Consider the following 144,179-nt stretch of genomic DNA (forward strand, 5'->3'; position numbering starts at 1 on the left):
ATCTATGAGGTACCTCAAACTCTTATGGTCCATGTAGATAGTACAACGAAGCCCATAGAGGTAATGACGCCAAATCTTGAGGGCAAAAACAACAACCCCCAACTCCAAATCATGCGTTGGGTAGTTCGCCTCATGAGGCTTCAGCTGCCTCGACACGTAGGCAATGACATGACCTCTATGGATCAGAACTGCGCCCAAACCTGAGATGGACGCATCGTAATATACAACAAAACCCTCCACGCCCTCTGGCAGGGCTAATATTGGTGCCTCACACAATCTCTGTCTCAGAGTCTCGAATGCGGCCTGCTGCTCAGGCCCCCAACGAAAGACCACAACTTTCCTTGTTAGCCTAGTCAGGGGTACGGCTATCTTGGAGAAATCTTGGATGAATCTCCGATAGTAGCTGACTAATCCTAGGAAACTCCGAATCTCGGATGGAGACTTCGGAACCTCCCATCTCATCATGACCTCCACTTTGGCTGAGTCCACTAAGATCCCGTTCTGGCCGACGAGATACCCAAGGAACTGCACCTCGCGCAACCAGAACTCACACTTGGAGAACTTAGCATACAAGTTCTCCTTTCTCAAAGTCTCCAGAACCTCTCGCAGATGCTCCTCGTGCTCCTCCTACATCTTCGAGTAAACCAAGATATCATCAATAAACACTATCAGAGACCAGTCTAACATGGGTCTACACACGCGGTTCATGAGGTCCATGAACACGGCAGGAGCATTGGAGTGCCCGAAGGGCATCACCATAAACTCGTAGTAGCCATAGTGCGTCCGAAACGCAGTCTTCTGCACATCCTCCTCTCTGACCCTCATCTTATAGTATCCTGAACACAGATCAATCTTGGAGAACCAAGATGCTTCCTGTAGTTGGTCAAAGAGGTCTTCAATCCTCGGGAGTGGGTAACGGTTCTTCACCGTTACCTTGTTCAGCTCCCGATAATCTATTTACATCCGACGCGACCCATCCTTCTTCTTCACAAATAGAATCGGGGCTCCCCAGGGAGAACTACTCGGTCTAATGAATCCCTAGTCTAGTAGCTCCTACAGCTGTCTAGACAACTCCTGCATCTCCGGAAGAGCCAACCGATACGGTGCCTTGGCTATCAGAGCCATGCCAGGGACTAGTTCGATCCTGAATTCCACCTGCCTCTCTGAAGGTATCCCATGCAACTCCTCAGGGAATACGTCCGTAAACTCACGCACCACGGGCACATCGCCCACCGTCTCCTTACCCGTCTCCCGGGTGTCCATAACATAGGCGACATATCTTGTGCAACTTGCTGAAGGTAACGCCTAGGTCTCGCCGCTGAACATACCGCTGGTCCTCGCTGCGGCCTCTCGCCCTGAACTGCCAACTCTCCCCCACTTGGGGTTCTGATCTGAACCAGCTGATGCGCGAAATCTATCACTTCCCCATTAGGGCTCAACCAATCCATGCCTATAATCACATTGTTCCCTCTCAACGGAATAGGAACCAGGTCTACCAGGTAACGCTCCTCGAATAGCCTCAAAACACAGTCCTGATAGACCTCTGATGCTCGTACCGATCGATCGTCCGCAATCTCGACCTCTAGAGGGCAATCCAACATACCCGAAGACTTCGGAAACTTCTTGCTAAGCGCAAGAGAGACAAATGATCGGGTGGCACCCGAATCAAACAACACCTGAACTAGGATTTCGTTCACATGGAACGATCCTAACCAAGGAACATGATATATCAAAATCACAACAATATACTATAAAATCATAATGATAAGAAATCATACCCGTCACCACATCGGGTGCAGCGTGTGCCTCCTCGACTGTCAGCTGAAATGCTCGGCTCCGAACCACTGGAGCCTCCATCTTGACCTTCCGGCCATCCACAACCCGACCCGTCGCTGGAGTTGGCGCCACTTCCGGCGCCGCTGCTGCTGATAATCTTGGTCAATTATCCTTTTTATGGCCCTTCTGATTGCAATGAAAGCAAATCAGGTCTTTCATCTGTATCGTCGGAGTAGGGGCAGTACAATCCCTACCAAAGTGCCTAACCTTGCCACACTTATAGTAGCCTAAACCCGGCCCAGTGCGACAAGCTCCCTCGTGTGACTGACCACATTTTCACAGCGGTCCCACCCTGACTGGCCTTTCGGCCTGCCATCGGATCCTTTGGGTTTCTTCCCCGAAGTCTCCGCCGTCTTCCCCTCCTCTGCCTTAATCTTCCGGATGTGCTCCAGATCAATCTCCCTCTGCCTAGCCCTATCAATCATGGAATCCAGATTAGGGCAAGCTGAAAAACTGACATGCTCCCGGATGTCAACTCGTAGCATGTCATGGTAGCGGGTCCTCTTCATGTCCTCATCACCCGCATACTAGGGCACCAACAAAGCCCTCTCTCAGAACTTGGTGGTGATCTCCACCACAGTCTCCGTAGTCTGTCTCATATCCAAGAACTCCCTGGACAGCTGCTGAAGCTCTACAGCTGGCGCAAACTCTACTCTGAACCGGGTCACAAAATCCGACCATGTCATAGCCTCAACAGACGAGGCTCCCAGAGATTCGCCAACTGACTCCCACCAATCCCTAGCCTGGTCCCTTAAACACCCTGCTGCAAATCGTACCTTCGACCCCTCGTTGTAGAAGCTGGTCAACTGTGCAGACTCAATATCCTCAATCCATCGTCTGGCATAAATGGGGTCCTTTGCCCCGTGGAAATTTGGCACACCAATCCATCTGAAGTCCTTAAAGGATAGTGTGCGTGGTCCTGACAGGCTGGTTGCCATGTCACTCCGGAACGCCCTGAAGCGATCCTCCATCAGCTCAATGATCCCCTCCTTGATTGACCCGAAGATAACCGACATCGCATCAAGGATACCCCTCGTGATCTCGGATGCAATGAACTCGCGTAACCCATCATCCACATGCTCGGATCCTGCCCCCGAGCCCGATCCTGACCCGGATCCTGAACCTGTTGCTCCATGTCGCATGACCACCATTCTCAAACAATAACATACGGAAGTCAGGGTCACATATACTTTCTGGAGGTCTCACACACTTTCCAAGTTTCCTGGTTCCATCTAGGCCCTCCTTGATTCGAGTACGGATCCCCTGCTTTCAGTAGTACGGGCCCATACTACCTTCCACATCTATCCGTACATTCCTCAAAATTGCTTCGACTTCACCAAGTCCCTTTTTACCGATACCCTTTCCACTGACCTCATCGTAGGCTTCCGTAAGGCACTCTCCGACCTACTCTCAGCCATTAGGTTGACTAGGAGTCCCCACCACCTCCCCCTAACTAGCTTGTAGATACTGTTACATATCCGCTCCTTAGTTATTTGAAGCTGGTTAGAACCCCCATAGCACAAAGCAAGCAGCATTTATGCTTTGAGTAATCAAACCAGGCATAACCTACACAGGCCATCCTACTGCTAACTAAACAGTCCTAGCATACAAATCATACAACAGGCACATAAAGCATCCTTCCTAGATCCTTAGCCCTAACTAGCATGCAATTCTCAGATTCATATATCAGCTACACAAGGCATCCTCCTAGATCCTTAGTCCTATTCTAGCATGCAGTTCTTTGAATCAAATCGATATAACATAACATGACAAGTATGGGTATCTTGGGGAAAACTTACTTGAGCCCGGCCGGCCGCACGCATCACACACTTTGTCTTTCTAAAAAAATTTTCAGTTTACACTTTAGAAAACCATTTTCTTTGATAGATCTTTTAGTCCCTCGGTTTGAGTCAAGACACCCCCGAGGGTGTGTCCGAATCCCTCAAACCAGGGCTCTGATACCAACTTTTAACGACCCAATTTTCAAGGCCAAAATTTTCATTTTTGAATTAACGCATTTAGCAAACATTTTACCAAAACATTGTCAATAAAACATTCATTACAAAATCATAATGTTGTGATTCAAACCATAACATCATAAGAATTGAAAATCAGAGTACAGTCCCAAAAACTTCTAGCGGAAACATGTGTGTGTGTGATGTGCTGCTACACCATTGGCTCTTTCCCCTTCGACGAAGAGGTACCTAAAACCAAAACGAAAACTGTAAGCACAAAGCTTAGTGAGTTCCACCATCATACCACATACCATACAATATCGTCGGTATCTTTCAACTGGCAACCAACCTCGGTATTATTCAACCGGTAACCTTCATGGGTATCTTTCAACCGGTAACCATCATCGGTATCTTTCAACTGGTAATCAACATCGGTATCTTTCAACCGGTAATCAACATCGGTATCTTTCAACCGGTAAGTGGGGACTATTTCACCCCCTACTACTAGCATACAATCAACAGGTATAAGCATACAATTAGGCATATCCGAGTACTGACCTACCCTTGGGTCCTAAGGACCACTGTTAGGGAAACTAATCCCTACCATACACATAACATACTATCCAGATAAACCTCATAACCAACACGTAACCAGACCAAGATAATTACCATAAAGACCATTATCTTTTTAGTACCCCTTTTTGGTGGGCCGACATTATGGCCTTTTACCCACCCCTACTAGAAGGTAACTCACCTCAATATCGTGCAGTGTCTGAACTATCCTCGGCGCACAAGTCGACTCCCGACGATTCCTTGATCCCTACACAACAACCTTCAAATCAACACATATCACATACAACCCTAAATATGGTTAGCCCAAGTTCAGTCAAACTCAGCATTGGTCAAAGTCAACATTCAGTTGACCCGACTTGCCGAGTTGGCCTACCAACTCGTCGAGTCCATGCTTCTCTAATCTCACAGAAAACCCCGGCTCCGCTCGCCGAGTCTAGAAAAAACTCAACGGGTTCTCCTTCAATCGTAACATCGGGACCCTCTTCATCCAACTCGCCGAGTTCCTTCTTGAACTCGTCGAGTTCATCTCCAACTTAAGAACTTGTCCAGTCTATGGCTCGCCGAGTTGTATGAACAACTCGTTGAGTCCATGTTCAAAGATTGGGAGATTGCTATGGACTTACCGAGTCTGCTCATACCACTCGCCGAGTCCCATGAATTCCAGGTCCCTTTTCGCGTCTAAACCCATAAGGGACTTCATTCCTAACACTTACCCATTCACCGAATAATTTGGGTGCATAATGGTCACCGACTCGTCAAGTGCCAATAGCAACTCACCGAGTCTAACCTTGACCAATTCCATACAGTCGATTTACATGACGTCTAACACACCAAAACCATAGATTTGGCCTCCTAATGTCCATTTTATACGTAAAGTTCCAAACTTAATGCACATGCATGGGGTTTTTAGCTAAAAAATCCATATAAAGTGTCTTACAATGTGCATGGGGGTCTCATGGCCCTAAAGTTGGCACCATTATGCTGTGAGACCCCTCTTAAGGCCCAGATCTTAAGGCTAGAGTCCACATAACACCCTTTAACTCCGAAAATGGATTGAAAGCCCTAAATGCACCCAAGATCTACTATCTAAAGATGAACAACCAAATGAAAGACCAAAGCAGGAGCATTTTACCTTGATTAAGCTGAAGATGGAATGAGATCTCTAGATCCACAAGCCCCAAATGGAATACTCAAGCTCATCTTCTTCCTTCCAAGCTTCACAAGTCAACAAAAAGCACCAAAATGGCCTTAACACACACACACAATCAACTAGGGTTTCGATATGCAGCTCTATGAGAGTGTTAGGGACAAGGGAGACTGAGTTAAGGTGTTTATATAGGGTGCAAACCCTCATATTAGGGTTTTTGTCCAGACAGCACAGACTCGTCGAGTCTGGTCTCTGACTCGCCGAGTCAGCCACTTAACTCTCGTGTTCAAACCGCTTCTACTTAACGAGTTGGGCCACCAACTCGCCGAGTCCTTGGCTAAAATGCAACATACTTAATTTAAAAATACGTACCAGGAACCAGGTGTTACACAGAGTGAGACATAGATGCAGACATGATAGTGGGATTATAAGCCAAATACTGTCTGAAGCTCTCAAACACCTTGGGATCCAATGCAGATGGTGGCATGTTTCCAAGAGAATCTGTATCAAGTGGTGGGATAGTCACAACAAAAAACTGTGGAGGACGAGGGGTCCATGGAGGAGTACCAGATGAACGTGGCTGAAACTTCTATTGATCAAACTTATTTTGTTGTCCCGAATGAGGTTGACTAGATTTACCCTTAGTGACTAACAATGGACACTGAGCTTTCCAATGATTCTTATGTTTGCAAGATGCACACTCATCATAAGCAACCCTTGAAGCTTGTCGAGACTGATTTGAGGAGACAGCAAGCACAACGGGAGCGGGAGTAGGAATATAGGTTGCTTTAAACCCTTTATTTATATGAGACTTGATACGAGTCTTTTCTGCAATTAACTCATGGACAACGGAATCAATTGAGGGAAGAGGAGAGCGATAAAGAATTGTTCCACGTAGACCTTCAAAATCAGAACGCCAGGCCATCAAGAATTGGACGGAGCATTGTTCTTCCCTCCTAACAATGTAAGGCTCAAAACCTTTTAACTCTTTAGATTCAGTAAGAGCCAACTAATCCCACAGATCAGACATAACAACATAGAAATCTTGAATACTCTGGTCATTCTGTTGAAGGGCACGAATATCATATTCTAATTGGTATTGTTTAGCAAAATTGGACTGAGTATACAGTTTCTCCAAGTGATTCCAAACTTCCTTTACTGTGTCATACTTAGCCAACTGCATACCAATGGACTGAGTAACATTTTTATTAATCCAAGTGATAACCTTGGAGTTATCAGTCTCCCAAGCATCAAACAATAAATCAAAATTGTCAGTTTAAGGCATTGAGGGTTTGGCTTTAGTCCCAGTGACATAGCCCCACATATTCTTCCCACAAAGGAAGTTCTTCATCATGTAACTCCAATACGTATAATTCTTTCCATCTAGACGAGTACTGATTGATTGAAGGGAATCATTATTTCCAGTCATGTTGGCAGTGAATAAATAAACACAATAACAATGTAACAATCTGAGAATGAAAGGAGTAACAAAGCAGCGGAAGCAATCAATCAGACAACGAATCAACGTAACAACGAATACTGACAACAACAAACGAATTAACAACATTGAATTAACACATCAAACTGCTACAAACAAATCTGCTACAATAACCCTATAAAGGCTTCTAACAACGTATCAAATCTCCGCTCTGATACCATGATAAAGTTGTCACATAATTATAATAAAGAGAAAATACAAGGGTTCTCAATAAAAAAGCATGAAGACTACAAAGAAGAAAACGGATATAAATACTCGCTAGACAAAACTTTAATAGGCTAAAGACTAAATGCCCATAAACAACTGAGCTAATAATATATAAGCTAACAATCGTATGAGTACACTACTTGAGGTAATGAATGAATAAAACATCAAGCTAACTTGATAGTAGTGTATATGTCCATAATTTCCAACAGATTTACAATGGATTGTGGATCTTTAACAATAAAACATTTTTGTCAAGTTAGCAGTGTATATGTCCATAATTTCCAACAGATTTACGATGGATTGTAGATCTTTAACAAGAAAACATTTTTGTTTTATTTCATCTGCAATTTTCAATAGATTACATACATATTTTTCTGTAGTTATTTTGGATGTCACTAAATTTTGACTTTTTTAATTTGTTGTTAAATATGTCGCTAACTTAACGCAATTAACGTGTCTAGCTTGGTATTGCCGTTATTCCCATATACTTTTTTTGGGGGACAAGTGTTATTATTGAAGATTATTTGTTAAGATCTTGTGGTACAAGGAGCCAATAATGAAGATTTTCAAGATTTTGTGGTAGCTAGATCTTTGATTAAGAGTCCATTATGAGTACAAGGAGCCATTAGTAAGAAAAAAAATTATTATGAATCAGATATCTTTAAAAATGTATATTCTTATATACTCATTTATAAATAAAATACGTTTTTAAGTCCGTTGCATTACGTGGTAGTTATTTGGATCCAAAAATTGAGTAAACTACAATTAATGAGAGGTTACAGCCTATAGGTTTTCACATTTGAAATATAGCATCTTGTGCAATAGAGATGTTCTTTTATTATACTCTTGACCTTTCTGTCACCTTGTATACGTATTGTCTCTTTACCTGAAATTTCCCCATGCAAAGAGTAAAAGCGTAAAGGTCGAATTACAAAAGGGAAGACGCACATGGAGTCATGGAGGCCGCATATACAGCTGGATTTTCCGTGTGAATTCAACAGAAAAGATGTAAACAAGCAGGACTTACACGTATGTATGGCCTCTTGAACATGAAAGTCAAAATAAAACTAAACCCCAAGATATTCGAAGTCTTACATGAATTTTTTTAATAAATCTAACTTGGTCAACGCGCTCATACGTGCGAGAGAAGGCATAGTCAAAATAACGAATGGGACCCTTCATCAAACCCTAGACTTTCTGTCTCTTGCCTTCCTTTCGATTTTACGTATATGTATACTTGAAGCTGCCATCTTTCTCTTCATCAAAATTTCCTCCACAATCAACTCCACAAATATTCAATTCACCTTCTTCTTATTCACACCGAAAGTCTGAAACAACCCACAAAATGGCATTGCGAAATACTAATTCCTCCAACATCTCTTTGAATAGTTTATGTTTTGTGATTGGGATTATCATCTTTTCAATGACAACACAACTCACTGGGGTTGACTGCAGAGCTTTAAGCTCGACACAACTCATCACTGCAGCTCGAATTGAACGAGTTGATGAAGCTGAGGGCACTACGACTGAATCCAGGTTCTCTTCTTTCAGCATAACGCGTGGCATAAGATTCAGATCGAGGATGAGTAACTTGGGATATAAGCTGGCTTCCGGACCTAGCAAAAGAGGACCAGGCCATTAATATATAAAGAATCAAAGCATTTTTAATCTCCTCGTTTTTATTTTTCTTTTGATTTTATAGATTGTTTAGATCTATTGTTGTGGATATATAACGATTCATATATAGTCATATTCAAATCATAAGGAAACTGCTGCGGCATCACAGAGGAAGTTATATGTACAGTTAACAGTTTATGTTATTCAAATAACTTAACTTCAACAATCTATATATCAGTTTGAAATTAGTCTTTTGGAATGTGATTTTACATGCACATCTCAAACTATTCAAAAGGTTTAATTAATTATGGTAATCTGATGAATATTTAGTATTCAAGAGTATCAATAGAAATGACGAGAATAAGCAAGATTTTTGGAATATGGAATTCGATTTACTGATGATACACTATCGTCCAATCTTAGAGAAAGTGAAAAGTGTTAGTATTGCCTTCTCGTCTGTCAAAGAAAAGCTTTCATGTCAGGAGGAGAAGAAACAAACTCATTTCTTGTATATAGAGAATGCAAAAAGTGTCACGATTATGTTGGTTAGATTGCAACATTCTTGATTTAAGTGGGGAAGACTTTTATAGGTGTGTCGTGTTAATCTTTAGTCCTTACATTTGTTTGATCTTTTTGCGGTCACCGTCCATTTTTCTGTGGAAAAGGCAACGGAAATTAGATAAAAGGTGCCACAAAGAGTGGTCATGGTAAAAAAAAAACTTGCTCAAAAAAGAGTTACAAAACTTCCCTCTACTAACAGCCCATTCTGAAATAATGGCCATCTTTTATAGCTTTTGACGAGTTAGTAGAGTTTGATCTTCTTTAGACCATATTATCGCCAATGATACACATAGTCGCTGCTAATGACACTACAATAAATAAAGGCAATGGGGGCCACAATTGTTACCGCTAAAGCCATCAAAAATGCCGTTATTGCACGGTCGTTATTGCTCAAAAATCGTCATCATTGGTGTCGCCCCTATTTTTTCTAGGGTTGGGTAAAAAGACATCCTATTTTACCGTTTAGACAACCCTAATTAATGTTTGAAATATTTTTATTGGTTGAAATTGCATTATTTTCTGAAAAAGATGATTACAAGAAGTTGATTATAGGTTGACTTTTTATAAAAATAATTATAGGGTGTCTAAAAGGTGTCTTATTAGCAGCACTCTTTTTCTAGTTTCGTCCTTATTTATCGCCCTTATTTCTAATTAATTTTTTTTCAAAAAATAAAAATTTGACTGCAAAAATATACTATGATCATCTTGTTTCTTAAAATCGTAAAACAAGGAGCAAATAAAAATATAGCTCACCAAAATTAGAGGTAAAATATTATTCACATGAGGATCTAATTCCAAAGTATGCATTTTTTTATATTTATCCAACTCTATTTTTCTCTTTCTCTTTCACTCTCTATCACTCTCACCCTTGGTCTAAACTAGTGAATGTGACCGTGCCTAAAGGTGGCCGGTTGCAAAGATTGATTTTGTAGAGCAGATGTTAGAAGATGATTGATGAGAAAGAACTGTTGAAGATGGTGTCGTTGTTGGTTTTCTACCAGCGACTGATGCGGTTGGTGTAAGAATAAGGTGGTTTATATATGAAGAGAACACACGGATCGTGAGCATTATAGGTGACAGTATTAGTGATGACATATTATAGCATTAGCGGCGATATGAAAAAAAATTAGGGGAGGGGGGGGGGGGAGGAGGAATATTGTGAGTTTTTATCATCTACAATAACGGCGATACAGACAACTAGCAATGACACTGCTGGATGTCGCCTCTAACGGTGTCGTCCCCGTTGTCTCTTGTAGTGTGATACTATCAGTGCTAATATATTACGTATACATCTCTGGTCTCTAATACTCTTGTAACTATTACTAATATTTTAAGGGTTTAAGGGTTTTTTTTTCTTTGTGAAAAACCATACCTTCCAAATGCTAAAAAAAACTATCACAAAATATAAAAAATTGCTACCAAAGATTAATTGCATAAAACGGATCCAAACATTAAAAATTTAATAATACGACATCGATCCCAAATTTACTATAAACGTTAAGTACAAAATTTGTTATATCTCCTATAATAAATGAAGATTTTTTTACCACATGTCTTCTTCTCATTCATTTGAACACATGACATTTCCTAAAATTTTTAAAATTTTTATTTTCCAGTTGTCATTTTATTGTATTTTTATTTTATTAAATTAAAATTTCACATTTAATGTGTAAGGTAATATATATGTAAAATATTTATTAGAAAAAGTTTATATATGTAATGTATTCAATACATTAAAGTCTCATTAATTTTAATAATTTAATTTTTTTTTATTTTTCTTATAAATTCAAAAATTTTAAATTATTAAAATTTTATATATGTTTTTTTTAATTAAACTCATGTAATACATGAGTCTCACACCTAGTTTCTAATAAAACATTATATAAACCCGAAAAACCGTTATCATCACTCTCACGTTTCCTTCGACATCATTTTGTGGCGGCAATGATCGTATTCATGTTTCATGTACCGCAGTACAACATAGGTTGGAAATAATTTTTTGAAAATTATCCAACTACAAAGATAAATAATAACACAAACTTATAAATTAAACCAAAAAATTACCTAAACATAAGTGAACGTTAAGAATTACTAAACTACAAATTACCAACATATCAAACAATAACCAAAGTAACAATTACAAAAATATTACCAAACTAACACTTAATATCAAACTACAAACTACCAAGATATCAAATTATAACCAAACTAACAATTACCAAACAACAAATTACATACATATCTAACTATAACAAAAGTAACGTCGTCGTCATTGGTATTCATGGCAATTTTTTCCTAGCATTAGAGGCGACATTGTCAAGGCTATTACGTTGCCACTATTGGTATTGTATAACATGCGTCTGTGGCCAGTGGATCTATCCTACATATCAACGATTAAATCCAAAAGTTGAGAGTTCACACATATCACTTATGTAGGCAATAATGACAACAATCCTTGTTAGCCGTGATACTAATAGTGGCCATCTCCAGTAATAGGGTCACTACTATTATCAACATCTGTTGTCGTGATATCCATACATCTCAATGTCGTAACCTTACTAAAAAATTATTAGAAAATATCGCTACTTTGATTGTGGATGTTGTAAAGGTACACTAATCATTTGAGACACGTATGTAAAAATTTGGGTTCATTGCCTAAGAGTTGGTACGCCATAATTAATACTATTAGTAGTTCATCCAGGACTATAAATTGGACATTCAAAGTAACTTTCGATTTTCTCTTAAATGAGGATATTCACAGGAAGAACGTCGGTATGTGTTCTAATTTATCCTTAAGTGTAGGCATCATGCAAAGAAAATATAAAATATGTAGGGGGTAATGGTAACGCAAGATCAAGATCAAAAAAGATATGCCCGTCTATGAACAAAAATACGTCATCTATTGGAATTACAAAGAAAAATGTCATTTCAAAAATAATTTCCCTAAATCGTAGTAGATAAAGACAAGAAAGCGGTAAACTCGATAGCCAATTATGAAAAAAGTTCTGATCTATTATATAGAATGTCAAGTTGAATCTTAGATAATGTATTGTGCTGCATCATACCAAATGATGTTAGCCCGTGCAAAGAAACGATACACAATTTCAAGCATTACAATGGAAAAGTGTGACTAGGTGTAACACCCATAAAATTCGAATCAATTTAAAACTTTTTAAAACATTTAATACCAACAGTTATTACAAATTTGTTTTCAAAATAGTCTATATCAGAGTTCTCCCAGAAACATAAACAAAACATGAGGAGCTGTACGATCACGCCTTCACCTTGCCGCAATCCTCTGATGTACCTAAAACAATAAACTGAAACTGTAAGCCCGAGGCTTAGTGAGTTCCCACAAAATACTGATACCCTGCACATAACATATATACAAATTAGCATATATTGGGTCCACAACTTTACAGACTGGATTATCCCTGGGCCCACAGTGTGAGTCTAGATTACCTTATGGGCCCTCAGCTCACATCTGGATTACCACCGAGCCCACAGTACGAGTCACCCTCAGCTCCTGTCTGGAATGCTCCGGGGTTTGTTGGTTACTGTACAGAGTAACATCCTCCACTCATCCCACATAATATGTCGACATATAACACAACAAATACACATATAGATGATCACACATACAATACTACAGGTAGTCCTACAGATCTACCGTACTGGCATAGCAATTAATATGCAACACTGACTCATAGTCAACATACTAACAATTGCTAGGATATCACATCCAATGGGCCGACCTTGGTGCCTTAGACCCCTTAGTATAATGAGGATAACTCACCTCACAACTATCGACTCGAAAGATAAGCTCAAACTCTCTGATCACCGCCACAAACTCCACCACCTATATTCGCCACACAATCATGTTTATAAATTCCAAATTCCCAAAATGCCCTAGAAGTCAAATAGTCAACCCTTGGTCAATACCAAAGTCAACTGTCAAGGTCAACAGTCTGTGTTGACCTCAACTCATTGAGTACAACCAGCCACTCGCCGAGTTCCTTGCATAACTCGTCAACTTGCCGAGTCGCTTGAGTGACTCGTCGAGTTCCTAATGTTTGTGGCCGTAAACTCCTTGGCTAACTCGTCGAGTTTCCCTTGCAACTCACCAAGTTCATTCATGTCCAAAGGTTGGGAAAACCCTAGTTGACTCGCCGAGTCACTCTACTGATTCGCCGAGCCCACGACAATCTTGATCGGACTCGCCGAGTTAACCATGCAACTCGCCGAGTCCTTTTAGTCCTTCATCCAAACAGATGCTTTTTAAGCCATGATAAGGTTCCATATTGCAGATCCAACTTCCCAAGGCATGTTTATCACGTAAAGTTGCAAACTTTACATGCATGTAAGGCTCTAAAGTCTTAAAATGACAAAACCAAACTTGAAATGGAGTTTTTCACTTGAGGAGAGGTTCATACTTGCCAAAGCTAAAAACTTTATCTACTTAGAGACCCAAGAGAGCTCAGATCTGAAGTTGCAACTTTATGTCTTTGCTCATACACAAGAAAAGCCTTAAAATTCACCTTAAAGAGATCTAGAATGAAATGAGGTCAAGATAACGACTTGATATCTTCCAAAGGATGCCAACTGGGGTAGATTTCAGATCCTACACGTTCCTTGCTTCTAGGCACTTGCTCTCCAAGCTCTTTTCACCAAGAATCCTCTTCTAAATCTTAAAACACACAAATGGAGCACACTTACACGAATTAGGCTTTGTTGATTTCTCAAGGGACTGTAAGGAGGCCAAAAGGAGGCTAATGATCCCTTAAATAGGGTGCAAAACCCTGAAAATTAGGGTTTCATCCTCCAGGTCAAACTCGTCGAGTCCCTTCGTGGACTGGACGAGTAGGTCACTTAAACAGGTGGACCAACCTGCTGCTACTCGAAGAGTCAGGGCAACCAACTCGCCGAGTAGACCTTGAAATCATGAAAAAAAATTATAACCATAGATGAATACCTGAGAATCGGGGCATTACAATTCTCCCCCACTTGAACTAGACTTCGTCCTCGAAGTTTGTCGTGGTGAACAAGTCTGGATAGTGCTCCCGCATCTATGCCTCCAGCTCCCACGTCTACTCGGACCCTTTTCAGTGCTCCTACTGAACCTTTACCAAAGGTATCTATTTGTTCTTCAGAACCTTCACCATCCTTTCCAAAATGGCCACGGGCCTCTCTACATAATTCATACGCTCATCAACTTGAATTTCATCCTATGATACTATCTCCTCATCATCCAGAATACACTTCCGCAACTGCGGAACGTGAAAGGTGTTATGGATCCGACTGAGCTTATCCGGTAGCTCTATCTTGTATGCCACCTTGCCAACCCTGGCAACGATCCTGAATGGCCCAATGAATCGGGGACCCAATTTCCCCTTCTTCCTAAAGTAGATCACACCTTTCCAGGGTGAGACCTTCAGAAGTACCATGTCACCGAACTAGAACTCTAACTCAGATTGGCGTCTATCGGCGTAACTCTTCTGCTAAATTTGAGCGGTCTACAATCGCTGCTTAATATGTTGGATCTCCTCAGTGGTCTGCAAGACTACCTCTGTCCACTCCATCACCCTGTGTCCAACCTCACCCCAACAGACCGGGGTGCGATATCTTCGCCCATACAACAGCTCGAAAGGAGGGGCACCAATGCTAGAATGATAGTTGTTGTTGTAAGAGAACTCTACAAGGGGCAGATGGGAATCCCAACTCCCACCGAAGTCAATAACACACACCCTCAACATATCCTCGAGGGTCTGAATGGTCCGCTCGCTCTGACCAACAGTCTGCGGATAAAAAGTTGTATTAAAATCCAACCGTATGTCCAGTTCCTCGTAGAAATTTTGCAAGAAACATGAGGTAAATCTAACATCTCGGTCGGAAACAATGGAGACTCGAACCCCATAGCGGGCGAAGATCTCGCGAACATACATGTCAGCCAACTTCTTGGCCGATAAACTCTCTCGTATAGCCAAGAAATGGGCACTCTTGGTTAATCGATCCATGATAACCCATATAGCATCACATCCCTTCGCCGTCCTCGACATTTTGGTAATGAAATCCATCGTGATTTATTCCTATTTCCACATGGGAATCTCTAGGGGATGCAGCATACCATGCAACCTCTAATTATTGGCCTTGACCATCCTACAGGTCAAGCACCTCTTGAGATACCAAGCGATTTCTCACTTCATACATGGACACCAGTAACTCAAACTCAGGTCTCGGTACATATTGGTGGCCCCCGGGTGAACAGATAAGTGAGACTTATGAGCTTCCTCTATGACTGTCTGTTTGACCCCACCAGACATTGGAACTCGTACTCAACCGCATCGGGTCAATAATCCCCAGATATCTTGTACAAACCGGGTGTTCTCGCCATTGATCCTCTCCAACTTCCAGTTCTCCGGTTGCATGCCCTCAACCTGAGCATCCCTGATCAACCTTACAAATGGAGAATCCGCCGCTATCCTCTTACATATTGATGGGGTGGAAGACCCGACTGACTTGTAGCTCAAAGCGTCCGCCACCACATTTGCTTTATCGGGGTGGTAAATGATCTCGCAATCGTAGTCCTTGACTACATCCAACCACCCGCACTACCTCATGTTCAGGTTTCACTGATCCATGATGTGTCTCAAACTCTTGTGATCCGTTTATATGGTACAACGAACCCCATACACGTAATATCTCCATATCATGAGAGCGAACACCACCGCTCCCAGCTCCAACTCATGTGTAGGGTATCTTGTCTCATGCGGCTTTAGCTGCCGTGATGCATAGGCTATCACTCCTCCTCTCTGCATGAGGACCGCCCAAGACCTGTGATGGATGCAACACAGAACACCAAAAATCCTCAACTCCCTCCGGGAGAGTCAAAACTAGAGCCTCGCACAAACATTGATGAAGGGTCTCAAATGCACTCTGCTGTTCAGGGCTACACTACTGTTCAGGATTTCTCCAAGATTGCAGTACCCCTCATTCAGGATTCCTCGTCAGGCGAGTGAGGGGTACTGCAATCTTGGAGAAATCCTGAATAAATCTCTGGTAGTACCATGATTATCCCAGAAAACTCCTGATATCTGAGGGAGACCTCGGCATCTCCTACTGAATGACTGCCTCGATTTTGGCAGGGTCGACCAAAATCCCCTCCTGGTTAATGAGATGTCTGAGAAAATAGACCTCACGCAACCAAAACTCACACTTCAAGAACTTGGCATACATCCGTTCTCGTCTTAGAACTCCCAATAACTCCCTAAGGTGCTCCTCGTTCTGCTCTCAAGTCTTGGAATACACCAAGATATCATCAATAAACACTACGACTGAGCGATCAAGCATCAGTCTGTAGACCCGATTCATCAATTCCATGAATACTGCTGGCACGTTGGTGAGTCCAAACGACATCACCACAAACTCGTAATGTCCATAACGAGTCCGAAACACGGTGTTCTCCATGGCTTCCTCTCTGACCCGGACCTAATGATATCCCGACCTCAAATCAATCTTGGAGAACCAAGATGCACCCTGTAACTGATCAAAGAGATCATCTATCCTCGGGAGTAGATAACGGTTCTTCACCGTCAACTTGTTCAAATCCCTATAGTTAATGCACATTCGTTGCGAACCGTCCATCTTCCTAACAAAGAGGATCGGTGCTCCCCATGGAGAACTACTAGGTTAAATGAACTACTTGCCCAACAGTTCCTGCAGCTGTGATGACAGCTCCTGCGTCTCGAGTGGTGCTAACCGGTACAACGCCTTGGCGATAGGAGCCGCACCTGACACCAAGTCGATCTGGAACTCGACCTGCCTCTCCGGAGGTACTCCTGGTAACTCCTCCGAGAACACATCATCAAACTCCCTAACCACTGGAACCTCTAAAAATGAAGTCTGATCTCCAACCAGCGTATCCACCACATACGCTAGATAACACGCGCATCTGTGCTGAATATACTGTCAAGCCCTGGAATTTGAACAAAACCCTGATCCAATTATGGTTCCCTTGCCATATGTAATCAATTCTCCCCCACTTGGGGTTCGAACTATCACCTGCTGGCCCTCACAATCTATCATGGCACCAAATCGACTAAGCCAATCCATCCCACAATCACGTACACCTCCCCTATGGGAATCAATATCATATCCATCGGAATAGACTATCCTCCCATCATAAATCCCCAATGTAGCCAGTGTGAGCTCCTATGTTGGCTTAGCGGCAAGCAACAGGTAGTTGGCCTTCTAGTGGCCAACCTGATCACAGTGATAACATAACCTCATACTCGGAACCGGGGCGGCCTGGCGACAATCCTTCGCATAATGCCTCTCCTTGCCGCACCTATGGCACCCACTACCAGCTCGACAAACCCTAGAATGACCCTTGCCACAATTTCCACAAGTGCGGCTCCGCTGACCCCCAGTCCTAGAATCAGCGGTCTTAGACCGCTTAGGCGCCAGCTACTCCCTCAACTGCAACTCAATCTCTAACTCATGCTGCCTAGCATCCTCCTGCAACTCCAGAAGAGTATCACATCGTTGGGTAGACACAAACTGATGGATGTCAGTCTTAAGCATGCGCAAACAACAAGTCATCTGAGCCTACTCGGAAGCAAACTCATGGCAGAACATCGCCCTCTCTGTGAACATGCGGGTGATCTTCGTCACCGAATCCCCGTCTTGTCTCAAACTCAAAAATTCATGAGCCAAACGTTCCCGCTCAACCCGTGGGATGTAACAAGTGTGGAACATATCCCCGAACTGCTCCCAAGTAGTAGCAGCTCTCTGATCATTAGTGTACGACCCAATCGTCAATTTCCACCGGTCCTTGGCCCTGGACCTTAGCAGGTTCAGAGCACACCTAACCTTATGTTCAGTAGGACATGAGCAAGTAAAGAAACACCCCTTTACATCGGAAACCCATCCCATAGCCTTGATGGGGTCCTAAGTCCCATCAAAATTAAGGGGCTTTGTGTTATCGAAATCCATGTACTGGAAACCCCGAGTGGCTACTACTCCTCCCCCTGCAGCTGTTATAGCCAATGTAGCTGCAGCGTCAGCCATCTCTGCAAGGGTGCGTATCGCTCATAAAAGTACTCGATCATGGTGGTCTTAATAGACCCAAACATCTCCGGTAGTTGTGCCCGGAACAAAGTGGTAAACTCATCATACAGGATCTCTCGAATCCTGGCGTCTAACTCATCTATCCCCATCTGCACCACAGGCTCAGGTGCTGCTGGCCCCTCCTAGCCTCCGTCTCCGTCTCTTAATCCTGAACCGGATCCGGTCATAAAGCGTCTCGTCATCATCATTCTGAAAACATACCAAAAGATATCAGATAATCCACATAATAACAGGGGACTAACTTCCAACTAAACCCTAGTGGTTGTGACTTCCTTGATACGTGTATACGTCCCATGCTTTCAGTAGTACGGGACCATACTACCTTCCACACCTACCCATATTTGTCTCAAGTATCACTTCGAAACCCTAACAATATACATAAACATAGCGAGCGCTCAATCCTCACTCCTAGGGTAATGTTAAATATTTCATAACTGACCTATCGGTCCCATGCAACCCACCCATTCATGAAACTTCCACTAACCCTTTAGCCCTAGTGTATGCTAGCGATGCATAACGTTGGACCCTATAGTCTTTAGAATATCCAATCCTACCCTAATCCACCAATCAGATAAGAACATAACATAAGGCCAAATCAAACATTCTCAGGCTATAAGATCTTAATTATGTATAACCGTGATGCATACACTAAACAACTACAGTAATGATGTCAATCTCATATAAAAGAAACCATAGGCTAGCAGATATTATGTAATCAGGCAATTTATAATACAATTCCTGAAGATCCCTAGCCTAGTACTAGCATGTTGTTCTAACATATCGCAATATCAAATAAGCGTATGGCATTTTGGGGTCTACTTACGAGCTCCGGCTGGTCGTACACCCTCCATCCTCCTTTTTCTCATTTTGAAAACCATTTTTAAAATTTATTTTGAAAACCCTTCCTTGGTTTGAGACTGGATTCCCATGAATGTTCCTCTAATTCACTCAAACCAATGCTCTGATACCAACTTGTAACACCTATAAAATTCGAGCGAATTTAAAACTTTTCAAAACATTTAACACCAACAGTTATTACAAATTTGTTTTCAAAATAGTATATATTAGAGTTCTCCTAGAAACATAAACAAAACATGAGGAGTTGTACGATGATGCCTTCACCTTGACACGATCCCCTGATGTTCCTGAAACAATAAAATGAAACTGTAAGCCCGAGGCTTAGTGAGTTCCCCCAAAATACTAATACCCTGCACATAACACATATACAAATAACAGCATATACTAGGTCCACAGATTTACAGACTGAATTACCCCTAGGCTGACAGTGTCAGTCTGGATTACCTTCTGAGCCCATAGCCTCTGGATTGCCACCGAGACTGCAGTACGAGTCTCCCTTAGCTCCTATCTGGAATGCTATTGGGTCTGTTGGTTACCACATAGAGCAGTATCCTCAACCCATCCCACATAATATATCAACATATAACACAAAAAATGTACATATAGACGATCACACAAACAATACTCCACGTAGTCCTACAAATCTACCCTACTGGCATAGCAACTAATAGGCAAAACTGACTCATACTAAACATATTAACAATTGCTAGGATATCACATCCAATAGGTCGGCCTTGGTGCCTTAAACCCCTTAGTATAGTAAGGATAACTCACCTCTCAACTGTCGACTCGAAAGATAAGCTCAAAATCTTGGATCACCACCACAAACTCCACCACCTATATTCGCCACACAACCATGTTTATAAATTCTAATTTCCCAAAATGCCCTAGAAGTCAAATAGTCAACCCTTGGTCAGAGTCATAGTCAACGGTCAAGGTCAACATGCCATTTTGACCTTAACTCGTCGAGTACAACCAGCCACTCGCCGAGTTACTTGCATAACTCGTCAATTCGCTGAGTCGCTTGAGTGATTCGTCGAGTGAGAAAATATGTAGATTCTGGTCATAAAATAAATAATTCTAAATCTTGAAAATTTGACAATGGATTTATATGATTCATGTTTAATTTGCAAATCAAACAATGTTACCTTTTCAAAGATGAGAATGTTATCCAACATTAAGACACTAGAGCTGGTTCAAACTGATGTTTTGACCCTACATCAGTTTCCATAATAATATGAACATTCTACCATGTTACTTTTATTGAATATTCCATAAGAAACATATAATTTTACTCTTCTAAAAAATAAAAACGACATTTTATTACCTTTAAGAAGTGGAAAGATGCAACAAACCCTAAGAAAAAAACAACATATAAAGGATAAAATTGTTTTTGAAGGTGTCATAGAATATATCATTAAATGTCCTAACATTACTTCAGAGATAAGAGAGAGCTCAAGAGACGGTAAATGATTAGGTGAGCAAGGATATTTCAAAGCAAATGAACTCATAAAGGACCGTGTAAGTTTAGATAATGCTGACATATATAAAGTAGGTTTAGAAACTCCAAATATAAAAGGATCCACAAAAAGAATATACATCCATGTAGATACTCACCATTAGAAAACTAATTGTTATTGATCAAGAATGGTATTATAGAGCCTTAAATAGAGATTTTTAGGTAGAAATATTCCATATAAAAGAAGGAAGATATGGAGGATGAGAGTAGTAAACTTGCTAAGAACTAGACATAGTCGTTAGTCAAGTTACCAATATATACAAAAGAACTAAAAAATGAGTAAACATGATAAAGAATGCAACATGGATGTTGGTGGCAATTGATGTAAGGGTAGTTAATTATAATTAAGTATTATCCTAGGTTATAAAAATGTTTTCAATCGCATTAGTCTAGGGTATTTTAGTTATAAAATAATTACATTTAAAGTAGTTGGATTTTATAACATCAATCTGACATGGATATGTTGAAGAAGACTGTAACATCTGGATTCGTATGTATTATTCTTTGAAGTTCTCTTGGGTTAGAGCTTGGATTTTTTTGGAGGTTTGTCCCCCGCGGTATGTGCTTTGTTTTCCATGGCGTGGGTGGCATCGTTATGCGTATAAAACTCTAAGTTTTGTGGTTAGTGCCATATATAAAGGATATGAGGGCATTCGACCATCCTCAACCCGCATCACTTCAAAAGCCTATCATCCAAACCCTAACTCATTTCCTCTCCATTTTGAACTTCATTTGGTGGTTTTTGATCTTTGAAGGAAGAATGGAGGATTTATGGAGCAAGAGAACAGCAAGCAAGCATCACCTCAACCTCTTGTGCACGCATTAGATTTCTATAAGTCTTTTAAATTCGATCATTGTGGTTATCTGTCGGTAAATATAGGTTTTGGGAGCTAGTTCTTCATATTGGAAACATTTGAGTGTTATATCTTGATAAAGTTTTCACCTTTATTGATGATTGAGGTCTCAAGTGTAATATATGGTTAAGATATAGACTTATATGTTGATTAACTTCCATGCTTGGGATTTTGACCCCATTTTTCAAAGTTTGAGATAATTTGGTGTATGACATGCGATGGACATGCATGTCCACAAATTTAGGATTTTTATAGACCATTAGGTTGCCATGAAGCCTTTTTGAAAATTTGAGCAAATGGCTTAATAGGTTAAGGACTTCACATGATTTTGGAATTGTCCATGTCTCTACGGCCTGGCCAAGATTTGACCACGATGTGGTGGCATACCTATCGAATTTTTTGGTTTAATCAAGACCACAACATGGCAAAGTGTTTGCTATAATGTGATGATGTCAGAGTTGATTTTAACCATTGACTAGGTTGACTTTTAGTCAAATGAATAGTTTTAATTTGTAGACTAAGTTTTGACATGTTGTCGATGTCTAGGTGGTGTATAGGACCAAATTTTTCATCTTGGGAGTTGTGGTGTTAGTAACCCTGATTGTGAGGTGACTTTTCTTACTTTACCCTGTAGAATGCTAGTGTAGCGTCCCAAAAATGCTAAATAAAAATTCAAATTTTCAAACAACCAAAACCATTCATTCATTAGTCCAAAAGATAATCAGAGTATAAAGTAATCTCAAACATTAGGATAAAATCATAAGATGGATAATGCAGAATAAAACACCAGGGGATGCAATGCATTAAAGTCGAACCCTTCTCGTTGGAACTAGAAGTACTTGAAAACACATAAACGTGAATTCGTAAGCATAAAACATAGTGCGTTCCCAAAATACCATATACTATACATAACATAACGGGTCTATTTCAATTCCAAGTAGATTCTATGGGCCAAATCATAGTCTTACTTCGTGACATTGGCCAAATCATGGTCTTTACGTGTACAAGTGTCAAGAGCCAGATCTTGGTCTTTTATATACTTACCAGGGGTCAAATCCTAGTATTTCAAACAAGTGATATGGCTAGACCCTGGTCTTTCATATAACTGTCTGCGGCCAAATCTTGGTCTTTAATGCAAGAGCCACAAAGACAACTAGCATCCTACATAGTATAGTAAGAAGAATCAACTCGAATTCGCATTTGATAACTAATAAAATCATATAGATGGAAAGTGGGTGCTACACATATCCTTATGAATCATACAAGTTAAACCCTTAGCCTACCTTCTAAAACTAACAATTTGATAAAAAGTCAAACATGTCAAAAGTCAACGGTCAACGATCTCCACGTCGTGACCAACTAAAGACCACACTATAACTATCAAAGTTAGTCGCGATCAAAACTAGTTACCACATTGTGGCATACATACCACCACATTGTGGCAGGGTCTAAACAAAGTAATCGCGATATCTTTCTGGTAATTTAGCACATTGTGGGAACACTCTTGACACATCGTGGTTACAGCTCTTGGATAGTTAAATGAATTGAGTTCCACCTCATACTTTCCAGTAAACTTCTTGGGACCCTAGTGGTCCCTAAAAATCCAAAACTATGACATCCCCAAATTTTACAGCTAATTTTAAAACTTTTTTATGCTTATTTTAAATCAGAGTGATCTTTATGAATGCAAAATTTGTGTATCATAAAAAGTAATTTCTGAAGAGAACTGTTTTCATTGATAATAAAAAATTTGGGATATCATAATTGATACAAAATATAAGCATAAATGGGACTTACATCAATATTCTTGCAGCCTATGGACTTCTTAAATCTCTTAGCAAATAATTACATTATCCATCAGTACCTTTGTATTGCTACTTGTGATACAAAGAAACAGAGTGGGCCAATTTGGGAAACCTAGTGAGCACATAGGGTTTCCAACCTACAATATTATAATTTTAATTATAAAATCTTCAACATTTAAATAACCCAGTTATCCCTATTCCCGTTATTCTCGCTTCCGAATCCTAGAATAAGGATGAAAGTGGGTCCAAAGTCGGACTGGATGGACCCATGACCGGAAAACACGGAACCGGTTAACGAGATTTTGTAGAACCGGAAACCGGACCAGTATATAAGAACTAGTTCTGGTTCGGATCCGGGTACGGTACCGGGTAAAGTGGGTCTAGAACCGAAAAACCCACAAACATCAAAGTGGGTAGGTTGGAACCGGATAAAGTTGGTTTAGAACCGGAAAAACCAGAATATTTTGGTAATTATTTACTACTTAGTGGGTTGAATTTTGAAAATTTTCATACTGATATCCCGATTTTAGGGGACTGTAAATCATTGAATATGAAACCAAAATTGACAAAATTATAGTCTAAAATCATGTACAAGTTCTAAAATACACTCTAGAAAAAACCGCATGTCAATCCAACTTTAAACGAACGAGATATGCATGTGTTAGCATTTTTACAGAATACAAAGTACAAAAACAAATAGCTGAAGAGTTGAAAATTTTCATTTTTGATATCCCAACTTCGAGGAATGTAAATCATTGAATATTAATCCAAAAATGAAAAAATATAGTCTAAAATCATGTGGAAACTCTAAACTACAAGTTGGAAAAAACCACATGTCAATCTGACTTCAGATGAATTAGATATGTATGTTTTAAAACTTTCACAGAATATAAAAAAACTGAAAAACTAAAAACTTTCAGCTTTGATATCTCGACTTTGGGGGACTATAAGTCAATGAATATGAAACTAAAAATGGAAAATTTATAGTCTAAAATCATGAACAAACTCTAAACTACACGTTAGAAAAAACTGCATGTTAATCAGAGTTTAAATGAATGAGATATGCATCTTTTAAACATTTCATAAAAACTGGTTCCGGTTCCTAACACTGGTTCCGGTTTTAAAACCGGTTTAACTGGACCCTATTGACCCAAATCCGGATTACCCGAAACCCAAATAAAACCAGTTTTTAAACCCGAAACCGGAATCTGTTCTATATATTCCGGCTCTAACAGTTTCGGTTCTGGTCCGATTCCGATTACGGTCCGGTTTTCCAGTTCTAAATCTCATCCCTATCGTAGAATGATGATCTTGTGAGATATTTTCTGAGGGATCTTTGACATAAGTCATCTATATTTCCCTAAATAATTAGGCACAACAGTATGCTCAAACTTTGGACACAATACGATAGTGCAACAGTACTTTGGGCAAGCACGACCATATAATAGTACTTTGGATAGGCACGGTAGTACAATAGTATTTTGGGTACACACGGCAGTATAATAGTACTTTAGATAGGAACAACAGTACAATAGTACTTTGGATATGCATGAAAAGTCACAACTTATTATTTCATACAACTCTCAATTAACCTATCACAACCACTATCTTACACATCCCTATCACAACCTCTCATCTATTATTTTGCACAACCCTTTACTACCCAATCATATTATTAAGTATAATATAGGATTCGATCAAGTAACAATCATATCATATTGTACAAATATACTAAACACAGAAAAAACAATGCACATAGCATTTAAGCTTTTGTAATACTTGTATCTATGTGTAAGTTGGAAGTAACTATGCACTCACATGATAAAAGTGGATGCCTCGAAATTTGGGCAGAACCTTGCCTTAGCAATTTAATTTTTCCTTTGATGTGACCTAGTATAATGATTAATCAGTATTATTATAATACTCCTGGTGACTAATGATAGTCTATATTACTCACTAATCCCAATTTCTACATCAAGATCTATCAAGTAATGAATAATTAGATAGGATAATATAAGAGGTAGGGCCTGTTTGGTATACGTAGTATACTGTATGGAAATCCGACTTTAAACACTTTATTAAATCCAGCCTATACATCACTCCCGTAAGTAGATCAACCAGTATAATCGCTTGGAAACACTGTTAAATCTTAATTATAGGTTCATAACAACGACTATGACTATAATTATAAGTTACACTTTAAGTAGAGTAAGTGTAGCTCAACTTGCAGAGTATTCTGATGAAAAATCAGTAATTATGTTGCAAAACTCTAACCCAAGAGCTTATAATCGTCGGCTATCTGAAACCACAAGTGCTCGCTAAAGTAACCGGGAATTAGCGAGTAAAGATAGTAAATGCTAGAAAAAGCTCCAGAGAGAATCAGAGGAAAGGTTTGAAGATTGTGCCTGAATTTCAAACTATATATAGAGCTGGAAAGCAGTACGCATCGCACACGCAGAATGCGCACGCCACACTCAATGACAGAAGAGGTGATGCGTCATCTTCTGATAGGTGACACTTGTTGAAATCTTGTGGTATGTCAGAGGCGCGTCGAACACCTTGTCGACACGCTCCTGTAGACGTATTTTTTTTAATAAATCTTTAAAAATCTGTATCTTCTTCACATGAGGTTTGTTTTCTATGTTCTCTATATACATGTGTAGCTATCAATGAGATCTACAACGTTTTTTTAGACTCCTTTGGAAAATTCTAAATTTATTTTTAAAGCTATATTTTTAACAGGCTTAGACTATTAAAATTTGTATAAAAATCATAACTTTCTCATACGATATTCATTCTCGACCGTCATTATATCGACAGATACGTATTGAAGAGATCTTCAATTCTCATTTAGATTGTTTTTCCTAACAATTAACCAATTTTAATTTTGGTTCTGAGGCGTATACTGCTACACTGAAACTTCGAAAAATCATAATTTCCTCTCATGAACTTAGATTTCGAATTCTTTATATGCACGCTCTCGATTTTACAACTACTACGACTTTCGTTTGGATCACTTAGGATAAAAAGAAATCTATCAAAAATTTCACTTTTTACGATATATAAAGCCGTGTTGGTTTAATCGCGGAGCTTCAAAGAAACATAATCTCTTCATACGACGTCATATTTTAGAGTTCTTTAAATGTACAGATTCCTTATGACATATATTATAAATTTAGTTAAGACTATTTTCCTAATTAATCGTCTATCAAAAACTCATTTTTATACCTTATTATATTTTAATTGTCTGGCCCGAATGTGTGGGTGTTACACAAACTTTATGGACATGCGTGTCCTACACTCCACTAGGTCAAAAAGGGCATAAATAGGGTAAAAATTCCATGCATGGACTCAAAGTTGCAGAACTCATCAAATTAGGAGCATCAAACTACCTTGGCATACCAAAGATCAATAAAGTTGCAAACTTTATTGAATCCATCTACTCAAAACACCAAGGACATGAAAGGTAAGCCATTATACCTAGATCTAAAATAAGCTAAGTAATAAGATATGAAAAACAGAAGTTACAAAGGTCCAAAAGGTGATCCCAAAGGTAAGGAGGAGTTTCTTGCTTGATCCTTGCACTAAGAACTTCTTCCTCCTCCTTCAATGAACACCAACATCACCAAAATGAGCTCAAACTTGCAAATTGGAGGCTAGGGTCGAACAAGGGTCCCTTAGAAGTGATGCAGGTTGAGGATAGGGGAAACCCTAGCCATCACTCCATTTAAATAGGACTTTACACCCAAAAATTTAGGGTTTTTCTTCTTACACCCTCCACGTCGCGGTCAATACATGACCATGTAATGGTCAATAAATGAGTTGTGCATTTCCTGAAGATGTGCCACGTCGTGGTAACCCTTATAACCACATCGCGGCCATCCCAAAATTCACAAACTTCAGTTATAATAACTAGAGTTGAATATGGGTGTTACAACTCCCCCCCACTGGAATCAGTTTTTTTTCTTCGAAATCCGCTACTACAAAAAACTCAGAGTAATGCACCCTCATCTCCTCCTCCAGTTCCCAAATCCTTTCGGAACCTTTCCGGCGCTGACAACAAATAATCCTAGAACTTGAAACCACCCATCTGAAACAACCATATCTCTTCCCAACTATAAGACCTAACTCTAAGTGAAAACCACATAAACCGGGAAACTCTCATAATTGCAACTGCAAACCAACTCAATCAATGTACTTCAGAAGGACAAAAACCCATTATTCTGAACTTCATAATCCACAACTAAGACTAGAGTATACCTATTCATTATATTTACCCTAGTCACTGACTAGGAACACAGCCAATCGTACGTGATAAAAACTTAGCACATCCTGATCGTGAATTTCAAACAATCCCAAATACATAATTTATGCCCAAAAGACCTCAACTACACCCTTTACTTTCTGAATAGCTCCCACGAGTATAATAATGGTCAGTCCATTATAAAATTTTGCATGAAATTTAACTCCCACACCGTTACATGTATTCAATAATCTAACAAATCGACCAAGAGGCCTGCTATGAACTCCATCACAAGTAACTTTAACTCACACGAACCATTCTCAGAAAACGAGAAAGGATCCACTAAGAAGAAATTGAACACGGAACTGTCGATTAACTATTATGAATTTTTCCAACAAGTCACCCCCTACAATGCTCGCCCCAAACTTGCTAACTGTTGTGTCATATATAACAATACTATAATGCTAAATCACCAAACTATTCCAAATGAATAACAAATCAACATACATCTCTACTATATAATGGTCGAGTCCAACTCATTGAAATCAAATCCATGATGGTTCACGATATGTTATGGCACCATTCAACCATCATAAAGTGAAACCCATGGTTCTACACCGCCCTAGACATCAATCCACCACGACATAAAGACCCACAACTCATACCTTAGTGGGCCTACATGCACACGACTATCATCCCCCCAACATATAGGAACCCATACAACATTCCATTTGGCACTTGCCAAACACAACATAATCCATTCAACTCAATAATATATCCCACCACCATCAAAATTGCTATGTACATGACATCAGATGAGACATGATTGCACGAGACCAAAAAGCAGTAGAGCACCCGGTCCTTACCAAAAGCAATAAATCAGATGAGAACTATGCCCAAGAGCCAGACATAATTGGTTAAACTATCAAGATTTCACATTTTCCATGTGAACACACAATGCTCCTCAAGTCGACTGTGTTCATTTTTCATGATGCCTTACCCAAAGGGTGAAATACAATCAGATCCAACTAATTAATGCATTTAAACTATTAATAGAATCATTCTTCTGACAACAAAAACAAGATCCCAACCTTAAATAAAACTGAACAGATCCCGACAATACACAACTACCCTAACTCGGTGTAAGATTCCAAAATCTACCAAAGTGCTATTGATCGGATCGTACTAGATGCCAACCCTGAAGACGTGACATCTCAAACTGAATGTTGTTTAGACTCGAGGTTACACCAGGAAAATTAAGCTATGACAATCCGGCATCCAAACTTCTAATATCTAATGACAACTGTTAAAAATGTGCCTAGCAGAAGTGAAATTCCACAACTGATCAACCAAAAGTGGACTTACTCAGGAACTTAGGTATATATATGACATAACTTGACGAACGGTCAACACACCAACTGCATTATGAACTTAACATGACTTGAAACCTTCAAACAACCTTTAATATTGATAATAAATGAAATAACCAACGACCGAAAATGGATTGACAACTAATGCAATAAAATCTGATGTTTATTGACATGTTAACAACCGTTAATCATGTACTACAAATATAAGTGGATACACTAATCTAATCAGTCCCTTAATAACTGATACTCAACCTGAGCTACCCAAGCGCCTCATAAACCTATATTTGGTGTTCCTAAAAAAGGACTATTGGACACAACCAAATTTTAGCCCAACAGCTTTCGATGTGAGGACAATATGCATGTTCTTGAAGACATGAACCTGACAAAAATCTATACTGCACTTGCGATCTAACTTGGCAATAAAAATTTCATGACCATGAATGATTCTGACATATCCTTGGGAATTTGAAGAGAAAACTTCCTAACCTTGAGCACTTCAATGGTAGCCTACCTTCCCTTTCTAATGCAGCAATAATCCTAAACCAAAAGTATCGCACACCAGAATCATAGCTTCCTCAGGCCCAAAGCACGACAATCATAAAATCGAAAAATTCATTGATTCTTTGGTCAAACTACCCGTCTTCTCCCCTAGTTATGGATTAATTTGGTTGAACCAGCTACTTGCCAATCTGAGTGCTCAGAATACATAATACTACATAAGATGAATCTTTATTTAATACCTCACTCAGTCTTTAGGAGACTTTGATCCTTAGATGGAGACCCTTGAATCTCCCTTGATGAAACCTAAGAGGACTCAAACCGAAATATATTCCAAACCCATAATCAACTTATACCATAAGAGTTCATTAGAAAGCATAAGAGTACTCATACAGAGAAGAATAAAATGAGAGGATGTAGTAAATAAGTTCAACATAAAACATACCATCATTCCAAAACGAGAACTGCTCCTGGATCTTTCGGTGTTAGAGTATCCACATCTAGAGGTAATAGTGAGCTTACTGCTCGAAAAGGACAATCAAGCACCTTAATTCTGAGTACGGACATGCTCTCAAACTTGCTTCATTATCTCTTTCTTGGTCTTCGTTCCACCTTCACTAGCCATACTCTCGACCTCTAAAGAATACATATGTTCTTCCTTGAAGCGGGTCATGAAATCATCCAATGACATGGTGTGACGTCCCCATTTTCACGGCCAGAAAAGACCGATTTTGTTTATGCTTTATAAAAATCAGAGTACCTCTTTTAATAAAAATGTTGCAGAATATGTTCCCAGTAAAGCATGATAAATACGTTATCAAAGCATTTCCGAAAAAAAGTATTTATATTCATTTTAATAAATTTGGGATGTCATCGTCAATACAGAAACATAGGCATAAACAGAACTTACATTTAGTATCACTAGTGATTTATATCTTCTTAATCTCTCAGTGTAATGTTACTTCGTATCAACACATGTGATATAAATAAAATGAGTGGGTCAGGTTAGGAAACCTGGTGAGTACATAGGGTTTTCAACCCACAATAATAAAATGATTATGTTTAAACAATCAAACAATCAACCCAATTACCCATCCCCATTATCTTTTTTACTCTTAAGGATCTATCCTGCATTCATTTATTCCGAAGTCCCTTGCTTCCAGGTTTATAGGAGTAGCACTAAATCCATAGCTGCTAATGCTCGTTCGTAAAGCACTAATTCCATAGCTGCTATAGTTTATTCATCGGGTACTAAATCCATAGCTACCAGTGTTTATCTAATAGGTACTAAGTCCATAGCTACCAATTCCTAACAGATACTAAGTCCATAGCTACCAGTGTTTATCTAGTAGATACTAAGTCCATAGCTACCAATTCCTAATAGGTACCAAGTCCATAGCTACTAATGTTATTTATTAGGCAATAAGTCTATATCTGCCTATGTTTACTCACATTATCTTTTATCTCTCATCATTCATCTACCCATGTCATACCCAGTATATTTTTATATATAAAATATATAAACAATTTAAATCATTTAAAACATGTATAAAAACATTCATCTAGCATAGACAACAATTATTCAGATAATATGCACACATAGCACATAGTTTATATAAAATACTTCATATCTATGTGTAAGATGAAAGTAACTATGCACTCACCTGAGAAGGTGGCGACTCAAGACTCGGACAACACTTCGTTACTCTTAACACAATTTTCCTCGGACAAAACCTAGTATCATTACCACTAGAGTTTAGTCTAATATTCACCGAGACTAACTAATAGTCTAGTTATTATTACTATTATATAAGCGTTAAACGATACTTATATAACCCATAATAATAGCCCAAGTACTTATTATAAGGTCCTAATAGCATTACTATATTGAAACATAAGCTATACTAAAGATAGGGTAGGCGTATCTCACTTACAACAGGTTTTCTCGAAAATCGGGCTTCGTTGGAGCAGCGTTCCTAAGCCGAAAGGCTCTTTTCTCGGGACTCTGGGAGCCTTGGGGCTTCCTTCGGGTGCTAGGGAGGTTTCCTAGGCTTTTGGGGGGAGGGGGAGGTTTGGGGGGGTTAGAGAGAGAGAGAGTTTAGAGAGAGAAAGTGAAGTTGGGAAGGTGTGAAGAATGAGGGAGCCCAACACCACTATTTATAGGCTGGAAAACATCCCGAGCTTTTGTAATGTAATGAAAATACATTTCTTTAAGAAATGTTTTGATAAATTTTTATCATATTTTGTTTTGGGAACAAATTTCGCAACCGATTTCTTAAGAAGTTACTCTGATTTTTATTAAAAAGCATAAACGAAATCAGTCTTTTCTAGCCGTAAAAATGGGGATGTCACATAGATAACACTCATGGTAAGTATAGTGAGAAGACTCACCTCGTAAGTAAGCAAAGAAAACTAGATACCCATCGAACCGTCTAATCTCCTCCTACACGTTAATAAGCATCTCTAATTAACTCATAAAGATCACAACGTTATATAACTCACGCTAAACTCTTTCTAACTCTTGAGATGAGTAAAAGACAATTTTACCCCTCCATGGCCCCCATAAACACTGTCTTGACCAAACCCTAAAGTCAACAGAAGTCAACACTCGAGTCAATTGTCCATGTTGACCCGACTCGCCGAGTGCACCTATGTGACTTGTTGAGTCCCCGTTGTTCCTTAGAATGTCGCAAAAACCCAACTTAACTCCACGAGTTGTCTCATCAACTCACCGAGTCACCCTTGTCCAGACTCATCGGGGGAAAACCCTAGCTAACTCGTGGAGTCAGCTCATTGAATCGGCGATTCCCTTCAGTCTGAATTCTCATTCAGACGTTTTAACATAGATCTATTACTCGACACTCTTGATATAGGCTCCCAAGGCTCGAATGTCATGTAAAGTTTCGATCCTTACGTTCATGCATCACATATTTTGCTCCAAAACGCCAATACAACTCTAACGAGGGTGTTTAAGCACAATATCTCTAATATGGGTGAATAAAGCTTGGACCTTTGGACTCTATGGACCTTACAAGGTGCAGATCTGAAGTCTAGACCTCCTAATAGATACAATGCACTCAATGTCCCAATAAAAGGTGGCTAAAAGTCCTAACTTCCATAATCATGAGATCTAACTAATAAGATGAGAAAGGTGTAAGCTGTTTAACTTCCACAAAAGCTCTGGTCGATATATCACTAGATCCAACAGTTTCTTCTCGTTCCTTGTTGGATAATCTCCTCATCTCCTCAAAAGATGCACTAGAATACTCAAATATTAGCTCTATAACTCTCTTACATCACTACAAACGTTTAGGGTTTCACACAAGGGAGTTGGGCAGCTGGTGAGGCAAAAATGAGGACATAAGTTCTCCTAAATAGGCCCCAAACCTAAAAAGAAGACAAGAAAACTCAAGTGAGAAGTTTAGAAGTCATGCGGTTTCAGCTACTACAGTCGCTAACCATATCTTTGGTTTCAACAATAGACCGAGACACGACATGTTGATGCTTGGAGGACCAAGAAATGAGATTGTCACCAAGGTAGATATACAGCCGAAAAGTGTATTAATGAGTTTAAGGACAACCAACCCTATCAATATCGGAGTAGGAAACCAAATGATCAACAGACGACAAATAAATATGAAAGTTTTGCGATAAAGTGCCTTGAAGGTACTGAAGAACACATCTTAAGAATAGGAAATAGGGTTCATGCATACCATGTATGTACAGACAGATATGTTGAACCGTAAGTGAGATATATGGATGAGTGGAAGTCTAATATCACAACCCCTACGAGTGTAACATTGTAAATTTTCAAACAAAATTTTCATGTAAAAATCACATTAATCTCATTAACATAAATCACAAAATCTCTAAAATCTCAATTTATCAAAACACATGTCTATAATAACAAAATCTAGGATCCACAATATATAACTCAGTCTTGTGTGTACAATCAAGTCGGTGCCTTCCCGTTATCCTAAGAAGTACCTGAAACACATAACACATACACAATATGCACGAAGCATAGTGAGTTCCCGAAAACACCACACATATCTCATTAGCTTCTCATGGCTATGCTTAAGTAAGACCCTCCGGTCAATATATCTCAGTAGGACCCTTTGATCCTAACTCAGTAAACTCAACATAATGCACAACATATATCACAAAGACATAATGCATGATATCACAATACTCAATATAAAAACACAAGACCCTCTAGCCACACATAGATTACCACTCAAGGTAAGTATAGTGAGAAGACTCACCTTAGATGGTGAACAACTCCTATAGATGTTGTTGCTGCACCCCGACCTCTAACACTAAACCAAAACCCACAATTACACAATTAAGATTTACGACCAAACCTCACTCATTAGGTCTAAAGATAGCTCACTACCCGGCCCACAATTTACTCAAGCTCATTGGGCCCACCTAGGCCCAATACTAAATGGGATCTCCCAAGGCCCAATTCCTAAACTTTGGTCCTAGTGGTAAGACTAACACAAGTCCTAAAACATACACAATACTTCTCAGATCAAAATCTCTAGTACAACAAGCCCAAAATCCAAGCCCAACACTCAAGGGCCAATATGAGATTTATCCCAAAAAGCCCACAACTAGATTACACGGGGCATACCTCCCTTGGTACGCTCAGCGTACCCAAGCGTCCACATAAATCCTGTTCGGGGACATTGTACGTGGGGCGTACTAGGATTACGCGAGGCGTACGTCCCAAACTTGCTCTTGCCACTCCCTTGGTCTTAATCCATTAAGCCCATAACTCTACTCTCAAATCTGGACCTCCTAAAGGCTCATACTCTATAAAGTTCGTGACTTTAACCCTTTGCATGGCTAAAGAAGTACCAAACACAAAAACTCACTCTTTACTCCCAAAAAATGCTCACATCTCATGCATGGGGTGTTTTTAACAACCACGACCTCATTTTTATGAATCCACTCCATAAATAACACTTAATGGGACATATATTAAGCTATGGAGTTCAAAAACTCATAAAGCATCAAGCTTTAGGACCAGAACCCTAAAATGGACCACAAAATGCTCAAATAAGAAAGGATGAGAAAGCTTCGGGCTTTATACCTTCAAATGATGCTCTAACCACAGAAAAGCTCAGATCTAAGGCTTGGACTCCAACTCCATCCTCCTCAAAGCTCCTTCTTTAGTTCAAGGATACCACAATAACACTTAGAAGCTCACAAATGGACACTCAAGCTAGAGAAACGGATATTAGGGTTTTGAGAGGGTTGAAGGCTGGAAATGGTGGCTAGAAATTAGGCCATCATGTTTTTTAAATAGGGTCACACCCCACATTTTGGGTTTTCTCTATGAGCCTAGTACGCCCAGTGTACCCACTGGTATGCCCAACGTACTAGGTGGCCCCACATCCAAATTAAGCACATGAGTACGCTCAACGTACACACATGTACACCCCACGTAGTTAGCTGCCACCTTTTCTCGATTAAGGGACCAAACCTGGTAACGCTTCGAACTATCATAACTTCCTCACTATAAGCCCGTTTCCAACAATCCCTACATCAACGGAAACATGGTGAGAAGCCCAACGCTTCTAGTAACTCGCCGCACTCTCAAGGCTTTCTCATGCCTAGGTTGCAGCCCACGAACCCTAAATCACTGACGATCTGATACAGGATGTTACAACGAGACTCTTATATAAGGTAGGGTCTATACATACTTCCTTTCAGAGGAAAGTTTGGGCTTCTTCTTCGTATATTGTTTGAAAATTATTTTGCTTTTACTCTGATGTTGATTAGATTGGTTGTCCCCAGACATGTTGGTGCACCTCTAGAGTTTATGGGAATACCCCCTTAGAGTTTATGTTGAATTGCTTCACAATATATAATAAACGAATTTATCCTATAGTATACAAGTATAATAAATAAACTACAATGTGCAGTACTTTAACATGTAATAGTTTGGCTTAATAACATTTTATGTCCATGGCTATACGTATAATGGGATGTTTTTTTATTAACAATTTACAATATAAATGCTTAAACTTAATTCTTCGGTAACAAATAATCTATAACAAAGCATGAAATAATTGTAGTAACTAAGTCATATATAAGGCCTTTTTATAATCTTTAATGATTCACCTAAATATCCTAAAATCAAATGGCCAATGAAACATGTTAACATAATCTATCTTTATGATATTTTGTGGATAACACATAACCTATAACAAAAATAAATAAAGAACGGTTACATTTTAGTGTACTCGATTATTATGTTTTTTGTTTTTCTAATTTATAAAACATACTGACTTTTAGATTAACTCTCCACTGTTTAAAACCAAAACATGTAATATTGTATTTATGATTTGCTTATTATTTAGGGATAATGACATATAAATGTAATATATTTTTCAATTTATATACATTTGGTCACTGAGTTTTTTTCGTCAATATTTTCCTATTCAATTTGTTTAACTGAACACATTCAGTCATTATGACCGACTATTCTAGGTAAACAGGAAAAAAAAAAACCTTAATAAGGTAATATATTTATCACTTTATAGACATTTAGTCCTTAATATATTTTTTTTGGCAGAATAACTCATTGTTGTTTTTCTATACATTCAATATTTATGACCGATTTCTTTATATTTTTTCTCACGACATCATATATGGGACAATCATTAAAAATGTGTTTAAGGATGTTGATGTTTATGGTCATCACGTAGTGACGAACATAGACTGTTTTAGTAGGAATATCCCACGTACTTCAAGCCGGTGCATCCAATAGAAAAAAAAAATTACACTACGTGCCGGAAATTGAGCAGTAGCGGGGGACCCCATTGATTCACTAAGGTCTGCCACGGTCATCACAACCTTGATTACTTGGTACTTAGGTCTTGTGTTCTTAACGTTGTGACTTCTTCATACGATCTCAAATTTTAATGATATTTATATTCACGTGTTCTTAATTAAGTCTACTATAATTTTCGTTTGCATTACTCCCATTAAAAAACTAATATATTTTTACTTACGATTTTATAAAGAAAAATGTTCATACATACATTCATAAAGAACACATGTATAGAAAAACCATAAGTAAAAATATATTACTTTTTAAGGGGAGTAATCTAAACGAAAATTATAGTAGACTTAAATATGAACGTGAGGATATAAATATCATTAAATATGAAATCATATGAAGAAGTTATGGCATTCAGAACACAAGACAAAGTAAAACACAAGACCTAAGCAATCAAGCAGCTGATGTTGTAGTGACCATAAGCATAAACAACCACAAACATATTAATGATTGTCTCTGTAACGTCCCGATTCCAGGTATGAATTTAATTAAAGAATAATTGGTCTTATGTCCTACTCAGTGAATTGATTGCCCTACTCGTCGAGTAGCAGTGGAAATGTAACGCGTGTTTAGTGACCTACTCGGCGAGTCCACCAAGGGACTCGGCGAGTAGGAGCTGGCAGATGAAACCCTAAATTTTGGGGGTTTTACACCCTATTTAAAGGATCATTGGCCACCACCAGCCTCCCCTTTATGCTTCTTGTCCCTTTCAAAGCCTAAAACGTGTGTGTGTATGTGTGTGTGTTCTTTGGTGTGTCCAAGCTTGAAGGAGTAACTTTGGAAGGAAGCACTTGAATAAGCAAGGAAAAGCAAGGCCAGGAACTCGTGGGAAGCTAAGGGATTGCATCAAACATCACTCACTAGAAGGTATTAGGCTGTTCCTTAAGCTCTTTTCACTTTGAACCTCCCTTGGATGGGTGTTATGAAGGGCTCTCCATGTTTAAGCTAAGATCTGAAGTTGTAACATCAGATCTGGACTTCCCTTGACCTCTAGATCCATAAAGTTCCCAGATTGTACAAGGATGAAACTCTCCCAAGGTGTAAAACTCCATTAAAGAGCTTAGATTGATCATTTCGGGCCTTTAGAGCTTTGCATGTACGTAGAGATTGCAACTTTACGTGATAAACATGCCTTAGTAGCTTGGATCTGTAATCTGGGGCCTTGCCATGGCTTAAAAAGCATCTGCATGGATTAAAATCTGCATGGACTCGACGAGTCGAATGAGGGACTCGGCGAGTCCGTTGAAGATGGCTACGAACTCGACGAGTTGGATAAACAACTCGGCGAGTTCGTTGAAGATTGCCTTGAACTCGACGAGTTGTTAGAAAACTCAGCGAGTGGGCTAGGGCTTCTTCCAAATCTTTGCCGCATATGAACTCGACGAGTTAAAAGGGGGCCTCGACAAGCAAATCAAGGATTTCACGACTTCTCAAATTCAGGAAGAACTCGGCGAGTCAGTGACCTGCACTCGGCGAGTCGAGTCAACATAGATTGTTGACTCTGATTGTTGACTTTAACTTGGACCAAGGGTTGACCAATTGAATTCTATGGGTTTCTAGGATTGGGAAATTTATGAAAAAGGTTGTGTGGTACTTTTAGGTGGTGGAGTTCGTGTTAGACCCAGGAGTTGAGCTTTCTTATTTCCGACGACAATTGCGAGGTGAATTATCCTCACTATACTAAGGGGTCTAAGGCACCAAGGCCGGTCCATTGGGTATGATATCCTAGTAGTTGTATTATGTTGAGTGGGAGTTAGTTATGCATGCTAGTTTGATACGCTTGAGGGTAGGACTGTAGGACTACCTGTGATAGTGATTGATTTCCTGTATGTGCATTATCTGTTACATGTGATATGTTATGTGGGATGGGTTGAGGTTGTACTGCTCTGTGCGGTAGCCAACAAACCCTAGAGTATTCCAGATATGAGTTGAGGGCCCGGTAGGCATTCCAGACTCATACTGAGGACTTGGGGGCAATCTAGATACGAGATGAGGGCCCGGTAGGCATTCCAGACTCGTACTGAGGGCTCGGTGGCAATCTAGATGTGAGCTGAGGGCCCGGTAGGCATTCCAGACTCACACTATGGGCCCAGGTGTATTCCAGTCTGTAAAGTTGTGGACCCGTTATGTGTTGTTCTGCTCAGTTTGTTATGATATGTGAAGGTGTGACAAGGCTATGTGGACTATATATGTATAGGTATTTTGGGGTAACTCACTAAGCTCTCGGGCTTACAGTTTCAGTTTATTGTTTCAGGTACCTTAGGGGATTGCAGCAAAGCGAAGGCGTGATCGTACAGCTCCTCCTATTGTGTTATGTTTCTGGGAAAACTCTGATATAAATGTATTTGAAAACAAAGTTGTAATGTTTTGATGAATTCGATGTGTTTTTGAAAGCTTAAATTTGACTTAAATTTTTTAGTGTTACAAGTTGGTATCAGAGCCTCGGTTTCAGTGAACTGGAGGAACATTCGTGTGAATCTAGTCTTAAATTGAGGAAAGATTTTCAAAATGGTTTTAAATGGTTTTCAAAATAAGTAAAGGAGGATGCAGGGTGTACGATCATCCGAAGCCAGTAAGTAGACCCAAAAATACCATACAGTTATTTGATATCGTGAGATATTAGAACAACATGCTAGTACCAGGCTAGGGATCTTCAGGAATTGCATGATAGAATTGCCTGATTATATGATGCCTGATAGCCTAGGGATTCCTTATTTGAGATTGACATCATTACTGTAGTTGTCTAACGTATGCATCACAGTTGTATCTAATTAAGATCTTATAGCCTGAGAATGTTTGATTTGGCCTTATGTTCTGTTCTTGTTTGATTGGGAGCTTGGGGTAGGATTGGATATTCGAAAGTTTATAGGGTCCAACGTTATGTATGGCTAGTATACATTAGTGTTGCAGGGTTGGTGGAAGTTTCATGGATAGGAGGGATTGAGTGAGACTGGGAGGTTAGTTATGAGATATTTAGCATTCCTCTAGGAGTGAGGGATGAGCGCTCGCCTTGTTGTGCATATTGTTAGGGTGTTGTGGGGATACTTGGGATGAATATGGGTAGGTGTGGAAGGTAGTAGGGGCGCATGCTACTAAAAACACAAAACCTATACGCGTGCCAAGTAAGTCGCCAACCCTAGGGTTAATAAGTAGTTGGCTCCCAAAGATTTATATGAATTATCTAATATCTTGTGATATGTTTCAGAATGGTGATGACGAGACGCTTCGTGGTTGGATCCGGTTAGGGATCAGGATCAGGGGATGGAGGTCAGGAGGGGCCGACAGCACCTGAGCTAGTGGTGCAGATGGGTACAGAGGAGTTGGATGCTAGGATTCGAGAAATCCTGCATGATGAGGTCGTTGCTGCATTCCGGGCTCAGTTACCAGAGACGTTCGGATCGATCAAGACCGCTATGGTGGAGTATTTTGATGAGTGTTATGCAGCCCTTGCAGAGACAGCCGCCGCAGCAGCTGCATCAGCTGTATCTGCGACGGGGGGAGGAGTTGGTAGAGGTTTTCAGTACAGGGACTTCGATAACACGAAGCCCCCCTACATTTGATGGGATGTAGGATCCCATCAAGGCTATGAGGTGGATTTCAGATGTGGAGGGGTGTTTCTTCACCTGCTCGTGTCCTGCTGACCAAAAGGTCACGTGTGCTCTGAACCTGCTTAGGTCGGGGGCCAAGGATTGGTGGAGCGTTGCGACTGGGTCATACTCTGATGATTAGAGAGCTGCTGTTACCTAGGAGCAGTTCAGGGATATGTTCCGTGACCGTTACATTCCACGGGTTGAACGGTAGCAATTGTCACAGGAGTTTTTGAGTTTGAGACAGGATGGGGAGTCGGTGACGGAGATCACCCGGATATTCACTAAGTGAGCGATGTTTTTCCCGGAGTTTGCTTCAGAGCAGGCTTAGATGACCCGTTATCTGAGCATGCTCAAGACGGATATCCGTCAGTTTGTGTCTACCCAACGATGTGATACTCTTCTAGAGTTACAGGAGGCTGCCAGACGGTGTGAGTTGGAGATTGAGCAATAGTTGAGAGAACAGCGGCAGACCCCAGCACATTCTCAACCGGCGCCGAAGCGGTCTAAGACCGCTGATACTAGGACTGGGGGTTAGCAGAGCCGCACATGTGGGAAGTGTGGCAAAGGTCATTCTGGTGTGTGTCGAGCTGGTAGTGGATTCCACAAGGGTGGCAAGGAGGGGCATTACACGAGGGACTGTTGCTAGGCCGCTCCAGTTCAATGTCTGAGGTTATGTTACCATTGTGATTAGGTTGGCCATTTGAAGGCCAACTGCCCGTTACTCGCCGCCAAGCCGGCGCAGGCTCCAGCACCGGCTACTTTGAGGATCACGGATGGGAGACCAGTCAGGACAGAGCCTCCAAAGGCTCAGGGTCGTGCCTTCCAGCATACAGCGGGGGAGGCCAGAGCAGCACCGGATATGGTTGTTGGTATGTTTCTATCCTTATCTCGTTTTTTCTATATCTGTTGCATTCTTATCTGTTGCACCTATGGTTAGGTACGTTTTTAGTGAACTCCTTACTGCTTTGGTCTTATTCGACACGGGGGCGAGTCGGTCTTTCGTATCTTAGATATTTAGTAGGGGGTTCAGTGCACTAGTGGGCGAGTTAGAGTGTCCGTTGCGAGTGTCTATCGCCAATGAAAACGGGGTTTCTGCTTCTTCAGTTTACCGAGGGTGTGACTTAAAGATTTTCGGGGTGTCATTTCCGATAGATTTGATGCCGATTCCCATGGGGGAGGTATGCGTGATTGTAGGCATGGATTGGCTCAGTCGATTCGGTGCCATGATTGACTGTGAGGGGCAGCGTGTAGTAGTTCGAACCCCAAGTGGGGGAGAACTGATTGTTTATGGTGAGGGCACTAGAGTGGGATCAGGGTTTTGTTCAGCTGCCAGGGCACGACAGTACCTTCAGCATGGGTGTACAGGTTATCTAACGTATGTGATAGATATGCGAGCCAGGGACCAGATTTCGGTTTCCGATATACCGGTGGTTAGGGAATTCGTAGATATATTCCCGGAGGAATTACCAGGGATACCTCTGGAAAGGTAGGTCGAGTTCAGGATCGACCTGGTGCCAGGTGCAGCCCCTATTGCTAAGGCGCCGTACCGATTGGCACCGCCAGAGATGCAGGAGTTGTCATCGCAGCTGCAGGAACTGTTGGGCAAACAGTTCGTTCGACCTAGCAGTTCTCCATGGGGAGCACCGATACTTTTCGTCAGGAAAAAGGATGGTTTGCACTGGATGTGTATCGACTACTGGCAGTTGGATAAGTTGACGGTGAAGAACCGTTACCCACTCCCGAGGATAGACGATCTCTTCGACCAGTTACAGGGTGCATCTTGTTTTTCTAAGATAGACTTGAGGTCTGGGTATCATCAGGTCAGGGTCAGAGAGGAGGACGTGGAGAAGACCACGTTCCGAACTCGTTATGGACATTACGAGTTCGTGGTGATGCCGTTCGGGCTCACCAACGCGCCAGCGGTGTTCATGGACCTGATGGATTGGGTCTGTAGACCGATGCTTGATCGCTCAGTCATAGTATTTATAGATGATATCTTGGTGTATTCCAAGACCCGAGAGCAGCATGAGGAACATATGCGGGAGCTGTTTGGAGTTTTGAGACGGGAATGGCTGTACACCAAGTTCTCGAAGTGTGAGTTTTGGCTACGGGAGGTCCAATTCCTCAAACATCTCGTTAACCAGGAGGGGATTTTGGTCTATCAAACCAAAATCAAGGTGGTTATGCAGTGGGAGGTTCCGAAATCTCCCTCGGATATTAGGAGCTTTCTGGGATTGGCAGGGTACTATCGGAGGTTTATACGGGACTTCTCCAAGTTCGCAGTGCCACTCACTCGTCTGACTAGGAAGGGAGTGGATTTCCGATGGGGTCCCGAGCATCAGAGGGTGTTTGAGACCCTCTGTCAGAAATTGTGCCAGGCTCCAGTATTGACACTCCCGGAGGGAGTCGAGGATTTTGTGGTGTTCTGTGATGCATCCATCACAGGTTTAGGGGTGGTCCTCATGCAAAGAGGACGAGTGATAGCCTACGCATCGCGGCAGCTAAAGCCACATGAGACGAGCTACCCTACGCATGACTTGGAATTAGGGGCGGTGGTGTTTTCCCTCAAGATATGGAGACACTATCTATACGGGGTCCGATGTATCATTTACACGGATCACAAGAGCTTGAGACATATCATGGATCAGCCAAACCTGAACATGAGGCAGCATAGGTGGCTGGATGTAGTCAAGGACTACGATTGCGATATCCTTTACCATCCCGGTAAAGAAAATGTAGTGGCGGACGCTTTGAGCCGCAAGTCAGTAGGGTCTTCCACCCTAGTGATATGTATGAGGATAACAGTGGATTCTCCACTGGTGGGTTTGATCAGAGATGCCCAAGTTGAGGGCATCCGCCCGGAAAATTGGAAGCTGGAAAGGATCAAAGGCGAGGACACCCAGTTTATGAAGGATAGTCGGGGACTATTAACCCGATGTGGTCGGGTTTGGGTCCCGATGACGGGTGGGGTTAGGCAGACGGCTATGGAGGAGGCCCATAAGTCTCATTTCTCTATTCACTCGGGGGCCACCAAGATGTATCTAGATTTGAGGTTGAGTTATTGGTGGTCGTGCATGAAGCGGGAAATAGCTTGGTACATTGAGAGGTGCTTAACCTATAGGATGGTCAAGGCCGAGCATCAGAGGCCGCATAGGAAGTTGCAGCCCCTAGAGATTCACATGTGGAAATGGGAACAGATCACGATGGACTTTATTACCAAATTCTCGAAGACGGCAAGGGGGTTTGATGCTATATGGGTCATCATGGATCGATTAACCCAGAGCGCCCATTTCTTGGCTATATGAGAGGGCTCATCGGCCGAGAAATTGGCCGAATTGTACGTTCGGGAGATCGTGTCTCGCCATGGGGTTCCTGTCTCCATTGTCTCTGATCGGGATGTCAGGTTTAACTCTCGCTTCTGGCAAAAGTTTCACGAGAAGTTGGGCATGCGGTTGCACTTCAGCACAACATTCTGTTGGGTTTTGAGCATTCTAACACTCCTAAGTGTACATGCAACCCTAAATACATTGGATCTATGTTTTCTCTATTGTACATGCAAATAAGAATATCCAAGGTATTATCCTAATCTAGCATACAAAACAATGAGTGTAACAAGATAGAATACATACCTCTTTGATGTAGAAAGTCTTCATGAAGCTTGAGTGCCTAGCCCCAATAGTGTGGAAGCCTCAAATGGAATCACAGTTATCAAAACACTTAGAATAACTTGAGAGAGTTCTACACTTCATGAAATCGGCTAGCCCTTTTCTTCACTTTCTAGTGTGATTCTAGTGGCTGATTTATGTCAAGAATAAGATCTTTATATAGTGTTACAATTAGGGTAAATCCTTAATTGTCATGGCTTTCCATTTCCTTGGATCCATGGGTTCAAATACACCATGGAGCATCCATGGACCATCCTATGGGTTTTAGCCCAACTTGATTATCCATGGAGCATTAGCCCACTATATAAGTATGGATGATTTACACAATCAACCCATATATTTAATTAGTCTTCTTTTGATCACTTAATTAATCCTAGATTAATTCTTGATCAATACTAATTAAATAATCTTATTATTCTTATTATTAATATACTAGAACTTATAATATATTAATAACCATAAGTGTCTTATTTCTCTCATTATAGTCTATCCAAGTGCATGAAGGTTTGCAACCCAAATGGACCATGTCGGGTCGGGTCAAGTCTTACCAATTATAGTTATGGACTTAGACATTAATCCAACAGTCTCCCACTTGGATAAGTCTAAAACTATTATTGCGTATGACTTCAAGAACCAACTGGCAATCGTAGCTCTCAAAAGCTTCTGTCGAACTCTGACCTTGTAGAGGAACTCTGACCTTGTCAATGACTTGTCCATTAGATAACGGATCATATAATCCTCTGTTCTCATGATATCAGCCGGACAAATACATGGAACAACGTCGTACTTATTGTCCAGCAGTTTGTTTCCTGATTTTCGATTTGTTTGACAAAGAACTTAATCGAACACATCAATTCAGTTCTGACCGGCCGGTACATATGTCACAACAAAAGCATCGAGGGGCCCAGATATCGCTTCTATTTCTAGAAGGAACAGATAAACTTCGACTCATATGCTTGTTCTACTACTTGTTGAATTGTACACAAAGGCACGTTTTATAACATCAAGTTACTGATGCATTCACGTGCAATCAATGCACAACCAACTCATAGGTAACAACTCATATCTCTAGGTTTGAAGATTTATATGATATTACCGTCTCACGATCACTCGAGATAAATTCCATGAAGTGATACAAGTGAGCGTGGGTTTATTCCAATACTCATAACTTATGAGCACTCATGAATGTTGTAGCAACCATTGCCATGACTAAACCCATTTAGCCATCTACAAACCCGATTCATGACAATCTTGATTCATACCTACATCCAACATATGAACGACTGTGGAGTGTTTAAATAACTTAGTCATTCGAAAAGAATAACCTAGCTATTTTGGAAGTCAAAACATGCAAAGTGAAACACAATAATAATCGAATACAATATGGTCTCAGAACCCTTTTGAATATAAATAGAACCACCTTTTATTTATCACCATATTGATTACACATTATTCGTTGTATAATGTTTCAAACAATCAACTTAAGACTTGAATAAAAACAACAGTCGTCCCATGCTCCTAGCATGTACACTTTGTTTTTCTAAACAATAGTTATGACATACTCCAAGTATGCACACTATGTTTGTCTATGATCTTTACTTTGTGAAATAGATCAATTGAACATGATTCCAATGATACTCATTTCATAATCCAAATCCTTATTGTAATGTGAGAATCCCCGATTCCTATCATTTACCAAAAAACTGTTTAGATTTTAAACTTTTATGCAATGTTCCTCTTGTAATGATTATTCACAAAGTCACCAAAACCTTGTCACCAGTCATTACAGAGTATTCCAAAGAAGGTCAACTTCTATGGAACGGAAGTCTCATATTCAAAGTACATTGCTTTGAACATCCTTCTTGCATTAAGGTTTTCTAATCTTACATAGATTGAATAACTTCCACCTATGGAGACATTTCCATAGTCCCATTTTGAATATCACTTCTGTGTAAGAGTTACCTCTTTTCAGAACATGTCAATACGGTCCTTTCCGACAACTTACGTTATACTTCCAACTTTCCCTGAGCAACCAATCTTTGGCGAACCTCATATTGTCCTCGACAATTGCTTAATCACTTTTAGTCATATCCAGTTCTAGACGTTTCCCTTCTCAATGCCTTAAGCATTTGGAAAATTTAGAAAAGATGAATATTATAGCACATGTAATCGATCCTATATTCGAAGCATATGGGACACGATTCATGATGTTTGACATAAAGACATGATACTAGACCAGTCTTTTGCTACAATATTTTTATTTTCCATGTTCTCAAAATTTAACTATGAAGAGGGATGCCGTAGTCATAATTGAATTTTGAGAACGCAATATATATAGAATTTCCACAAGTTTGAACCATTCCAACATGAAATTCATATATATTATTAACTAAAAATGCTTAAAATCTCAATCTAAGCTTTAGAATTGAAATGAAGTATAATTTCCTCTTCCTTAATTATAGCAAAACAACTTTTCAACCCCTGCAACTTCACGAATTGAAGCTTTGTTTTCTATAATTAACATTGCTAGCTTGCAATACTAATCATAATAATAATCATGCTCCCACTAACATGATGATTATCAGCATAACACTTATGCTCCCACTAGCTCTGACATATTTTCAGAAATCTGTTGGACTTCTGAAATTTAGATTCATACATCCTTTCTTAGATAGCTCACATGTGTGTCTAAACAATTTTCAGAACTATGAAAAGGGATGTCGTAATCATAGTCTCAATTGCTTAGGCATTTGCCATTTCTCACAAGTCCATGTTAGCGTGCCGGTTAACCACACGCGCTCCACTAACGACTTTTGAAAATGCAAATAACATAATTGCTATCTATGTAAAATCTACTTAGTGAAAGCGTTTCCTCACCATCATTTTCATGAATCGGAGAGAAACCTTATGGCACTTAGATTTTATAGTGTATGAGTTCCTATCCATGTGAATTTGTCAAAACCATAATCACAAGATAAGGTTAGTGACAAATTCAGCCTCACATGGATTAAACTTATTCAATCTTACCTTCTTGTCACCTTGGTAGCACAAGGCCCACCAATGCTTCCAAGTTGAACTCTGATAACTCACATGCAAATCCAACTTATTTGAAGTAGGTACAGAAATGAGAATTATGTCAACACGATAGGTTGCAAACCTTAAGTCGTGTGCTAGTGATAAATTACAGGTTTCACTCTTGATTAAATCTTGAAACTCTTTCAGGATCTTTAAGGCTCCCACTGTCCCCTTGACATATAAGTTTTCCTAGTCAAGAACCATTCCTTGACAAAACAAATATTCAAGGGATAGTGCGGATTCTTATCAAGACTAACACTTCACGCAATTGGTCTTAGTTGGTCTTTGTCTCATCCAAGACATCACATCTTACCAATCTCAAATGTACAAGAGTAGAAACATTTCACATTACATTTGATAAGTGTTTTAAACCTTACTTTATGTCACTCAATGTTACAATCTTGGAGTATGACTCTAAGACTTGTATTGGAACGAAGTATGACTCATCTCCTTGATTTTAACCAATCCAACAATCCATGACCTCTCTTCTTAGCCATAACAATGCACTAAGACGTCCTTAGAGTATGAATTTGTGATATGGTTTCATAATCATTAAGATGATCATGAAATACGATACTAAAGTACTCTCCTATCCTTTCAGATTTGAGAAACTTTTATCTTTCCGTCTAATTTGATTCTTCTCATTTGTTTTGTCATACATTGTAACCTTTCCAATGTTACAGAATTATACTTAACCTTATAAGTACAATCATATTTACTAATCTTTAGTAAATCATGACAAATCAATCTTTGTGGTGGACCTTGACCAGTGCACACCCAGTGTACCTAATTCCTTAGTCCTTCAATTGACCCACATATACATGTGATCAAAGAATTAGTCTTAATTTTCAAAGATGAAAATTCTCATTCATCATACAATACAACTTGTATGATTCCAAGTTTTTGTCCAATTGAAACTTGGGTGATGAAAACTTTCTTCATTTGGTAAATTCAGACACTACCACAAATGAAAGAATCAAATCCACTTTCAAATATTGCTATTACTGGAAACATATAAGCAAGAATTTTTCACCGATACCATTGTAAGGATATTTTTTTAAAATAAATAAAATTAAAACCTTTTTTTTCTTTTATTTTAAAACTTTGCGGAAAAACTTATCCTTACAATCCACATGAAAACCTTGTTGTTATCTATTCATAAGCAATATATTATAACTCTTAAGCAACAGCTCAAAATTCTGATTACCGAACCATGCGATCGAAACCCATCTTCGCAATCAAAATCAGCATATACTTCTTTAAGCTTCCTATCTTTTCTTTGATTCTTAAAAGACATCAGCATGTGACCCATTCACATTATGTAATAAGAATTTCCAAATAGAAACTTAGCAGAGTTAGATAGTGGACTTTACCTGAAGTAGAGTCAAACTTATCGACTTCAACATCCTTAGGTAAATTATGGCAGCTTTGCAACCAATGCCCCTTTCTTTGGCAATATAAACATATGGACCCTTTGATAATGGTACACGGGACTATCACAGACTTAGTTTTTCTCTTTACCATTTGGTCAACCGAGTTGACTATGGCCGGTCCCTTTCCATTGGGAAGAGAATGCTTTTCTGGATTTCCTGTGTCACTATTGTCAATGTCCATCAAGTTTTGAGGAAGTTGATCTTAACAAATAGATAAAATCTTTAAGGGTCTTGTCATAGTCTTTTTCATAGGTGTTCCAAAAGAACTCACTATGTGACTTAGAAAGTGATTGAACCACCAAATTTCTCAAGACTTTGACACCCAACTCTCCCGGCTTGTCAATATGTGACTACATCTCCAAGATGTGACCACACCAAGACCTTTACTTGCCAATAGGGCTCGAGTGACCTTAAACTTTTTCAAGAACTTGTGGGGTAGGGAGAATAATTGGAGGAGATAGAGGAAGTGAAGCATGATGTTGAGGAACATCATCTTCAAGAGATTTGGGAAGATCATAAATGTCTAAACCAGACATGTTTTGGGAGATATTCAAGATAGTTGATTTAAAGTCCTTAATATGACACCCAATATGAAATATTAAGGCTTGGACCCAACACAATATTTTATAATTTGGAAGAGGGATGCCGTAATCCAAGCTATAAAATATTTGAAGGTAGGCGAATGACGATTCACCAATTTCCACCATGAAAAACGAAATAATTTATTAGGTTTTAATTGGATTTGAAATTCCTAGATCTTTTGAGATTCATTGAACTTTTCAATGGCATGTTTCAATCTCGAGTGTGCCCTCTCAAATTTTGTGACTGGGATGCCGAGGATCACAAAACAAGGTGTGAATAACCATACCAATTCACTTGGTACCCTTAATATTATCACCTAATCAATGTGCCGGTTAACCACACACGCTCCATTGATCTATGACAAACATTAAGTCACCCTCCGTGGTCCTTACTAGTCCAAGTTAGTGTGCCGGTTAACCACACACGCTCCACCAACGACTTGGTAAGGTACAAAGTGTGAATTCCATGGGCTAGCACCAAATTCACATTTTTCCTAAAGTAACTAAGATTGGGAATTATTAAGATTTTAGTTACTTTAGTATTTATCATTAATACTTTTAATGAAGGGAGAATTTAAAGTCATTGTCCTACCCGTTCGGCTAACGACCCTCCACCAGTCAAGCAAGCGGTGGGTGAGAGTATACACCCATGAAGTCGCCATTTTATAGGCAACAACCTTATACCCACCTTATAGACCGGCTTCGTGAATGAGGCCTACTAACGGTAAAACGACTTGTTCTTATATATATATATATATATTTATATATATAACCATTAATGTTATAAATAGTATAAGTGTTGAATTTTAACTCTTTAGAATTCTAAGGGCTAACTTGGAATTAAAGTATTCATAAGTGAAAACTTTTCAAATTCCAAAACTTGAGGGAAAGTTTTGAAACTATTCAAAACTAATTAATTTCATAACTTATGTGTTTAAAGTAGCTTTAATCCAAAAAACTCTTCAAGTTCCATAACTTATGGAAGACTTTAAACTAATAAAAGAATTAACTTTTCTTTATTTTTATAACTTATGGAATTAATTAAGGTTACACTTTATTTATTTATTTATTTATTAATGAAGTGACTCTTGAACTTCCATAACTTGAGGACAAGTTATGGAGTCATAAAAAAAATTCAATGACACAAGACTCTTCATTTTGTAACCATTACCAACTTTTATGAGTTTTATGAGTCTTTAATGTGACTCTTCATGTAACTTGAGGACAAGTTACACAAACACATTTTATACTCAACTCTTAGATTAAAATGGATTGAAAACAACTATTTCAATTAACTTTTCTATTAATCTAAGCAACTCATAAGAACAAGATAATTCATATCAAACTTCTTCATGTAATTAGTCTAAACCTTAAACTAATACAAAACGTGAATCTATTGACAATTATCTTTGAAAATGGATTAGCATGAACATTACCACATTAAAAAACAAGTTTATAAGTTCAAAAACAACTTAGGGTAATGTTCCTAGTCCATTTCTAGGCAAAAACCTCGAAAATATGCTGTCTGGGGTCCAACTCGTCGAGTGCATGAACAAAACTCGGCGAGTTGGATGCATTTTGCCTTGGACTCGTCGAGTCCCTACATGGACTCGGCGAGTCTGCTGGGCTGATAGCATCAAAACTCGATTTTGCAGCTCCATTTGCAAGTATAACAAGAAAACAAGCCTAGGCTCTGATACCACTGTTGGGTTTTGAGCATTCTAACACTCCTAAGTGTACATGCAACCCTAAATACATTGGATCTATGTTTTCTCTATTGTACATGCAAATAAGAATATCCAAGGTATTATCCTAATCTAGCATACAAAACAATGAGTGTAACAAGATAGAATACATACCTCTTTGATGTAGAAAGTCTTCATGAAGCTTGAGTGCCTAGCCCCAATAGTGTGGAAGCCTCAAATGGAATCACAGTTATCAAAACACTTAGAATAACTTGAGAGAGTTCTACACTTCATGAAATCGGCTAGCCCTTTTCTTCACTTTCTAGTGTGATTCTAGTGGCCGATTTTTGTCAAGAATAAGATCTTTATATAGTGTTACAATTAGGGTAAATCCTTAATTGTCATGGCTTTCCATTTCCTTGGATCCATGGGTTCAAATACACCATGGAGCATCCATGGACCATCCTATGGGTTTTAGCCCAACTTGATTATCCATGGAGCATTAGCCCACTATATAAGTATGGATGATTTACACAATCAACCCATATATTTAATTAGTCTTCTTTTGATCACTTAATTAATCCTAGATTAATTCTTGATCAATACTAATTAAATAATCTTATTATTCTTATTATTAATATACTAGAACTTATAATATATTAATAACCATAAGTGTCTTATTTCTCTCATTATAGTCTATCCAAGTGCATGAAGGTTTGCAACCCAAATGGACCATGCCGGGTCGGGTCAAGTCTTACCAATTATAGTTATGGACTTAGACATTAATCCAACACATTCCACCCGCAGACTGACGACCAGAGCGAGCGGACTATTCAGACCCTCGAGGACATGTTGAGAGCATGTGTCATTGATTTTGGCGGGAGCTGGGACTACCACCTACCGCTTGCGGAGTTCACCTATAACAACAGCCATCACTCTAGTCTGGGTGCCCCGCCATTCGAGTTGTTGTACGGGCGGAGATGTTGCACCCCGATCTGTTGGGGCGAAGTTGGACACTGGGTGATGGGTAGTACGGAGGTGGTTTTGCGGACTATCGAAAAGATCCAGCAAGTTAGACAGCGCTTGCAGACCGCTCAGAGTCGACAGAAGAGTTATGCCGACAAACGCCGATCTGAGTTGGAATTTCAGGTGGGGGACATGGTACTCCTGAAGGTCTCGCCCTGGAAGGGCGTGACCCGCTTCAGGAAGAGGGGAAAATTGGGTCCCCGATATATCGGGTCGTTCAGGATCATTACCAGGGTTGGTAAGGTGGCTTACAGGCTAGAGTTGCCGGAGGAGCTTAGTCGGATACACAACACTTTCCACGTTTCGCAGCTGTGAAAGTGCATCATGGATCAGGAGGTGGTGGTTTCGTTGGATGATATTCATGTCAATGAGTGCCTGAACTATGTGGAGAGGCCCGTAGCCGTACTGGAGAAAAAGGTGAAGATACTAAGGAACAAGGAAATACCGTTGGTGAAGGTACAATGGGAGCATCGGAAGGCATCCGAATGGACGTGGGAGGCAGAGGCAGAAATGAGGGAACATTATCCGGGACTGTTCACCGCAGTACACTTCGAGGAAGAAGTCTAGTTCAAGTGGGGGAGAATTGTAACGTCCCAATTCCAGGTATGAATTAGTTAAAGAATTATTGGTCTTATGTCCTACTCGGCGAGTTGATTGCCCTACTCGCCGAGTAGTAGTGGGAATGGAACGTGTGTTTAGTGACCTACTCGGCGAGTCCACCAAGGGACTCGGCGAGTAGGAGCTAACAGATGAAAACCTAAATTCTGGGGGTTTTACACCCTATTTAAAGGATTATTGGCCTCCACCAGCCACCCCTTATGCTTCTTGTCCCACTCAAACCCTAAAACGTGTGTGTGCGTGTTCTTTGGTGTGTCCAAGCTTGATGTAGTAACCTTGGAAGGAAGCACTTGAAGAAGTAAGGAAAATCAAGGCCAGGAACTCGTGGGAAGCTAAGGGATTGCATCAAACATCACTCACTAGAAAGTATTAGGTTGTTCCTTAAGCTCTTTTCACTTTGAACCTCCCTTGGATGGGTGTTATGAAGGGCTCTCCATGTTTAAGCCAAGATCTAAAGTTGTAACTTTGGATCTGGACTTCCCTTGACCTCTAGATCCATAAAGTGTTGGATTAGTGTCTAAGTCCATAACTATTTTGGTATGTACTTGACCCGATGGTGCATGGTCCTTTTGGGTTGCCTTCACCAAAGCAACTTGATTGGAGAAATATATAGAGAGAGAGAGGATAATATGATTTATTAATATGTCATAAGAATAATATATTAAAGCAGAAATCATATTTGTTTAATTAATATTGGTCAATAATTAATTAGGAATTAATTTTGTGATCAAGTGTAATTAATTAAACTATAGGGGTTGATTTGTAATTATGTGATAGTTACAAAATAAGGTAAGGACTATCTTATATATAGGGTGAATGAATTTAAGGTGATAAGGCCTTAGAATTCGACTACGATAAGGATTCAAGGATTATCTTATGGGTTGCTTTGTGGATAAGCAACTAGATAAGGATAATGACTGAAACCCTATCTCTACACCTATATAAAGACCCTAAGGCTCATGAATTCGTGTATCCCTTCCCAAGAAGTATTAAGGACGAATTCTAACCTCTCTCCTCTCTCTTTATACCTTCTCCATTTTCTCTTGGTGTCTGTAAGCCATTAGAGGAGTGACACTTGTGACTCTAAGCATTCCAAAGTCAAATCAAGGAGATTTGGGATTGTTATTGCTACATAACAATCAAGGTAATATCTTAAACCTAATTATATGTTAATATCGATTTCCATATGCTAGGATTAGGGTTTATAGTCTTGGATTCAAAGCATGTACAATAGAGAAACCTAGATCCAAGCATTAGGGTTTGTATGAGCACATAGGATGTCTTATGACCAAAACCCATCAGTGGTATCAGAGCCTAGCTTGGTTTCAATTGTAATGATGCATTGTATATCTGAAAAATTCGATTTTTGGTGTTCTAGAGGTGGGACTCGCCGAGTCCATAGCTGAACTCGCCGAGTCCAGGGTGACTCGGTGAGTCCAGGCTTGACTCGACGAGTCAACTCGTAAAATAATGCTTAACTCGGGATTTCTTGCTGTTTTTGCATATGGATAGTTACCTTATCATGTTAGATCAATATTAATCCGATTATATGATATATTTGACTATATTTTTGATCTAAATGAAGATATTTATCAATTAATAAGATAATTGTTTCCTTATAAGATAATTGATTAATTATTTTGAGTAAATTGATAAATTGTTTTGCAAGAAATCATTAAATAAATCAAATATGGATAATTATGTGATTAAATGGTAATTTAAAATTATTTGTTATTTGATCCTTTTTGTTATGAAAAGTTTCATATTTTCCCCTTTAGGTTTTATAGTTTAAATTTGAACCCAAAAGTTTTGAAGTTTTGAAATTTAAATAGTTAAAACCCTAATGTTTTGAAAAAAGGTTTCAAAACTTGCCCTCAAGTTTTGGAATTTAAAAGTTGATTAAAAGTTAATTAGGAATGTCAAATTCTAAAACCCTAGTAATATTTTGAAAGGTTCAAATACACCCTTATGGTTTTATTAATTAATTAAGGAGTATAATTAAAAGAGATTTAATAAATCCATAAAAGTTTAGGTTAACCATTTAATTGAATTAAAAGTGTAATTGTTAAAGTTAACCACATAGTATTTTAAAAGTGTAAAATGCGCCCTATACTATATATAACATTAAAAGTCTAACATTATATATGTATAAGTAAAAGTCAGTCTTACCGTTAGTAGGCCTCATTCACGAAGCTGGTCTGCAAGGGGTGTTTAAGGAAATTGCCTATAAAATGACGATTGAATGGGTATCCACTCTTACCCACCGCACTCTTGACTAGTGGAGGGTCGTTAGCCGAACGGGTAGGATAGGACGAAACCTTCCATTATAAGTATAATGAATTACTAAAGTAACTAAATGTTTTTCTAATTCCCAATCTTAGTTACTTAGGCAAAAGTGAATTGATGCAATTCCATGAAATTACACTTTGTGCCCTTGCGAAGATGTTAGTGGAGCGTGTGTGGTTTACCGGCACACTAAATGGTTCTAAGCAAAGGTAGAAAAGGGTGACTCAATGTTTGTCATAGTTCGGTGGAGCGTGTGTGGTTTATCGGCACATCGAATAGGTGACTGTAACATGTGAGGGCACCATGTAAGTTTGCATGGTTATTCACACCCGCTTTGTGATCCTCGGCATCCCAGTCACAAACAAGAGGGGCATATCGAGATTTAAACATGCCATTGAAATGTTCAATGAATCTGAAAGGATCTAGGAGTTTTCATAGATTTAAAACTTAAATTTCTTTTTCATTTTTTCGTGGTGGAAATTAGTGAATCGTCATTCACTTACCTTCAAATGTTTTGCAATTTGGGTTACGGCATCCCTCTCCCGAGTTGTAGAATATTGTGTTGGGTCCTAGCCTTAGTATCTCATTTGGGTGATTTACCAAGGACTCAATCAATCAACTAACTTGAATTCGTTTTCTCCCGTTTTGTAGATATCAAAGTTCGACAACTATGGTCTTCCTAAATCCCGTGGAACAAACATTCCACATGAAGATGATATTCCTCGATTCGATCAAGGAACAAGAAATCATGCTTCACTTCCTCCTCATCCTTCAATTATTCTCTCTAACCCACAAGATTGTAAAATTGAAAGGTTCAATATCACTCAAGCCCTTTTGGCAAGTAAACATAAAGAAGGAAAGTCCGTGTGTGCACACGTCATAGGGATGAAGTCACACATTGATAAGTTAAGAATGTTGGGTTCCGTTATCTGTGAGGAAATGGCTGTTGATTGGGTTCTTCAGTCACTTCCCAACTCATATAGTGAGTTCGTAAGAGAGTACTATATGATGAACTACGACGTGACCCTTATAGATCTCACCTATATGCTTATTGTTGCTGAATCAGCAATGATTTGGCGCAATAGAAAAGCAAAGTTGATTGGTGAATCTGCCATCGAGACCTCTATGGATATAGACAATGGCAACGAAATACATGCTATGATCGAAAAGTTTGATCATAAGAGAAAGGCGATGTCTGAAGTAGTTCCATGTCCTGTTCCAAAAGAGTCAATTTGCTTCTATTGCCAAGAGAAAGGGAATTGGAGACAAAGCTGCCCCATTTACCTAAGAGATCTAAGAGATGGGAGAGTCGAAACGTATGGCTCTAATTTAGGTAAAATCCATTGACTAACTCTTTTAAGCTTCATTCTAGATTCTGAATACATAATGTGATAAGATTACAATTGATGTTTTGAAGGATTGAAGAAAAGAAAGGAAGCTTAAGGGAAGAAGTGAGCAGAATCTAACCGTGAAGGAATGGACTTCGATCGCGTTTCTCGAAGATTATATTCTTGAGCTACTACTTAGAGTTAGAATTAGATTGCTAAGAAAGATGTATTTGTTGGGTTTTGAGCAATCTAACACTTCCTAAGTGTGCATGCAACCCTAATAAACCTTGGATCTATGTTTGTCTAAATACATGCAAAATAATAAATTTCCAAGGTTTATAACCTATCTAACATGGCATGGGGAACATTTCAACATAAAGAGTTAGAAGAGATTACATACCTTTTTGATGAGTTTGGTTCTTGAGGAGTTTGAGGGCCAAGCACCAATAGTGTGAATGCCTCAAATGGAATCACAAAACACCACAAACTCTTGGAAACCTTTGAGAGAGTATATACACTTGTATATTTCAGCCAAACACAAGCTCACACACACTTGTTCACTAGTTACACTAGGCTACACTAGGCTACATTTCATGCTCCATAAGCATGCTTATATATTGTGCATGGTTAGGGTGAAACCCTACTAACCCATGACCTTTCCTTTCCAAGGATCCATGGGTTAAAAGCTCCATGGATCATCCATGGACTTCCATATAAGCCTAGCCCATTAACAAAAGAGCATTAGCCCACACTATATAAAACCAATAGCCCATAATCTAATTAGTCTTCCTTTCAATCTCTAAATTAATGCATAATTAATTTAAGACTAAAACTAATTAAATAACATAACCTCATATTAATATATTATAACTTATAATATATTAATAAACATATGTGTATAACTCTTATAAAATTATCCATAAATAGTTTGGATGAGATGCAACCCAAATGGACCATGCCGGGTCGGGTCAAGTATATATCAAATAAGTTATGGACTTTGACACCTTATCCAACAGACTCCCACTTGGATAAGTCTAATAACTATATTTGCGTATGTTACTTCAGGAACCAACCAGCAATCGTAGCTCTCGAAAACTCCGTTGAACTATGAAGACTCTGTTGAACTATGAAGCGCCATTTTAGATAAGTGATCATATAATCCTCTATCCTCATGATATCAGCCGGACAAATACATGGAACAACGTCGTACTTATTGTCCAGAAGTTTGTTTCCCGATTTCCGATTTGTTTGACAAAGAACTTAATCGAACACATCAATTTAGTTCTGACCGGTCGGTACATAGGTCACAACAAAATCATCGAGGGGCCCAGATATCGCTTCTATTTCTAGAAGGAACAGATAAACTTCGACTCATATGCTTGTTCTACTACTTGTTGAATTGTACACAAAGGCACGTTTTATAACAACAAGTTACTGATGCGTTTACGTGCAATCAATGCACAACCAACTCATAGGTAACAACTCATATCTCTAGGTTTGAAGATTTATATGATATTACCGTCTCACGATCACTCGAGATAAATTCCATGAAGTGATACAAGTGAGTGTGAGTTTATTCCAATACTCATAACTTATGAGCGTTCGTGAATGTTGTAGCAACCATTGCTATGACTAAACCCATTTAGGCATCTACAAACCCGATTCATGACAGTCTTGATTCATACCTACTTCCAACATATGAACGACTGTGGAGTGTTTAAATGACTTAGTCATTCGAAAAGAATAACGTAGCTATTTTGGAAGTCAAAACATGCAAAGTGAAACACAATAATAATCGAATACAATATGGTCTCAGAACCCTTTTGAATACAAATAGAACCACCTTTTATTTATCACCATATTGATTACACATTATTCGTTGTATAATGTTTCAAACAATCAACTTAAGACTTGAATAAAAACAACAGTCGTCCCATGCTCCTAGCATGTACACTTTGTTTTTCTAAACAATAGTTATGACATACTCCAAGTATGCACACTATGTTTGTCTATGATCTTTACTTTGTGAAATAGATCAATTGAACATGATTCCAATGATACTCATTTCATAATCCAAATCCTTATTGTAAATGTGAGAATCCCCGATTCCTATCATTTACCAAAAAACTGTTTAGATTTTAAACTTTTATGCAATGTTCCTCTTGTAATGATTATTCACAAAGTCACCAAAACCTTGTCACCAGTCATTACAGAGTATTCCAAAGAAGGTCAACTTCTATGGAACGGAAGTCTCATATTCAAAGTACATTGCTTTGAACATCCTTCTTGCATTAAGGTTTTCTAATCTTACATAGATTGAATAACTTCCACCTATGGAGACATTTCCATAGTCCCATTTTGACTATCACTTCCGTGTAAGAGTTACCTCTTTTTAGAACATGTCAATACGGTCCTTTCCGACAACTTACATTATACTTCCAACTTTCCCTGAGCAACCAATCTTTGGCGAACCTCAGATTTGTCCTCGACAATTGCTTAATCACTTTAGTCATATCCAGTTCTAGACTTTTCCTTTCTCAATGCCTTAAGCATTTGGAAAATTTAGAAAAGATGAATATTATAGCACATGCAATCGATCCTATATCCGAAGAATATGGGACACGATTCATGATGTTTGACATAAAGACATGATACTAGACCGGTCTTTTGCTACAATATTTTTTATTTGCCATGTTTTCAAAATTTAACTATGAAGAGGGATGCCGTAGTCATAATTGAATTTTGAGAACACAATATATATAGAATTTCCTTAAGTCGAACCATTCAGACATAAAATTCATACATATATCCTTGACTAAAGATGATTAAAATCTCAATATAAGCTTCTAGAATTGAAATGAAGTATAATTTCCTCTCCCTTAATTATAGCAAAGCAATTTTTCAACCCCTGCAACTTCACGAATTGAAACTTTTGTTTTTCTATAATTAACATTGCTGACTTGCAACACTAAACGTAATAATCATGCTCCCACTAACATGATGATTATCAACATAACACTTATGCTCCCACTAGCTGTGACATATTTTCAGAAATCGGTTGGACTTCTAAAATCTAGATTCATACACCTTTCCGTAGATAGCTCACTTTTGTGTCTAAACAATTTCCAGAACTATGAAAAGGGATACCGTAATCATAGTCTCAATTGTTTAGGAATTTTCCATTTCTCACAAGTCCAGGTTAGTGTGCCGGTTAACCACACACGCTCCACTAACGACTTCTGAAAATGCAAATAACACAATTACTATCTACTTAAAATCTACTTAGTGAAAGCGTTTCCTCACCATCATTCTCATGAATCGAAGAGAAACCTTATGACACTTAGATTTTATAGTGTATGAGTTCCTATCCATGTGAATATGTCAAAACCATAATCACAAGATAAGGTTAGTGACAAATTCAACCTTACATGGATTAAACTTGTTCAATCTTAGTTTCTTGTCACCTTGGTAGCACAAGGCCCGCCAATGCTTCCAAGTTGAACTCTGATAACTCACATGCAAATTCATCTTATTTGAAGTAGGTACAGAAATAAGAATTATGTTAACACGATCGGTTGCAAACCTTAAGTCCTGTGCTAGTGATAAATTACAGGTTTTACTCTTGATTAAATCTTGAAACTCTTTCAGGATCTTTAAGGCTCCCACTGTTCCCTTGACATATAAGTTTCCCAGTCAAGAACCATTCCTTGCAAAACAAATATTCAAGGAATAGTGCGGATTCTTATCAAGACTAACACTTCACACAATTGGTCTTAGTTGGTCTTTGTCTCATCCAAGACATCACAACTTACCAATCTCAAATGTACCAGAGTAGAAAACATTTTACTCTTACATTTGACTAGTGTGAATAAATCTTCCTTTATGTCACTCAAGGTTACAATCTTGGAGTAAGACTCTAAGAATTGTTTTGGAACGAAGTATGACTCATCTTCTTGATTTTAACCAATCCAACAATCCATGACCTCTCTTCTTAGCCATAACAATGCACTAAGACGTCCTTAGAGTATGAATTTGTGATATGGTTTCATAATCATTAAGATGATCATGAAATACGATACTAAAGTACTCTCCTATCCTTTCAGATTTGAGAAACTTTTATCTTTCCGTCTAATTTGATTCTTCTCATTTGTTTTGTCATACATTGTAACCTTTCCAATCTTACAGAATTATACTTAACCTTATAAGTATAATCATATTTACTAATATTTAGTAAATCATGACAAATCAATCTTTGTGGTGGACCTTGACCAGCGCACACCCAGTGTACATAATTCCTTAGTCCTTCTATTGACTCACATATACATGTGATCAAAGAATTAGTCTTAATTTTCAAAGATGAAAATTCTCATTCATCATACAATACAACTTGTATGATTCCAAGTTTCTATCCAATTGAAACTTGGGTGATGAAAAACTTTCTTCATTTGGTAAATGCAGACACTACCACAAATGAAGGAATCAAATCCACTTTCCAATATTGCTATTACTGGAAACATATAAGCAACAATTTTCCACAAATGCCATTGTAAGGATATTTTTTTTAAATAAATAAAATTAAAACCCTTTTTTTTTAAACTTTGCGGAAAAACTTATTCTTACAATCCACATGAAAACCTTGTTGTTATCTATTCATAAGCAATATATTATAACTCTTAAGCAACACCTCAAAATTCTGATCACCGAACCATGCGATCGAAACCCACCTTCACAATCAGAATCAACATATGCTTACTTTAAGCTTCCTATCTTTTCTTTGATTCTTAAAAACATCAACATGTGACCCATTCACATTATGCAATAAGAATCTCCAAATAGGAACTTAATAGAGTTAGTCAGTGGACTTTACCCGAAGTAGAGTCAGACCTCTTGACTTGATCAACCTTATGACCTTTCAGGTGAATAGGGCAACTTCGCAACCAATGCCCCTTCCTTTGGCAACAAAACATATAGACCCTTTGGTAATGGCACATGAGACTATCTCAGACTTAGCCTTTCGCTTTACCATTTGGTCAACCGAGTTGACTATGGCCGATCCCTTTCCATTGGGAAGAGAAATGTTTTTCTAGATATCCAATGCTACCATTATCAATGTCCATTTAAGACTTGGGAAGTTGTTCTTTTAATCAAATTTGATTTACTGGTGTTCCAAATCATTGCTGATTCCACAACACCAAGCAAATAACATCATTAAGGGTCATGTCATAGTAGTCCCAAAGAGGCTCACTATGTTACTAAGAAAGTGATTGAACATCCAACTTTCACGAGACTTTGACACCCAACTCTCCCGGCTTGTCAATATGTGACTTTATCTCCAAGATGTGAGCACACATAGACTATGCTTGCCAATAGGGATTGAGTGACTTTAAACTTTTCAAGAACTTGTGGGTGAGGGAGAATAATTGGAGGAGGTGGAGGAAGTGAAGCATGATGTTGAGGGACACCATCTTCAAGAGATTTGGGAAGATCATAGTTGTCTGAACCAGACATCTATAATGGGAGAAAATCAAGTTAGTTGATTCAAAATCCTTAATATAACACCCAATATGAAATATTAAGGCTAGGACCCAACACAATATTTTATAATTTGGAAGAGGGATGCCGTAATCCAAGCTATAAAATATTTGAAGGTAGGCAAATGACGATTCACCAATTTCCACCATGAAAAACGAAATAATTTATTAGGTTTTAATTGGATTTGAAATTCCTAGATCTTTTGAGATTCATTGAACTTTTCAATGGCATGTTTCAATCTCAAGTGTGCCCTCTCAAATTTTGTGACTGGGATGCCGAGGATCACAAAACAAGGTGTGAATAACCATACCAATTCACTTGGTACCCTTAATATTATCACCTAATCAATGTGCCAGTTAACCACACATGCTCCATTGATCTATGACAAACATTAAGTCACCCTTCGTGGTCCTTACTAGTCTAAGTTAGTGTGCCGGTTAACCACACACGCTCCACCAACGACTTGGTAAGGTACAAAGTGTGAATTCCATGGGCTAGCACCAAATTCACATTTTTCTTAAAGTAACTAAGATTGGGAATTAAATAAAAATATTTAGTTACTTTATAATAATCATTATACTTTTAATGGAAATTTAAAGTCATTGTCCTACCCGTTCGGCTAACGACCCTCCACCGATCAAGCAAGCGGTGGGTGAGAGTGGACACCCATTAAGTCGCCATTTTATAGGCAACAACCTTATACCCACCTTATAGACCGACTTCGTGAATGAGGCCTACTAACGGTAAAACGACTTGTTCTTATACATATATATATATATATATATATATATATATATATATATATATATAATTAACCATTAATGTTATAAATAGTATAAGTGTTGAATTTTAACTTTAAAAATTCTAAGTGTTGGAATTAAAGTTTATTAAAGTGTGTGAAACTTTTCCAAATTCCAAAACTTGAGGGAAAATTTTGAAACTATTCAAAACTAATTAATTCCATGATTTATGTGTTTAAAGTAGTTTTAATCAAAAAACTCTTCAAGTTCCATAACTTGAGGACAAGTTATGGAAGACTTTAAACTAATAAAAGAATTACTTTTCCTTATTTTATAACTTATGGAATTAATTAAGGTTACACTTTATTTATATATTTATTAATGAAGTGACTCTTGAACCTCCATAACTTAAGGACAAGACTCTTCATTAACCATCCAAGACTTTTCATTTCATAAATTATGAGTTAAAGGTTCATAAAAATGAAGACTCTTCATTTTCATGTAACTTATGTGTTTTAAGTGTGTGTTAAATAAAAGTGACCTTTGGATATCGATAACTTGAGGACAAATTATGGACTCCATTAAAACACATAAATGATCAAGAACTAATCCTAAACAATTCAGCAAATAATTCCTATCATCTTCTAAATTCATAAGAACATGAACATGATCATCAAAATTTCAAGAACTATATGAACACATAAAATCATGGAATTTTGATTATAACTTTGAAATTGGTCCACCATCATCATTACCACATCAAAAACAGGTTTTATGAGTCCAAAATAGTTTAAGGTAATGATTCTAGACCAATTCCAGCACCAAAACTCGAAGATATGATGTTTGGGGTTCCAACTCGTCGAGTGCATGAACCAACTCGCCGAGTTGGATGACTTTTGCCTTGGACTCGGCGAGTCAGCTGTGCAGACAGCATAAAATCTTCGATTTTCAGCAATTTGCATCAAGTATTCAAACAAGCAAGCCTAGGCTCTGATACCACTGTTGGGTTTTGGGCAATCTAACACTTCCTAAGTGTGCATGCAACCCTAATAAACCTTGGATCTATGTTTGTCTAAATACATGCAAAATAATAATTTTCCAAGGTTTATAACCTATCTAACATGGCATGGGGAACATTTCAACATAAAGAGTTAGAAGAGATTACATACCTTTTTGATGAGTTTGGTTCTTGAGGAGTTTGAGGGCCAAGCACCAATAGTGTGAATGCCTCAAATGGAATCACAAAACACCACAAACTCTTGGAAAACTTTGAGAGAGTATATACACTTGTATATTTCGGCCACACACAAGCTCACACACACACACTAGTTCACTAGTTACACTAGGCTACACTAGGCTACATTTCATGCTCCATAAGCATGCTTATACAGTGTGCATGGTTAGGGTGAAACCCTAATAACCCATGACCTTTCCTTTCCAAGGATCCATGGGTTAAAAGCTCCATGGATCATCCATGGACTTCCATATAAGCCTATCCCATTAACAAAAGAGCATTAGCCCACACTATATAAAACCAATAGCCCATAATCTAATTAGTCTTCCTTTCAATCTCTAAATTAATGCATAATTAATTTAAGACTAAAACTAATTAAATAACATAACCTCATATTAATATATTATAACTTATAATATATTAATAAACATATGTGTATAACTCTTATAAAATTATCCATAAATAGTTTGGATGAGATGCAACCCAAATGGACCATGCCGGGTCGGGTCTAGTATATACCAAATAAGTTATGGACTTATACACCTTATCCAAAAGTATTAGCATAAGTTTTTCAATGAGTTGCATTGTAAGGACAAATTTTTCTGCAATAAAATAAATTTTGATTTTAAATTTTCTTTATTTATCCTTAAAATGGCGCGTATGAAAAATTGATGTTAAAATGTTTCTATTAGTAGCCATAATGGATTTGGTTCTTATTGTGTTATGGAAAGTCGAGAATTTACCAAATAGGGAGAGTTTCTCATTGCCCAAGTTTCAATTGGACAGAAACTTGGAATCATGCAACGTGGATGCACGATGAATGAGAAGTTTCGTATTTGGAAATTAGACTAATTCATTGACAAAGTGTCAAGTGAAGGACTAGGAGATCGAGTACACAAAGTTGTGTGTTGATCAAGTTCACCATAAGAGTAACAAAGATATTCGTCATGATTTACTAAAGGCTTAGTAAATATGATTATACTTACAAGATTAAGTGTAATTCTGAATTGATAAAAGGGTTTAGATCAATAGTAGAACGAATAAGAAGAATCAAGTAAGCAAAAAGATAAAAGTTTCTCCATTCTAAGAAGAAGAGAGAGTAGCTTTTATGCTTTATAATGGGTCTTAATGATTAAGAACCATATCTCAATTGATCCTCTAAGTACATCTTAGTACAATTATATGTTAAGAAGAGGAATCAAGGATTGATGAAATGGTTAAATCAAGAAGTCTATCATACTTCGTTCCAATAACAAGTCATAAAGTCAAGATTGTGACAATGAGTAAAAAGTATTAAAGGTTTATAACATTCATCAAATGTGGAGAGTTGTGATGTCTTGGATAAGACAAAGACCAACTAGGACCAATTTATGAAGTGTTTTGATAAAAGCTACACTAACTCTTGAATATTTGTTTGTCAAGAAATGGTTAATGACAAGAGAATCTTATATGTCAAGGAGTCAGTGGGAGTCTTAATGGTCTTGAAAGGTTTTAAGAAAAAATCAAATAAACCTTATTGATCATCACTAGCACACGAGTTGAGGGTTTGCAACCTATCGTGTTGACATTATTTTGATTCTGTGACAATCCAATCGAGTTAATTATGCATGAGAGTTCTATGAGTTCTCATTTTGAACGCATAAAAGGCAAGGCACCTTAATCAATGAAAGGTCCATTGATAGGAAAAAGGTGAGATGCTTAACTACTTGGAAGACGTGGTGGGCAGCTGTGCTATCATAAGGCAAGAAATCAAGATTAAGAAAGTTCAGTCCATATGAGTTTGAATTTGTCGTAAACTTTGGTTTTAAAAAATTCACATGGATAGGAACAAATACACCATTTAAATCTAAGTGTCATAAGATTTCCTCCTTCATGAAATGATTGTGAGGAAATGTTTTCACTAAGAAAGATTTTAAGAAAATAGTGATTGTAAAGTTGCATTCTCGAATTCAATTATGGTTACAGTATCCCTTTCCATGATTTGAATTGTGAGGTTTGGCAATTAGTCTTAATAGTTTAGACACACATATGAACTATCTAAAGCAAAGGTGTATAAGCTTAAGAGGCCTTGATAAAAGATTATCAAAGCATTAAGTATTAGAAACATGGACTTAAGAAATTCAATAGGTATTGTTTTCTGAAAGTTAAGATGTTTGTGAATACATGTCGAAGCTAGTGGGAGCATAAGTGTTATGTTTTATAATAATCATCGTGATAGTGGGAGCATAAATGTTATAATTGTATGATTATTAAGGTACGTATTGCAAGTTGGCAATATTAATTATAGAAAACAAGAGTTATACCTTGCAAAGTCGTAGAGGTTGTAAAGTTGTTTTGCTATAATCAAGGGAGAGAATATTATGCTTTATTTCAAAATCTAAAGGCTTAGGTTGAGAAATGTTAATAAATTTAGTCAAAGGTACATAGTGTGTTCTTAAAATTTCGATTATGATTACAGAATTCCTTTTCACAATTCGAATTTTGAGAACATAGCAAATAAATCATTGTGCATCGTGTCCCATACGCTTCGGGTATAGGATCGATTGCAAATGCTTTAATGTTTGACCATTCTCAAATTTTCCAAATGTCTTGCGCATTTAGAGGGAAAAGGGACTAGAATCGGTTTTGACTAAAATAATTAAACAACTATCAAAGAACAATCCAAAGTTCAACGAGGATTGGTTGCTTGTGAGTAGTTGGAAGCATGGTATTAATGGACCATATTGACATTATGATGAATAGAAAAGATTCTATTAAGAAATGAGTTGTCATATGGAAAGTATGGAAATGTATCTATATTGGGAAGTAAATATTGAAAATCTATGACTAGATTAGAAACTTTTATGCAAAAGGATGTTCAAAGGAATGTACTTTGAGTGAGAGACATCATATCTAAGGAATTGTCTTGTAACAATTTCCGATAGAAGGTTTTATAATATCATTGGCAATAGTCTTTGTGACTTTGGTGCAGTGACATTACGAAAGAATCATTGCATAAAATTTTAGAATCTAGCATATTCTATACGTAGCAAGAATTTGATATTCTTTCACTTATGGAAAAGGATTTGGAGTTGTGAAATGAGAATGATTGGAAATGTATTCAATTTGATCTATTTCACAAAGTAAAAACCATAGGTAAACATTGTGTGCATGCTAGGAGCATGGGACAAGTGTAATAATTCAAGTAAGAAGTTGATTACCCGAAACGACAAATAATGAGTAATCGATATGGTGATAAATAAAAGGAGTTTTATTTATACTCAAAGGTTTGAGGCCATATGGGATTAGTATTATTCTTGTGTTTCACATTTGCATGTTTTGACTTCCAGAATAATTGAGTTTATTAAGAATAATCGAATTATTCGAATGGGCCACAATCATTCATATGTTGGAAGTAGATATGAATGAAGACTGTCGTGAATTGGTGTGTGGATTGTCTAGAAGAGTATTAGACATAAGCAAATGTTTGCTGCAACGTTCATGAGTGCTTATGAATATGATTTGAGCATTGGATTAAACCCACGCTTACTTGGATCACTCCATGGATTGTATCACGAGTGATTAGTGAGACGATAACATCTTATATTCTTGAAACCGAGATGTGTGAGTTGTATCTTGCAAATCGGTTGCACATTGATAATATGTAAACACACCAGTAACTTGGTGTTATAAAACATATTGTTGTGTGTAATTCGGTGGGTGAGTGCAAGCAAGCATTGTATCAAAGTTTATCCGTTCCTTTTATTCAAAGTAGAATAAAAGCGATATCTTTGGGCCCCTCGATGGTTTAGTGATGACAAACGTAAATGCTCGGCCTGGCTAGGGCTAATTTGATTTGTTCAATTAGTCAGTCGTCATAAATCGGAAATCGAGATATAGTACAAAGAGAATGATTAAAAAATCATATCTCAGATGATATCTAGAATGGAGGAATATATGATCCCTTATCTAAGGACACACGTATCTGATAGGATCAGAGTTGACAGCGGCTTTGGAAAGCTACGATTGCAGATCGAGATCCGAAGTCATACGCAGAATAGTTGTTGAACTTATCCAAGTGGGAGACTGTTGGATTAGTGTCTAAGTCCATAACTATTTTGGTATGTACTTGACCCGATGGTGCATGGTCCTTTTGGGTTGCCTTCACCAAAGCAACTTGATTGGAGAAATATATATAGAGAGAGGATAATATGATTTATTAATATGTTATAAGAATAATATATTAAAGGAGAAATCATATTTGTTTAATTAATATTGGTCAATAATTAATTAGGAATTAATTTTGTGATCAAGTGTAATTAATTAAACTATAGGGGCTGATTTGTAATTATGTGATAGTTACAAAATAAGGTAAGGATTATCTTATATATAGGGTGAACGAATTTAAGGTGATAAGGCCTTAGAATTTGACTATGATAAGGATTCAAGGATTATCTTATGGGTTGCTTTGTGGATAAGCAACTAGATAAGGATAATGACTGAAACCCTATCTCTACACCTATATAAAGACCCTAAGGCTCATGAATTCGTGTATCCCTTACCAAGAAGTCTTAAGGACGAATTCTAACCTCTCTCCTCTCTCTTTATACCTTCTCCATTTTCTCTTGGTGTTTGTAAGCCATTAGAGGAGTGACACTTGTGACTCTAAGCATTCCAAAGTCAAATCAAGGAGATTTGGGATTGTTATTGCTACATAACAATCAAGGTAATATCTTAAACCTAATTATATGTTAATATCGATTTCCATATGCTAGGATTAGGGTTTATAGTCTTGGATTCAAAGCATGTACAATAGAGAAACCTAGATCCAAGCATTGGGGTTTGTATGAGCACATAGGATGTCTTATGACCAAAATCCATCATAAAGTTCCCAGATTGTACAAGGATGAAACTCTCCCAAGGTGTAAAACTCCATTAAAGAGCTTAGATTGATCATTCCGGACCTTTAGAGCTTTGCATGTACGTAAAGATTGCAACTTTACGTGATAAACATGCCTTAGGAGCTTGGATCTGTAATCTGGGGCCTTGCCATGCCTTAAAAAGCATCTGCATGGATTAAGATCTGCATGGACTCGGCGAGTCGAATGAGGGACTTGGCGAGTCCGTTGAAGATGGCCATGAACTCGGTGAGTTGGATGAACAACTCGGCGAGTTCGTTGAAGATTGCCTTGAACTCGGCGAGTTTTTAGAAAACTCGGCGAGTGGGATAGGGCTTCTTCCAAATCTTTGCCGCATATGAACTCGACGACTTAAAAGGGGGCCTCGACGAGCAAATCAAGGATTTCACGACTTCTCAAATTCAGGAAGAACTCGGCGAGTCGGTGACCTGCACTCGGCGAGTCGAGTCAACATAGACTGTTGACTCTGATTGTGGACTTTAACTTGGACCAAGGGTTGACCAATTGAATTCTATGGGTTTCTGGGATTAGGAGATTTATGAAAAAGGTTGTGTGGTACTTTTAGGTGGTGGAGTTCGTGTTGGACCCAGGAGTTGAGCTTTCTTATTTTCGACGACAGTTGCGAGGTGAGTTATCCTCACTATACTAAGGGGTCTAAGGCACCAAGGCTGGCCCATTGGATATGATATCCTAGTAGTTGTATTATGTTGAGTCGGAGTTAGTTATGCATGCTAGTTTGATACGCTTGAGGGTAGGACTGTAGGACTACCTGTGATACTGATTGATTTCCTGTATGTGCATTATCTGTTACATGTGATATGTTATGTGGGATGGGTTGAGGTTGTACTGCTCTGTGCGGTAGCCAACAAACCCTAGAGTATTCCAGATATGAGTTGAGGGCCCGGTAGGCATTCCAGACTCATACTGAGGACTTGGGGGCATTCTAGATACGAGATGAGGGCCTGGTAGGCATTCCAGACTCGTACTGAGTGCTCGGTGGCAACCCAGATGTGATTTGAGGGCCCGGTAGGCATTCCAAACTCACATTGTGGGCCCAGGGGTATTCCAGTCTGTAAAGCTGTGGACCCGTTTTGTGCTGTTCTGCTCAGTTTGTTATGATATGTGAAGGTGTGACAAGGCTATGTGGACTGTATGTGTATAGGTATTTTGGGGGTAACTCACTAAGCTCTCGGGCTTACAGTTTCAGTTTATTGTTTCAGGTACCTTAGGGGATCGCGGCAAGGTGAAGGCATGATCGTACAACTCCTCCTATTGTGTTATGTTTCTAGGAAAACTCTGATATAAATGTATTTGAAAACAAAGTTGTAATGTTTTGATGAATTTGATGTGTTTTTGAAAGTTTAAATTTGGCTTAAATTTTTGAGTGTTACAGTCTCACATAGGATGCGATGATTGTGAGAAAAACCTAAAGAAACCGGTCATAAAATACTAAATGTGTACAAATACAACAATGACTTATTTTGCAACAAAAAAATATATTAAAGACTAAATATGGAATATAAATATACATATTCAGTATTTATGACCGGCTATTTCATGTTAACCGAAATAAATGACTTAATAGGATAATATTTATCATTTTCTACACATTTACTCCTTTTATATATATATATATATATATATATATATATATATATATATATATATATATATATATATATATATATATATATATATAAGGAGTAAATGTGTAGAAAATGATAAATATTATCCTATTAAGTCATTTATTTCGGTTTACGTTAAACAGCCGGTCATAAATACTGAATATTTATATTTAAAAAGTTGAAGGAGCAAGTGTGGACGAAAAAAAAAAAAAATTAATGACTAAATATATACAAATAAAAAATATATTACTCTTTTAAGTTATTATCCCTATTATTTATTTACCGGTCAATTTATGATTTCTCTAATTATTTATTAAAAGGTTGTTTGGTTAAAATTATTTAGGAGCTTTTTAACTTATTATCGGTTCCGTTATGGTATAAACCAAAATTAATATTTGGATAAAAACTTTTTAAAAAATAGATTATAAGAGTTGCACACCAGAGATAAATCATTTTTTTTGATAATCACTGATCACTAACTTATCAAAAGTTTGTCGAACATCTTTAAAAACTTTGTTTTCGTACCACTATAATTTTATTTAGCTAATAAGTAAAGAAGTATTTTATAAATTTTAAATAAGCTATCCCAAACACCCTGCGAAGAAAATGCAGTGGTTAATAAGTAAACTCTCACATATGTGTCTTAGACCGTTAGACGTGTTGATATGGGTCATTTCCTCATTTAGATATTAAGATGATGGGGTTTATTATTTTTTAGTTTTTATTAAATATGTATTTATTTAATAATATCTTATTAGTTTATACAATAGAATTTCACCTATTTACGATCGATGTTTTTTTTTTTTTTTTATCAGTTAATGCAAAAGACATAAATTATGCACAATCACAACTTAATGATTTAAATACGGTAGACAAATTATCACATATTTTTATACTAAATAATTTAATTTCATATTTCGTTTTAAAAACTATCTCGATTTATAAATTCAAATAATTATGTCAAATCTCTTTCTTGATTGTATTAACAAACATTTCTTTTTTGAACGGAATATTAAATAACATTTATGAGAAACCTAAAAGCAAAAGAGGCCTCTGGCCTTAAATTGTATAAATGCACCGTCGAATACAAAAGATACCCTACAAAACACGGTTAATGATGCCATGCCACCGTATACGTATCTCATCCAATCTTCCCTACATTCCCTTAACCTTAATATACATATTTTTTTATTCTTTTGTGAATTAACAATCTTCCAATTATTCCAGTCTGTTTATACAGTTTTTGTTATAATGGCCAAACAAATTTTAATTAATTTGTCTAACGAATGTGAGTAAACGAATAAAAAAATTATATATTTTTTCATACCTTAAGAATAAAAATAATTAAGGGTAATGTGTTATGCACCTCAAAACAAGCCAAGACAAATCCTTTGGCATGCCATGGGATTGGAAAGAGAACTCTGAAACGAAAGTTCTTACCCATCCTCCTTCCTATTTATTATAATGGTATTTAATATATAAAATTATGTGAATGCTACTTTACACGTATCATTTATAAGTATGATAAAGGAATTTTTGAGTGACAATATGACAATTCAACATTAATTGGTGGACATGCATGTAATACTAGTCTCATCAAATGTTTACTGACAACAGGTACAAACCAGTTTAGTCCATTCTAATATCCTCTATGTTCTTACAAATAGAATCGAAAAGCTTTGTTTCATATATATATATATATATATATATATATATATATATATATATATATATATATATATATATATATATATATATATATATATATATATATATATATATTATTCGTAGCCTAGTTATCTTGGATTCACCATTGTGATCTCTTGCCAACAATGATGCATGAGCATTTCTCTGAAACCTCACCCTGCAAGCATATACCTTCTGTTCTCAATATTAGTTTGATGTGCAATAGGTAAAAGGTCATAAGATGATCATATAATTAAAAAGGAAAAAAACGCGTGGTGTGAGGTCAAAATCCGTGTGAATTGAACTGAAATACTTCTTGCGGTGTAAGCAGATTCGGGGGAGTATAAAAAGTCAACATAAAGCTGCACCCCAATATTCCATACTTCAACATGCTTTCATTTCCATACACCGTGAATGATTAACGGATGCAAATAAGGTTGAATTAAATACCCTTGCACAATTCAAATTCTTTCATGTTAACCCCTCTAACATATTACATTTACTTAAGGTGTATTCAACCAATAGAACATGGCTTATTTAGTTAACAAATGTTTCCTTTGCTGAAAAATAGAATGTTTCCTTTGCAATGAAGTAAGAAAAAGAATGTCCGAAAAGCACCGACATTTCAACAATCATATTTTTGTCCGGTATTCATTTAAAGTTTGGTCATTTTTGGTCACTTAACTTTTGATTTTGTTTTCATTTGGTTACTTAACTATTTTTAAGTTGTCATCAAACTTTTGTATTTGTGTTCATTTAATCATTTAATTTTTGGATTTGTCACTTAACTTTTGGATTTGTGTTCATTTAGTCATCTAACTTTTAAAAATATGTTCATTTAGTCATTACACTTTAAAAAAAAATAAAAGTTTACTGACTAAATGAACATAATTTTCAAAGCTAGTGACTAAATGAGCACAAATCCAAAATTTAAGTGACCAAAACAAAAGTGAAGTGACTAAATGAACACAAAGCCAAAAGTTTAATGATATTTTAAAACTTAAAAAAAATTAAGCAACCAAATAAGTACAAAACCAAAAATTAATTACCAAAAATAACCTAAACCCTATTCATTTTAATAACTACAAATCATATCCACGGGTTTATAGCACAACATATCAAATATTGTTGTGAAAAGTGTCTCAAACCCTCAACCATAGGTTGAAGGTTCTAGTCTCATTTGGAGACAATGATTGGTGGAGGAGTATCATAGGGATACTTGTCTCCGGTTCTAAAAAAAATAATTGGAAATCATTCCTAGCACTAATAAAAATTGTTTAATGTATATTTCTACTAGTAATTAGACAAACATCCAAAACTTCACTAATTAAAAGTTATACATGCAAATCGATGGAAATTACAAATTCCAAATAAAGAAGTTATTAGTATTAAAAATAAATCACTAATATGTAATTAACACTTATATATTCACAATGAACAATTACATGATACATTGCCTCAATGTGGGTTAACCCCTTTGAGATAATGTATTCAAGTTTTCTTCGACTTTCTTGTGTTAATCAAAAGACAAGGGTTGCAAATTGAAATTCAACTTACTTAAAGGTTTTTTTCGGAAGAGTTATATATGGGACCCGGGTTCAAAAAGCTCTTCACCGTCAGCACACGGTCTCCTTTGCATATATATATGGAGTTGCAGCTGCCATAACTTTATTCACCACCAACTTCCTCCTCAAATCTTCCTACTTACCTTACCCCACACACAAATAACTCTAGATATGAAAATGAGTGACAATAGCCCATACAGTTCTGTGAAGATTTTATGTTATCTCATTGGTCTAATCATCTTCTTAAGCACAACCCAGTTTGGTGCTGTTGACAGCAGGGCCTTACGGGCGCCGACACAACTCAATATCAGCAACGACGCTAACAGAGGTGAGGGAAGGACTGAGTTCAGGGTTTCTTCAAGCGTCAAAACGAAGGGTGGTGGCTTGCCGTTGAGGAAGATGGAATCGGCATTCACATTGGCTTCCGGGCCTAGCAAAAGAGGCCCAGGCCATTAATTTCTATACAAACTCGATTTTTTTTTTTCATCTTTATTTAGCTCTCGAAATTCTTTCATTTTTTGAAACCTATTATTTGGATATACACGTGTAGAATTAACTTTGTAACCAAAGTGTTTAACTTTTTTATGATCTTAAATACCACGATGAACATAGATCGTTAATCTTGTAATTAATTGTATTACAATGAAATTTATGTTGTTCTTGTTGGGTTGTGAAGTCAAAATTTTCATTAACCTTATTGCGGCTATAGAGACAAAGCAAATGGCTCCTGACCCATATGCTATTTTGGAGTCGAAACCAGATACTTCGCAGGTTTGGGGTTAAAATAAAATACAAAACTCTATAAATAGTAAAATAGATCTAGATGAAATTGCAATCATTATTATGAAATCAATAAACCCCTCTAGTTAGTTTATGTCTGAACATAGCACGATTAATTTGGTCATGTCAACTACGTTAAATCTTTGTCCTTTTACATTTTTTCTTTGTATCATTAACCGGGTATTAGTCGTTTAAAACTTAACAACCAATATCAAAGTTGTGGTTGAATACAGGAATATTAAGACATAACAAGTTTAAAGATCGGAAGCGGAAGCTATAAATAGAGATTACTCTAACACCCGGTTTTTAGGTATGAGTTTTATGTTTTAATCATATGAATTTTGGTGGTGATGATGTGATGGGGAGGATCACCACGATGTGGCAACGTCTTAAGAGTCACGCTCATTTTTAAGTGACCAAGACGTGGTCATGCATTGACCACGACTTGGCGACATTTGACGCTTAAAACCCTATATTTCAAGCCTTGGGCACTATTTAAAGGAAGCGATGACTAGGGTTTCATCCACTCTCAGCCTCCATCACCTCCAAGTGCCTTGAAGCAAACCCTAATTCCCTCTCGTCCATATCTAAGCCTTTTGTGGTGTTTTTGGTGACCTTTGAAGAAAGAAGAAGGTACTCTAATGCAAGGATTCATCAAGCAAGCACATCTCTATCCCTTGGTTTACCTTTTTTATTCAATCTTCTAGATCTAGGTTTTATGCACATTTCTTCATGTTCATGTTGGTTTGAGTGGATGGATTCAATAAAGTTGGCAATTTTATTGATCCTTAAGGTCCCAAGAAGATTAGATGCTCTAGATCTGAAGTGTTATGTAGTTTTGAGTTCATGTATGAGGTTTTTTTTTACCCCATTTCTCTCATTTTAACCTAAATTGAGTAAAAGACATACATTGGACATGCATGTCCTCAAAGCAATGAGTTTTATGATACATTTGAGTTCAAGGAAGCTTTCTAGAAGGCATTAGTATGGGGCTTAATGGATTAAGGGCTTAATCCATTAAGTTGATTCTTAATAGATACCATGACGTGGTAGCGAAACTCATCATGACTGTTTTGTCGTGGGATAGGCACGCCATGGTGACCTATTTAGTTGACTTTGACATTGACTGTTGACTTTTGACTAGTTTGACTTTTATTCAACCATGGAGAGGTTTTAAGTGGTAGCCTAAGGTTTGGTTTGTGATTGTTTAGGAGGTTCGTATAGTTGATTCTGTAGGATTTTTTAGTAGAGGATTACAACTCGATCATGTGATTTTTCTCAATATATTATGTAGGACACTAGGTGTCATGTATGCTAGATTGTCTGTACGACTTTTACATTAAAGACTATGGTGGGATCACATCACTTGTATTCAGGAATGTGGTTGGATCACAACAGTTGCATGGAAGACAATGGTGTGACCATGGCAGAAAAGATTGCAGCGGGGGTGTAGCAATAGAAGTGTCTGTAACACTATGGTGGGATCATAATATGCACATAGGTTAAAATATACCCCTAGAATGGGGCCTACTATTATGTATGGTATGTGGTATTTTGGGAAAATTAGTAAGCTTTGTGTTGATGGTTTAATATTAAATGTTTCAGGTACCTCCAGTAGCAAGGGAAAGAATCCTACTAATTTCGTTGCATCCACCGATGATTTCTATACTACGAGATTTTGGGATTTCCTCTGATATTTTTATGAAAAAAAATATACTCATGTTTAGGATTACTTGACTCGTGATATTTATGGACTGGTTTATTTAATTAAAAATTGAAAAAAAAATCTTTATATTTTAGGGATGTTATTGTTAACGTATCCCTCGGGAAAAACGTTAAAAAAGGAGAACTCAAACTAGCGCAAAGCTTGGCCTAGTTAAAATTCGGTCGTCTCCAGTATGAGGCTAAGGTTGAGCCTCCGCCAACGTGGATTCACTGGTATGGCGATTAAGGGAAGAATTACACATTGCCCTCTTCTCCCAGGAGAAATACCCCAGCAAACGTGGAACCAATCAGATAGTTTCACTTGCGCATCTGACGACAACAACGATCATCATAATAACGAAGATTCTCCTCAATCCAATAAGGCGACATGATAGAAAGAAGTGATGGAGGATCCTTCAATACGGATCCGCCACGTTACGTCTCAGGGGAGAAGGCTCAACATAATCAATTAGGAGGCAAGCGCCTGTCGATCAGTTATAAATGGACCCTTCTTCTTCATGACGAGGGGGACGAAACTCTTTTTCTATCAAAATTACCCTATCTTCTCTCAGAATCAATTCTAACTTGATCGTCGGAGCTTCGTCTTGGGAATCCCTCCCGGACGTCGTTTAATGATCATCTTTTTCTTTTGTATTATGATATCAGGAGAAGGAACTAGCACAACACTCACCCACAGTCCTAATCCAACCATCTCTGATATATCAAAACATTTGGCGCCATCCGGACGTATCTCCAAAACAATACATCCATGAAGCACAAACAAAGAGAAAAATGCCAGGCAAAATTTCGGCAACATTAAGAGCAGCGGAGAAAAGTCCAGTATGTCCAATGCAGCCACTAGATGGAGGGCAGGTTTGCATCCAAGAAGAAAACACTTCAAATTTCACACCTGTATCACAGGCATCATCCAGCTCTACAGCTGAAACAGTGGCAACCTACATAGCCAGTCTTTGACGTCCAATAGTTAACCCACCTCCACAAGCAGCAATCGTAACCACAACTCCACAGATTATCGCAACACAGCAAACAGAAATACATGTTTCGCAACAACAATTGTTTCCACATAGTTTGGGCATCAGAACATGAATCCCTTACAATATTCAACCGCGGTCACAGTATTCATCGATGGTCTACCCACACGCCACCATGACAAGCTTGTCCCATGTGTTGATGTTCATACAACAACCGTTGGTCTTCATCCTATTCGCACAACAGGATCAAGGTCTAATCCCAGATGTATCTCAGCCGTAAGTCACAGGTATGCAGACCTTTATCAACCAGGGATCCAGCTCCTATGGAACTGGCGTCCTTTTCTCATTAGCACTAGAATTCACCCCCATCGTGGCGACTGCTCAACCATTCAACTCGTCCAAGCAACAATACATGGGAGTAAACCCATACATAGTTCACCCGACAGGGCAATACACATTCCAGCAATTTGGATCGCAGCCAAATTTACAGCAGTATCAATCGTACATCTCGTCGGTGGCCATTCACTAACAAATGTACTCGAGCCCCTACTAGGCGCAACAGCATATGGTCTATGGCGATATGGCGTGCTCGTACATGGACAACCCCATGTGAAGTGCAAGATCTAATTACAACCATGAAATGTTGCAATACGTGATGCCACACACTGCGATGATACCGAACATGACAAAATACGATGACACTATTGGCTTATATGACCACATCGACAACTACGAGTGGATGATAAAATCTCTCAAGATGGATCGCCGCTTCACCTGCAACTATTTCCCCTGCACCCTAACATGAAACGCTAACAAGTTTTTCAAGTCTCTGAGTTTAGGCAATATTTCAAATTTTGAGCAGATGAAATACCTTTTCCTCAACAACTTCATGCAGTTGAGGAAAGGAAATGGGATGCCAACTTTGTGATGACGTGTAAGCAAAGAGAAGGAGATTTGATTCGTGACTATTACGATCGATTCACTCTAGCTTCTTTGAATGTACCAAGACATGAAGAGTTCCTAGTGACGGGTGCCTTTTGATGGGTTTTATACAAACAATCCTATGTCTACATGCAACCCTAGCATTGGATCTATGTTTTCACTATTAGATACACAACATTATGAACACATAACAAAACCCTAAAGATGATTGCTATTTTCGAAATTAACCAAGAAGGTTAGATTACATACCTCTTGTTGTTATATTGTAATAACAACTTGAATCTTCAAACCCTAAGTCTTGAAAGCAAGCACCACAAGTGTAGTGCTTCTAATGACTCACAAACACCAAGAGCAATTAGAGAGGCTATAGAGAAAGAAGGAGAGGTATAAAATTCGTCCCTAAGAAGCCTTGGGAAGGTATGGATGAAATCATCAGCCAAAGGGGTGTTTATATAGGTGTAGAGATAGGGTTTCAGTCCTTATCCTTGTCTAGTTGCTTGCCCACCAAGCAACCCACAAGATAAGCCTTGAATCCTTATCATGAACAAATTCTAAGGCCTTATCACCTTAAATTCGTCCAACCTATCCTTAGGATAATCCTTACCCTATTTTGTAACTATCACGTAATTACAATTCAGCCCCTCTAGTTTAATTAATTACATTTGATCACAAAATTAATTCTTAATTAATTATTGACCAATATTAATTAAACAAATATGATTTCTACTTTAATATATTATTCTTATAACATATTAATAAATCATAATAACCTCTTTCTCTATTATTTCTCCAGTCAAGTTGCTTTGGTGAAGGCAACCCAAAAGGACCATGCACAATCGGGTCAAGTACTTACCAATTATGGTTACAGGCTTAGACACTAATCCAACAGTCTCCCAATTGAATAAGTCTAGTAACTACAAATGTAAGTACACCTCGATTTGCAATCGTAGCTCTCAAAGACGCTGTCAAACTCTAATCTTATCAGTAACCTGTCCTTCAGATAAGGGATCGTATATTCCTCCATTCTAGATATCGTATAGACACGAGACATGGATTAAAATCATTCTATCAGTCTATGTGTTGTTTCTCGATTTCCGATTCATGACGACCGACTAGTTTAACAAATCAAATTAGCCCTAGACCGACTGAGCATTTACGTTTGTCATCACTAAATCATCGAGGGGCCCACAGATATCGCTTTTATCCCACTTTGGGTAAAAGGAATGGATAAACTTCGACTCAATGTTTGCTTGAACTCACTCACCAAGTCACACACAACAATAAGTTTTATAACACCGAGTTACCGGTGCATTTACATATTATCAATGTGCAACCGATTCGCAAGATACAACTCACACATCTCAGTTTCAAGAATACAAGATATTATCGTCTCATCAATCGCTCGTGATAAAATCCATGAAGCGATCCAAGTGAACGTGGGTTTAATCCAATGCTCAAAATCATATTCATAAGCACTCATGAATGTTGTAGCAAACCTTTTCTATGTCTAATACGCTCTAGACAATCTACAAACCAATTCATGACAATCTCTATTCATACTTACTTCCAACGTATGACTGACTATGGTCTATTTGAATACTTCGATTATTCTTAATAAACTCAATTATTCTGGAAGTCAAAACATGCAAACTGAAACACAAAGGTAATACTAATCCTATATGGTCCCAACCCTTGAGTATAAATAAAACATATTGATTACTCATTATCTATTGTTTAACGTTTCAGATAATCAACTTTATAACTTGAATTATAACCACAATTGTCCCATGCTCCAAGCATGCACATTTTGGTTTTCAATGGTCTATTACTTTGTGAAATAGATCAAGTGAACACATTTTCAATCATTCTCATTTCATAAATCCCAATTCTTTATCATAAGCATAAGAATATCAAATTCTTGTCACTTATAGAATATGTCAAATTCTAATATTTTATGCAATGATCCTCTTGTGAAGTTACAACACAAAATCACAAAGACTCGGCCATCGAAATCACAAGGTACTCTATCAAAATAGTTACAGAACTATTCTATAGATGTGATGTCTCTCACTCAAAGTACATTCCTTGAACATCCTTTTGCATAAAAAATTTCTAATCTAGACATAAATTCTTAACTTCCAACTCCCATTTATGGAAACATTTCCGTATTTACTATATGACAACTCATTCTTAATAGAATATTATCTATTCATAATGATGTCGATATGGTCCATTCAATGCCATACTTCCAACTACTCACAAGCGATCAATCCTCAGGGAGCTTTGGATCGTCCTTTGATAGTTGTTTAATTATCTTTAGTCAAAACCAATTCTTGTCCTTTTTCTCTCTTAATGCGATATACATTTGGAAAATTTTAGAATGGTCAAATATTATAGCATTTGCAATTGATCCTATACCGAAGCGTATGGGACACGATGTATAATGTCTTACATGAAGATACGATACTCTATCAATCTTCTGCCATAACATTTTATGTGTCACGTTCTTACAATTCGAACTATGAAGAAGGATACCGTAATCATAATCAAAATTTAAGAACACACTATGTATCCTTTGACTAAATTTATTAAAATTTCTCAATCTAAGCTTTAGATTATGAAACGAAGTACAATATTCTCTCCCTTAATTATAGCAAAACAACTTATCAACTCTTATGACATTGCAAAGTACTACACTTGTTTTCTATAATTAATATTGCTAACTTGCAATACTTACCATAATAATCATGCTCCCACTTACATGATGATTATTTCTTTACCAACATAACACATATGCTCCCATTAGCTTTGACATGTATTCAGAAATCAGCTGAACTTCTAGAAAACAATTTCTTAAGTTCATATTTCTAGATGCTTCGATAAGACTCTATCTAAGCTTCTTAAACTCATACACCTTTCCTTGGACAACTCATATGTATATGTCTAAACGATTCTAGGACTCATATCAATAAGTCTAAGATGTTCAGACCTATTTTCCATTTCCCACAATTCGAACTATGTAGAGGTATACCGTAATCAAAGTTGAATTTGAGAAACCCAAATCATATAATGCTATCTTTGAAATCTCTCTTAGTGAAAGTGTTTCCTTACAATCATTCTTATGAATGAAAGAAACCTTATGACACTTAGATTTTGTGGTGTAATCGTTCTCATCCATGTGAATTTTTCATAACCATAATCACAAGATAATGTTAGTGACAAATCCAAACTCTTATGGATAGAACTTCCTCTTCTTAATTTCTTGCCATGAAGGGTCCCACCATTACTTCCAAGTTATTTAGCAGCTCACCCCTTCATTTCAATGTACTTTCTATTGAACAAGGTGCCTTGCCCCTATACAATCCATTGAGAACTCGTAGAACTCACTTGCATAATTAACTCAATTCGGAATGGCACAGAAACAAAATAGTGTCAACATGATAGGTCGTAAACCTCAAGTCGTGTGCTAGTGTTGTATTATAAGGTCTATTATTGATTTGTTCTTGAAACCTTTCAATACCATTAAGACTCCCACTGACTCCTTGACATATAAGATTCCCTTGTTAAGAAACATTTCTTGACAAACAAATATTCAAGAGTTAGTGCAGCCTTTATCAAGACAAAACTCTTCACATAATTGGTCCTAGTTGGTCTTTGTCTTATCCAAAACATCACAACTTACCAATTTCAAATGTGCAAGAACAAGAAAAACCCTTTTTCCAAACTTCACATTTGACGAATGTTATAAATCTTCTTAAGACTTATCACCTAATTCACAATCTTGGAGTATAACTCTAAGACTTGACATTGGAACGAAGCATGATTGACTTCTTGATTTAACCATTTTCACAATTCTCGTCTCCTCTTCTTAGACATAGAAATTGTACTAAGAATTAATTAGAGGATCAATTGAGATATGATTCTTAATCATTAAGTCCTATCACAATAAAATGTACTCTCCCTTCTTCTTAGAACGGAGAAACTTTTATCTTTCTGCCTACTTGATTCTTCTTATTCGTTCTGCTATTGATTGAAACTCTTTTAATCAATTATACTTAATCTTATAAATGTAACCATATTTACTAAACCTTTAGTAAATCATAATGAATATCTTGTCACTCTTGTGGTGGACTTGATCAACACCCAACTTTGTGTACTTGATCTCATAGTCCTTCACTTGACACTTTGTCAACGACTAGTCTAAATTTCCCAAATGTGGTAGTTTTCATTCATCATGCAATACTTGTTGCACGATTCCAAGTTCCTATCCACTTGAACCTTGGGCGATGAGAAAGTCTCCCTATTTGGTAAACTTTTGACACTTCCACACGTAACCTAATTAAGAATCAAATCCATATTGCTAATAGTAGAAGTACACAAACATCAATTTTTCATATATGCCATTGCAAGGGTAATCAAATAAGACAAAATCCAAAATTTATTTTATTCATCAAAGCAGCGGAAAACATGTCCTTACAATGCAAAATTCAAATGAAAAACTATGTATTCAAATACTCCTAACAAATCTATCATAACTTCCTAAGCTCAAAATCTGATCTTTGAATCCATGCGATCGTAATCCATTTCTTCGTGATCAGACTCATCTTGCTATTCCATCAATCTTCCTTTATTTTCTTTGATCCTGCAAAACATGCAAATGTAATCTTATCACATCATGTATAAAGAATATGAATTTAATGGAGTTAGATAGTGGATTTTGTACCTGAAGCAGAGCCACACTTCTTGACTCTTCCATCTCTTGGATTCTTCAATTCCTTTGGGCAGCTTCGTATCCATTTCCCTTTCCCTTGGCAGCAGAAAAATGTGGCCTCTCCTAGAGCATCCACAGAAGCATGGTTGGTTGAATTTCCCAACAAATATGCTCCGTTGCTTTGCCAAATCATTTCTGATTCAGCAGCAATGAGCATGTAACTTAGGTCAATGAGGTTTTCGTCATGATCCATCATATAATACTTTCTTTTGAACTCATTATATGATTCAGGAAGTGACTGCAGAACCCAGTTCACAACCAACTTATCCGGTAATGATGCACCCAACATTATTAACCTATCGATGTGTGATTTCATTCCTAGAACGTGAGCACACACGGGTTTACCATCTTCATGTTTCATTTCCAATAGGGCTTTAGTGACATTGAACCTTTCCATTTTTCGATCTTGTGGGTTAGAGAGAATAATTGGAGGAGGTGGAGGAAGTGAAGCATGATTTCTTGTTCCTCGATCGAATCGTGTAATATCATCTTCATGTGGAAAGCTTGTTCCACGGGATTTGGAAAGACCATAGCTGTCGTACTTTGACATCTACAAAATGGGAGAAAACAAATTCAAGTTAGTTGATTGATTGAGTCCTTAATAAATCACCCAAATGAGATATTAAGGCTAGGACCCAACACAATACGCCACAACCTAGAAAAGGGATGCCGTAATCTAGTTACAGAATATTTGAAGGTAAGTGAATGACGATTCACTAATTTTCCACCATGAAAAACAAAAAAGAAGTTTAAGTTTTAAATTTATGAAAATTCCTAGATTCTTTGAGATTCATTGAACATTTCAATGGCATGTTTAAATCTCGATATTCCCCTCTAGTTTGTGACTGGGATGCCGAGGATCACAAAGCGGGTGTGAATAACCATGCAAACTTACATGGTGCCCCCCACATGTTACAATCATCTATTCGATGTGCCGGTAAACCACACACACTCCACCGAACTATGACAAACATTGAGTCACCCTTTGCTACCTTCGCTTAGAACCATTTAGTGTGCTGCTAAACCATACACACTCCACTAACGTCTTCGCAAGGGTAGAAAGTGTAATTTCATGGAATTGCATCAATTCACTTTTGCCTAAGTAACTAAGATTGGGAATTTGTAAAACATATAGTTACTGTTGTAGTTCATTATACTTATTTCCTATCCTACCCGTTCGGCTAACGACCCTCCACTAGTCAAGAGTGCGGTGGGTAAGAGTGGATACCCATTCAAACGCCATTTTATAGGCAATTTCCTTAAACACCCCTTATAGACCAGCTTCGTGAATGAGGCCTACTAACGGTAACACTGACTTTACTTATACATATATATAATGTTAGACTTTTAATGTTATATATAGTATAGGGTGTGTTTTACACTTTAAAAATACTTGGTGGTCAAATATAACAATTATACTTTTAATTGTAAACCAAAACTTTTATGGATTTATTAAACTTCTTTTAATTATACACCTTAACTAATTAATAAAACCATAAGGGTGTGATTTGAATTTTTCAAAACAATACTAGGGTTTTAGAATTTAACATTCCTAAATTAAACTTTTAATCAACTTTTAAATTCCAAAACTTGAGGGCAAGTTTTGAAACATTTCCAAACATTAGGGTTTAGAATTTAGATATGCATCAAAATTAAACTTTTAATAAAAAATTTAAATTCCAAAACTTGAGGGCAAGTTTTGAAACTTTTCAAAACAATTTAGTTTTAATTTCTCTTAAAATTTTTCGAATTGATGACATGTAAATTAAAATTTTAAATATTAAAACTCTTGATTTAATAATTATCTTGAATTAGGCTATTAATTTAATTATTAAATCATAAGGGATTATCTAAATCATGAGGATAATTACCATTTATACATTTAAGATATCCTAATCCCTTAATTATCTCGCTAGATTTCGAAATTATGGTTAGGATAATGCAAAATCTATAATTACCATATATAACATTTAGAAGATAATTACAAAATATGTGATAATCCAAATCCCTAAGATTTAGGATCTTACCTTGGGGAGGAGGCTAATTTCGAAAATCAAGGGATTAAAACAAACCCTAGCTTTCGAAATTTAAGGGTTTAAGGAAAGGATTTGAAGATCTTATTCAAACTCTTGCAAATTAGGGTTTGCAAACCCTAATCTCGAAAAAACCCTAGCCTCCTAGGGTTTATTGGCAATAAACCCTAAAATGTCAAGTTCATACAATTGAATAAACTAATTGAAACCAAGTTAACCAAAGGCTCTGATACCTCTGATGATTTTATACAAACAATCCTATGTCTAAATGCAACCCTAGCATTGGATCTATGATTTCACTCTTAGATACACAACATTATGAACAAATAATAAAACCCTAAAGATGATTGCTATTTTCGAAATTAACCGAGAAGGTTAGATTACATACCTCTTGTTGTTATATTGTAATAACAACTTGAATCTTCAAACCCTAAGTCTTGAAGGCAAGCACCACAAGTGTAGTGCCTTTAATGGCTCACAAACACCAAGAGCAATTGGAGAGGCTATAGAGAAAGAAGGAGAGGTATAAAATTCGTCCCTAAGAAGCCTTGGGAAGGTATGGACGAAATCATCAGCCAAATGGGTGTTTATATAGGTGTAGAGATAGGGTTTCAGTCCTTATCCTTATCTAGTTGCTTGCCCACCAAGCAACCCACAAGATAAGCCTTGAATCCTTATCATGAACAAATTCTAAGGCCTTATCACCTTAAATTCGTCCAACCTATCCTTAGGATAATCCTTACCTTATTTTGTAACTATCACGTAATTACAATTCAGCCCCTCTAGTTAATTAATTACATTTGATCACAAAATTAATTCTTAATTAATTATTGACCAATATTAATTAAACAAATATGATTTCTACTTTAATATATTATTCTTATAACATATTAATAAATCATAATAACCTCTTTCTCTATTATTTCTCCAGTCAAGTTGCTTTGGTGAAGGCAACCCAAAAGGACCATGCACAATCGGGTCTAGTACTTACCAATTATGGTTACAGGCTTAGACACTAATCCAATAACTTTGCCCAAGGTCTGCTTCCTAGGCCCCTATCTAAGAAGATACAAGGGATAATCCCCATATTCAAGGACGATCTCACGTTCCGTGTGGAAAAATACATGAGATAAATCGAGGGGGAAGAGTAAAAGGAGGCCAATCTCAAAGTTGTATCCAACACATACATCAAACAGTAGGAGGTAACATCTCGGTCGAGTTCAGATCAGCAGGAGAGACAAGATGGTAACCAGCAGAAATACAATCGCCACTCTAGGCACATGTCGAGGATGTACAAGCCGTTCAACAAAGAGGGCAATAAGAATATTCATGCAGATTACCATGCAATCAACAAAACTCCATCAAAGGAGAGCAAGGACAAGACCAAAGTATGTGAATATCACAAGAGCAAAAATCATGATACCACCGAATGCACGGTGTTGAAAAAGGAGATATATGAGAAGCAGCTAGTTGGAAACATAGTTGACATCGCAAAAGAGCTCAGAGCAAAATTTGATGAGGACAAACACTAGCCTAGAAATCAGAAGGATGGGGGAAAGGACCATGATAAGAGGCCAGAGAAACTCACCATCACACTGCCTCACCCATGCAGCAATAGCCGAAGCCAACAAGCAAGCGTGACGGTATATAATCAAAACATACTTAACACAGCCTTTTCAATGAGTGATCCCATACCAGAACATTGGGATCCAAATGAACCATTGCATATCATAGGGTTTATTAGCTAAAACTGTGTTAAGAATGTATACATTGATAACGGAAGTAGGGTCAACGTAATCTATGATCACTACCTTCGGCGGTTGTCAATCGAGTGGAAAAACTATCTTCAGCCACCAGAGCAGGGCTAGTTAGCCGGGTTCACTGGTCATGGCATCTAGCCAACATATACAATCATGCTCCCATTTACACTAGTCAGTCGTGATAGGATAAAACAGGTAACGAGCGTACTCGAGTTCTAGGTTGTTGACTGTCTAGCAAAACACAATATTCTACTGGGCCGACCTGCACATCTTCAACTATAAGCGATTCCGTCTACACTCCATGGCATTCTCAAATTCAACACAAGTGACGGGTCGACGACGGTCATAGCAACCAGGTCAGATAATGAATGTAGTGCCCAACAAGAAACAAAGCAAGAAACCAAATTATGTCGAAGTGAAAATTTCCAGAAGGTGGAGAATCCACATACGAGATCAGCAACGACACAAATGGAGGTCAACAAGTCAAGGAAAAGGCATAGGGACGTGTTTAGACGATTCACCACACCTCTTTCACAAAAAGAAGAAAATGCTGATCCAAAGATGGTCCAGCCAAAGCACGGGGCAAAAATCACAAAGCAAAGGAATGCCTACCCACGGGAAAGAGTATCAGTCTGACCCGCAATCGATGGCCAAGCCATGCCTTGACAAAGAATGATTCAAGACTCGAACCAGATATTTTCCAGTGTCAAAGATTAACCAAAACCCTTTGGGATGAAGAAGTTAAGCACTAGAAACAACAAAGATAGTGATGGAGTGTCAATCACTCTAACACGCAAGCTTTGCTATAGAAGAGAACAGAGCAGGGTGTCCGATGAACAAAACAAAACCCTGAATAACCGTGCTAAACACAAGATTGATATGCACGCAAAAAAGAGCGAGTGACATTCTCACCTGGACAAAGGGAAACACTTTCCACGGTCGTAGCACATGTTGGGCCAAGGAGAAGGGGAAGTGCGAGCACCTGTAGAGAATGGATGATGAAATTCAGTTATTCCACACCAAGACTTGGTGGTGGAAGCAGAAAGAAGATGAGAAAAAGATGCATAACTGTAACGAGGTAGTCACAGCGGAGAACTCGACCAAAAATGTAACAACCATAAAATTTAAGCCAAATTAAAACATTTTAATTCATACAAAAACCATTAAGTTCATACATCTTGTCTTCAAAATAGTTTAAACATCAGATTATCCCCCAGAACCATATCACATAAATCATAAAACATGAGGAGCAGTACGATCACGCCTTCGCCTTGCCACGATCTCTTGAAGTACCTGAAACAAAACACTGAACTGTAAGCCCGAAAGCTTAGGAAGTTACCCCCAAAATACCAAACGCACATAAACATACTCATAACATATAGCAAATAGAGCAGCCATGCACATCGGGTCTACTGTGGGACTGGTCCGCCCGCACCGGGCCTTCAGTCGGCCTAGTCCACTCTCCGAGCCTCGGCATGTCTGGTCCGCCATCTTGGGGCCTTCAGCCTATCCGGACCGCTCTCTGGGCCTTCGTAATATCCGGTTCGCCCTAGGTATGTTGGCCTATAGCACAAAGCAGGTCCCACCTCAACCCAAACCCCCGTCAAACAACCATGTGCACATAAAACAATTAATCACATAACAAATACTTAACCAGACAAACATTCTAACATATCAACATCCTAACCAGGATTCCAACCTAACCGGTCACTAGCATAACATTACCTTATATACCGGGTACCGACCTTAACCAGGTAACTAACATAGCATTACCCTAAATACCAGGATGCAGATCTAGCAAAGCAATAACATAACAAGAAATACCCGGATTTCCATCCGATAAAGGGCCGACATTGGTGCCGTAGACCCTGTCGATATAGTGAGGATAACTCACCTTGCAACTGTCGATCTGAATCACAAGAGCACAATACCGAAGCACCACCTCAAACTCCAACACCTATCTCCATCAATAACCATTGACATGAATATCGAATTTACCATAATACCCCTAAAGGTCAAAGTCAAAGTCCTCAATCAAATTCAACCTTCCAGATTGACTCTACTCGCCGAGTCAACCCGTCGACTCGTCGAGTTCTGATATTCAGAAAACTCTCATAGCACGACTTAACTCGCCGAGTCTCCCCAAGACTCGTCGAGTCCAACGATCTCCGAGTTCCATCCTGAACAACCCACTAAGTCCCCAACCAAATCACTAATCCAAGGATTTAACTGAAAGGGGTTAGGCTCTGCGAGCAGACTCTCCGAGTCCAAGAACAGGCTTGCCGAGTTCACGACAATCTTCAATAGACTCGCTAAGTTGTTCTTCCAACTCGTCGAGTCTAAGCTCATCATCATAAGACTCACCGAGTTACACATGCGACTCACCGAGTTACTACGCGACTTAATGACTGATCTCTAGCCCGACTCACCGAGTCATCTCCCAGACTCGCCGAGTCCATATGTGCATTCCCATAATCTCGACTCACAGAGCTACTCCTCTACTCCAAACAATAGATCTGGGTCTTTAAGGTCCATTAGCAACATAAAGTTTCTACCTTTACGTGCTTCTTGCCTCATTATACGAAAAACCAAGCTAGAAAGGGACTTAATTCTTGGGGTAAGGATTTTGCATATCAACTAGAAAGGCTTTCTGCATCAATGATCCATATAGAACTCAGATCTGGAGTTTCAACTCCATATCTAACTCATGCTTCAAGATCTCATCAATATTTCTCCAACCAAACCATAAAACTCCATGAAAATGGAACTAGAAAGGAGAAGGCCAAGGATAATGATTCCTTAGCTCCAAAATGACCTCCCACTGAAGTATAATCCGGATCACTTCAAGTCTCCTTGATCCAAGCTTCTTGATCTTCAAGATCCCTTCACAAATCACACCAATTTGCTTCCAAGTCTTCTCACAAACGAAATTAGGGCTTCTGAATTTCAAAAGGGTAGTAAAGAGTCTGAGGGTGGGTTATAATGTGATTTTTATAGGGCACAACCCCAGGTATTAGGGTTTCCACCCTTCAGCGCCAACTCGTCGAGTAAAAGCCGCTGACTCGGTGAGTTGGCCACTTAAACCCGTGACAAATCCCGCTCCAACTCGGCGAGTAAGCATGTCTACTCGTCGAGTCCCTTTCCTTAATTTAAAATTTAATCCCTTGAACAACACCTCTGGAATTTGGGGTTTTACAACTCTCTCCCACTTAAATTAGGCTTCGTCCTCGAAGCCTACTGCAGTATACGCTTCAGAACAAACCCCTTGCACTGCAGACTCTGATTTCTCAATCAACTCATGCTCTTACAAACCGTACTTCTGAATCTCTCTTAAAATGGCTTATTCGCACGTGGCATCCTTGCCACTACTCCAATCCAACCATCGGTCTTTCAACTCCATACCACCACATATCAGTCACATATCACCCGATGATACCATCCCTTCAAATCTGGAACACACCTTCGCGCCCTACGAATGCTAGATAGCACAAACACCCATTGAGCTCTATTAAGACACTAATCCATCTTCCTTCGCCCAAGATTGGCGATAACCCTAATAACTTGCAATGTGGAACGAACCGTGTTTTCCCTTCTAATTCTATACCTCACGCGCTGAAAGGATATCATGTCCTTCAACCCCTATAACCCATCAACGAAACATCTCGCGCAACCACTTGTACCTAGCCCAGAAAGCCTCGGGTTGGAATACCAGGCATGCCTATAACGGGTCGAGACTACTCCTGAGTCTATTAACCTGTTGTCTCACCGTCCTCTATGCAGATCTCCAATTTGGAACCACTATCCTCCTCCTCTTCCAAGGAGACTGAAAACATGCATGTGCATCATCCAACATTGCCACAACCTCGACGAGCATCCTACCCGTAAGTACTTCCATATATTTGGTACAAACATAGTGCTTACTATCAATAACTGAAGTACTTTCGATCATATATTTACACTACTGCTTTCCTTTCAGAGGACCCATACTCCTTCTGGAGCTATATACCATTCCTTTCCAGGAAATCTACTCAACAACCCTTGCCACACCTGCAAGTGCCACTGTGCTAACTCCACTCTACACTATCCATGTAGAGCAATTACTATTCTCAAACTCCCAAATACTCTTAATCCTGTCACATACTACCTAGGCCCACACACAGCCTCCAGCCAACTCCATCGTCATGATCAGTACTTGGGGCCATACCATATCTATTACCATTTCGTGGTGACATATTCAATTATTCTCCTTATACTGATCCACTAACACATACAAAGTCTTCTGCATGACTGGACCGCCTTTCCAGGCCTTCAGCCTGTCTGGACCACTCTCGAAACCTTCAGCATGCCTGGACCTCCCTCCTAGGCCTTTAGCCTATTTGGACCGTTCCCCGAGCCTTCTGCCTGACTGGTACGCCTTTCGGCCTTCAGTCTATTCGGACCGCTCAAAACTATCATATTCCACCCTCAACCATCCTTCCTGGGAGTCTCTCCCATACAAGCTTTTCTAACCTTCTTGGGGTTCCAAACTCCAGTTCCGTTCCCGGAATCCTTTCCATGGCCTAACCCAGGCCTCAAATCAACCAACTACTTTTCCTGAAACCATGGTCTGTTCCCTACCCACTTGATTATCACTTGCTCCAATCGTGCCACACTCTCGGCTAACAATACTGATAAATCTAAACATCTAACCAACCTTGAATACTTGCTGCTTTACCGGAGAATTTTCCAATTCTCCCCACTTAGTGTCCTAACTACTAACTTCCGCTGACGAACTTGACATACCTCGATCGACCTTACTTGATAGAGTTTCCCCCTCTTCTTCTGGACTAAATCCCTCCAGAAAGTCTTCACATAATACTCCTCCGATATCACACATCCCGAACTTTAAGGAAGTTCGAACCTCAACTAAACACTTTTCGTAATGCCGTTACTATTCCAAGCAACGAGATCATATACAATACCTTTCGTCCAATAATTTTTCTGAACGCTAACCAAATACAACTCCTAAATACTAAGATCCCCAAACATACTATGAATCATGCGCAAAGGCGAACAGATTTACAATACCACATAATCAACAAGATAACAAGACACCAAAGTGGAAACATATCTGCAGTTGCATCCGGCTCTGCCCTGACCTCCTCTGCTGTAAGCTGGAAAGCACGTACCTGAGCCCTCGGAGGCTCCGCTCCACCGTGACCTCCACCTATAATCCTTAAAGTGGCCGGTGTTGGAGCCTGCACCGGTCTTACAACAAGTTGTGGATAGTTGACCCTCAAGTGTCCAACCTGATGACAATGAGAACAGATCCTCATATCCTGAGCTGAGACCGACTGACGGCAATCCCTTGCATAATGCCCCTCTTTCCCACACTTGCGACACGCACCACCAGAACTACAAACTCCGGCATGAGCCTTCCCACCTTTCTCATAAGTGCGGCTGCTCTGACCTCCAACCCTAGAGTCAATGGTTTTGGATTGTTTTGGCTCCGGCTGTGACTACACCGGGGCCTGCCTGTACTCTCGCAACTGCAACTCCATCTCTAACTCCCGCTGCCTGGCGGCCTCCTGCAGCTCTAATAACGTATCACACCTTTGCATGGACACAAACCCTCTGATGGGCCATCTGAGCCTGCTCCGAAGCAAACTCCGGGAAAAAACATCGCCCTCTCAGTGAACATCTTGGTGATCTCCATCACTGACTCTGAATCCTGCCTCGGCTCTAGGAACTCCTGATCTAACCTCTCTCTCTCTCTCTCTCTTTCTTAACCTGTGGAACATAGCGAGTGCTGAGCATCTCTCGAAACTGATCCCAAGTAACCGTAAACCTCTGCGCATCCGAATAAGATCCCATAGTCAATCTCCACCAATCCTTCGCCTTGATCCTCAAAAGGTTCAGAGCACATCTCACCCTCTAATCTGCAGGGCATGAACACGTGAAGAAACAACCCTCCATGTCTGACAACCACCTCATAGAAACGCTCGGATCCTGAACTCCATAAAAAGTAGGGGGATTCATATTATCGAAGTCTCGATACTGAAAACCTCGATTGGCTCCTCTTGTTTCTGCTGTTACAGCCGCCTCTACAAGAGCTGCATAACGCTCATCAAAGTACTCAACCATGGCGGTCTTGATCGACCCAAACATCTCCGGAAACTCAGCCCGGAACATAGCAACAACCTCATCATGTTGGATCTCACGAATCCTGGCATCCAACTCGTCCGTACTCATCTGACCAATGACCTCAGGTGGTACCGATCCACCCTGATCACCCTCTCCTAATCCCGATCTCGAACCGGATCCTGCCCTGAGACATCTCGTAATCGCCGTACTGCAAATGCACCACAAGATATTAGGCATTCCTCATAATAACCTTGAGAACTATCTCCCAACAAAACCCTAGGGGTTGTGACTTCCTTGATACGCATATAGATCCTGTGCTTTCAGTAGTACGGGCCCATACTACCTTCCATACCTACCCATATTTTTATCAAGTATGACCACAACACCCTAACAGTAGCATATACATCATGAACACTCGATCCCTACTCCTAGAGGAGCACCACTATCCCATAACCGACCTACCGATCTCACGCAACCCTCCCATCCATGAAGCTTCCACCAACCCTGCAGTACTAGTGTATGTTAGCCATACATAACGCTGGACCCCATAGACTTTCGAATATCGAATCCTACCTTAAGCTCCCAATCAAACAAGAACGGAACATAAGGCCAAATCAAACATTCTCAGGATATAAGATCTTAGTTATGTATAACCATGATGCATACACTAAATACTACAGTAATGATGTCAATTTCATACGAAGGAAAACCTAGGCTACCAGGCATCATATAATCAAGCAATTCTATCATGCAGTTCCTGAAGATCCCTAGCCTAGTACTAGCACGCTGTTCTAACATATCACATAATCAAATAACTTGTATGGTATTTTGGGGTCTAGCTGATCGTACCCACTGCATCCTCCTTTACTTATTTCGAAAAAACATTTTGAAAATCCCTCCTTGATTTGAGACTGGATTCACATGAATGTTCCTCCAATTCACACAAACCAAGGCTCTGATACCAACTCGTAACGACCATAAAATTTAAGCCAAATTAAATCATTTTAATTCATTAAAAAACCATTAAGTTTATATATCTTGTTTTCAAAATAGTTTAAACATTAGAGTATCCCCCAGATCCATATCACATAAATCATAAAACACGAGGAGTAGTACGATCATGCCTTCGCCTTGCCACGATCTCCTGAAGTACCTGACACAAAACACTGAACTGTAAGCCCGAAAGCTTAGTGAGTTACCCCCAAAATACCAAGCACACATAAACATACTCATAACATATAGCAAATAGAACGACCATGCACATCGGATCTACTATAGGACCGGTCCGCCACATCGGGCCTTCAGTCCACCTAGTCAACCCTCCGAGTCTACAGTATGACTGGTCTGCCTGCATCGGGCCTTCAGTCAGCCTGGTCCATTCTCCAAGCCTCGACAGGTTTGGTCCGCCCTCTTGGGGCCTTCAGCCTATCCGGACTGCTCGCTGGGCCTTCGGAGTATTCGGTCCGCCCTGGGTATGTTGGCCTAAAACACAAAGCACGAGCCGCCTCAACCCAAACCCCCGTCAAACAACCTTGTGCACATAAAACAATTAATCACATAACAAATTATTAACCAGACAAACATTCTAACAGATCACATAACATATCAACATCCTAACCAGGATTCTGACCTAACCGGTCACTAGCATAACATTACCCTATATATCGGGTACCGACCTTAACCAGGTCACTAACATATCATTACCCTAAATACCAGGATGCAGATCTATCAAAGCAATAACATAACAAGCAATACCCGGATTTCCATCCGATAAAGAGTCGGCCTTGGTGCCGTAGACCCTGTCGATATAGTGAGGATAACTTACTTTGCAACTGCCGATCCAAATCACAAGAGCACAACCCCGAAGCACCGCCTCAAACTCCAACACCTATATCCATCAATAACCATTGACATGAATATTCAATTTACCATAATACCCCTGAAGTTCAAAGTCAAAGTCCTTAATCAAAGTCAACCTTCCTGATTGACTCTACTCGCACTGTCATCCCGTCAACTCGTCGAGTTCTCATATTCAGAAAACTCTAATAGCACAACTTAACTCGCCGAGTCGCCCCAAGACTCGTCGAGTCCAACAATCTCTGAATTCCATCCTGACCAACTCACTGAGTCCCCAACCAAATCACTAATCCAAAGCTTTAACTGAAAGGGGTTAGGCTCTGCGATCAGACTCACCGATTCCAAGAACAGACTCACCGAGTTCACGACAATCTTCAATAGATTCGCCGAATTGTTCTTCCAGCTCGTCGAGTCCAAGCTCATCATCATAAGACTCGCCGAGTCACGCATGCGACTCACCGAGTTAACACGCGACTTAATGACTGGTCTCTAGCCCGACTCGCCGAGTCATCTCCCAGACTCGCCGATTCCATGCATGCATTCCCATAATCTCGAGACACAGAGATATGGGTCTCTAAGGTCCATTAGCAACATAAAGTTTCTACCTTTACATGCTTCTTGCCCCCATACTACTGACAACCAAGCTAGAAATGGACTTAACTCTTGGGGAAAGGCTTTTTCATAACAAGCAGAAAAACTTTCAGCATCAATGATCCATATAGAAATCAGATCTGGAGTTTCAACTCCAGATCTAACTCATGCTTCAAGATCTCATCAAGATTTCTCCAACCAAACCCTAAAACTCCATGAAAATGGAACTAGAAAGGAGAAGGCCAAGGATAACGATTCCTTACCTCCAAAATGACCTCCTACTGAAGTATAATCCGGATCTCTTCAAGTCTCCTTGATCCAAGCTTCTTGATCTTCAAGATCTCTTTACAAATCACTTTGCTTCCAAGTCTTCTTACAAACGAAATTAGGGCTTTTATATCTCAAAAGGGTAGAAAAGAGGCTGAGGATGTGTTATAATGTGCTTTATATAGGGCACAACCCTCAGGATTAGGGTTTTCTCCTTTCAGCACCAACTCGTCGAGTACAAGACGCTAACTCGGCGAGTTGGCCACTTAAACCTACAACAAATCCCACTCCGACTCGCCGAGTAAGCATGCCTACTCATCGAGTCCCTTTCCTTAATTTACAATTTAAGCCCTTCAACAGCACCTATGGAATTTGGGGTGTTACAAAAAATAAAGTGAAGGATGAAAAAAAAGGAGTATGATAAAACTCTGAACAGGATAACCATACTCCAAGTGCCGACATGAAGACGGCGCCCACGCCTTGGTACTTAGACATTTAGAGTCTAATGTTTTGTGTCTTTCCTTTTTAAGAGTTAATGTATTTTTTGTTTTGAAAGAGCTTTTCAGAATTCTATTTAACCAATTGCAAAAACACAAAGTAAAGAGGTTCTTCATATTTTCCAAGTAAAAACAACGGCTAATCACCTACGCTACTTGAAAAAAATCTATACAAGGATGCAACCATAGGTCTCAAGGAATCATAATCTTTACCTAAAACTTGCCCATAACATCTTAGAGCTGAAAATGTATAAATTTTAATTGATGGCATAAAAAAGGGGTCTTAGAAAGATTCATAACCTTTCCCCTAAAAATCAGATAGTAAAAGGCCTTGAGGTGACGATCTCGACCAAAAAAAAGGTAGCTAAACCTCATATTATAGCCAAGAACATACGCTAATATTTTTCGCGAGTTAACGTGAAAACCTCGACTAAGTATACTAGTCGAAAATCATTGAAAGCATATATGCCAACAGTAGTGGATGCATAACGTCCGAGACACACTCTAAGCTAATTAACATGGACCCTAGAACAAGGGAGTGTGTAGAAAAGAATTGCAATAGAACCGCCGAATAACCCTAGCCTAAATATATCACAAGTCAATTCGAAATGCAGAAAAAACATTTTTGTACCAAGTACAAAGCAAAAAACACAGTTCTTGGTCATTCACAACCAATATCTTTCATTACACATATAATACAAGGGAGTGCGGATACATTATAGAACGAACAAAAAGGGGCAAACAAAAATAAGTCCCTAGAGTCCGAGGAAGAGCCTCCCGGACCCGACCTACCGCAAAACTAGCAGAAGCTGTTGTAATCCAGCTCCCCCAGACGAAAGTGGCCATCAAAGTCAGTCTCAACAAGGGACAAAAGTGCAATATCCACCTCTTCGGCTCTTCTCGAGACACAGCCAGGATCCAGGGATTCAAGTTCACTAGAAGTTATGGAGTGGCTGGCTAACTATTTCCCTTTTTCAAGACCAAGGGCCTTACACGCCTTTTGAACACCCTGGATCCCACTAGAAAATTCCTCACTCTCAATAACCTTATCAATTACTCGGACCACCCCCTTTCCAACATCCATTGCAAGTTGCATCGGGCAACAACATCGTCAACCTGGGTATGAGCCGGTTGACGTTGGCACCTGGCCAACTCACTTGCTAGAATACCCTTCTCTCGAGTTAGATAACTCAATTTTTTAGTCACTACACTTGGCCTTGTAGAGTTTCCACATGATCTTCCAATGCGGTCTTCTCGTAGGCCACAATGCAATTTTGGTCAGATAGTAATGGACGCTCTGCCTCTAAATCACGGAGTTCCTCCCTTAAGCTGGCAACATCATCTTGCAAAGTTTTTAACTGCACTTCATTTATGCCAAAGTGTAAAACCCGATTAGCAGCAACAACCATAAGGGTAGAAGTTTGAGCAGCGACACATTGAAGTTCACCGGGCATGCATGCGCCCGATTGGGCCACAAGCAACTTCATTGTGGCCGGTGGAGGGGCACAATTACTCCAATCCAGGGTGACAATGTATTTTGAAAGTAAAGAACCCTTAGTAACCACCCAGCTTGAAACACAAGCCTCAGAAGCCAAGGGATGGGACGTAGAGATTCGTCAACCATGGAAGGTTTGTTCGATGGGGAAGAATCTCCTGACACGCCCAGTATACCTCCCAAGCACGGAACAAGAACCAGGATGAACTGGAGTGAGCCAATAAACATTGAATGTGGCTTCTTTAAAGAACTAGGCACCACCACTTTCTCTTTCTGCCCAAGCATAGAAAGCTTATAGCCAAGAACATCCCCAATACCACCAAGAAGCTTGGCTACGGACACCGTGTTGCACATCTTACGAGGACGGAGGCCCACGTCATAAGATTTAGTCTCTTCTTCCGAAGACATCACCATGCGCAAAGTTTGTTTTTTATAGGGGTATTACCTTTTCGTGCTTGTACCACCACAAGAATATCGGCAAAACCAGAGGCTGAAAAAAGAGCTTGGAAATGGCCCAACAACTAGTTGGGAAGGCGAGGCAGTTCCGCTAGAACCAACATTTCCCCATTCTGCTGAGATCAACATAGAGAGATCCCACATACGTTTTTCAGATATGGGAGGGGGAAGAGCCTCCACAAGATCAAATTCCCAGTGAAAAATCTTACCTCGATAGTGACCACATAGGGCCATCTCGAAGGAAATCTCGGATTGGCACCTACGAACACAAACACCAAGTATGAGAAATTACAAACCAATAAAATAACTTGTTCTTATTTTTTGAAGGGGGATAAGCAAATGAGCGAATACCACCTCTCACAATGAATAATTGCGCCATCTTCCTACGTGCCCTCCAGACGGCACTCATACCGGATGAGACAAGGATGAAATCTTCCCAGTTCTCCCCGATAACAATAATGTTTCCTAGTCATTTTCCAAGAGTTAGGTTATCCCCAAATAGCTTGGGAAGATAGTCGGGAAAGTCTCAGATTTTACGAAACCCATGTCTCACAAGGTTTCGGTTGACCCAGCACCATTTCCTCTACCAATTTTTCTTCGAAGTATCTTGCTCAGAAATCAAATGACGAATGCCCCACCTCTTCGCCAAGGTGCGGATGCCGGAGTTCGTAGACACACAAAAGAAGTAACTGAAAACCCAAAAAGTGGGTATACAACCCAGAGATCAACAAATCAGTTTGAATCCTATGATCTTATTAACGGAACTTGGGGCTAATTCGTCAACTATTAATTCGTAGTGATACTCGATCATATCAAAAAAGTCAGAGGTTAGTAGGCATAACCCCGCTTCGAATAGAGGAATAGGAACCCCCACTTTCCCTAGAGGACAATCATAGATCGATGATGCCTTCGTAGAAATCATCACACCATGCTCCGATAAGAAACCAAATCATTCATGTAGATGTTGGAATTCCTCTACGGTAGGGACTCTACCATAACAATCCATCGTCAAGAATGGATGAATGATAGAAAGGAAAATTATCAAAATGCCTAAGTCGCTACAATGAAAGAAAGGAAACGAGGAAAATATGAAAGGTCTTGAATAATGGGGGATTTTAATGGTGAAACGGGCATCATGAACCGTCTCATGATGGATCTAACACACATCGATGGCCCTGCCTAAAGTTTGTCGAATGTTAGAGATAATCCTTGACATACATGTGTTGTAATATAGGCTTGAACGGTGACGTATCCCTTGGGAAAAACATTAAGAAAGGATAAGTCAAACTAACGCCAAGCTTGGCCTGGTTAGAATCCGGTCATATCAAGTTTGAGGCCATCGTCGGGCCTCCGCCAATGCGGATTCACTGGTATGGCGATTAAGGGGCAGAATTGCGCCTTGCCCTCTTCTACTAGGAGAAATACCCTGACAAACTTGGAACCAATGAAAGAGTTCTACTTGCCCATCTGACGAGAGCCACGATCATCATAATATCGAATGAGCACTCTTAGTCAATCTATCGAAAATGAACCAAATAGAATCAAATCCATGTGTCGTCCTCAACAACTTTGTGATGAAGTCAATGGTGATATCCTCCTATTTCCATGTGGGGATGGGTAACTGTTGTATCTTGTCGCGGGGTCTACGATGTTCAGTATTGACTTTCTGGCAAGTCAAGCACCGTTCTACAAACCATGCTATCTCCATCTTGATATACGGCCACTAGTAACTCAACCTCAAATCCATATACATATTCGTGGCCCCTAGGTGAATTGAAAACTTCAATTTATCAGCCTTTTCCAGTAGCATTTGTATAACCCCATCAGCAACTGGCACCAAAACCCTACCATACTGAGTTAATAAACCCCGACTATCTCTTTTAAACAATGGGATAAGTCCCCTAATTCTCTCTACCTTCCAATTTTCCCTCTTCAACCCTTCCACTTGAGCCTTCTTAATCATATCTAATAGATGAGAAACAATAACCATCCTCAAGAATAGATCCCTAATGGGTGTACTCACGGCCTTAAGAATCAAAGCATTGGCCACAACATTGGCCTTCCCTGGGTTATATAGAATCTTGCAATCATAATCCTTAACTACATCCAACAACATCCATTGTATCATATTTAGGTTCGACTGACCCATCACACATCTGAGGCTCTTGTGGTCAATGTATATAGTACACCTAACCCCATACAAATAAAGCCTCTAAATCTTAAGTGAAAAAATCACAACCCCTAACTCCAAATCATGAGTAGGGAAATTCGCCTCATGAAGCTGCAGCTGCTTCGAAGCATAAGCAATCACGTGGTCCCTCTACATAAGTACTACCCCAATACCGAGATACACATGTCATAAGAAAACAAAAAATCCTCCATACCATCAGGAAGAGTGAGAATCGGGGCCTTACATAATCTCTACTCCATCATCTTAAAAGTTGACTGCCGATCATGCCCCAATTACGAAGTAACATTCTTCTTTGTTAAGTGAGTCAATGGTACAACAATCTTGGATATATCTTGAATAAATCTCTATTAATATCCTGCGAGACCTAGAAAACTCTAAATTTTAGATGGTGTCCTCAAAATTTCCCACCGCATCACCACCTTAAGCTAGGCCAGATTGACCGATATACCTATTTGGTTGACAATGTGCCCCAAAAAGTAAATCTCACACAACTAAAACTCATATTTGGAGAATTTAGCATACAACCTCTCCCTCGGGTCTCCAAGACCTCTCACAAGTGCTCCACATTTTGCTATTTGGTCTTATATTAGACCATCATATCATCAATTAATAAAATCACATACTTATCCAACATTAGTGTACACACCCTATTCATCATATCCACGAACGTTGTTGCTGCGTTTGTGAGCTCGAATGGTATCATTGCAAACTTATAATGACCATAACAAGTTTTGAAAGCCTTCTTCTACACATCCTCCTCTTTGCCCACATCTAATGATAATCGAATCGCAAATCAGTTTTAGAGTAACAAGATGCACAATTTGAAGCTAGTCAAATAAATCATCAATCATCGGGAGTAGGAAATGGTTCTCCACTGTTAACTTATTCAACTCCTTGTAGTCAATGCACATTCTATGTGAACCATCCTTCTATTTCATGAACAAGATCTGTGCTCCCCATGGCCAACTACTCTATCTGATAAAACCCTTGTCCAACAGCTCCTGAAGTTATGTAGACAACTCCTGCATCCCTGGAGGTGCTAATCGGTAATGTCCCTTGTCTATGAGAGCCGCTCCGAAACCAAATTGATCCAGAACTCAACCTGCCTCTCGGGAGGCACTCTAGGTAAATCCTCAGGAAACTCATCCATAAAATACCGAACGATGGGTACCCCACTCAAAGTCATCGTGCCCCAACCTTAGTATCCTCCATATATGCCAAAAATCTAGAACAACCCTGTTGAAGATATCTCTTAGCCCTTGCTACTGAATAAAGAGTTGGCCCACACTAAGCACCTTCTCTTTATATAACCGGGTATCCCCCACTTGGGGTTCGAACTCTCACTAACTGGTGCGCATAGTCAATCATGGTCCTATTGGGACCCAACCAATCCATCCCTATGATAAACTTTAACTGTCATAGAGGAATCGAAACCAAATCAATAAAATATCTCTCGTTAAACATGTTCAAAACACACCCTCGATGCACCCTCAAAGCAATCACTAAATGATCATTAGCAATCTTTACCACCAATGGATAATCCAAAGCTCCAGGATCAATGTAAAACCTCTTGCTATGTGCAAGAGATACAAAAGATCGGGTAGCACCCGAATTAAACAGGACATGAGCAGTCATATCGTTGACTAGGAAATTCCTTATACATAATCAGATAAAACATAAGCATAGATAAAGAAAATAGTGTAGGATAAGGTAATGAAATATACTTATAACATGCCAAAAATCATGACCAAAAATTTCATTTTTATTTATTAAAATAACTGTATCTATCAAAATCATTCCATCTAAAAACACAAGTCAAAGTATCAAATTAGATTATCTCATCAAAGCTCATATCAACATACTAGAGTAAAAAACATCACAGGCTAAATAAATGGTGTGTGCACTGCAATCATCCTAAGCTCTTCCCTTTGTTACCGAAAGTACTTGAAAACAAAACTGAAAACTGTAAGCAAGAAGCTTAGTGAGTCTCCCCAAACTACCACATACCATACACATAATCATGCTACTAGAGATATGGGCCCTGCCCACACTTAATGAGATACGAGCCCCGCCCACACTCGGCTAACCAGAAGATACGAGCCCGCCCACACTCCGTTGACTACGAGATACGGGCCCAACCCACACTCGACTAACTGGGAGATACGTGTTGTGCCCACACTCCACTGACTACGAGATACGGGCCCCACCCACACTCGGCTAACTAGAAGATACGGGCCCCACCCACACACTACTAATTTGAGAAATGGGCCCCACCCACACTTTGTTACTAAACATACATACAAGTATCACACAGACAACAAGTATAATGAAATTTATCAATCAGTCCTATATCCATACACAAATAATGTTATGAGATACGGGCACTTAACTATCTATAAGATACGGGCCCTACCCATACTCTACTACTAATCAATACACTTAACATATACGGGTCGACCTTGGTGCCTTCAACCCGTTCAAACCAGGAGGAAACTCACCTTACTGTCGGATGATAGCTAAAATGTCTTTGCCCTGAATCGGCTCTACTCAACTCCCTGAACCAAAACAACACCTTAGATACCATTCCATACTCATAACCATTAAGGTCAATTATGGTCAAGTCAAAGTCAACACTCCGAGTTGACTTAACTTGTCGAGTTTACCCATCAACTCGTTGAGTTCTCATGAATTACAGAATTGTGAATTGCAATCTAACTCGTTGAGTTTTCCTTCAACTCACTGAGTTCCTCATTCTCAACAGAAACAACTTTTCCTCTTACAACTCATTGAGATCCCTTGTGGACTCGCCGAGTTCCATGAATAGAATCAGGAATGTTCGACCAAACTTGTTGAGTTCCTCTGTGAACTTGCTGAGTCCCTTGTATTTCTAGTCTATCCAGCCCTTTCCTCATATCTAAGGTTTCGGAATACAAATCCATATTGTTTCCACAACCTGTTTCTGTAAAGTTAACAACTTGATGGTTTTGCATACCTCAAATGAACCCAAACTCACGATATAGCAACCTACTTCCATGAACAACGTCTTTTCTTGGATAAGAATGGGTTTAAGACCCCTTTTATGATTCTAAGGGCCAAATTTCACTAGAAAATGGGAATCCTTAGCATATGATCTATGAAGGGTATCTTGTTTCCCACAATGGGGTCAAAAAGACCCATAAAGCAAAACTAAAAGAGATCTAAGCTATGAATCACCAAGTTAAGGACTTTATACCTCAGAAAGTTGCCAAAGATGGACGAGATCCCAGATCTAATGCTTCTCCTCAAGCTTGATGGTTTCTAGTTCTTACAATTCCTTTTCCAAGCACAAAAACACACACAAATCCACTCAAAACATCAAGTTTCTCACTAAAGAGCTCACAATATGATTTAGGGTTTCAGGAGGATGATGAGAGGCTGAGGGAAAGGATTAAGTCCTTTGAGTTGCGTGGAAAACCATGGAAATTAGGGTTTCATCCCAGCCGATCTACTCGTTGAGTTGAGGCCTCTTAACTCGTCGAGTAGATTACTTAAATCACGCGGTTCTGACAATCTTTACTCGACAAGTTTGGGGCTTCCAACTCGTCGAGTTGCTCTGTAAAAATGAATAATTCATAATTTAAATGCATACCTCGAATCAGTTGTTATAATTCTCCCCCATTTGTCTTATACTTCATTCTCGAAGTCTGCTGCCTTTAAATAACTCTGGGTAATGCTCTCTCATCTCCTCCTCGGGCTCCCAAGTCCACTCTAACCTCTAGCGGTGCATCCACTGCACCTTCACCAAGTATACCACCTTGTTCCTCAAGGTTTTCTTCTTACGATCCAGAATTACCGCTGGTCTCTCAATGTAGTTCAGGTTGTCATCAACCTAGATATCCTCTAAAGTCACTACTACGGAATCATCCACCAAGAACTTCCGCAACTGGGAGACATGAAAAGTGTTGTGGATATGGATGAGCTCTACTTGAAGATCCAAACGATAGGCCACACGGCCCACCCGATCCATAATTCTAAAAGGGCTGATGTACCTGTGGCCCAGCTTGCCCCGCTTCCAGAACCGGATGACACCTTTCCAAGGTAACACCTTCAAGAGGACCATATCCCCTACCTGAAACTCTAGGTCTGAACGATGCTTGTTGGCATAGCTTTTCTGCTGAGTCTGATCAGTCTGGAGCCAGATCCTAACCTATTGGATCTTCTCTATAGTCTTCAGTACCACCTCAATGCTCCCTATGACTCTCTCACCAACCTTGCCCCAAAAGATTTTGGACCTACACTTTCTCCCGTTAAACATATCAAAGGGAGGTCGATCTATGCTGGTGTGATAATTGTTGTTATACGGAAATTCTGCTAACGGACGATACGTATCCCAACTACCATTGAAATCCAATACACATGCGTGCAACATATCCTCGATATTCTGGATCGTCCTCTCACTCTGCCCACCAGTCAAATGGTGAAAGGTTGTGCTGAAGTGAAGACGAGTGCCCATCTCTTCATGGAACCGCTTCTAAAACATGGGATTGAAACGAACATATCGGTCTGACACCACCAAAACTGGTACTCCATGACATGCCACCATCTTGCGAACGTTGGTCTGGGCTAGCTTCTCAGCCTATATACTCTCCTGGTTCAGGATGAAATGAGCGCTCTTGGTCAACCGATCCATGATGACCCAAATCGAATCTACTCCATGTGTAGTCCTGGTAAGCTTAGTGATGATATCCATAGTGATATCTTCCCATTTTCACACGGGAATATCCAACAGTTGCATCTTTTCGTGAGGTAGCTAGTGCTCGGCCTTGACTTTCCTGCAAGTCAAGCATCGGTCGAAAAAAAATTCTATGTCCTGCTTCATGCAGGGCCACTAATAGTCAGGACGAAGATCCTGATACATCTTCCTCGCCCCAGGGTGGATGGAGAACCAAGACTTATGGGCTCCTCCATCAGAACCTGGCGCACCCCACCCCAGTAAGGAGCCCAGACTCTCCGATGTAGGGTTAACAACCCCCGACTATCTTAATCAAATGAGGCCACCTAGCCTATGATCCACTCACACATCCGATGCTCCTCCTTTATACCCTCGACATGTGCCTCACGGATCTGCTGTAGCAACGGAGTAACCACTGTCATCCTCAGACATATTAGAGCCGCCACTGCCTTGCGGCTAAGAGCATCAGAACCACATTGGCCTTGCCAGGGTGGTAAAGGATCACGTATTCATAATCCTTCACCACATCTAACCACCGATGCTACCTCATTTTCATATTTGATTGGTCCATCAGATACCTTAGGCTCTTGTGGTTCGTGTAAATGGTACAATGAACCCTATAGAGATAATGCCATCAAATCTTGACAGCGAAAACCACAGCTCCCAGCTCCAAATTGTGTATCGGATAGTTCGCTTCGTGAGGATTCAACTGCATCAAAGCATATGCTATCATGTGACCCTATTACATTAGTATCGCACCCATACCCGTGATCGAAGCATCACAGTAAACCACAAAATCATCTATGGTCTCCGAAAAAGTCAGAATCGGTGCCTCGTCTGAGATTCTGGAAGGCTGCCTGTTACTGAGGCCCCCAGAGAAATGTCACTGACTTCTTGGTTAGTCAGGTCAAAGGGACAACAATCTTGGAGAAATCCCGAATGAATCTCCAATAGTAACCCGTTAGACCAAGGAAACTCCAAATCTCAAATGGAGACCTCGGAACCTCTCACTGCATCACGTCCTCTATCTTGGTTGAATCAACCAGAATACCCTTCTGGTTAACAAGGTTCCCTAGAAACTGCACCTCATGCAACCGAACTCGCACTTAGAGAAATTTGCAAAAAGTCTCTCCCTCCTCAGTGTCTCCAGCGCCTCCCTCAGGTGCTCCTCATGCTGCTCCTGAGTCTTGGAATAAACCAAGATATCATCTATGAAGACTATCACAGACCTATCCAGCATCAGTCTGCACATGTGGTTCATGAGGTCCATGAACGCGGCAGGAGCATTGGTGAGCCCAAATGGCATCGCCATGAACTCATAGTGACCATAGTGAGTCCGAAAGGCTATCTTTAGCATATCATTGTCCCTGACTCGCATTTGGTGATAAGCCAATCGCAGATCAATCTTGGAGAACCCAAATTCACCATGAAGGTGGTCAAATAAATCATCAATCCTCGGAATGGGATAACGGTTCTTCACCATTACGTTATTTAGATCTTGTTAATCTATACACATCCGATGTGACTCATGCTTCTTTCTCACAAATAGGATCGGAGCTCCCCATGTCGAATTGCTCGGCTTGTTAAATCCCTTGTCTAATAGCTCTTGCAGCTATGTAGACAACTCCTGCATCTCGGGAGGATCCAACCGATATGGTGCCTTGGCTATCGGAGCCACAACAGGGACTAGGTCAATCCTGAACTCTATCTGCCTCTCCGGAGCTATCCCATGCAAATCCTCTAGGAACACGTATGGGTACTCCCGTACATTTGGTACATCATCTACTGTCGCCTTACCCTTATCCTAGGTAACCATGACATAGGTGACACAACCTGTGCAACCCTACTATAGGTAGTGCCTCGCCTTTGCTACTAAACAGAAGGTTAGTCCACCTTGCATCCTCTCGCCCTGAATCACTAAACCTCCCCCACTTGGGGTACGAACCCATACAAGCTGCTACTCGCAGTCGATCACTGCACCATTGGGGCTCAACCAATCTATACCCATGATAACCTCCTTTGCAAGGGAATAGGGAATGTATCCACAGAAAACTACTCATCGGACAACTGCAATGTACATCCCGATGAACCCTCGCTACTCGTACCATTCTATCATCCATTATCTCTACATCACGAGGACAGTCTAGCTCCCCCAGAGCTCCGACAAATCACTTGCTAATTGTGAGAGATACAAATGATTGGGTAGCCCCCGAGTCAAACAATACTAGAGCAAATATGTCGTTCACGAGGAACGACCCTATAATGAACATGTATACATAAGCAACAATAAATATCAATAAAGTGATAAGGAGAAGATACATACCCATCACGAAATCGAGTGCACTGCACGTGGCTCCTCTACAATCAACTGTAAGGCTCTACTCTTCGCCACCAACGCCTCTGTCCGTGTCACATCCATAAAAATCGTGCCAAATTTGAAAATTTTAAAACATTTAAAAATCATTAAGTTATTATAATTTGTATTCAAAATAGTCTCATATCAGAGTTCCTAGAAATCATAATCATAAATCGAGGAAGTGTACGGTCACGGCTTCACCTTCCCGCAATCATCCGAAGTACCTGAGATAATAATCGATAAATGTAAGCTCAAAATCTTAGTGAGTTGCCCCTAAAATACCAACGCCATATAGATATAACACTATCATACAACATATAAGCAAACATCATGCGTAATGAGCCTTCAGCCTGACTGTACCGCCTCGCAGGCCTTCAGCCTATCTGGACAACTCTCTGAGCCTCCGTCATGTCTGGACCGCCTCACAGGGCCTACAACATATCTGAACTGCTCGTTGGGCCTTTCGGCCTAATTGAAACCCTGTGTAGGGCCTTCAGCTTATCCGGACCGCCCTGGGTATGTTGGCCTTCAACACAAAGCAGGACCGCCTCAACCCAACCCCCAATCAACAAACATGTGCAACTACATATCATACGATAGCATACATAATAGTCAAACCGATATAAACATCCCTAATCACAAAAACATCCTACTACCAGGATACAGACCTAACCGGTTACTAACCATATCTCCATCCTAACTACAAGGATGTAAATCAATAAGCATATCATGCGATAAACCCGGATAAAAACCCAATAAGGGCCGACATTGGTGCCTTAGACCCATTTGATATAGTGAGGATAACTCATCTTACAACTGACGTGCTGAAGTGATAAGCTCAAACTCTCGGATCACCACCACAAACTCCACCACCTATATTCACCATTGAACCATATTCATAAATTTCCAATTTCCCAAAATGCCCCAGAAGTTAACTAGTCAACCCTTGGTCAAAGTCCAGGTCAATGGTCAAGGTCAACTGTACATGTTGACCTGAGTCGTTGAGTGTAGTTCACCGACTCGTCGAGTCCTCCTTGAACTCGAGAAGTCGTGAAATCCCCCATCTACTCGTCGAGTTTCCCTACAAATCGCCGAGTTCATGCATGATACAAAAGTCGAGAAAACCATAGCTGACTTGTCTAGTCCTCATACTGACTCGTCGAGCCCATGAAGAAACCCTTATACAACAATCTTCATCGGACTCGCCGAGTTGGCCATGCAACTCATCAAGTCGCTTTAGTCCTTACTCTATTCAGATGCTTTTTAAGCCATTCCAAAGCTCCATATTGCAGATCTAAGTTCCTAAGGAATGCGTCTTACATAAAGTTGCAAACTTTACATACATGTAAGGTGTAAATGGCCACAATCAACCCAGAGAAGAGGTTCTAAGTAAGGGTAAGGCATTATCTTGCTAAAGGCTGGAACTTTATGACCATAAAAACCAAGATGAGTCTAGATCTGAAGTTGCTACTTGTAACAACCCGAAGTTGTTCATCGCCAAAACCTGTTCTACCCGAAAAATTCACCGTTATCAAATTCGTTCTGTTTTCACTTTGGGTTAAATTATTTAAACTTATATGTTTATTATAATTTAATGAGTATCCAAACCCCTATGGAATTCATGAAATTAACCCAAAAGTGTTTATTTCAAAAGTTAGAGACGTTCCCGTCGGGTTACGGTAACTTAATTGGGTGCGATCAAAAGCCCCGTTTAAGGTCAGTATCGGGTAGAATTCCACCGTGTCCAAGTTTTAGGACCTATATAAACGTGTTTAAGCACCCATTTGAAGCTTTTTCTTCCTCTCTCTACTCTCTCTCTAACCTCTCTCCTAAATCCAAGTTTAAGGGTCCAAATCATCAATTTAAGGCTCCAAATCTTTGAGGTACTTTCCCTAGCTTGTTATGTAACCTCCCTAGCCTTCAAATTCGAGTTCAACACATGGATTAGGACCACATTCATGAGTTTACGGCCATGGAACCATCCTAGGCCGTAAACTCATATAAAATGGGTTTTGGAGCACAAAAACCCTTCCTAAACACAATTGGACCTTAAACATGGCTAGATGGCTTCATGGAATGGACTTATAACATTTTAAACATGGATTTTGAGTCATTTGAAGGAGTTTACGGCCAAGGCACATGATTGGGCCGTAAACTCATGTATATGGGGTTTTTATGACCTTAAACCCTTCCAAAACCTCAACAAGACATGGATATGACTTCTAGAATAATTGCTTTAGCCTTGGAACACTTTAAACATAATTTTTGAGGGATTTATATGAGTTTACGGCCAAGACTTGTGCTTGGGCCATAAACTCCTTAAAACTTGGTGTAAAATCAATTTCAAGATGTTAGAAAGCCATCCAACACCACCAAAAGCCTTGGAATAAATCATAGGACCAACCAAAAATAGTTTAAGGACCTTAAACACATCAAAACCCCACATTTGAGAGTTTACAGCCATAAAACATGCCCCATGGCCGTAAAATCCTAAAAGAGTGTCAATTGGTGCCCCAAACTCATTTCTAGGCTTGTGGAAATTTTTTTGAATCACATGTGATTAATTTTGAGACCTTAAAAGCACTTATTCAAGAGGATATGAGAGCTTACAGCCATAGACCCCATGCTTAGGCCGTAAACTCCCTTAAGTGTTGTATTTGGTGATTTTAATCCATTCCAAGCCTTATGTAAAATTATTCCAAGCATTTCCAAGTGTTAATATCCATTTGTGACCCCCTTAAACACCATAAACCACCCCACCATGAGTTTACGGTCGTAAACTCATGGGGAATGGGTGTTTAGGTCGTAAAAATCATTAGGGATTTTACTCTTGGGGAGTAAACTCAAATCCCAAGTCCCTCGCCTCAATTTCCGTCCGTAGATGTCACCCGGGTCACTGCAAATACCCGTTTTGAGGTGTTTTCGTTCGTTGGAGTGTATCTTCATATCTAATTAGAGATTGTAAATCTTATTAGATATAATTGTATGCCATTTCATTTTACATAGGAACCTCACGTGTTATCAGGCCTCGATTCGACGTTTAGCATCCGAAATCGACACATATCCGCGTCCGGTGAGTTCATACCCCTACGCCCTTTTCCGTGTTTTTCAATGTTTTCAGGGGGAATACAAGCAAACTATAACTGTTTTCAAAACCTAACCTTGATGTGTTTCAAATAATATTTAGTAAATTTATAAATACTTTTACTCCTTATGTATTATGCTGAGCATAAGGAATGATTTATCAATTACAACTAAATGGATTTTAGTTAAGAAAATAACCAAACTAATCAAATTATTATGGGAATAATTTGGGGTTCCTTATTGTTCGTTTTATCATGTACTAATGTGTATGTAAAGTTATTAGATAAACTATGTATGATTCAGTTTATCTCCGTATTATTTGAATGTATCATCAGATAGTTTCATTGTACGTATCTATATTCGCTGTATTACGTTTCATAATCTTTTGTATGTTGATATCGTATGAGAACTTTGTGAATAGTTTAGTACTAGTTTGTGAGATAGTCACTACCCTTTATGGATGATCAGTAAACCCTCCCCGGAAGTGTAACTAGAGTCTCCTGGATGGAGAGCGAGGAATTTGTGAATAGATCTATTCGGGACTGACAATCCCACACCTTAACTGTTAGCTACAGTTAGGCGGGCACGCCTGGGGTGACAAATTTCTGGATATCATTCGACGTTTGACAAGCATCAAGGAGGTCTCGTTGTCATATCAGCATGGTTACCCGACTGAAAATATGTATTAATATAAGTCTATTCAGAATATCGTTTTGACTTTGTTTCGATTCCGTATCTACTTTTTATATGGTATCTATAACTTGTACGGGATGTTTGCCCCATGGTTTTTAACTATATCTTATATGGGAATAGTAATCCCATGGTTTTAAATCTTATATTTGGTACGGGATAGTAATCCCATGAATTTTCAGTAAATAGTTTTATGAGTTAAACTTTACAATGTGATCTTAAAAACTAAAACTTTACTTTTTGGAAAATATGGGATTTTCCTGGGTTAGTGAATACGCATATCTAGTATCGTGTGAGTAATCAGTTAACTAATAACTACTTATAAGAAAATATGGGATTTTCTTGGGTCGTAACCTTTTCAGAATTTAAAAGGAATCTTGCACATTTTCATAAAAACAAACCGCTTATGAACTCACCACCTCTTTGCTGATTTTCAAACTACTTGTATTCTCAGGTTCTTCTTAGACATGTATTCCTGCGTTCTTTTGCTGAAGACGGAACGAATGGAAGTCACGTCTTTCTTTTGTATAAACTATGTAACTATGAAATTGTACTACTTTACTTTTCAACTGATGTAATGATATCTATGTAATGTAATGTAATGTAACATTTTGTGTTTTACTTCGCTTACTATGTGCATTGGATTTGATCCTCAACATGGAGTCCACCCCGGAAATGTTTCCGCCTTCGGTTTTCGGGGTGTGACAGATTGGTATCAGAGCCCTTGTTTATAGTGAACTGAGTATACCAAACCTTACATGGTATAAGACTATAAACATTAAGGGGCCTAAGTGCTCTGAACTAAAAGTATACTTCAAAATATAAGTATTTTCAAAAAAGTATACAAGTATCCTAGCCGTCGAGAATCGTATCTATAAGTAGAACAGAACATAAGTAATTGGGTGTTGTATGCTGCAGTTAAACCTGGGCAGTTATGTAGTCGTGTCTAGGATCAATATAGCCTGATCAACTATATTCATTCGAGACACGACCAACATGTGTTTGGGAGTGACTGTGGAATGCAGCATACCTAAAACTTACCCAAATACCACAAACAACGAGTCGTCGTTGCGGTGAATCGTGAAATACTATGGGAGTATTTCTGGATCCAACTTTGTAGTAGAAATTCCTCATTCAAGCGTTGCCCCTCGATCATTCCGTTAACGATAATTTATCAGCCCTGATAATTTAATCCTGCTTTATCGCTTAATAGAATTGTATGTTAGTCTTAAAGAGATATCCCTTGTTTCATATCTCTTGATTTAATGTAGAGGACTTACCATCCTCTTTTTCCTAATCACTTTAGATCGAAATGTCTTCGAAGGAAGGATCTAGCTCAAGTAACAACAGCCCTCCGTCGCCACCCTCATTTCGCTTCGACCCTGTGATGTTCCAGATGGCTGTTTCTGCTGCAGTGACGGCTGTAATGACGATCTTGAACCCTAACAAGTCCATTGGTCCAGGATATAACCCCTATCCCCAAAACCATGAAAATTTCAGGAGCATCAAAATGAAAACGATAAGAGTAAAAAGCGGAAAGGTCAGAGTTCCCAAGGACCCTCCAAGAGGCGCGAAACTGTGGCAGTTCAAGCTGTCACTACTCCTGTCGTTGTGTCTACAGTTCAAGCTGCTACTACTCCTGTTACTATGCCTATAACTCAAGCACCTACGACTAGGTATGCGGGTAATCTCCCTTGGTGCAGCAGGTGTAGTTATCATCATTATATTCCTGGCCGATGTCGCAAGATGATTTGCAAACGCTGTGGCAAGAAAGGTCATCTTGCTAGAAGCTGCAGGACACTAGTCCAACACCTCGAACAAACTTCTGAATCAAGTATCAAGCAGGTCTGCTATAGTTGTGGAGAAATTGGGAATTTCAAGCGAAACTGCCCAAAAGCAACAACCCCCAACAATGTCAACAACGTCGGAATGGTTTTAGCTTTGAAGTAGGAGGAAGCAGCCGCCAATCCCACTAACATAGCGGGTAAATTTCTTCTCGACAATTCTTATGTTCGCATTCTTTTCGAATCTAGTGTCAAGAAAGTTTTATTAGTCATTCATTCAAATATCTTCGTAAATATAGTACTCGTCTAATAACCGAAACATTTTCTGTCAATATGGTTACCAGTGAGAATGAGTGCACTAGCGACTTATCCTCAAGCTACATCCTTACATTGAGTAATCATTCTTTCCTCATTGCCCTGATATTAGTATTAATAAAGAGCTTTGATGTTATCTTTGGCAAGTATCAGTTGAGTCCTGATCATATTGATACACTTTGTTATGAAAAAGTTATTCGTCTCAACTTTTCCCTCTGATCAGACCCTCATGAAATATGGTGTCAAGCTTGGCCCAAATCTTCGCATCATTTTCTGAATCAAAGCTCGAAAACTCCTGCAAAAAGGAGTGTTAGGTATTCCTAATCCATACAATCAACGAGAAACAAGAAGTAAAAGATCTCTAGAGCATCCCCGAAAACTGTAGTATCCCTGATATCTTCCCGAAGAGCTCCCGAGAATTTCTTCCGAACGCCAAGTCGAGTCTCATGTCAATCTAATCCCTGGAACTATCCTCGTAGCCAAACTTCCGTATCGTTTTACTCCAGCAGAAATGCGGGAGTTCTCCAATCAGCTTAATGAGTTAGCCGTCAAAACCGATATCCTTTTCCCGAATAGATGACTTCTTCGATAACTTCAGGGACCCAGCTATTCCTCGAAGATATACCTTAGGTTAAGACACCATCAGCTACGAGATCATGAGAGTGATGCTTCAAGGCAGCATTCAAGGCTCAATATGATCACTAGGAGTTCGTATTGATACCATTCGGTCAAACCATTCTCCGTTGGTCATGTAGTTAGCAATGAAGACATACACGTGGATTCACATAAGATCGAAGCAATAGATAATTGATCGGCACCGAAGACGCCCATAGAAAACCGGTCAATTCTTGGGTTTTGTCAGCTATTATGAGAACAATTTAAAACTTCACTAAATTGATAGAAGAGTTATACCAATGTCCAATGCAAACCTTGGGAAATTCCAAGTTGAAGATCGCGTCCTACTAATGGTCTCGCCCTAGAAATGCATGGCACACTATCGAGAGCAAGGAAAGTGAAGCTTGTGGTACAATAGACCCTTCGAGATCCTCATTAGGATCCACCCCGTAGCCTTCGAACTCCGAGTACCTTCAGAACTTAGAAACGTCAATCCTGTCTCCAACGTTCCGAATCTTTAGAAGCACTTGCCCGATGAAAATCTAGTGATTTTCTTTGAGGAAACCGAAGTCGTCCAGGGTTGGAACTTCCATGAGAGAACCAATTGAGATCGTAGATTGAGAGAGAGTCTATATGCAAAACAAAGTAGCATCCCGATATTGAGGGTTCGCTGGAGCGCCCAGCGGAGACCCGGTTCCACTTGAGAACCTGAAGATCCGAGGCAACAAGTCTATCCATGTCTCATTCCAAATTCATGATCTATATCTTATTCTTTGAATTTCGGGATGAAATTCCCTCTAACGGGGGGATAATGTAACAACCCAAAGTTGTTCAACACCAAAACCTGTTCTACCCGAAAAATTCACCGTTATCAAATTTGTTTCCGTTTTCACTTTGGGTTAAATTATTTAAACTTATATGTTTATTATAATTTAATGAGTATCCAAACCCCTATGGAATTCATGAAATTAACCCAAAAGTGTTTATTTCAAAAGTTAGAGATGTTCCCGTCGGGTTACGGTAACTTAATCGGGTGCGATCAAAAGCCCCGTTTAAGGTCAGTATCGGGTAGAATTCCACCGTGTCCAAGTTTTAGGACCTATATAAACGTGTTTAAGCACCCATTTGAAGCTTTTTCTTCCTCTCTCTACTCTCTCTCTAACCTCTCTCCTAAATCCAAGTTTAAGGGTCCAAATCATCAATTTAAGGCTCCAAATCTTTGAGGTACTTTCCCTAGCTTGTTATGTAACCTCCCTAGCCTTCAAATTCGAGTTCAACACATGGATTAGGACCACATTCATGAGTTTACGGCCATGGAACCATCCTAGGCCGTAAACTCATATAAAATGGCTTTTGGAGCACAAAAACCCTTCCTAAACACAATTGGACCTTAGATATGGCTAGATGGCTTCATGGAATGGACTTATAACATTTTAAACATGGATTTTGAGTCATTTGAAGGAGTTTCCGGCCAAGGCACATGCTTGGGCTGTAAACTCATGTATATGGGGTTTTTATGACCTTAAACCCTTCCAAAACCTCAACAAGACATGGATATGACTTCTAGAATAATTGCTTTAGCCTTGGAACACTTTAAACATAATTTTTGAGGGATTTATATGAGTTTACGGCCAAGACTTGTGCTTGGGCCGTAAACTCCTCAAAACTTGGTGTAAAATCAATTTCAAGGTGTTAGAAAGCCATCCAACACCACCAAAAGCCTTGGAATAAATCATAGGACCAACCAAAAATAGTTTAAGGACCTTAAACACATCAAAACCCCACATTTGAGAGTTTACGGCCATAGAACATGCCCCATGGCTGTAAACTCCTAAAAGAGTGTCAATTGGTGCCCCAAACTCATTTCTAGGCTTGTGGAAATTTTTTTGAATCACATGTGATTAATTTATGAGAGCTTACGGCCATAGACCCCATGCTTAGGCCGTAAACTCCCTTAAGTGTTGTATTTGGTGATTTTAATCCATTCCAAGCCTTATGTAAAATTATTCCAAGCATTTCCAAGTGTTGATATCCATTTATGACCCCCTTAAACACCATAAACCACCCCACCATGAGTTTACGACCGTAAACTCATGGGGAATGGGTGTTTAGGCTGTAAACATCATTAGGGAGTTTACTCTTGGGGAGTAAACTCAAATCCCAAGTCCCTCGCCTCAATTTCCGTCCGTAGATGTCACCCGGGTCACTCCAAATACCCGTTTTGAGGTGTTTTCGTTCGTTGGAGTGTATCTTCATATCTAATTAGAGATTGTAAATCTTATTAGATATAATTGTATTTTATTTCATTTTACACAGGAACCTCGCATGTTATCAGGCCTCGATTCGACGTTTAGCATCCGAAATCGACACATATCCACGTCCGGTGAGGTCATACCCCTACGCCCTTTTCCGTGTTTTTCAATGTTTTTCAGGGGGGAATACAAGCAAACTATAACTGTTTTCAAAACCTAACCTTGATGTGTTTCAAATAATATTTAGTAAATTTATAAATACTTTTACTCCTTATGTATTATGCTGAGCATAAGGAATGATTTATCAATTACAACTAAATGGATTTTAGTTAAGAAAATAACCAAACTAATCAACTTATTATGGGAATAATTTGGGGTTCTTTATTGTTCGTTTTATCATGTACTAATGTGTATATAAAGTTATTAGATAAACTATGTCTGATTCAGTTTATCTCCGTATTATTTGAATGTATCATCAGATAGTTTCATTGTACGTATCTATATTCGCTATATTGCATTTCATAATCTTTTGTATGTTGATATCATATGAGAACCCTGTGAATAGTTTAGTACTAGTTTGTGAGATAGTCACTACCCTTTATGGATGATCAGTAAACCCTCCCTGGAAGTGTAACCAGAGTCTTCTGGATGGAGAGCGAGGAATTTGTGAATAGATCTATTCGGGACTGACAATCCCACACCTTAACTGTTAGCTACAGTTAGGCGGGCACGCCTGGGGTGACAAATTTCTGGATATCATTCGACGTCTGACAAGCATCAAGGAGGTCTCGTTGTCATATCAGCATGGTTACCCGACTGACAATATGTATTAATATAAGTCTATTCAGAATATCGTTTTGACTTTGTTTCGATTCCGTATCTACTTTTTATATGGTATCTATAACTTGTACGGGATGTTTGCCCCATGGTTTTTAACTATATCTTATATGGGAATAGTAATCCCATGGTTTTAAATCTTATATTTGGTACGGGATAGTAATCCCATGAATTTTCAGTAAATAGTTTTATGAGTTAAACTTTACAATGTGATCTTAAAAACTAAAACTTTACTTTTTGGAAAATATGGGATTTTCCTGGGTTAGTGAATACGCATATCTAGTATCGTGTGAGTAATCAGTTAACTAATAACTACTATAAGAAAATATGGGATTTTCTTGGGTCGTAACCTTTTCAGAATTTAAAAGGAATCTTGCACATTTTCATAAAAACAAACCGCTTATGAACTCACCACCTCTTTGCTGATTTTCAAACTGCTTGTATTCTCATATTCTTCTTAGACAGGTATTCCTGCGTTCTTTTGCTGAAGACGGAACGAATGGAAGTCACGTCTTTCTTTTGTATAAACTATGTAACTATGAAACTTGTACTACTTTACTTTTAAACTGATGTAATGATATCTATGTAATGTAATGTAATGTAATGTTTTGTGTTTTACTTCACTTACTATGTGCATTGGATTTGATACTCAACGTGGAGTCCACCCCGGAAATGTTTCCGCCTTCGGTTTTCGGGGTGTGACACTACTTCAGATCATGACCATTGCCCAAAATGAAACACCAAACAAGCTAAAATGGCCCTAATCTTAACATATGGAGATCTAAGTATGAAAGGGTCAAGTTACAAGCTTTTTACCTCAAGCTAGCTCCCAAAACGATGTAAATGGCAAATCCACTTCCTCTTCTTCAATACAAGCCTCTAAATCTTTGAGTTCTCTTAATGAAAGCACCAAAACACACTTTAGCTCCTTACACACTTAAGAAAGGGGTCTAAATCAATTAGGGTTTCCTTTTAGCTGTCAACAAGTGATAAGGGGGCTAAATGAAGGGACTTAAGGTCCTTTAAATAGGGTGCAAACATTGAAATTTGGATTTTCTCATTCTAGCTCCAACTCATCGAGTCTGTCCTCCAACTCGCCGAGTTGGTCACTTAAGTTTGCGGTCTAACCGCATTCTTACTCGACGAGTCGGGGCATCCAACTCATCAAGTAGACTTTTCAATATGAAAGAATAAGACTGAAACTAATACCTGAGAGTCGGGGTGTTACAGCCTGGCCCTGACGGCCATCAATATTTCTCAATGTAGCAGGAGCTGGTGTCGCCGCCTTTCCTGCTGCTGCTATACTCGGACACTAGCACCTCTTATGGCCCCTCTGGTTGCACTGAAAGAAAATCAGATCAGATACTGTTGGGGCGGTAGTGGTAGCACTACAGTCCCTGCTAACATGACCAGTTCGGTCACACTTGAAGCAGCCCGAACTACCCGCTCTGCATGTCCCCTCGCGCGACCTACCACACTTGTCGCAGTGGCCTCGGCCCTGCTGGCCCTTCCCTCAGGAATCTACTTTGGGCTTCTTGCCCGAACCCTCCACACCAGAAGCCACATCTAGTTTCCTATTCGTCTCCGTCTCTAAATCAATCTCTCTCTCTCTAGTCGTGACAATCATATCCTCCTGCGTCTTACAACTTGTTCAACTCACAAACAGTCGGATATCGGTCCTCAACATCTCATGATACCAAGCCTTTTTCATCTCCTCGTCCACCACATACTGTGAAACAAGAAGGGCCCTCTCCCTGAACATAGCGGTGATCTTCGTCACCCTCTCAGTCGCCTGTTGAAGATCCTGCAACTCCTTAGCAAGCTGTTGCACCTTAATCACAGGTGCAAACTCGGCCCTAAACTTGTCCAAAAAGTCACTCCAAGTCATCACATCAAGAGTTTCATCATCTCCAATGGCAAGTCCAACCTCCTCCCACCAATCATGCACCCTGTCCTTCGGAAGGTAGGAAGCAATTCAAACCTTGTCCCCCTCGGGACATCTGCTAGTACGAAAGGCCTTAGCGACATCAGCCAACCACGTTTTTCTAGCAATGGGGTCATGAGCCACATGATAGTCTGGAGCTTGACAATCTCGAAACTCCCTAAAGGTCATCGTGTGTGCTCACATCATCGCCGCAATCTCATTACAGAAAGCACTCAACCTATCATCAATAATCTCTAGAATGTCCTCATTGACCATACCAAAGATCACAAGAGTCTGATCCGATATACTACGCATGATCTCATATGAAATGAACTCCCTCATCTGATCATCAAACTACCCAGCTCTAGAGCCTGAGCTTGATCTCTCACCTACGCCAGAGCTGCTAACTGGCCTAGTGTGTAGGATCACCATACTGAAAATACACCATAACAAACATCATTATACTCATCATAACTCGAGGGATCACACATACTACAAGTTCCGTGGGCTCATCTCAACCTTCCTTAATTTGAGTACGGATCCTCTGCTTTCAGTAGTACGAGCCCATACTACCTTCCACATCTATCCGTACTTTCCACAAAAACTGTCTTGACTCTACCAAGTCCCTTTCACTACTAATACTCTTTGTGCTAATCTCTATCTTAGGCTTGCCCTAGGGTAACCTCCGACCCACTCTCCATCATCAGCTGCATAAGAAGTCTCTGCTATCTCCCTTAAATAGCCCGCGAATATTATTATATATCACTAAGACCAGATAATTTTTCGAATGAGAGGTCCTACCCTACAACAGTTAGACTTAAATGAGAGCTACGAAATAAGGCTAAACCTAACCTTTTGAAATTATTTAGTCCTTTTAATATGTAACTTAACATATCCGTTTACTAGTTAGTTAAAGATAACTAGAACTCTTAAAAGCACAAAGCAAGCAACATTCGAGCATTGAGTAACCATAATCAAGCATATCCTACTCAAGCCATCATATTAGTGACTAATCAGTACGAGCATACAGTTCAATAAGCTCATACAACATGTATATAAGGCATCCTTCCTAGAACCTTAACCCTAAACTAGCATGCAGTTCTCATACACATATAACCAAGATCCAAGGCATCATTCCTAGATCCTTAACCCTAATCTAGCATGCAGTTCTCATAATCATAACATAAAAAACTTGTATGGGTAATTTGGGAGAACTTAATTGAGCTCGGCTGATTGCATGCACCACACCCTTTTTCTCTCTTCCAAAATCCTTTTAAAAAAATGGTTTTCTTTTGAGAATTTATACCAAGTCCTCAGTTTGAGTCTAGACATACCCGAGAGCATGTCTGAATCCCTCAAACCAAGGCTCTGATAACAACTTTTAACATCCCAAAAAATCATGACCAAATATTTCATTTTTGTTTATTAAAATAACCATATATATCAAAATCATTCCATCCAAAAACATAAGTCAAAGTACCAAATCAGAGTATCTCATCAAAGCTCATATCAACATATCAAAGTAAAAACATCCCATGCTAAACAAATAGTGCGTGCACTGCAGTCGTCCCGAGCTCTTCCCTTTGCTATCGTATACCATACACATAATCATGCTACTAGAGACACGGGCCCCACCTACACTCGGATAAGTAGAAGATACATGCCCCACCCACACTCTGCTGACTACGATATATGGGCCCAGCCTATACTCGGCTAATTGGGAGATACGGGCCCCGCCTACACTCGACTAACTAGGAGATACGCGCCCCGCCCACACTCCACTACTATGAGATATGGGATCCACCCACACTCTGCTACTAAACATACATACACGTATTACACAGAAAAAAAAAGTATAATCAAATCTATCAATCAGTCCTATATTCATACTCAAATAATGCTATGAGATGTGGTCGCACCCACACTCAACTATCTATGAGATACGGTCCCCGCACATACTCTGCTACTAATCAATACACTTAACATATACGGGCCAGCCTTGGTGCCTTCGCCCCATTCAAACCAGGACGAAACTCACCTCACTATCGGATGACAGCTGAAACGTCTCTGCCCGGAATCGGCTCTACTCACTTCCCTAAACCGAAACAACCCCTTAGATATCGTTCCATACTCATAACCCTTAAGGTCAACTCTGGTCAAGTCAAATTCAAAGTCAACACTCCGAGTTTACTCAACTTGTCGAGTTTACCCATTAACTCGTCGAGTTCTCATGAATTAAAGAATCGTGGATCGCAATCTAACTCGTCGAGTTTTCCTCCAACTCGCTGAGTTCCTCCTTCTCAATAGAAACAGAACTTCGTCGTATAACTTGTCGAGTTCCCTTATGGACTCGCCGAGTTCGATGAACAAAATCAGGAATGTTCGACCGAACTCATCGAGTTCCACTATGAACTCGCCGAGTCCCTTGAATTTCTAGTACATTCAACCCTTTCCTCAGATCTAAGGTTCAAGAATACAGATCCATATTGTTTCCACAACCTATTTTGTAAAGTTGACAATTTGATGGCCTTGCATGCCTCAAATGAACCCAAACTCGATATATAGCAACCTAATTCCTCGGACATGGTCTTTTCTTAGACTAGAATGGGTTTAAGACCCTTTTTATGATTCTAAGGGCTAAATGTCACTGGAAAATGGGAATCCTTAGCATATGATCTATGAAGGGTATCCTGTTTTCCACAATGGGGTCAAAAAGACCCATAAAGCAAAACTAGAAGAGATCTAAGCTATGAATCACAAAGTTAAGGACTTTTTACCTCAAAAACTTTCCAAAGATGGACGAGATCCCAGATCTACTTCTCCTCAAGCTTGATGGCTTCTAGTTCTTCCAACTCCTTTTCCAAGCACAAAAACACATACAAATCCACTCAAAACTTCCAGTTTCTCACCAAAGAGCTCACAATACGATTTAGGGTTTCAGGGAGGTTAATGAGAGGCTGATGGAGAGGATTAAGTCCTTAAAATAGGGTGCAAAACTCTATAAATTAGGGTTTTATCCCAACCGATCTACTCATCGAGTTGACGGCTATCAACGCATCGAGTAGATTACTTAAACCATGTGGTTCTGAAAATCTCGACTCGACGAGTTTGGGGCTTCCAACTCATCGAGTTTCTCTGTTAAAATGAAGAATTTATAATTTAAATACGTACCAGGAATCATGCATTACAATACTAGTGGCCACATCATGTGTTGCTTGTGCCTACTCGGCTATCAACTGGAATGCTCAACCCTTCACTACGAGAGCCTCCACCTTGCCCAGGTAACCATCAGTAATCCTCAAAGTGGCTAGTGCAGGCACCTCCGTGAATCCTGCTATCAATCTAGGGCATTCAACCTTCTTGTGGTTCGTCTGATTACAATGAATCAAATAAGACACGATATTTGTAACACCGTAAAATTCAAAAAAATTTTTGACATTTTCAAACACATTTTAACAAACACATTTAAAAACAAATCCCATTGTATCATAACTTTGGTTTACAAAATATTTCCCAAGATCAAAATACATAAAAATACATGCGTGTGTACGAATCATGTCGGCGCCTTCCCGCGATCATCACTGGTACCTGAAACACATAACACATAACACTGTTAGTGTAAAGCTTAGTGAGCTCCCCAAAATACCATACATAACACATACTAGCCACTCGAGGCTATAACTCTGTGGGCCCATGGGCCCTAACTCTGTGGACCCTCTGGTCCTAACTCTGTGTACCTTTCGGTTCTAACTCTGATATACTTTGATATAAATCACATAGAAACAATGCAGTATAGCACATCACATAATAGCATATGATAACTCTGGCACATAACTCTAATTACCCCTCCAGGTAAAGTATAGTCAGAAGACTCACCTCAGATGTCCCAGTAAATCATTGACTCGGTAGAAATACGCTCTAGCCTCCTCCTAAAAACATAAAGTAATAATCTCATAAATATAATTCTCAGAACTAGACTCCACTCTCTCTAAGCACCCTCAGAAGGGTAAAAGACCATTTTACCCCTCCTTTGACTCAAAGGCCCTCATCGTTGGCCAAACCCTAAGAGTCAACCAAAGTCAACGGTCAAACTTTGATCCGACTCGGCGAGTGCACTTGGGCAACTTGGCGAGTCCACCTGTATCCACTTAACTCTTTAGTCCCATTTAACACATCGAGTCCCTCCCTTTACTCGACGAGTCCCCAGGTAAGAATCGCGGGGCTACCCCGACTCAACTCGTCGAGTCTCAAGAACAACTCGGTGAGTACGTGCCATGCACAAACTCCATTGACCTCCTGAGGTGAGATCTATTCCTCTAATCCATAGATCTGTCCTTTCCAAGCATAATAATCACATAAAGTCCAAACCTTGGCAGTCATATATCATGTAGATGGTATCATGATTTAGCCCTAAAAATGGAATTCTAAGCTCATAACTCCCAAGATAACTCATAAAGCTCCAAGGGTTAAGGTCTCTAGACCACTTTGAGTCCAGATCCAAAGCATAAACTCGATAAGGAACCAATTTCTCCACATAATCATCCTCAAAAGAGGTTAGAAAGCCCTAACTCTAAGAATCAATACCAAAACTGAAGAAGGTCCGAATAAATACCTCAAGTTGAAGTCTCTGGACTGTGAAACCACTAGAATCACACCTCCTTCAGTCTCCTCTTGCTCTTGATCACCTTCTTCTTGCTAAACCAAAGATAGAAAGATCAAATATGGCTTCTCCTTCCTCCCAAACGATCTAGCTCACTCAGGGTGCTCTCAAGGGACTGGTAGCCACAATGGGAGGCTCAGAATTCCCTTAAATAGGCTCCAACCCTAGAGGATTAGGGTTTCATTAAACAGCGTAGGCTCGCCGAGTCCACTCATGGACTCACCGAGTCCAAACGCGAACCCGGATGATAATCCGCGACCATACTCGGTGAGTCTAAGCATCAATTCGCTGAGTTCCTTCACAAATTCCAAAAATAAAATATTAGAATAATATACCTGGGAATCCGGATGTTACAATATTTGGGGACAATCCCTGCTCATGTGACAAGTCTTGCCGCACCTGTAGCAGCCTGAACTGCTGACTTGACATGCTCTATCATGCATTTTCCCATACTTTCTACATCGGTTACGGCCCTGATGGACTCTAGATCATGAGTCAAATACCTTAGGCTTCTTCCTAGATCCCTCTACAGACAGAACATGTATAACATCCCAAAATTTTAAGGTGAAATTTTCATTTTTAATTGAACCAAAACATCATTTATACTTTTCTTCAACATTCAAAGTTATTTCATATTAAAACAGTCATAAGAGTATAATCCCAAAATCTTCACATTGCAGAAACATGGGTGGATACATTACGATCAAGTCGGACCCTTCCCTTTCAAACCGGAAGTACCTGAAATAAAACTAAAAACTATAAGCACAAAGCTTAATGACTTCCCCAAAATACAACATACTATACGTACAATAGAGAATGCTACGTTCCAGCCATAGTCTCACCATCATACCATGAGTTGTATCATGATATTTCTTTGTCAGGCCAAGGGCCAAAACCCTAAGTCTTACAGACAAGTGCAAAGAGCCACCTCCTGGTCTTCCATGCAAGCATCACACAGACAACTAGCATATAATCTATATTTAAGTATCTACTTATCTTCCAGGGTCCGATCCCTGGTCTTGCATACAAAATTATCAGGACCCACCTCTTGGTCTTTCACACAAATACCAAGGGCCACCCCCTGGTCTTCCTTTAATACATAAGCTAATAGGCCAGCATTGGTGCCTTCGACCCATATTACAGTGAGGAGACTCACCTCAAGCTATTGAATATCTTAGATAAAAGCTCGGACAGCTGACCAAAAAAAATCATTCTCTAACATCATTAGATAATATCTAATTAATAACTGATCCATGACCCATAATTGAAATCCTAGTTTGATGTCCCACCTTCAGGGTAAAAGTCCATTTTACCCTTTCCTCACTTTGCCCGAATGTACCATCCCGAATCCTAAGTATATAAATTAAAGCTTCTATTCACATTCTTAGATCTACTCGACGAGTTGGATTCCCCAACTCTTAGTGTCAAAGCAGATCAAGCCGCGTGATTTAGGAAGTCTACTCAACGAGTAGGATCTGTGGAATGAAACCCTAATTTCCAGGGTTCTACACCCTATTTAAAGGGTCTTTAGCTTCCCTCTGCCTCCCTTACCTTCCCCCTTGAGCTCAGAAAACCCTAATCACGCCTACTCTCCATTTTTTGTGTTAAGAAGCTTGGAAGGTGGATTTTGTGAAGAGAGCTTGAAGTCTAAGGAGCTAGGAGAAAAGAGAAGCTTGTGGATCTGATTTCTACTTCATCTTGGCATCATCTTGAAGGTAACAAGTCGTTACCTTGACTTCTCTCTAGCTATATCTCTTCATGCAAAGTTTTAGGTCCATTTCTAGTGTTTTGTGGGTTATTTCGAGTATTGGGCATGATCTGAAGTAGTAACTTTAGATCTAGACTCCTCTAAGTCCTTATAGTCATAAAGTTCTAGTCTTTAGCAAGTTATGGCCTTCTCCTTACATAGAACTCCTTCGTTATCTTGGTTTTGGCTTTTAAGACCTTGCATGCACGTAAAGTTTGCAAATTTACATGGTAACTATGCCTTACGAAGCTAGATCTACAATTTGGAGCTTTGGGGTAGCTTAAAAACGTCTGGATGAGACACGAACTAAAGGGACTCAACGAGTTGCATGGTCAACTTGACGAGTCAGATAAAGATTGGCTGTTTTTGGTTTCTGCATGGACTCCGCGAGTCAGTGAGATGACTTGACAAGTTAGTTAGGGTTTTCCCGACATTTAGACACTGCATGAACTCGACGATTTGTCTGGAAACTCAACAAGTCAACTAGGTTTTTCATGATTTCTCGAGTTCTGGAAAAACTCGACGAGTTAGTGGGCTATAAGGGACGAGTTGGGTCAACATGGGCTATTGACATTGACCATTCACTTTGATTTTGACTAAGGGTTGACTAGTTTGACTTATGGAGGTATTTTAGTAATTTGGAAATTTATGAAAGTAGATCATTGGTGGATGTAGGTGATTGAGTTTGAAGATGTATTTGGGGAGTTTGACATTTATCATCCTGAGCTACTTGTGAGGTGAGTTTTCCTCACTATACTCAAGGGTCAAAGGCACCAAGGTCAACCCGTTTGGATAGTTATCCTGCTTTGTTATTAGTGAGATCGCTTAGATCCGTATCCTGGTAGATAGGATGTTGCTTTGATTAGAGATCTGCAGATCGGTTTGACTGTCTGGTTGTAATGTGATTACCTGTTATATGTATACATGTTTGATTGGTAGTTAAGAGTATTCCATCTTGTGGATTATTAGACCGCTAGTATGTTGTCTCTATAGATAGTTATATGATTATCTGATATAGGTGCACATGTTTGATTGCTAGCGAGAGTATTCCATCGCGAGGATGATTGGACTCATAGTATGTTGGGATTCTAACCCGATGGCTGAGGTCCTGGGGTATTCCAACCCGATGGTTGATTGGACCCAAAGTATGTTGGCATTCCAACCCGATGGTTGAGGGCCTGGGGTATTCCAACCCGATGATTAATTGGACCTATAGTATGTTGGCATTCCAAACCGATGGTTGATGGTTAGGGGTATTCCAATCTGATGGTTGATCGGACCCATAGTATGTTGTTTGTGATTATGTGTATATTGTTGTGTATATGGGTATTTTGGGGGAACTCACTAAGCTTCGAGCTTACAATTTTGGATTTTGTTTTAGGTACTTCAGATGATCGTGGGAAGGCAAATGCGTGATCGTGCACCTCCTCACATTTTTATGATCTGGATTTCTGGGATACTCTCATGTCTAAACTATTTTGAAAACACTTTGTAATAACTTAATGGTTTTGAATGGTAGAAAAAGTTTTAAAATGGCTTGATTTTTATGGGTGTTACACCAAATCCAAAGCCCAATCCACTAGCATCAAAAGCCCAATAAGGCCCAACTTCCTAAATGGCATCCCAAAGCCCAAAATGGCCCAATCTTCCAAATTGGGCCATAAACCCATCATGGGCCTAATTCCAAGAAAGCCCAATATACTAGCGAAATCCTAAAATTAGAAATCTAATGGCCCAACAAGGCCTAAACCCTAAAATTCCAAAGCATGGCCCAATCCATGAACATCCAGCCCAAAAGTCCATATGTTGAGTACGTGGGGCGTACTTAGCTCGTACGCTTAGTGTACTCCTTCTAGGGCTAGTACACGCAGCGTACCAGCTGGTTACGCCCAACGTACTCCCAAGATCACCAATCCACTCCATTAAGCACTTATTCGGTTAAGATAACATGCCAAACTCTCAGATCTAATTCTAAAAGGCATCTTAGTACATAAAGTTGGTAGCTTTACACCCATGCATGACTTAATGGAACCCAACACTCAAAAAGGAACTTAATAAGGCTCTTAACACTTACATGGACCAAAATATTTCACAAAGTTTTCATTTTTATGAACAAGGGACCTCCATGGAGCTAAGATCTAACATTTATGGCTTCCGGAGTAGATTAAAAGCTCAATTTTTGCTTAAAAGACCCAAAATGCCCAAATGAGGTCCCAAAACTAGATCTAGCATGATGAACCATGAAGTGGAGAACTTTATACCTCAAATGGATTGCAAAGGTGACAATGAATTTGGATCTTCAATCCCAAGCTACTCCCAAGCAACAACCAAGAGTTCTTCTTCTTCTTTTGTCACTAAAACACCACTAAATCTCACTTTCAAACTCAAAAATCAAAAGTGGCACTTACGGTTTCGTTTTTTAAGGTATAGGGTGATGGAGGTTGGTTAAAAGAATGTCTAAAGGTTCTTTAAGATGTTTAAATAGGGCATAAACCCTAAAAATTAGGGTTTGCCCCTGCCTTGCTTAGACCACGTACTCATACATACACCTAGCATAGGTGGGTGTATCATGCGATCATCTTCAACCCAGTACACCCGGCATAATCATAGCTTACGCCCCGTGTACTCAACTAGGGTCCAAAACCACAAATCTTTCGAAGGCCATAACTTCTTCATTCAACGTCCGATTTCGACATTCTTTATATCTACATAAAGGTAGCGAAAAAGCTCTATAATTTTATCAATTCGCTTTTGTCTTCAAACTTCCTGAGATGATATCCAAAATTCATAATAGGCCCAAACAAATGCTTTGTGGTTAAACCCTTGGGCTTCGAAATACAACTGAACTCTAGGATCACCTAATCTATAATTCCCACAACCAAAAAAGGTATGAGTTTCTCTTCCCCCAAGGCTCGAAGCCTTATGATAACTGACCTTCAAGTCACATCCCCAAATAATGAAGCGATTCAAAAACGGGTGTTACAACTCTCCCCTAGTTAAATCAGATTTCGTCCTCACTTCTTACTATCATCCAGTTACACCAGACAACTTGGTCATAGTACTGCCAACCCTTGATTATCTTATTGCTTCCACTGGAAACTGAATCATTGACCATTTATTGCTACCAAAAAATTTCACTTGATAAAAAGCTTAGATAATCCTTCGAGTAAAAGACTCATCCATACAACGGTTATACTCAGATAAGAGCTTTGCAGCATGGTAAAATTAATTACTCTAAGATTATTTAACCCATACAACAAGTAACTTAGCATATCACTTAATCACAAGGCGAATCCTAACATAAGTCCCAGACACTAAGAACACCTCAGGCTCATTTTGTTGCAATCAAGACCTCTTTGGTCTCATACTTACCTACCAAATGACTAATATTCCAAATTTCCAATGGGTTGTAGAGACTAATAGCCTCACACAATCACACCATGCGACTTTCGAACGAGGGTTTATCTGGCATGAGCTGCCCTATCTTGCATGCCATAATGGCACTATCATCTTTCCTGATCCAACCGAACGTAACCACCCACCCAAACTTGACGTAACCAAATCCATTTTGCTATATGTGAATGATACATGCCCAACTGTAGTCTTGTATCACAACCGGCCTCATACGACCCACAACCTTCCTTAATTCATGAATGTTTTGGCATTTTCATAGTCTCATAACGTGACCTGGCATGGTATAAGCCCACTTAGAGAAACTACGGCCCAATCCTAAACTTACCATGCTGTTGCAGCTGCTCAAGAATCAGGTGAATGCTACAAGCCACCCCGCAGTATTACAATACTACCATACTACCTTATAACCTAGTGAATGCTACCACCACCCCACAGTCTTACAATACTCCTATACCATCTGCTAATCTAGTGAATGCTATAGCCACCCTGCAGTCTTACAACACTCCTACACTATATACAAATCTAGTGAATGTTACGGCCATCCCGCAATATTACAACACTCCTACACTATCTACTAATGTAACACCTATTTATTTATTAGTTAAATAAATAAGTTAATGAATGAATGGTAGCCTGAAATAAATAATTATATATGCAGAGTGTTGGGTTTGAGGAGTTAGTTGCCACATTTTTAGAAGTCGGGGGTTAAAAGCGTGAGTTTGGGACTCATTTTATAAATATTTATAAAGACAGGGGCTCCGTAGTAATTAATTGAATTTAATTTTAAAGGAAATGAGGTGAGGGGCTGATTATGTCATAATTAAGATATTAGGGGTTGTTTGATAATTTATGGGACATAAATTGTAAGGGATCTCCATGGATTGGGTTGAAATTGTAAATATTGGATCACATTTTTAAAGAAAATGGAAAAAGATGGACTGAAATTGCCATTATGGAAAAACGTTTGGGGGATCGGGGTATATAAATTTGTTACCCCCGGATTTAACCCTAATCCTAAGGAAGTGTCGATGCAGCCGCTATCCTCTCTAACCATAACCTCCAGCCGCCACCTTCACTTGCGATTTTCGGTACCACACCACCACCTCCGATGAAGTCATTACCCGCCGGTACGTGCAGCCACAACAAAGATGAAGAGCCACATGTGACGTTGGTTTGGTGGGTCGTCAGACCGTTTAGTGCCGCTACGGTCGTTCTAGCGATGCCGTCGCTCCAATAACCATCGAGGGCCGTCGGGAAGAAGCCAGTGAAGACTGCCGACGCAGCTGCGACCGTTCATTGCTATCCCTCCCCTGTTACATTCATTCTTCTTCTTCTTACTCTGCTTTTTGTCGCTGCTTTATCTTGTCACCACCAGTCGCCATGGGTGGTGGTTGCGAGTTTAGGTGGATGTGTGATGTTACTTCGAGATTCATGTGACTATTGGGTTGCTGTCACCAGGAGCGAGCTCCTGAAGACCACCCTTCGTGTGTGCTGCTACCTAACGCCGTCAAGACCGCCGTTGCCACCTCTCTATGGTGTTGTCGTCTCCAACCGCCACAAGGAGGGTGGATGGACCTGTTTGCAAGCAAGAAAAGAGTGTGGGTGTTTGTTCTTTCTATAGCATGTGTTGTGTGTAGCTTGTTGGCCGGAAAAGCTGTTGCCACCACCGTGAAGTGGTGGCTTCCACCATACACTGCCATGTATGTGTGTTTTTAGTGGGTGTGTGCATTTTTAGTTGATATTTACCATTGTAAAGTGTACTATAAATTGGAATAATGAAAAGAAAACCGAAAATCACCACTGTAGGGTGGTGGCTACCGCCACCGGCTGCCGTGTCGGGTGGCAGTGCGCTTTGTCTCTTGTGATAGATTTGTTTGGGGTGCTAGAAACCCTAATGGGCTCAAAGGAGCTCTAATGGGCCCAATAAAGCTTAATGGACTCTAATGGACCCAATTATACCCATATGGGCTTAATAAGATTTTAGTGGGCTTATTAGGCCCAATAAATCCCTAATTGTCATAAAAGACCAACAAATTGATAAATGGGCTAATATTTAGATTGGAACACCCTAATTCCAATGAAAACCTAACTTTAAGAATTAATGGGGTCACACACACGAGAATTATTTAATAACTTGAGATATTAAATAATAAATATTGGCAAAGATTAATCTAAGCAATATTGGACTTAATGGATTAAGTCATTAATGGGTTAAGTAGGAAACTTAACCCTAATCATCATTTTATGTGAAACCCTAATTTCACTTGGATTTATTATTGGACCTTTCATTTGGGCCTTGATGATTGGATTATAAATGGGCCATCCAAGATCAAGCAAATGGAGTAGAATAATTAATGGGCTTTGTGGTAAGGCCCATATGAGGAGTTGGGCCTAATTTGGAAAATCGGGCCATATATGGGCTATAGTTTGGGCCTTTATGATTATGTGATATTGGGCCATTATAATGTTGAATGTTGGACTGGACTAAATGGTTGGGCCTTATGGTAAGATCTTGTAAAAGTTTGGGCCCAATTTAGAAAATTAGGCCATATGTCGGGCTTTGATTCCTAGTTGGCTTTGGGCCTATGGATTGGGCCTTATTGGGATTAAATAAGCCAAGCCTGGGATAAGGTAGTAATTATTCAAGTATGTATTATGGTTATGCGTTGGGGACCAATTATTAATTGGGTGTTATTTTGGTGTTGACAGTTTGAGAATCTGTCAACCAATAGCTGGGGCTCAGCCTGCGGGACTTTAGCAGTGTGGGATTGTGTCTTTGGGACTTCAGCAGTGTGAGGTGAGTTACCTTCCAGTAGTGGTGGGTCTACGGCCACAATGCCGACCCACTAGTAGGAGTTGTATGTTAGATGATTGTCTTTGTGATATTCATCTAGGTTTGCTACTGCTTAATATGTTTATGTGCTAGTATGTTATGATGTTATGTGATAGTGGTAGTAGGGGTGAAATAGTCTCCGGTTACCGGTCGATAGGACCGAAGGGGTAGTCTAGTACCCAACCATGCTATCCAAATTATGATATATGTGATATGATATTATGTGATAGTAGTATGGGGTGAAATAGTCCCTGGTTACTGGTCGGCATGACCGAAGGGGAGGCCAGCACCTAGATATGCTAGCCAGTATCTGGTCGAGGGGACCGAATTGGAGGCCAACACCCAGATATGCTAGCCAGTATCCAGTCGAGAGGACTGAAGGGGAGGCCAGCACTCAGATATGCTAGCCAATATCCGGTCGAGAGGACCGAAGGGGTAGGTCGGGCACCCAAATATGCCTGACAACATATGTATGTTATGTGATTATGGTATGTGGTATGATGGGGGAACTCACTAAGCTTCGTGCTTAAGGTTTTTAGTTTTGGTTTCAGGTATTTCGTGTCTAAAGGAAAAGAGTCGGCTTGATCGCAACACATCACACTACGGTTTTCCGCACATGAGATCTTTAGGATTACACTCTGATATTGTTTTATGATAACATGTTTAATTATTTCTAGTTTGGTTTTGACATGACATGATATTACAAATGTTTTATTACACTGTTGGTTTTATAATGACGTATTTAAAAATGAAATTTTTGGCCTGTATTTTTGGTATGTTACAACCAATCTATTGAATGCTACAACCACCCCACAGTCTTACAACACTCTTATTCTACCATGATCACCGCCCATTGTCTTACCACTTATCTACCATTTCAACCAAAATCATCCTGAGTCAAACCTGCATCTGACTATATCCTAGCCAAGTGTTTGGGTCATGCTTCGAACCTCAAAGCCTTAATCATACAAGAACATGGATATATGCTCTACACAACCCTCGAGCTGGATCCATCCACATACCCGCCATGCATCACTACTGATGTGCAATAAAACCTGGATACCCATTCTTATGAAAACCCATAGACCAAATGATTCCCCCCATTAAAAATATGGGAATTGAGTTCTTAATAGTAGCAACATGTTAAGAAGTTAAAATAACAATTTCAACCCGAAGCCATGATTTAAACTACATTGCTTTTATGGGAAAAAAAGTTTATTGTTAAAAAAGAAAATACCACTAGGGCTTGAGTTTCCTCCACCATTAAGCCTCATATTAAGACCTTTAGGACTGTTTTGAAGACCTTTTGGATTACTCAAAACATTATCTTTACAAAAAAAAATTACCCTCTTGAATAAAGGTAGAAATAACATAAGTTTGATCAATCACCAAAGAATACAATGTTCTAAAAAACTTGGGGTTTTTCAAGAACATGAAGCTTAGCATTCTTGGGATAATTCATACTTGAAATTGACAGCAACAAAACATCAAATTGCTTCCAGTAAAACTAGTATTCAATCATATTAATACTTGAAGATTGTAAGAAGGAAAAAAATTTGATCATAAACATCAAAATTGATTCACCAATTCCACCAATTCTCATGAGATTGATATGAAAACATGAAAAAAGAGTGAAGTAGAGAACTTTACCACTAATTGGTATGATTTTCGCAGCCTCCAATCCCTCTAGGATTGATAAGAACACAACCCTTCTTTTCCCCTCCTCTTCTCGGTTTGCTGCCCTCTTTCATCCCCTTAGCCTTTGTTAGTTTTTTTTCTTCGTCCTTACCTCCTATCAACGCAACAAGGGGGAACTATACTCATCTTTCTTTTTCTAATGAACATGAGTAGGAAGTAGAAACAGATGCAAGGAGAAGGATTGATCTTCTCCTTGGGGGGTTATACCAAATTTAGTTATTAGCCCCTAAAATCTTGTCTTGCATTCCTTCAACCCTAACCCTAATTAACCTAACAACACCGTTTACACAAATTAATGTATTATAATCACCCTAATAATTCCATAAATCAATTTAATTGGATTATATCCCTCTTAATTATTGATTACTTCGTTTGGATATTAATTGATATCTTTTTTATAATATATTTCAATTCATAACCTAGAATCAAAATAACTTTACGAAACAAAATATTCAACTAACAGAAAAGCTAAGGTTGTTAATGAAAGGGGTTTCGGGTGGTTACATGACACATCTTGAGTCACGTCGTGACTTCTAGTCAGAAAGTGAAATCTTCATTAAGTGCTTAATCTCTATTCTTTATGTCTCCAAAGGTCCAATAATGCATCTTTCTCAACTTAATCCATTGATTCCAAGTCTCCAACCTTCGTATCTAAATCAACATGATGTTTAGATGGATAAAGTTTCCACCTATATCCACAATAATGTCTCCAAATTTCAAGATCTAAACTTTTATACACCAAAATTACCTAAACGGACAAGATAACTTGCATGGATAAAAGGGAAGGAAAAAATCATAACTTTCCTAGTCTATGAGGTCCAAGAAGCATCCAAAACTGATCATAAGATGTTGGAGTCCAAATCTAAAACACACAGTGTTCTTAGGACCTCAGAGAGTAATAAAGTTGCAAACTTTATTCACAAATCTCACTCAAAACTCATTAAAATGAACCAAAACATCAAATACACTCAAATCTAAGATGAAAAACAATAAAGCTTGGAACTTTAAAACTTACAAAGGTCTAAAAGGTAAATGAAAGTTGAGATCTTTAATTGCTAAGCTTCATGGGTCAATCTTGCATGAAAACATTTCTCCAAAACCACCAAAATCCAAAAAGATGGATGAGAGAGGAGAGGGGAGGGGAGGCTCAAATCTTGAAAATGGAGGCTAGGGTTTCTCCCAAGAGGTTTTAGATATGATGAAGCCTAAGGAAATACCCTAAAACATGAATCTTTACCTTTAAATACCTTGAAAACCCTAAAGGTTTTGTGGGCTTTGGGATGCTCAGTTCTCACGCCGTGAGAATATATTCTCTCCTCATGAGGACTCTCATGTCATGGCGCAATTCTATCACATCGTGAGGACAGGGTTCCACCCAATTTCACTCTAACTTCAAACAGTCATAACTTCTTCGTTTCAACTCCGTTTTTGGCGTTCTTTATATACATGGAAAGGTATTGACGAACCCCACAACCCTATATAATTATGTTTTACTTGATACATGCTGAATTATAACCATAATCCATGCAATAAGGTCAGAATATAAGTTTTCCCATTTACCCTTTTTCTTCCAAGAATAAAAAGAAGGCTTTAATCACTTAACCAACATTATCATCATCCAATAAGGTCTTTAAACCCCATTCCCTTGAAGCCCAAGGCCTTTACTCAATCTATTTATACTCCAAAATCCCGAAATGAGAAACTTATCGAAACAGGATATTACATTCCATGAGGTGGATCTCATATGTTGACAGATGTTTCTATATGTGTTCTTTTCCTAAGAATGTAAGGGTCAGATTTGCGTTGAACCTTCTTTCCTTGGGAGCGAAAGAATGATGGAAGTTTGCGAGCCATACATTTTCTCATGCGGAGCAGGCAGTAGTGACCTGGGAGCACTTCTTCGAAATGTTTTGGACCGAGTATGTTCCACTTGTAGAGAGAGAAGGGGAGAGAGAAAGAGAGAGACAGAGAAAGAGACAGAGAGAGAAAGAGAGAGAGAAAGAAAGAAAGAAAGAAAGAAAGAGAGCGGGGGCAAGAGAGAGAGAGAGAGAGAGTGAGAGAGAGAGATGTTGACCCATAAGTATATTTCACTGAAGTAGATGATAGATTTAGTGACGGACATCACTAAGATGTTCACAGAGAGGGACCTATTTTATCCTGAGCATGCTGCCTCGAAGCAGGTGTAGATGTCATGATACTTGAGCATGCTCAAGATTAGGATTTAGCAGTTCGTATCGACTACCCAGTATTGGATCATGGCAGAGCTACAGTCGCATGCACAGAAGAGGAAGATAGAGTTAGAAACACAAAGGATGGAAAAGGGGCATACCACAATTCAAACTCAACTAGAAACTAAGCGGTTCAAGCTTGTTGATTCTTGATATGGAGGCAAGAAGTGTCGCACTTGCAACAAGTGCGGTAAGGTTCAAGAGGTACTCGCTGATCAGGGTCCGAATGTTTCAAGTGCGGCAAGAAGGGCTATTAGGCGAAGGAATATGCTCAGGGGTTTAGGGTTTGTTTCCATTGTGATCAGATTGGCCATGTGAAGGCTAATTGTCCATTGCTTGGCAATAGAGAGCAGTGATTCTTGGATCGATTAGCAGTAGTGTGTGCAGTCATTTGTATGTGACAACCTTGTCGATACAACAATGGCAACAACAGTGGCTTAACTTCAAAGTAGAAACAAGCGAGAGACCTTGTCGACGTGATCGACAATCGCTGAAAGGAACGGGAGTATCCACTGGAACATGAAAAAATAATGTGTACTAAGGAAGAATACATATGCAGCTTAACACCATGTTTGGTGGTAAAAATATCCATTAGGGTTTGTATTGTATTCCACTCTTTTATATAGCACAAGCAATCGACATTCGCTGAAAGGAACAAAGTATCGACTCGAACAGGAAAAAAACGATACGTATTAAGGAAGAATATGTATATGGCTTGAGACCATGTTTGGTGGTGACAATTCTGATTAAGGTTTGTATTATATTACATTTATTTATATAGTACAACTAGTACCCACATGATCCCTGTGTTATATGACACTATAAAAAACTATACACAATAAATAATATCTAACATAATCAACTAAACGTATGATGAGATTAAATTGATTTGTTAATATGTTAAGTCCTCACTTAGAGGAAAGAAAACTCTCTTAAAATATAATTCTAGCATTGAATACGTGCTTCTGTGAAGAATGTATATCTAGATCGATACACAACCACATGATTATTATGAATTATGTATACACAATTTAAGTTCCAAAACTCGTCGAGTGAATTTTATAGCCATATTGTTTTGAGAAAAATACTATAGGTTAATAGAAAATATTTTTCATCATTATCAGGAAATATATGTTTTAGTTGAAACAATTAAGTTTTTTTTGTTGGTTTATACCATTCACCCATGCTTTTTCTATGTATACATATGGATGATATGTTCCATTAAATATTTGTTTGGTTGCATAGTCTTTGTTTTCATTAAATCTAGAACATTTTATGGAGATACATAAAAAAAAAATTAAAAATAATAATAATAAAAAAAAAAAAATCTATGGTGTTTTTTAAAACATAAGACCAAAGGTTCATTTTGATAGTTGTTGTTTAGGAAAATATTATCTAGAAAAGTGGTGTATAAAAATGATGTTGTTTGATTGTACATCTGACAGACTGTGTTGAATGATGAAAAATATCCATTTAACCATAAATATATAATTTTAAAGCTTTATGGGAAAGACATATCTTTAACGGAAAAACCTCTATTTTTTGTGCAAATCACAAAGTTTTCCCATCCAATGAAGTTAGAAAGGTCTTTTTAGACTTATAAATATGTCTATCAAACAAGAACTAAAGTTTTAGAAATTGATCAATTATCATAATCTTTTGTTGGTTATACATTTTCTTATATTAAAAAATTGCATTGTCTTTATTTTGCTAGCAAAGCTTGTACACGTTAAATATTTAATGCATAAAATGTGTTCCAATTCTTATCATACAAGGAATTATATAACACACATTATGGAGGATTAGATGTTTTCGACCTTTATATGTGTAAATTTAATAAAAGGATATTGAATTGACGAAACATGTATTATGGTCGTAAAGAGTATATTTAGTTATTTTCAAGATATATAGATTTTTAGTGATATAAATTTAATTGAGAAATTTTTAAAGTTCATCTATTTAATCTATTTATTTTAAAATTATATTATTTACATTTTCTCGTCTCTAAATAATGATCACTAATCCCGGATTAAACCAATTAACTTTTAGTATCTAAGCACACTAATCTAGTATAATCTAAAGATTTCTATAACATAAAAGGATGTTTATTTATTTAATTTTTTTGTAAAGGTTAGTTATAACAACTAAAATTTCTTCTATAGTAACTAGTAAAGGCATCCATAATAAAAATGCAATAAAAGTTCAACCCATTAAATTTGAATATAATAGCATAGAAAAGAATGTATAGAGTTCGATCCTTATTGATCGATTCAATAGATTTCTAATACAAATTTATTGGTTTTTTAAGAATTGAGATGAAAAGATACATTTTTTTCTTATTTGGATTTCTAATGCAAAATTATTAGCTTTTTAAATATTTTGTTGAAAAGATAAAATTTCTCGTTTACTTAATATTCTATTCAACTTTTCATATTTAATATTCTATTCAACTTTTCTTTAGTTGACTGAAACATGGGTCCTCTTAAATTAAAGTAAATAAAAACTGTTATACTTGAAACAAAGTAACAATAAATAAAATATAAAATCCAATAAAAAGTTTTATATTTATTTTGATTATTTCAAAAAAAAATACTGCTTTCGTTTTAAAATTATTGTTTACAGACAAAAAAAAAACAATTAAAAAAACATTAATTACCAATAACTTTATCTATTAAACTGATAATTTTATCCTTTCTATATTTAATTCAATCATTAAATGTTTTGATTGATTAAGTAATAATAATATACAGTTTAGTAAAAATGATATTTGTTTTAGAAAATATCCTATTATTTTAATACAATTCAAAAATAAAACATGAACAATAAATATAAGACAAATAGAATATTAAACTAATAAATAATACAAATATTAAATTAACATCGATATCAATAATATTTTGACCATGATTACTAGATCTTTTTCTTAATGATATAAGTTATTGGAATTAATATATATTATTGCTATTTTTCTATAGAAAAATTAAGTTTAACTAGTACGTGATTAGGCTTTGCCTAAAACATTTTTGTAACTAAAAAAATAGAAGTGAACCAACACTGGTTTTTGATTTTAAAAATGGCCCAAATTTGACTAAAAATTTAAAAATGAACCAAAACTGACAACCTTAATAAAGTTCAGGGATCATTTATATATATAAAAAAAAAAAAAAAAAAAGTAGACGTCCTCATATACTTCACTGCTCGTAAGCCTGTATATTAATATATAAAAATAAATCTAAACTAAAATTTAACATGCTTGTGTTTGATTGGTGGCCCTTCATCATGAATGTTGACTATTCATGCCATTTGGTATAATTCGTACTTGAATCCACCGATCACCGATGATATACTAAATTATTTCCAAACATCCTTACGTTTCTCAATGATAACAAGTCACATAACACTATAACAGAAATTACAATAACGAAAACAACAATCATCAAGTTTACTGTAAATATTACACATCAAGAACATGGGGAAGTCAAGAGTATTCCTTCAGAACCTTGGCTTTCTCGATGATGAATCTTCCAATTTTGTATCTCTGTGAATCATCCAGAGATTTTAAGTACTTCCACCCCAACACCTCCCCGCACTTGCTGCACGACACATCCGCCACCACATACCGCCCTGTTATCAGCTGCTGCTCTCTCTTCCCCCCCAACACAACATTCATCGCCTCCGAAAACATATACGCTTGTCCCGATCTTGCCTGATAATCCAAATACAAATAAAACCCTTTTTAATTTCAACACATAGAGTATGTGATCGAGTATTTATCACTGATATTCTTGCCTTCTGGCAATTTTGCTCGATTTTATTATGAGCGCGATTAAGGAAAAGATTATGTATGTTACCTTGAAATCTTTCGAAAGAAGGTTGAAACGGAGGGCGATTGGATTCCGGCAACGGTTACAGCTGTACAAGGGATGGCCATCCAAATCATCCATTGAAAATAACAGAGAAATATAAACAAGTAGGTGCTTCCCTGGAACGACAAGGTTATATATATATATATATATATATATATATATATATATATATATATATATATATATATATATAGACTGAATTACAGAAATGGTACCCTTTATTTTGGTGAAACTCTCATTTGAGTCCAAATTTCATAAATCTGGAGAAGCAGTTATCTTTCTCACTTTTTTCTCTAAATTGTTAAAGTTAAGATTCCATATCTTATTTTTCATATATGATTTTCCATAGACTAAATTTGTTATTATTTAAAGGAAAATATGAAAAGTCTTATATTTTCTAAATGAACTACTAGTGGTTTAAAACCTACCCACTAATGGTCTATGATGACAACATGCTTGTGATTTTCTTCTTGCCATTTTTATATATGATCTTGGCCAAAATATGTTACGAGTGGAGTGTCATAATATTGTAATATTACTTTATCATTCAATTATTTTTGGTTGATAAGACGTGTCTAGTTTATTGTAAGGCATATTTGGGCTTTTTTAGGGAATATGGAGGACATTGTAGATAGCTTTCTAGATTCAAGTATTGACACTATATGGTTAGATACATTATTTTTGACGTATTTAGGCACACTTGGGTTTTTGCCAAGAAAGGACTTATGAACTTCTTGGATGACCTGTTATAAAGAATATCTAACACTTAGATCATATGAGGTTTTATTTTTTGGATGGGTAAAATGAAAACATTTGCTTAGTTTTAACACGATTTTCCATTTTCATGGGCTTGAGAAATGGGAGTTTCACAACAAGATGAGTTGCTTGAAAGTTGTCCCATGCAAAGTGACAGATTGGAAGCTATGGAAGGAAAATCAACATATGTTTATACAACTTGCATGTGATACTTTTCATTTTCTTGTGTAAAATATGTGTACTGTAATGTTATGATCTAAAGATCTAGGAATATAGTTTTTAAAATAATTAATTGTATCATCCAGAAAGAGATAATGACACAACTTATTGTTTGCTTGCCATCTACCTCAATGTAAAAGTTTTTATATCAAGTGAAAACAATTCCCAATATGTACAAAAAAGAGTAACATCTTTGTCATTGATCATATAATTTATGGGATTCATTCATTTAGTCATGGGGCATTTTTTACACAAAAAACAAAATTTTTATATATGATTCTTTATATTAAGTCAATACCAATTAAAGGGGTGTGTAGGCGTATTTATTTAAAATGATAAAGATTTTCAACTTATTAGTTCATAGCCGTAAGGCGTGACTTGGCGGCAATGTCAAACCTTAAGTTTTTCCGAGCCTTAGCGAGTTATGACGTTTTTAAGGTGTGACTTAAGGCGGTAGTTTTCAATATAATTAATATTTTTATATGTATTTTCAACTATTATTCATTTTTATACACATATATGAGTTAAGGCGACGTTTTGGCAAAGCTTGGCAGCAGGTGCAAGCCTTGGAGTCATAACGTGCTCTGGCGGAGCCATGACGAGCTTTTTAGAACCTTGGTTCATAGTGCTACCACAATAAATATTTTAAAGCAATTTTTGGAAGCTTTTGATAAGTTAGGAACAAATAACTTATCAAAAATTATTTATTTCCGATGTAAAAGCGCTAGAATTTGTATTAAATTTTTTTTTATATGCAAACACTCGTTTTAACTTATACTTATGAAGGACCGGTAATAAATTAAAAAGTTTTTTTAAGGTTTTCCAAACGCCTTCTAAATATGTTTAAGATAGAATGACTAAAACACTCCAGAAAGACATATAGGCAATGACAAAACATTTCCATATGAATTTTCTAAAAGAATTTATCCGATGACTTTAACCCTAAAACTCCAATAGTCAATGACTTAAACAATCCTTAGTGATGATTAGACATGACAAATAGATATAAAAAATGGAAGCTGCTAGGATTTGCAAAGAAGTTGCTTATAATGATTAGACATGACAAATAGATATAAAAAGATCATATTAATTGACTTCCATGAAGTTTCTTCAAATTAGTAGATATAAGTTTACAATTGCATTAATTGACTTCCATGAAATTTCTTCAAATAGTAGATATGACTTTACAATTGCATTCTTGATAAACTTTGACCAAAAAACTTGCCCAGTTGTTTTCGTAAGAACAGAATGATATCTCCCCTTTTGAATTGATAATTTGTTTTTTATGTTTGGCTTTTGTTTTTATTATTTTTGTTGTATATGTAGATAATTAAGGGATTTTGTATGATACAATGACAAAATTAAAAACTTCTTTAAAGGGTAATACAAAAAAATACAAATAAAAAATAATAAGATAACTTTTTTAAAATTACGGTTTCACTAGATCAGTCTACCACTACTAGTATAACAAATATATCCTTATCAAATTTTTCACAAACGAACTTATTACCTATTTTGAAAAGTGTTGAATAATTTTTTTTAGATAAATGACATAAAAAACACTTTTTTACATAGAAATTCGATTTTAACACCGTGTTTTTTTGTGTCAATTTTGACACTATGTTTTTCAATTTGTTACAATTCTGACCACTTGACCGGTTAATCAGGTTAAATGCTGACGTGACATGATGACGTGTTAGTTTTGATGACCTGATATGCTGACATGATATGCTGACATGTCAAAATTAATTTTTTTTTTCACAAAATATACTAAGTTTTCACTTTTTTATATTTTGACACTAAGTTTAATTTTTTATTTTAATTTTGTCACTATGTTTTTTTTGTTCCAATCGAACATCATTTATCAAATTTTGTTCAATTTTGTCTATTTTCCATTTGAAACCGTATAAATATATTTTTTATTACATTTTAAACTGTATAAACATATTTTTTTCATTTAAAAACCATATTTTTATTTAAATACAAGGTATTTTTTATTACATTCACAGCATTAGTTATATTATGAGAATCAAACTAACCATAATCTTCTAATAAAATGTAAAATTTTGATGGGTTGCAAACTTGATATCCGAGTTTTGATCGACTACACGTCTCCAAAAACATTTTAAAGTTGCATATTTAAAATATAAAATACAATTTTTATATAACTAATACATATTTATACCTAAAAATATGATTTGTGTGTGTGTATGTGTGTGTGTGTGTATTTATATAAAACTATGGTTTTTAAATGAAAAAAAAACATATTTATACGGTTTAAATGTATTAATATATATATATATATATATATATATATATATATATATATATATATATATATATATATATATATATATATATACGGTTTCAAATAGAAAATTATCAACATTGAACAAAATTGGAAAAAACAATGTTCGATTTGGAACAAAAAATTATAGTGTCAAAGTTGAAAGAAAAAATTAAACTTAGTGTCAATATAAAAAAAAATGAAAACTTAGTGTTTTTTGTGAGAAAAAAATTCAATTTTGACACGTCAGCATATCATATCAACATGCCATGTCATCAAAACTGACACATCATCATGTCACGTCAGCATGTAACCTGGTTAACCAGTCAAGTGGTCAGAATTGTAACAAATTGGAAAACACAATGTCAAAATTGACACAAAAAAAACTGTGTCAAAATCGAATTTCTGTATAAAGAGAGTGTTCTTTGTGTCATTTACCTTTTATTTTTTTAAATCTTTGAAGATGTCAATTTTTCATTTTTTTTGAGCATTTTCTAAAATAACATTATAAATGTTTTAATTATGTTCCCCAATGAAGGATAATTCTTTAATGAAAAGCCATCTACAAGTACAATTAAAGATTAAAAATGCGTAATTTAAGATTTAAACCCAGTTTCATCAACATAACAAGTGAAAAAGTAATCGGCTAACTTTAGGTTATCAATTTGAACAACTAAATTAATAAAGCATTAAAAATCAAAGTAAATAAGTAATACTTGTATCATTCTTACTAGTGAAAAAAGAAGTCAAGCCAAGTGGAAGTGTGGGAGAACCAAAGAAGAAGTCACACCAATCTACCTTTGTGTTGTCGCAAGTTGTCGTGAAGTAGGGGCAAAGAAAGAAAATTAAAGAAACCCGGTTTTTTTTGCTTTTAAGTTGAATTGTTATGATGTTGAAATTGGTCAGAGACTCCATTTTCATTTAGTGAGTCATTTGTTCCATTTAGTGTAGCATCCATATTTTAGGTATAAGTCTTTTATCTTTCTAAGTATAGGTTGTGAGATTTTGTTGCACAACGGTGCATGACACGTCAATAAGTGGCGGCACGACCCACAATACAGTGGCGGGTGGGTTCAAATCCCTAAACTTTGGGTCTTGAGCCCTATTTAAGGGATATGACTTCTACTGTTGCCTCATTTGGCAGCTCATATTCTCTGAGAATGTCATTCTTGAAAACCCTAGCCCTCATACTTGATTCTTGAGCTCTTGTTGTTGTTTTGGTGAAACTTGCAGAAGAAGGAACTCCATTTTGGTGCAAGAGGGTATTGCTCGAAGCTTGATCTTGCTTCTACACCATATATGTTGTCTTTTAGAGGTATAAATTTCTAACCTTGATCTTTGCTTTTCTAGGTTTATGCATCTTTTAGGCGGTTTTGAGTCACTTTTCTAGATATCCTTGGAGTTGATTAACTCTAGCAACTGTTAAGTAATCCAAATGATTTTTGGATTAGAGTGTTGATAGAAAATTGTGTTTATATGCTTCCTTTTGTGGGAAAGAATCTTTCTTGGTCCACTTTAGAATTACGTTTAGAGTTTGGGTGCATTTAAGACAAAAGAATGGATGGTGTTAGAAACTGTATCCATTAAGAGATTTTGAGTTATCAGATATGAGCTTTTGAGCTCTAGAGATTAAGGGTTAAGTGCTTAATCCACTAAGTTGTTTTGGAAGCTCACCATGACATGGTGAGTGGGTAGTTGCAGCGCAACAATGTGGTTTGGTTGTGTGTATTTTTTCATCTAGTTACCACAGCGCGACAATGGGGTTGACCACGGTATGGTGCGTCAACCGTTGACCATTAACTTTTGACATGTTTTACTTTTGGTCAAATGTTAGGGTTTTAGGTCATAGGTTGAGTTTTGACCTTTTATTTAATGTTTAGGTGGTTCATAGTACTAGCCCTTACGTTTCCTATGAGTTGTGGTGTTTGTCTGTTTGACTGTGAGGTGACTTTTCTGATTATACTATGATTGGATGTGTGGTGTCATTATATGTTTTTTGTCTTTATGACCCTTGAAAGTATGTTTATATGCTTGTTGGGTGAGGCCCATTATTCAGGATAGGGTTTAATACTCAGGGCGGGGGCAATCGTTGAGGACGGGATCCATTATTCAAGGTGGTGCCCATTATTTGTGTTGTATGTGGTATCTTGAGGAGCTTACTAAACTTTGTGCTTAAGATTTAAGTTTTAAATATTACAGGTACTTCTAGTAACAAAGGAAAGAGTCTGACCTGATTGCATCTCATCAACCAGAGATTCTGCACTATCTCTTTTTATGATTTCACTCTAATAATTTATTGGAACTCGTTTCTCGTGTTTTGAATATTACTGGTTTGGAATGATATCGATTGGTTTCAC

General features: G+C 38.6%; 1 protein-coding gene across 1 annotated transcript; it reads right to left on the reverse strand.

Annotated features, from left to right (window-relative positions):
• Positions 1–138,045: 138,045 nt before the first annotated feature.
• Positions 138,046–138,699, reverse strand: LOC144999843 (protein yippee-like At4g27740). Its single transcript, XM_078959005.1, has 2 exons — positions 138,546–138,699; positions 138,046–138,400 (listed from the first exon to the last, which is right to left on the reverse strand). Exons 1-2 carry the CDS (start codon positions 138,636–138,638, stop codon positions 138,173–138,175), a joined length of 321 nt encoding a protein of 106 aa, XP_078815131.1. The 5' UTR covers positions 138,639–138,699; the 3' UTR covers positions 138,046–138,172.
• Positions 138,700–144,179: the final 5,480 nt, after the last annotated feature.

The sequence above is a fragment of the Lactuca saligna genome, chromosome 6 (genome assembly GCF_052625555.1).
Source record: "Lactuca saligna cultivar CGN05327 chromosome 6, ASM5262555v1, whole genome shotgun sequence".
NCBI lineage: Eukaryota > Viridiplantae > Streptophyta > Magnoliopsida > Asterales > Asteraceae > Lactuca > Lactuca saligna.

What these genes read in the sequence shown, in the direction of transcription:
- LOC144999843 (XM_078959005.1), bottom strand. Translation starts at nt 138,638, where the DNA reads ATGGATGATTTGGATGGCCATCCCTTGTACAGCTGTAACCGTTGCCGG. An exon ending in TTCTTTCGAAAGATTTCAAG is followed by an intron (nt 138,401 to 138,545) that starts GTAACATACATA and finishes TTGGATTATCAG; the next exon opens with GCAAGATCGGGACAAGCGTA.